The sequence below is a fragment of the Centruroides vittatus genome, unplaced genomic scaffold (assembly GCF_030686945.1).
Source record: "Centruroides vittatus isolate TY-2023 unplaced genomic scaffold, ASM3068694v2 contig_747, whole genome shotgun sequence".
NCBI lineage: Eukaryota > Metazoa > Arthropoda > Arachnida > Scorpiones > Buthidae > Centruroides > Centruroides vittatus.
This window is the reverse complement of record NW_027122483.1, coordinates 1282304-1426482: the sequence shown is the minus strand read 5'-3', so window position 1 is coordinate 1426482 and position 144179 is coordinate 1282304. Positions and strand designations below refer to the sequence as shown.

The 144179-nt window shown below is 31.1% G+C and overlaps 5 protein-coding genes and 2 long non-coding RNA genes across 7 annotated transcripts in view; 2 read left to right on the top strand and 5 right to left on the bottom strand.

The window, feature by feature from the left end:
- Positions 1-10602: 10602 nt before the first annotated feature.
- On the bottom strand, positions 10603-44190 carry LOC136981170 (glucose dehydrogenase [FAD, quinone]-like). Its single transcript, XM_067277450.1, has 11 exons — positions 44067-44190; positions 16325-16530; positions 16069-16249; positions 15861-15992; positions 15419-15540; positions 15190-15357; positions 14972-15119; positions 14747-14907; positions 13062-13239; positions 12738-12960; positions 10603-10745 (listed from the first exon to the last, which is right to left on the bottom strand). Exons 1-11 carry the CDS (start codon positions 44167-44169, stop codon positions 10607-10609), a joined length of 1761 nt encoding a protein of 586 aa, XP_067133551.1. The 5' UTR covers positions 44170-44190; the 3' UTR covers positions 10603-10606.
- Positions 44191-55930: 11740 nt separating this feature from the next.
- On the bottom strand, positions 55931-57220 carry LOC136981182 (uncharacterized). Its single transcript, XR_010881661.1, has 2 exons — positions 57003-57220; positions 55931-56111 (listed from the first exon to the last, which is right to left on the bottom strand). It is a non-coding gene; the product is annotated as an uncharacterized lncRNA (long non-coding RNA).
- A 2320-nt stretch (positions 57221-59540) lies between these two features.
- On the bottom strand, positions 59541-61008 carry LOC136981208 (oxygen-dependent choline dehydrogenase-like). The gene is made up of 6 exons (XM_067277488.1): positions 60882-61008; positions 60673-60805; positions 60235-60356; positions 60007-60174; positions 59789-59936; positions 59541-59728 (listed from the first exon to the last, which is right to left on the bottom strand). Exons 1-6 carry the CDS (start codon positions 60882-60884, stop codon positions 59541-59543), a joined length of 762 nt encoding a protein of 253 aa, XP_067133589.1. The 5' UTR covers positions 60885-61008.
- Positions 61009-70063: 9055 nt separating this feature from the next.
- LOC136981181 (uncharacterized) lies at positions 70064-70463 on the top strand. The gene is made up of 2 exons (XR_010881660.1): positions 70064-70143; positions 70348-70463. It is a non-coding gene; the product is annotated as an uncharacterized lncRNA (long non-coding RNA).
- Positions 70464-76401: 5938 nt separating this feature from the next.
- On the bottom strand, positions 76402-122906 carry LOC136981168 (uncharacterized). Its single transcript, XM_067277445.1, has 16 exons — positions 122751-122906; positions 121642-121686; positions 121398-121544; positions 114684-114770; positions 96429-96514; positions 92357-92506; positions 90014-90133; positions 86815-87042; positions 85765-86145; positions 80605-80682; positions 79972-80112; positions 78999-79154; positions 78763-78891; positions 77179-77310; positions 76643-76707; positions 76402-76567 (listed from the first exon to the last, which is right to left on the bottom strand). The coding sequence occupies exons 1-16, from the start codon at positions 122842-122844 to the stop codon at positions 76546-76548; spliced, it is 2061 nt and encodes a 686-aa protein (XP_067133546.1). The 5' UTR covers positions 122845-122906; the 3' UTR covers positions 76402-76545.
- A 4301-nt stretch (positions 122907-127207) lies between these two features.
- On the bottom strand, positions 127208-130322 carry LOC136981155 (uncharacterized). Its single transcript, XM_067277428.1, has 2 exons — positions 130253-130322; positions 127208-129367 (listed from the first exon to the last, which is right to left on the bottom strand). Exon 2 carries the CDS (start codon positions 128714-128716, stop codon positions 127337-127339), a length of 1380 nt encoding a protein of 459 aa, XP_067133529.1. The 5' UTR covers positions 128717-129367; positions 130253-130322; the 3' UTR covers positions 127208-127336.
- Positions 130323-143887: 13565 nt separating this feature from the next.
- LOC136981206 (flavin-containing monooxygenase 5-like) overlaps positions 143888-144179 on the top strand; it is a 2966-nt gene continuing 2674 nt past the window's right edge. Inside the window, exon 1 of the mRNA XM_067277487.1 lies at positions 143888-144179. This exon is cut by the window's right edge and continues 360 nt beyond it. Within this exon, the coding sequence (XP_067133588.1) occupies positions 143901-144179 (279 nt within the window). The 5' untranslated portion in view covers positions 143888-143900.

Here is a 144179-nt window from a genome sequence, read left to right as displayed (position 1 = left end):
TGTTCTTTTCTTCAAATATTTCAAAGTGTGTATGATCGATCATATTCACTAATTAACGTTCATATTCTTGCTTGATCGAATATTTTTTAAACTACCCGTAATTTAAATAAATAAATAAAAACAAATGTAAAGAATATCTCAGGAAAACTACTATTTTATTAACTCGTATTCAATTAATTGTGAAGGATTCTCTAAACATAAAGTATGAACTAAAATAAATGAGAAATTGAAAAGAACACAAGAAAGGCATAATACACAGTGGTTATATCGAACCGAATAGAATGAAACTCTGTTCCCATGCTATTCACATCTTGGAATAGATATTTACGAAACAAAATGTCACTTAAAATTTTCACCACCGGAAAAAATGTGGCGCGCAAAGATGATAATTGTAAGAGAAGTCGTCCAACTTATATTAGAAGAATAAAATTACGTTCTACACATCTACTATATGTGCTCGATGTTGGATCCTTCTCTGTCGACACATGTTGCAAACGTCGAACCGAATTATCAACTGCCGCACGTATCATGTTAGGTGAAATCTGAAAACATTATGCAGGCCATCAGCATTGACATGGAGTGCACAAGCCCCTGTTAAACAAGGTTAACCCCAAAGCCAGAAACATACATTTTTTGCCTAAATCGCACTACCTTTTAACTCTGGTAATGAAAATTGCAACTAATTTCTTTGTAAATCGAATCGTTCTTTCAATATTTCCGTTGCTTGTGTACCGAGTTTATTTAATTCAGTTCTGTGTAGTCTGTTTCACGCGTATATGAGTATTGTCCATTTAATTCTAAGTTCTAATTCTAGTTCTCTCGGGTTTGCGTCAAAACGACGGCCAGAATACGAAGTTTTCTAGGTTTCTTAACATTTGTGACACCTAAATAAGGGCCAGTTTCCCACGAAAGTTCTCCCAGGAAGCGTTCTTCTCGGCAGATTGCCCACGTGTCGCCGTAACAAACTAATAAACAAATCTTCAGTCACGCTTTCAAATCCGAACGTTCTAATTGCAAATGCTACTTACGTAATCTCATTATCCCTGGAGGAATATTTATTACTTGAACATATAAATTAATAAAGAAAATACTAAACTAATCAAACCTTTTCTTCGTTAATTTATTAAAACATCAAACATGACACCTCAAACATAAATACTGTAATTATCGTATACTAACGTAAATATCTTATTTGAAGCTATTAATTAATCTTCCAAAACAGGGAAATACACTAGAACAACTGAGGAAAATTTTTGATAATTTACTCAGGAAATAATGGTCATTACTATAAAGTTGAATGAATATATTGAAATTTCGGTGTACTTTTCTGTGTTCGTGAAAATATTCTCAAAAGTTTTATTTAATGAATTTAATTATAGTCAACTCTCTGACGCTTACTTTTGACAATTACAATTACAGTTAATTTGAAAAGTATTGTGTTAAATTCGTTTAATTTGTTCTATTTGATTCGCTGGCTACATCACGCCAATGCCTTATTTTTTCACGTCAGTGGTGATTAATGCATTGTGCTCTCAGGAACTTTACTGGAACTTGAAATATTTAGTATTGCAGTATTTAGAGTTGAGATTCATAGTGGAGTACGACATTTTCGAAAATTTTTGTTGCCATTGATCAGACGGAATAAGGGCCAAATCTGGAAGAGCCTACTGTATTTCATCTGCAGTTATTTCTGAAAATTTATATATTTCTCGTTTCTTCTTTTTTATGTTATTAACGTGCATTTTTATTACATTTCATTTTCAGCGAGAAAATAGCTGTGTCTTGTGTCATTTCTATCAAACACAAAATTCATTTTCTTTTACTTTCCCAGCTGTTATGGATATGTCGCAGCCAGATTGTTAATTTAGCCGTTTTACATGGCGTCTAGCCGTTTGGTAGTGAATCTAAAACTAGCTTACAAAGTTCTGACATTGATGATAGTATTGTTTTTTTCTATTGAAACCGAAGAAAAGCTAGAAAACCTGCCAACAATGTGTTGTGAAAAAAGTAGAAAACATTTAATGTGATATTTCACAACCACAAAATATAATGGATGTTATAAATAAAATATAATTGAATGACATGGTTAAATTAATCATATGGCTTCTGTTGTCTTTAACAAATTAAAAATAATCATCGCTTACTTTTTATTATCTCCATAAATGCAATGTTTTTGAGATTCTGAACTTTTTATAAATAAATCTCCATTCGTGTTCTTCCAATTAACATCTGGTATAAGAGAATTTCGAATGCCCACCAATCGCAGTAAGCATTTAAAATTAATGCATATTACTAATAATTACAAAACTTAAACAAAATGACGTAATTAAATTCGAATAGAAAAACTTACAATATGGCTTTCCCTGAAGGATTTCTGGACAAAGATAGAATAAAGTCTTGCAAAATTCTTTTGGGTTACGTTCATACTGACAGAAAGATAATCAGTCAATATAAAGTCAACATGTCTACAAGGATTAGGATATTGTATTATGCACTACTTGCTGTACAGAGACCAAAATCGATCAATTGTGTTTCTTTGGTGTTATCTAGCATGATATTGTACCCGATCGAAGACTGAAACAAATTTTGTCATATGTTCTCAATTGTTAAAGAAATGAATAAATAGAGTTGGAAAATCACCTTTGTTATGAATATACATACATTATGCCAAAGCCACTTGAGCACCAATCCTTTAGGCTTGGATTTCTACAACTAGTCTATAATTTTGTAAATAATTAGTTGTCCATGCTTTTCGTTCTATATTAACTTCGCGTCTCTATAAATAAAGGAATATTCTTAATGTATGCTAAATACAAATTAAGAATATTCTGTAGACGTTTGTAATTCATGTTTATACAACATCGATTTTTTTTCGCTTAGTGCATCATCAATAAATAATGTGTGAATGTGAGGGTTTTTGAAATCGAGAATAGACATTTTTGTACTAATAATGAAATATGCTTATTCAATTATTTTATATTATTCGGACTTTGTTCTAAAATAATTTTCTATTATTATACAACAAAGAATACGAAAAACAAAGCTCAAAGCATATGTGAGAAGCTGGGGCACAGGGGCTGTTCCCTAAATGCCACTTACTCGGCAACAGTCTGGCAAACATTGCTCACGTTGTTGTGGATATTTCTTTCGAAGTTAGTGTTGGTCTGAAAAACTAACGTCCTTTCCCACTCACTTGTTAAATAATCAGCGAATAATTTAGTATTAATTAATTCCTTTCATGTTAAGTCTATTGAAATGAGTTACCAACACTAGTGATGTAATTACAAATGGTATAAACTTTATAAATTATTTAGAACATTATTTTAAATTGGAATATATATATATGTACAATTAACATATAAACATATAGAATCATTGAATAAATCGCTATTTGTTTCATTTAAAAGAAAAAATATTTGTTATAAAAACATGTTCATAAGGCGTTTCGCAGGTGTTAAATCGTGAAAATTTTATTATTATTATTTTTTTTTTTGTATAAGAATTTGTTCACAAAATGAAATTACATAAGGAAATAAAATTTTATTAGTAAGGAAAAGTATATTTCCTTGTGTCAATATTAATTATTGTATATTATGAATAACAATTATCCATAAATATGATTTGTAGAAAATATTACAAAAATATCCGAGAAGTGCTTTTGCTTGAATTTCCAGGTATTCCAACAAGAGGGTAAGGGGACCATAAACAAGGTCCATGTTATTAAGAAATAATTCTATTTCATTCCTATAAGCTTTTGGTTTAACGAATAAAATCTTTTAAGAATAAAACACTTACGTAACTGGAAATTTTTGGAGATATTACCCTAACCACCTTCATATCTTCTGAACCCATGGTCCGATTTTACTTCAAGTTTGTAAAAACATTTCTCCTTTCTACTCACACCTCCAGGCGAAATTTTATGTAAGTTGCTACAAAAGACACAGGATTTATTGAGCTTCAAATTTGGCAAAAAAAAAAAAAAAAAAAAAAACATGACGCTCTCCACACACACATACACACAGAAACCCTAACATTTTATGATTGATGTTTGAAGGTCAATTGAGTTCAAAAATTTTAAGGATTATTGTTTGACTGATTGCCACACTTTTCCCCTGTTACAGAGGAAAAGTGTGGCTAATAGAAGCACAGGATTTCAATAAATTGTCTCGAAATATTTTAATGGATAATCTGTTATACTTTAATAAATGTACATGTTATATATATTTAAATAGAATGTTCGAAAATTAATTGTTTTTGAGAAATAAAATAATGGATATAGCCCGCTAGTTAAATTCAAAACATTGATTTAAATTACTTGATAAATTTCAAATATAATATCTATTGCTGGAACGGTATTGCGCCTTTAAATTGATCCGGTATCCAAATTTTCATAGGTATACTGTGGATCTAGGCGTGATTCCATAATTAACCTATACCCAAGCTGATTGACTATATTGCAGGTAAAGCCCACCGAAAACTTATGTAATTGTGTTGTTTTAGATGTGAATTCCTGATAATCAATCATCTTTGCATCCCTCTAAAATCCTGTCATGTCTGCAAGAATCGAAGAAACGTTTAAAATGAATATAAAATACAAATAATTAGATAAGATTTTGGAGGTAAAATTCTGTTATTAGACATGTATCAATTATTTATCAGAAAGAAAAGCAATTTTAATGCTCGATGTAGATGTTTGACAATTGCATTTGTCTTAATGAAGCTGTACATTTTTCAATAAAAGTGTTTTCGTACTGTGAATGATATAAAAACAATTAATTATTAGTAGAGATCGGATTATTTCTGGCTGCTGGAGTTTTTGTAAAGAAAAACAAAGATGTTAATATATAAGTTTACGTGGTAAAGATTATGCTATGGATAAGTGATATAAATTAGAAGTTCGGATTAACGAAAAAGAAGTGGAGATTATTTTTAAGAAAGTGCCAGTTGTTACCGAGGACAACACCTGGGAAGCGTTTGAGATTGTTCCACCGGAAGTGCTATTAATTAAACCTAGAGATAAGAGGAGAAATCAGCAACTGTTTAGAGAATAAATAAAAAGAATGTTCTGTAAAACGAAAAAGCCAATGAGATTAAAAAATTGTGTCGGAATTACGTACGATGAAAGTCTTTCACGTGAAAGTTGATGAAAGATTAATACGTTCATTGAAACTATTAAAAAATTAGAAACAGCATGAAAAGATAAGTGTAATGGGAACAGATATTATTGGTTCAACTAAAAGAGTTAACAAAATTGAAAATAACTAATCAGAAACTTGGTATAATTTAATGTACAGGTGAACAAAGAAAGAAATTTAGAAAATGCACAGTGGAAAATCGGGCGAAGTGTTTGACATGCAGTAAAAAAGTTCTAAAAGAATAAGTGAGAAAAAAATCAGAACCAGAAATATATGTATGATGAATGTATAATATAAATACATGTCGAAATAAATACCGGTACACCAGACTCTTTAGTTGCAATTTTTCGGTTACAGATCAAAACGACTTGTATCGACAGTTTTTAGTATAAACAAATTCCGACATTGCTAGTGTTAATGTGTCGGTAACAATAAAGAAAGCAATGGTTTAGATAACTGACTGAGAAGACCTTTTCTTAAAATGTAAGGAGAATACAAGGTAACAAATGAATAATATCGTACGACTCGTACGTATCGGGTGTGTAGCTTACTTAGAAGATAAAGGCGTAGTAGAAAGTGAGCATATTTTAATTACAACAATTAGGCCGCCATCTTTTCTCCTCTTTCTCAAAACCATCAGTGCACTTATTTTTCGCCCATGGCGGAATTTTTCGAAAAACTTCTTACTAACATAAAACAGGCTAGAAAACGGAAAAACTGCCTAGTGTAAAGGTGATAAACTTGTAATAAGTGAAAATGCTCGCAAGGAGAGCATTTTCAAATATAAAGAGGAAAATGTGCCAACAATCATACTTCTGTAAGAGTAAGTTTAAAACATTAAAAAAACAAAATACACGGAGTTCTTAATTGCTATATAAATGGATGTATAAAGAAATGTGAATAGATTATTGAGAAACTCTGAGAAAGTGTATCATATTGTGTTTAATGGAAAGTTGGTTGAGAGAAATGTATATTAGGCAACCACCATCATATTTACGTAAGGTACGTAAGGATTTTCAAATGATTTGTGCTACAATTATATTTGAAAATAAGCCGTTAAAATGATTAAATGATATTGATAACAGAAAAAGAAATGAAAACGTTGTGCTTTATAATTTTGAAGATTTTGTTATTCGAAGAAACTTGAAAACACGAAAAATTGATTTTTTAAAATATTAAATTAAAGTTTATGTACATTTTGTTTGTAAGAGTATTTTTCAGTTTCGTCTAAATTACTTGTTCCAATTTAATCATTACAACTATTTTTGTCACAACTGACATCTCTAGACACCCGCCAATATCTGCAAGAATATAAAGCTTCGCAAATACAATTATTAGATTTAATTTTACAATTTATAAATACAAAAGTTTACGTAATTGTATACAGTTCTATCTTTTTATCTCGTTTAAATTCTTTATTTTCTACTCGGTAGTGGCCACACTTCTCCGTTCAAAATTCAGTGAAATTTGAAAGCTCTGATATATTATCAAAAGAAAATTCGTTACACGTTTTCACGTTCTGATAATTGATTTTTTTCAGTTTCAACAACGAAGAAAACACGGAATGCAAAGACTTTGCTAGCTACAAGAAGATAAGTTATATAAAATTTAAAAATTTATTTGAATATACTACCGCGATTTCTTTAACAGAGATTTAATACCTAATTAAAAATACTTAAGAACTCACTTTAAAAAAAAAACTTTTAGTAACAAAATAGCATCCTCCCAAAGAAAGACCCAATGCCACTTTTCCAAATCGTTTCATGAAACTTACAATCTAAATTAGAGAAAATTATATATTGAACTTAAATTTATAAATGGTGGTAACTGACATATTTGAAACATATAAACACCATTTCTACGCCTCACCTTCAACTTGAATTCCAGATTCAGATGGCAGCCAGCAAATTGTCTTATATCTTGAAAAGTGTTTTGCATCTGTACGTGTATATTAAATTTCATTAGATTTGCTATATAACATTACTTTCAGCAACACAATTACATTCATAAATATGACATCACTTACCGTAAATGCCAGACAGGATAAAAGGAATCCATATGCGAGATTAACGAAGGATAGTGTTATTGTCAGTCCGAGGATAATATATTCGAAGGATTTATTCAGCTTTACATAAAGATAAATATAATAACATATACTTGTTCCTAAAGTAAGACAAAAGTAAATTACAACGAACAAGTAATTTATTTTGTTGTTTAATTGTGAAACAAAATTCCATAATTGTTCGTGATTGTACATGAATTTTTTCAGTTCCAGTTTCAAGTCCGTATCGTTTCTCCTTATTGCTGATAATTCATTGGATAATTGTTGAAATTCTTCTAAGGCCACAAATACATAACATCCTCCAGACATCAGAATACACGCGATTCCCCCAATTAAATAAAGTAACAACGTTCCAAATTGCAAACTACAAAATAAAGCTTCTGTCTTCGAATATCTTTGTTTGTAGAATAAAGGATATAATAAAAAATAATTTAACATCATCATCCAACTATTCACCATTGTTACGAATACAAAGACAAGTAAATTTAAATCGTTTATTATATCGGGTATTTTTTCGTTACGAAAAATTACGTTTCTTAATTTAAAGTTTAAAGAAATTTTGTTCTTTTTTAGAAAAGTAATCGTCCAAGCCGCGAAAAAAGTCAAATTTACAGACAAAATTTTAAGTACGATTGTTGAATCTCCTACAAAAGTATAACCTCCAATGCAAGGTGCGTATTTATTCAATTCTGGAATCGTGTGCCATAAGTTTAGAATGAAAACTCCCCAAGAGAATATTTCGATTATACGAAAATAAATCGAAATTACTACTGTTTTTTTAGGTGAAAATGATTCCAAACATTGACAATTACACGGGATGTGCGGTTGTAATGCAAGAATCAAACGAATATTGTTTAATGGGCTCATCAGACAACTCAGACAAATCCCTTCTTCCATGTTTGAAGACATTTCGAGAAGTAATCAGACCGTGGTGAAATTTAGAGATAAAATATCCGAAATCAATAATTTCTTAATTATACTTTGCATTTTAATTTTGCGTAAATGAGTTATAGAAAATTTGATTACTCTGCGTTCAAATTTACGATGTTTTGTGTAAATTAAACTATATTAGCATACATAATTAATTAAGAAACGCGTAATTAAATTAAATTGAATTTCAGTCTTTTTTCTGTTTTTTTTATTAAAAATTTTATAATACCTATAATCGAGAATATTGAGAATTTCAGTGGTTCCCAAACTTTTCAATGCATTTGTTCTGCAACAAATTATTTTCGGATATAAAAATATCAAGGATCTCGAACAAGTCATGAGCTTTAGCACCAGCAGTGATACTTTTACAGAAGAGAAAGTCTTCTTTAATGTTATTACTGTCTGTAAGTTGTACATAGCAAATCAAGTGAGCATCATAATTATTATCTGTGTCCTCATCCAGCTGCAACCAAATTTCTTCCCTTTTATTTTTTCAATTAACTGAACATTGGACGTCCTTCCCTATGTGCTGTATTTTGCGACTGATGGCATTATTAGACAAAGGGACTTTTGAAAGCTGCTTCCCAGCACACTCACCGATCGTAATGTTCACCATACCTACAGCAGCTGATAGAATGAGTTTATCTGCGACAGTATGAGGCTTTTTACATTTTAAGATTCTATTACTTTATTACTGAGTTCATGATTTGCACCAGGTCTGCTGGAGATCGCATCTTATCACATTGAACTCAAAGTGGACGTTAAATTATGAACATTTTATTATATTAGGCTGTGCCCTAGGGAGTCGCGGTGCACACTTTGGGAACCACTGAACTAATTAATGTTTATATTCTTTCTTGACTCAATTTTTCGTAAAGTAATTTAAACGAATGAATAAATAAATAAATAAAAGAAATATGAAAGATATTCTAAACATAGTGTGAACTAGAATAAATGAGAAATTGAAAATAACACAATAAATGGTGATTAGAATTAAACTGACAGTACTCAGACACGCGTGGAGCAGACCGTACTGAACCGAATAGAATGAAACTGTTCGTATGCTATTTACATCATAAAATAGAGATTTACGTAGAAAAAAATTACTTGAAACTTCCACTACCGAAAAATATGTGACATGCAAAGACGATAATTGTAAGACAAGTGGTCCAAATTATATTAGAAGAATAAAATTACATTTCATACATTTACTTTATGTGTTCAATGTTGGATCCTTTTATATCGACCAGTTGTTGCAATCGTAGAACCGAATTATCAACTGCCGCGCATATAATTTTAGGTGAAGACATTATGCAGGTCATTAGCTTTGATTTGGAGTGCACAAGTCTATATTAAACAAGATTAACACGACAGCCAGAAACATATATTTTCGACTGAATCGCACTACATTTTCCCCTGGTAATAAAAATTTCAGCTAATTTATTCTTAAATTTAATTTTTCCTTTATGATTTGCATTGCATGTGTACCGAGTTTATTCCATTCGGTACTGTACAGTCGGTTTTACGCGTGTATGAGTATTATCAGTTTAATTCTAATCATTCCATATTACAGAAATTATTATTTTACATGATGTCAAATGAATTTTACGATACATCATACCATCCGATGCAAATAAAAATGTTATGCCGTTCTAATTGCAAATGCTAATTACATAAACTCATTATTTTTGGAGGAATTTTAATTACTGGAACGTATGAATGACCATTAATCCATTAATTAATAAAAGGAAATATTAAACTTGCCAAACATTTTTCTCATAAATTTATTAATACATCAAACATGACACCTGAAACATAAATAATTAATGTATACCAACATAAACACCGTATTTGAAGCCTTTAGTTGATTTTCCAAAACCTGGATATACACTAGAATTTTTGATAATTAACTCTGGAAATTATGGTCATTACAATTAAGTTGAAAGAATATATTGAAATTTCGGTGTGTTTTTCTGTGTTCATGAAAATATCCTCAAAAGTTTTATTTAATATAAAGTTTAATAACTTTAATTGTAGTAGACTCCCCCATAGTCGAACGAATGTAGATGAGAGTGAGAAAACTCCAGATAAGGGAATGTGAAAAATTTCAATAAGTCTGTATGTATCAAAACGTTTATTTTGACTTTGACGCTTACTTTTTGACAATTACAATTGCAGTTAAGTTTGAAACTATTGTGGTTAAAAGGGGTGTTTTTTAAGACTGCGTAGATTGAGAACAGAAAACAAGTATGGGCTTTATCCTCCAATTCTTTAAACGGTGTTCAGAGCTATGAATCTGGCACCAACCAAAAACCTATCTTCACACATACAATTACACTTATCCTAAGATCAATTTCTAAGTGTTTCATTGTAATTTCATATTAGCTGGTGTTATGTTTTTATTGATGGTAATTAAATTACATTATTATTAATAATATCACTTTCAAAACCTTTTTTATTCGTGTTTATTTGCAAAGGTTTAGTTATAGAGTGGATCACACAGAATCATATCAGCAGCCTTTTCCCCAATCATATAAGTTGGAATCATCAAGTGTCCAGTTATAATAAATGGCATTATCGAAGCATCTGCTACTCTCAACCCTTTTACACCTTTAACTCTGAAAGAAAAATAAACAATATAATCCTTGTTTCGAAAAATTTTGGCATTTAGTAAATAAATAAAAACTGGTTTTTTAACTTCGCTACAATATTAGTATACCGTACTCAGAAGGATAACAAATATAAAATACCGTACTGTATAGTACATGCCAAACATATCACATTGAAACACTTACATTTTATTTTAATAAAATAAAAGCCTCATGAGCTGTATTGCGCGAAGTGTAGAGTGCTGTTTGGATCAAATATCAATACATATATAATCGAACATCTTACCAACGGCCATTTTTATGATCCGGTCAGTGGTCGTTGTTCATAAGTAAGTAGTTTAATTAATATAATTTACAGTTTACAATTAGTACTCAACTAACCTAGACCTGGAGCTTCTTTTGTGTACGTATGACATCATACGAATGTAAATTAAAGGATTGGCCGATCGAAATTGTTAGGATTCAATTCCCCAAACAAAAAATTAATCGTTGCTCTGAGGCTCACCGGGCCTTCATTGTAATAAGTACACTAACCCATCCCAAAAAACTCGTGATTCTTTTATAAATTTCTAATTTTTTACTTCAGCGAATTTGTGGATTCTATCGAGACTTTTTCTAAGAGATGCTTGTACATTTTTTCACGATTCTCTTTTACACGACATTCTGTGTAACGTATCTACCGTGCAAGAAGAGAGACAGGTGTATCTTTACGACAGTAAAAACAACTGGAAGGCGACGCGACTGGTTGTGCCGGCAACATTAACCACCGCCACATGTCGTAGACGACAAGGGCATGTCGCAGCTTAGCAAGGAATACCTCGGAAATCATTAATCACCTCGCTGATAGTATGCCTCTGCCGTATAACGGCTCGTGAAGACCATATTCATTACTGAATAAATACTGTCTATTGTATATCATTCTTTGTTCTTTTAATCCTTTTCACGTGGCTACGCGCATTCCTTTGTGGTCTTGACATTTCAAAAAACGTTACACATCAGTTTTCTTATTTTGCATCTCCTCTTGTCGCAACGCTACAACACACAGTTTTCTCTGTTCTAGAAAGAAACACTTTTCCTTTTGATGATTTCAACTCAAAAATAATCTGTAGTTTGTGTCTTTTAAGAAGAAACATTACATATAATTTCCAAACCTTTTTCATTAACATCACTTGTTTTATTTACAATATAATGACACTTTTTTGCTTGAAATTCTGCCATTTCTACTCCTTGATGTTTTTCAGTCTCTAGCATTAGAAAACTAGTTGTCATAATGAGTCAACAAAAACACTGATCTTTTATCCCCAGAGTGACGAGCATTGTTTGCTGACCCCTGGCCATCATTCGATTTTTTGACACATGTAGTTCTTTGCTGGATCCATGGTTCAGTACTCAACAGCACTCTTGAGTAACTTAATTATTGTTTCTTTTACGTTCTTTTTTGCCTCTTTGATATATGAATTCCTAAAATTACTACATGATATCGATTCACACATATAATAATTATCAAGTATTGTATCTAGAACATCAGCAAATTTGACAAAATCAGCGAAACTAGCTGAAGCAAAAACGGGAGGGTGTGCTTAAGAGGAAATCACATGATTCGAAAAGTTATTCTTATTTGGTAATAATAACAGTCGTTTTTTAGAAGCATTAATACGTACAAGAAGACAATTAAGCATAGATTTGTCGCACTTAATAAAAATATCTGTGTTGTTATAAATAATTACAGGAATATTTTTATTCTGCTGAAATGCCGCACAAAAATTTTAGATAAATTTGGTATAACTCTCTATATAACGTAACGGAAGAAGCCTGCACCCTGTAGAAATTACGCTGGTATTCTTGTGCGATTTCTAATCTAATATAAACCGATTTATGAAACACATAATCTTATAATGAAAGACCTTAATACTGTAAAATTAACGAACAAGTTTCATTATTGTTAATTACATGTTAAATAGTAAATACTGTATATTCTTAAAGTATTCGAAGAGAACTTACTTGAGCGTTGGATCAACCACAGTCGTAGGATCAGCATAACTTCCCATTTTACACGTTCCACAATAATGGTATATTGTAAATGGAAGCGTTGTTGCTAGACAAGCGAGATATTCGTCACTAAATTTCTCATAACTTTCGCAACCGGGGACAGTTGTCGGGAGGGGATAAACTCCATATTTCTTCAATGCTTCAGAATTTCCTATCTTTAGACAGAACTTCAAAGCTAAAATTTCATGTATTAAATTATTTATCTTAAATTATTTAATACATTATTAAATTATACGCTGTAAAACCTTCATCGCATGAAAATTACATTTATCTTACCTTCGACCATAACTTTTAAGTCGTAAGGATGCGAATAAAATTTGAAATCAATAATAGGATCATCATAAGGGTTACGAGATCTGATAGTAACATATCCTCTACTTTTTGGACGTGTTGGATATGGAAAACATGATATTGTGTCAGTCGTTGTAAATGGTTCGAACATTACCTTATACACCTGAGTCAAAAAAATGTATTATTTTAATATCTAAAATATTACCAAATCATTTATTCTATACCTGTGCATCCAGACGTGTTAAGTACATAGCAATAATTGTAACTTAATGGGTGCTGTCATATTTACAACCCTAAGTTAAATGTTTCTGTTCTGCCAAATGGCACTACAGATTACAAATAGAATGTATCTTAATCATATTTACAATGTTTTCTCACTTAATGGGTGCAAAAAATATCTTCCAATTTTGAAAATCATTCTAAATTCAATATAACTTCTTCCGACTTTTGTACCAAACCTTGCTCTTTTATGCATGATAGTTGCAGCAGAATTCTGTTTGTCATTTCGTATTCCGTAAGACTAACACTTACAAAGATTGAATCCCAATTGCAAACATGACAAGAGAATTTTGCAGATGAAAATTTAACTATCCTGCTGTCAAGTTTTCATTCTTATACATCACAAGCAAAAGTATTCGTGTCTTTTGATGTAACAAGTAATACAGATTTTATATCCTAAATGAGTGTCTTACTATCAAATCTCGCAGGTAAAATAAACAATCTTAACAGAAATTTATTTCTGTCGTTGTCTAAATTTATATGGACTTTGGATTCAATTGGAAACAATTCTCTGTCTACTCAATATGTTAGAAAAAGTGGTTAATATCATGAGATACAAATCGGAACATAGACCAGAACAATATAAATCAAGTAACGCGAATACTACCTAATAAATATTTGTTTATTAGATAAGTGAAGATTATTATTTGTGTAAATTATACACCTGTCACGCAAATGTCTGAAGTAGATTTTTAAAAGATGATTCTGATTTTGAGGTATGTGTAGTTTAATATTTACAAATATTTAATATTTAAAATACATCCTTTTTCAATTTACCTTACGTTTAGATAAAATAAATTAATAACAAACATAGAAATTACAATATTTTTCTTTATTCGAGATGAAATTCCCATTGTAGATTGTTTCATAGAAATCTAGGAATTTACATTATCATTGAAGAACTGCATCATGCAATCAAATATAGCAGGAATGACCGTACTTAAATGCAATGGGAATACGTGCCCTTTTTCGTCAGGATTGTCCTCTTCCTGATCCCAAATGAACCCCAAATTCCATTATCAACAAACAACAGATTCATGATTTTAAGCCTATTCTGCAAATATAAAAGAAACTAAAGAAGTCTATGTCTCTTGTCTCATGCAACTTTGTCGTATGCTTACCAAAACTTGGCTTTGAAAACAAGGAATGTGCACTGTTTTCAAAGCCAAGCCGCGATTGTAAGCAGCCCCACCTTGTGAGAGCGCTGATCCGATGTTAAACACGTTTGAACATTCTTACATAATGTATGATGCCGTTTTTTATAGCTTGTGCTCACTCCGTTTTTATACTCTGTATGCGCCGCTGAAATATAGTGTATAAACAAATGCAATAAAGCTAACGCATTTGTTTAAACACTAAAATATTCATGCATAAATATGAAGTAAACTTACTTCATCCTTTAGGTTAAACACATTTTTTAAAACTGTGCCTTTATCAGATGCAGCTGATAAAGGAAACAACAATAATTCAATATCTGGCCAATCAGGATCGTTATTATATTTAGAATTTAAAAATCCAATCGTGTCAGTTCCTCCCAAAGATGTCAATGGCCCTGAAATAAGATAAATATTTGAATATATTCAGAATCAATTTTAACATTTTTATTTTGATTTTACCTGTGCCATTAACTAAAAATTCATTATAATCCAGTACGGTGATCCGTTGTGCAGAATAAGTAAATGTATTTGCTCCAAATGCCATACCAGAAGTAGATGGCTGTTCTTGAAGATTTCTCCCAACTGGTAAATTCGCTACAACAGGAATCTAGAAATTTACATTGCACTTTATATTTTTATGTAAAGGAGAGAAGAATTAAAACTAACATATTTATTACATTGAACTTCTGTAAAGTACTCTTTGGCCCAATTCCTGATAGCATTAAAAGTTTAGGTGAATTGAATACCCCAGCACATATGATCACTTCTTTATTGGCATATGCTTCGTGCAACTGTCCACGGTGCTCGAACTTAACTCCGTACGCCTGTTTATTCCGGATCAATATCTATAAATATAAAAATCTATTTACTCTCATTTAAACCGTAGTATGAGATAATGTGAGTTACCTTGAGAACAAATGCTGAAGTTATGATACGAAGATTTCGTCGACCTCGTACAGGATTAATATATGCTTTAACCGCACTCCAGCGTGCTCCTCTATTAATAGTTCCTTGAGGAGGTTGAAACACTGAAACATTTTTTAAATTATATATCTTGTAAATATGAATTAAAAAACGGCATAAAATGCCTTCTGCATCAGAATCTTCGCCAAAGTTTGAAATATAGCCAACATTTTGAAAGTACAGTAGACTTTACTTCTGTCGAATAACTATTACATGTTATTCCAAAAATTATTTTATTTCTTCTTGTACAAATAATATAAATCTAAAAATTTCTATTATATGTAGGCTTTCGTTTTTTAATACTTTTTAAAAGCGGTAATGTTTAAATAAAAAACTAAAAATACAATAAAATATTTTAAACAATATTTATTACGAAATGCTGTACCTGTTTGATTCCTTGCATTAAAGTCTCCAATACGATATCCAATTTCTCTGGCTGCTTCTAAATAACCTTTTGTTATTGGTGCATGGAAAGGTGGTGTCTGCACAATAACGTTTCCACAAACACCGTGATATGCTGTTTTGTATATTATTGTCAATAAATCGCTATACAATTTATAAACATAATTTAACACAATTGAAGAAAGATTTACCATTGCAATATTCTCGATTGTCTTCGAGTTTTAGAAAATAAGGATATACACTTTTCCAATCCCAACCTATAGCGCCATGTCTCGCCCAGTTTTCGTAATCTCTACAGTTACCACGCACATACAAGTTATAATTTAAAACTGTGGTTCCACCAAGCGCTTTTCCTTCCACAGTTAACAGTTGCTGGAAGGGAATAAATTTGAATCAATATTCAGGTGTAAATCCACCCCTGGAAATTTATTGTTATTAATTACTTACTCTGTTTTTAAGACCTTGAGCTATAATTTTACTGGGTACACTTTTAAATTGCCAACTGTAATTTGTTAGAGCTAAATTTAGAGGATATAGTGGAACTTCAGAAGTTAGAGGAACCATAGAGTCTCCTGCTTCTAACACAAGAACTGTAACATGCGGTGATTCCGAAAGCCTATTGGCTAAAACTGATCCTGCTGTTCCTGCGCCAACTGCAATAAAGAAATAGCCGAGGTATAATCTGATAGTAATAGAATAATATAAATTGTATTTTACTCGATAAAATCAAGTATGAACTGAAAACAGTCTTTTGAAAATTTTTTTTATCTGAAAACAAAGTGACTAGAACGTACTAGAATTTCCGTTGTATCGAAAGACTAAGCGCGAATTCTGGTTCTGATCTTTGGACAATTTTAAAAATCTTTAATATTTTTTTTAAATTTAATTTACAATTCCTATTAAATTTGTATATAGATAAATATGCGAATGACAATTACCTTGACTTTCAATATTACGTTTTCTTTTTATGTAGGTAACATGCATATCGTATACAAAAATAAGGAATTTCTATTTAATACTACTACATGACAGTGACGAGTGAGATATGAAAACATCTGACAGAAGTTGGAATATCAATATGTATATCTTTGGGTATTAGAATGCTAAGTCCAACACATTTTTTTTTTTTTTTAAACTCTTTCCGCCCTGTGAGCACTAAGAGGGCCTCTCTTTTAGTAGGCCCATTATGGGTTCGGCCAGGCCCACAATGGGGCGACCGGGTGGTGAGGGACGGGGCCCGACATATCCGAACGGACCACCCCCCGAAAAATTCCTGGGGATTATTCGACCCGTTCGGATTCGATCCCGGGTCCCCCAGAGCAGTAGGCTGCCACCTTTACCGCTCGGCCATCCGGCCGTCTCAGTCCAACACATTAGTCTGCTTATACACTTCTGGTAGATTACATTATTACAGCCTTGGTAGATGTTGCTTATAGACGCACATATCTGACGTTAGAGGGCGCGTTAATCTTTCAATATGGCAATAAGGTACGGACACGATACCGTGATGCATCACGGCAGTCGCCATGTTGTGGCTCTTTTGGTGTGTACGGTGTATCTAGAGCAAAGCTGATTATTTGTTTGTTTCGATCTCAATTAGTTGAATTTCTTGTTATATATGTATAGCCTATATATGTGTGTGTGTGTGTGTGTATATATAAAATGGTTTGGTGTTCAGCACCGAATTGTAAAAATTCGATAGCCAAAGGTATATACAATTAAAGGCTATAACTAGAGTACCTAGATTATCAGAGTAGCGACAATGGCCATCCATCCGTCATATTCTTGCATAAAAAAACGAATAAAATGCTTTATTAAACTGAAAAAATCATCATTTCTTAACCTCTTAACAGTGAGGGACGTAAATAGTCGCCCAAGGCGATCGAGTGGCAGTGGTGAAGGACGACTATACTCGTAAAAAAATTCTTATAAAATTACTGGACCATTTCGTGAAGTTTTAAAATTTTCACGAGTAGTTGGGTTCTCCAACTTTGTTTTGGAATATCCTTTAGTTCTCGAGAAATTACAATGAAAGAGAGAAAATTAAAATAAATATGAAATTTTAGACGGCCATCTTTCGACATTAATCGAATTTAAATTTCCCGCCGTCATCTGATTGGTTAAAATAATTAATATTCCTAATTGGCTCGCGTCAGAAAAAAGTAGGTGTGATTTCTGTAAATGACGCTATTGCGAGAGCCCCAATACAACCCGAAAAAGTAAACAGCCTACGTCATTAGTCTAACGGTCCTTGTCTGACCTACTTTTTGTAAAATCAACATTAGAGTAAGACGTAGTAATTTATAGTAAAACGGTCTTCTCTAATATTCATAGTACTTTGTACAGCTTGGATTTTAATTTAATAAGTATTAATTAGTTTTCAGAAACATTACAAATACATCATTAAGTAGGAGAATAACTAAAAACTTTAGTTTTTAGTATAATACAATTTACAAAATCAAAAATTTGTATATCGTAATATTACGAAAAAATTACATCGAAACATACAAAGTCAACTAATTTCCTTAAGTTCAGTTCATTATACAACTGTCGATACTTTTGCCTTCCTCAGTTTTGTCAAACAAAATTCGAAATCTTTAATTAATCCTATAAAAGTAGTAGTCAAATGACACATACGAATCACAAAAATTGTCAAGTAAATTCAATTTGTTGTATTTATAAGTAATTTTTAGGTAAATAAGTGTTATATGTAATAAGTTTGGTGTTTTTGCAATTATTCTACGTTATTAATAATGCGACACTGAAAGTATTTTAAAAGATTTTTTATTTTTACTTTCATTAATACAGAGAAATCATTTAAATTTTACAATTTAAGTGTATCCACTTTTTCTTTTAGTTTATCTAAACCAAGACACAATTCTGCCATTAAGTATAGGAATAAATTTTCACGATGGGTAATGATGTAATTACGATCTAATTTTTGATATTTTATAATGTAACACCAAGAAAGCTGACGTTGAAATTCGTCAATGAACTCTTGGTCAAGCTTTTGATAACGGGAAACAAAATTCCAGTTTAGGAAGTCTTGTATTTGACGTAAAGTTGAGGTTTTTAATTGTTGGTATTTTAAGAGTTTTTTAATATCAAATTTATGTACGTAGCCAATAATAAAAGCATCCGAAAGAATTTGGTGTTCGGCTACTTTATTCCAATCAAGATGGTCGAAAAAAGTTGTAAGGAAATGATCATTTAATATTTGATATTGACATATTAAATCCCATTTTGCATAGTTAATATGGTCCATAATAAATGAGGGTAGAAATTTGTAATTTTTCCATATGTGGTTCCAATTTAATTTATTCGCGAATTCCCTAATAAACTCTTCAGATAAATTACGTCGTCGACTAATTGTATCCCAGTGGACATAGTTTTGAAATTGACGAATAACGGTTTCATCTATAGCCGAAGATGAGAAAGCTTTCCAGTCAATTGGTGTAGCGGCTATAAAGAAATAAAACATTTTATATTATTTGCTGCTTTATTCAAGTACATATTCTGTATACATATAAGAGTGTACATTCTTGAGTATAAAATGAGGATTACATATATTATATTTGAGTACATTACAAAATAATATCAAATATTTAATTTATAAAACATTTTATATTATTTGCTGCTTTATTCAAGTACATATTATGTATACATATAAGAGTGTACATTCTTGAGTATAAAATGAGGATTACATATATTATATTTGAGTACATTACAAAATAATATCAAATATTTAATTTTTGTTACAAGTAGTTATGATCATTATGAGTTCCAAAATTTTCTTTTTTTTCAGATACAGTATCTTCTTTTTTTTCAGATACAGTAATTTCGTCTTCAAAAACTACTTTTTTAGTAATATTATAGTCTTCAGTATCAGAATCAGACAGAATTTCTTTACAATCATCAAAATTTATTTTTTGAGAAAAGGTACAGTCGCCAAACCCTTGTTCATTTCTGTCTGTCTCGCTTAATGATTCCATTTCTAAAAATACTGGATGTGAGATTTTTTCGAAGATAATTTGTGCAATGGCAGTTCCACGTTCAATAACAATATTTTTGGGGCCAAAGTTGTACATCATCACCCCAATATTTCCACGATAGTCGGAATCGATGATGCCTGCATTTATTATTATGTTATCTAGCGACAAAGAAGATTTTGGAGCCAATCTGATATAACATTTATTATTAGGTATTTCGATGGCCAGATCAATAAAAATAATTTTTTGTTCATTCGAGTTTATTTCAAAACCCTTGACACAAAAAATGTCATATCCTGCTGCTCCCTCTGAAGCTTTAGTGGGAATTTTAGCAGCCTCGCTTAATTTTTTAAAATATACAAATTCTAGAAAATAAAATATTTATTATTACATTTATAAACATTAATATTAAATTTATATTTTATAAAATATTACATTTCATACAATTACATTTTATGAAATATTTGTTAAATATTGGTAATGTTATTTTATCATTTATTACAAAAAATTTACATTCGTATATTTTATTATTTGGTAATTTTAATGATGCTGCTTTATTACATGTTTGTTTTAAACACGAGTAAGTTTTACTACAAATACTATGTATTATATAACTACATTTTCTTTTGTATACTATTATAAAGCCATATTGTGGAAATGATGAGGAATCTGCAAAATTAAAAGTAAAAATTGTAGTGCCCAAATGATAGTGCATCTATTCCATTATCTAAAATAAATTTTTTATCATAAAATGGAGAAAGGGAAATTTTATTTTGTAGATATGTTGTTACTATATGATTTTTGCTTTGAATTCCATATTGTTGATGCCTTAATAATTCTGTATTAAACAAAACTTCTTTATATTTATCATGATTAAATGTTTTTACAACAGATTTTTTAATTCCCTTGGCAGTTTTCTTATTTTGTTTATCGAAAATATAGGAATACATTTTTGGTTTCAATGAGCAAAATTCAATTATAGGTTTCGATAATGTTTCATCTTTAAAATATCCTAGTTTACTTTTGTTCGCTTCGTTATATAATTTATGGTTTTTAGGGTAATTACTAAAATCGAAGATATCCGGGAATGATTTAAAATCTTCGTATACATCATTTGTATATATTTGAAGTGTTAGTGAATCCGTATCGGTATATAATAAATGTACGTTTTTGCCATATCTATTTTTAAATATTTTATAAAATGTTTCGTAAATATGCAATTTACTTAATTCTAATACGCAAAAACCAATATAAATTGGTTTGTCTAGAATTAAATTAGGTTTTTTCATTTTAAAAATAGTAAGGTTATCATTTATAATTTTGAAATTTTCTACAGATGGCTTAGCTAGATATCTGCGATACTGATTTAATGTCGTGGCTGCTTTTAGGTTAATACGTTTTCTTACGTTTTGACACGTTTTGCCAAAAAAACTATTATTCATTAATTTAAAAAATGATTTGTCAAAATCGTTAGTCGATTCTTGCCGTTTTTTATTATTAAAATATATATATTTTTTAAGCCATGCACTTTGGGAAAATGCCAATACTCTATGAATTTTGGTTATTATTAGACCTTCCTCTAGATAAAATTTTAAATTTCTATAATGAATTACATAGTTTGTTTTATCAAAAAGAGTAGGAATTAGTTTTTTATTATTACTATATTTTAAATTTAATTTTTTTAAGACTGTTTTTTGGTAATTGGATAATAAATTGTATGGGATATGTGTGTGTTCAGCAGCGAGTGGCAAATTATCATGTCTGTCATGAATAATTTCAGGATATTTTAAATCAACCTCTAAGATATATCCTATACTATTTTTATTTGATATATTAGGTATGTCTAGAGCATCTATTTCATCTTTGTGCAGCCATCGAAAATTATTTACGGGTAAATATGCACTCATTACGAATCCGTAAAGGTTATTCGCATCTATCGACAGAATATAATTATGAGGTTGATTTTTATCATATGTGTCGGGTATTAATGGATTATTTGCTTTTGCAAATCTTTTTCCCGCTAAACTTATTCCGCCCCTAATTCCACTTTCAATGAAAAGGTACATATCTAAATCATTAAATAATTCCAATTGGATTTTAGTCATTTTTAAACCACAGTTCCATGTTAAATCGGGCGTAGTTATGAAATATACAGGATCCAAATTATAATATGTTAAACTTAATTTTCTGAAATTCTGAAATATATCTGCCAATAATACTGTATCAACATATTGGTATAATTTTAAATAGTCTTTGAAAGTTTTACAATTAAATTTATCCCAAACTAATTGAGCATGATTGTAATCATCATCTGTAATATTTTCTCCTAATAATTCATTATAAAAGCATTTTTTTGGGGGTAGTTGTATTTCATTTAATATTTGCTTATTTTTAAAATAGGAATACGGAAAAATTCCTTTCCTTTTTAATAATTCTCTATATTTGCTGCGACGAAAAAAATGATTAAAAATTGGAAAATTATAATTTGCATTTTTTAAATTGTCAGTCAAAACTGAAAGAGAAGAATTTAAAAACTGAAAACTGTCAATAAATTTAAAATAATCTAATGAAAATGTTGTAAATTTTTCAGAATTTATAGGAATAATTTTGATTTTTGAAAATAATTTAGAGGGAATATTTTTAAAAATTAAATGCGAATCATAACCTGAAAAATTGTGCAATATAATGGGGATAAACGTTTTTAGTCGGTAATTTAAATTGCAGCAATTATGGGCCCACCCCCGAAAAAGACCTGTCTGATGATCATGATCCATTACACGCAGATCATTATCACCAAATTTTTTTTTACAAATATGACACAAATGTTTAAAATTATTGGAAACAGTATTTAAATTAATTTCAACATTGCGATTTATTTTATCTAACAAATTATTCAGCTGCATTTGAATATCAATTAAAAAATTATTAACAACATTATCTCCACAATAAAAATTAGCATATATTATTTTATCCTCATTTTCAATAATTATAATGGAATAACATATAGGTTTATGAATTTCAACAATTTTAGTACAACTTATTTTAGGGTCTATTTCATCAGAAGATACCTGTTCCAAAATTGATTCAAAATCTGCATATATACAGATTGCATGAAATAATGACTTTTCATGTGAGTGGAATTTTACAATTGTATTGTCTCCTTTTGGAGTAGATACTTTTTGATATTTATGATTAGAACAAAATTTTATATGATCGTTTAAAGTAGTTTTTCTTTCAAAACCATTTAAACAGAGTTTACAAAATTTTCTTGCTGATGATTTATCAGACATTAGTCTATTAAAATTCCGGATTAGAAAAAAATGAGATTTATACAATAACAAATTAATTTCTTTTTCAAATTGAAATTTACTTATATAGATTGGATAAATTAATTTCTTTTCATACCCATATACATGAATACTTAGACAATTATTTTTCTCAAATGTGGGAATATTTTTCACATTTATGGGAAATTTTAAACGGTTTAAATTTAAATATTTTAAATATTTTCTATATAAATAAATAGAATTTCTGTTACTACTAGTTGAGGGATATAAATGTGCAACTATACAATATAAAAAACATTGGTTATCTGAGCACTTTATATTTAATACACAACGTTTGAGAACTAGATGTTTAGGAAGAATAATATGGCCGCAGCCACCAATTTCATTTTTATATATCCCAATATTGACATCTATAAATATAATTTCTTTTAGTATCCACCCTGATCCATATTTTATAAACTCTTCAATATAATTTAGAATTGTATCAAATGCATTTCGTAATTTTTCACCAATCATATATGAGGACAAAATATGCTCAACATGGCTAGAAAAATATACATCTTGATACTCTATAATATCATCTTCTTTATATTTTAAAAATTTAGTTTTTAAATTAATTAAAAATTTCCTTCTACAAACAAAATTATCATTAACTAAAATATCATAAATATTTGATGTTATTTTTTCAAAACAGACAGCTGGATCTATATTTTCTAAAATAAAAGCCCTATAAGTTTTGGCATACCCTCTAAAAGCTTTTTTCCTTAAATTAAACATTCTGATCTAAATGTTCAGTCATTGCATCGAAAGCTTTTTTATATAATTTAAAGTCCTTAACATTGATATTATACTTGTTGGGCGGATAATTCCCTTTCATTTTTGTTAATGATATATACCAAACTGACTTGAATTCGATGACTTCCATTGTTTGATTGTCGCATACTTTTATCTTAAATGGCCGAATTTTAGAACATTTTGCAGTATCTGTAGACAGGTCTAGGTCAAACTTTTGTTTTTTTGATTCATCTTCGACATTTTTAGGTTTTGGACCTCTTTTTTTGCCCACATTCTGTTTCATATTAAAATCAAATTCACATTCTATATAAATATTAAGTAATTAAGTAACTTATTAAGTAATATTAACTTATTAAGTAATTTTAACATTTAAAAATATTTTAAATAAAAATTATAATATTACCATCAGCAGACGACATGATGCTTTATTCGTTGTCTTTGGAAGTCTTGTAGAAGATATTTTTCTCAATCTGGAGTTACAGCTTTTATACAAAATAATAGGGCGTGGTCAACTGATTTTATCTTAGGTGTGGCCGTGTTTATGAAGGAAAAATATATTTAATTTCGGGCGTGGCCGGTTGAGAATTTAAAATAACTATGTGACCATAAATTATACTTACGAAATAGTTGGGCGAGGTCATGTTTGTGAAGGAAAAATATATTTAATTTCGGGCGTGGCAGTTGTAGAAAGCAGGTTGAGAATTTAAAATAACTATATGACCATAAATTATACTTACGAAATAGTTGGGCGAGGTCATGTTTTTGAAGGAAAAATATATTTAATTTCGGGTGTGGCAGTTGTAGAAAGCAGGTTGAGAATTTAAAATAATTATATGACCATAAATTATACTTACGAAATAGATTTCTATCTTTGGTGGAGTCAACATTTTTAATAGCTGTGACCTAAATTATGAAATAGATTTATATCTTGGGTGGGGTCTGCAGAAAGTTGGTCAAGAATGTTGGGTGTGTACTGAATTTACAGGAAAAAAACAACCCAAGCGTGCACAATATAAGCTGCGATAAACTTAAGAAAACAACCATATCAAACAAGCAAAAGTAAAGGAAATCTCAGAAAAGATATTCAGAAAAGAAAGATATACTAATTTCAAAGCAATGGTAAGTATTTAAAATAACAGTTTATAATTTAGATTTAAATTCTTATAGTATTTAAATATATTTCATTTAACAGGCCACAGGAGGAAATTCAAATTTTGAAGCAGGAAGTAGTGATTTTCCTGTAAGTAGTATTTAAAATAATATAGTTTATAATTTAGATTTTTATGATTTTAAATATATTTCATTTAACAGGAAGATAATGTAATTGATGTAGATTCCCAAGTAAGTATTTAAAATAATATAGTTTATAATTTAGATTTTAATTTTTATGATTTTAAATATATTTTATTTAACAGCCATCAGGAGATAGTTATGACAAGACTATGGATGCTCCTGTATGTAGTTTAAAATAATATAGTTTATAATTTAGATTTTAATTTTTATGATTTTAAATAAATATAGAGTATAATGGATTTAATTAATCGAAGTGAAGTTGATGCAGTTACTCCTGTATGTAGTATTTAAAATAATATAGTTTATAATTTAGATTTTAATTTTTATGATTTTAAATAAATATAGAGTATAATAGATTTAATTAATCGAAGTGAACTCTTTCACAAACAGGGAATACAAGTTAGGGGGGTAAAAAAAAATTGTTGATAAATGACAAAGTAATTTATATACAGGCATCTAGATTGAAAGAAGAACTAAAAAAGAAAGAAGAAGAAGAAGAAGAAGAAGAAGAAGAGTGATGATGATTATATTGAAAAAAAAGAGCAGGAAGAATGCGACAGAATCATACGGATGAGAGAGGAACAAGTAAGTTTTTTTTTTTTTTAAAAAAAAAAAAAATTTAAAAAAAGTATAACAAGGTAACTTATATACAGGCATCTGTGGAAAAAATATTTTTAAAAGAAAAACTAGAAGACAGCGAATATATTCAGTGGGGGGAAGAAAATAAAGAAGAATTAGACGGTTACTTGCATTTTATGAGGGAAGAAAGGAAAAGAAGGGAAGAAAGGAAAAGATGGGAAGAAAGGAAAAGACGGGAAAGAGAAGAAAGCGGTATGAGCAGCCAGGGGGGAGGAAATTCATAGACTCTCCTTCAACCTCCCCCCTCCCCTCCAACTCCCCCCCCCTGAAATTACCTATATAATGTTCATTCACGCATCCGGAAACATTATAAGAAATCCGACTTAAAATGAATTGTAAGTATATTTTTCTTATATATCTATATTTAATTAATAATATAAATAGAGAAAATATTTTAGATTTCGGTACTTTGGATTCGGGTGCATTAGATTGGAATACTTCATATTCAAGATGTGAGTAATAAATATAATATTTAAAAATAATGTATATTATATTTATTTAATTCATATTAATATAAAATAGATTTCAACCCTTGCAATGTATGGAGGGATAATGTCGGAGTAATTATAGACTTTGAAGCTTTCACAATAGATGGCATGGACCTACCGTTTAATACGTTATGCAGACAACTTGGTTTTGTGGCACAAAACTCGAATGAATATCAAAAAATTGAATTTTATAATGAAATAATTACTTTTAAAGATTTAAGTTTTGCTAATAAAAAAAATGTAAGATTTGGCAATTATTTACATGGTTTATATTTAGCATATGAAAAACAATATTTCGGAAATTGGGAAAAAAGTGATAATGTGTGCAAAATTTTATATAATTTATTTTTAAAATATAAATTTTTTTACTATAAAGGAGGAGAAATTGAAAAAAATTATTTGAACTTAACTTCAGAAATATACAATGTGAATATTCCGTATTTTGATCTTGAAGAACGGGGAGTGCCCAAATCTTCAAAAATTCGAGTTCCATGTCCCTATCATACTAAAATATATCCGCATTATTGCCATGCTCCGAAGAACTGGAATATAGAGAGGCCATGTCCTCATCATCATGAAATATACCCGCATATATGTATGCCACCAAATGCGTTATTTTACGGGAAAATTTGCCCATTCCACACCCGGTTTACACAACATTGCAGCTTATGCGATGTTTTTTCGTATAAAGCATTTATGATCGAGCAAGGTAAGTACATTTTATTATTATTATTATTATATAAAAATTGGTAAATATGATTATATATATTTTTTTATTTATTTTGTACAGGTTTCTGGCAATAACTGCATTTTAAATAACTGTATGTTTTTGAAAAATAAAACAATTTTTTATATTTTAAATATTTTTATTCATTGAATTACAACATTGATTATACATTATAGTCGGTGGGCGTGCCAAATATAGATGTTGTTCGGCAAATTTCTTTACAAATTCATCATTATAAAATTTATCAGTTTTACTCAGTTCTTTTAAACATTGGTTTCTATTCATTTTATATAGAAAATACAGACAGAAAAATCCACAATTCATCGAATATAAACTCTGATGAACAATATTATTCCAACAGCAATTTCTGGAATTTCGTTTAACAAATGTAATAATTTTCGGTTTAGTTGGTTTCATTCCATAACTATCGTAGTAAAAACAGGTTTTTCCATCGAAAAATGCGGATACCCAATGACTTCCAGGCTTATTTTTTTCGTCTAGATTAATTATAAATGATTTATATTTACCGATGCAAACGGGTAAATCATCGGATGCGAAAACTCCTCCGAAAGTTCTTTTAATTTTTTGGTCACTGGAGGCCAATTTCCATAACGTAAGAGTGTTCATTAGTAATCTACAAATACTGTCCTTGAGTGATCAATTTCAAGAGTGTTATTATATTCAAGTAAACAAATAACGTTTACAGTTTCTAATATAGCGGTTGCAAACTTTAATTCAATTGATATGTTTCCTTGTTCGCTTACACTAATATGCGATTCTGATGCCGAACGATCGGGAGAAAGATCAAAAGAATATAAAGTATAGCCATCTTTATAATCCCGGTAGGATATATTTGTAAATTTATGGTGATTAATACATCCTATATCTTCAAATAATGATATAAAATTTCTTGCGTATATGCTATTTGTATAATCGGGCGTGTACGGTTTTGATGGGATCATTTGGTTGTCTTTTAATAGACATATATAATTTAAATTGTAATTTTTAAAATTGAAAGGATTATATTTTACATTTCCATTAAATGCGGTATTAGAAACTAAACCGATAGTCATTCTATAAGGTAATTGCCCAATTACTGCATTTGAGATATTAGTAGACTGTATTCCGCTACTTAAAGTAAAAACTTTTATATCTGCTCTTCGAAATGGCATTTTTATGACACCCGTTTGCAATGCTTTTTCTATGCCTATTTGAACAGATGAACTAACATCTACTTTGTTAATTTTTAAAGATGCATTTTTAATAATAATTTTATAGTTATCATTAGATGCCATTAAAGCAAAATTATCCTTAGATCTTTCCAATTTAATTCTTAAATCTACGTTATTAATTAACAATTTAGGTTGATGCGACAAATCAATATGTAATCGTCCTACTAAATCTATTAGTTTACTTTGTTTAGCAACATTAAATCTTTTAGTCAATCCCTCATTATTTTCTTCTATCGAATCCATATATTGCGCAGTATCTTTATAAAATAATGCACTTGTTAAAAATGTTTTTTGAGCATCCTTTGAATAAAATAATAAGGCATCTAAAATCGCCCGATATGGATAATTAACATTTGAAATAATTTGCTTGTCGTTTAGAAAAACAGTACATTGTGAAAACAAACTATTTAAAAAATAATTAACAGGTGCAACTTTTTCATCAGCTCCCACATCTGTTCCATCCTTTTTGGCAATTTTTACTTGAACATGCAGATAAATTGAATGTAAGTCGATATAATTTTCACCAGAACCGGATACATAAAATTCAATAGGTGCACGACTGTCAGAAATTGTCGCAATTGGGTGAACTATAACTTCCGATGTACTGTCGATAGCGAGTTGAGTCGAAACGGTACTAAATAAATCCAACTCACTTTTAGTGCAGGGGCACGAATGGGGGTCCATTTTCTCATTCGGTAAATATATCTTGTACTTTCCGTCTTTTATTCTGTGACTGAACTAATCTTCTCAATCGTTTTCTTTTTATACCCGATCCGCTTTGTACTTTTTTAACTATATCATCTTTGATTTCGCTGCCGATATCTTTTAAATGCGCTTTTGTTGACTCTTTAAATGATTTTCCCGCAATTACGTCTGATCCAACACCCGTGGCAAGATTTAATACTTTTCGTCCAAGATATTTTCCAACTTTCCTAAGGATAGGTATAGATTGACGAAATAAATCTCCAAAAAATCCATAACCACGCTGTATTTGGGGCCCTGAAAAATAACCTCTTCCTCCCATTCCCAAACGGTGCCTGAATATTAAATCGGGAGTCAATACGCTACCTCCTGCTTGATTGCAGTAATAATTTATACAAACTTTTGGATCGAGCTTCATTTTGCTGCTCTCAAAGACAAACTAATGCAAACAAATAAAACTATGTTATATTTATAACTGTTTAAAAGATAAAATTAATATTGTTTTTCCTCCAAAAAAAACAATTTCTTTTCCACCTACAGATCTCAGTTCGATTTCTATAATATCAATATAATTTTTCTTTAACGGAAAATACAAAGGTGTCGGGTAAACTCTATTTATCTGTTCTTCTTTCTCAGTCATAACCGGTATAACTCTTAATAATGGTGCAGTTATATCTCCGACATGATGAGAAGCAATAATATTCGAATAAATAAAAATTTCCGAAATTCCTGCAGACATTTCAATAGGATAGCGACTTATATATTCACCGGGTGGAAATTTTACAGTTGTGAACCCAAGAAAATCTTTTAATTCATTTCCAAATTTTACAGAAATATTCAATGGAACTTTTAAAATAACCTTATTATTTGGTAGTAATGCTAATTTTACATGTTTAAAAATTCCCAGAAATTTTTCAGGAGACGAATATAACCCTATAGGAATAAATATTTTTTCATCTCTATAAGTTTTCTTAATTACTTGTTTTTTTCTATTTTTTTCCACAAAAGTAAAAAATTGTCCAGAGTAATCCTGTGTTGATAATCGAAAATTATAAATTGAACTACCCCTTAATACAATATCTTTGTTGGGTAAATTTAGCATATAAAGTAATTTTGACGAATGATCTACAGTAACATGCAACTCGTGCGCATCTTTTATATTTATATTTACAGTTTGATTATTTTCGTCAAAAATAAATTCAGCTAATTTAGAACCCGTTATTTTAATTATATTTTCATTTATTATATTAATCAATTTCTTCTTATCATCTGTAATGGCAGTTAATGGAATCATATACGATTTATCTGGCAGTAGCTCATCTTTTTCTTTTACAGTTTCTTCAAATGTAACAACGTAATCATTATTGTGATTAGATATATTAAACCAATTTCTTGGAATAATAACTTCTGTAAGTCCAACTCCCCAATTTCCATGTAAATTAATAGGAGGGCTCATTTTCACCATAAAACGAGACTGTGTATTCTCAGGAAACAAGTCCATACTTGCATTACTTATTAACGTTACGAAAAAGTCTGATTGCATCATTTTGTTACCTTTTGTAATTCTTCGGTATAGAACCTTCCTTCTAAAATCTCGTTATGTGTATCTTTTAATACGTAAGTCGGAGGATGCGATAGAAATCGATCGTGAATAACAAATATTTCCTTTGTCCACCCTGGCAGATATCCGCGACTAAATGTTTTACGTATTTTCGAAATTCTAACTAAATCACCAATATTAAATTTAAATTTACTTTTCCTTTTTATATCATATAGCCTGCCAAAAATTGTACCGTAATGCAATGGACCAACTTCAGATGGAGCCATCCCGATACTTCTATGAAAACTATTATTATATCCTTTTACAATATCGTTTAATTTATCAATATATTGATAAGAATTACGATAAGTAAATAATCTATATATTTTATTTCGTAAAGTTTTATTTAATCTCTCAACCACAGAAGCTTTAGTATCTGAATGAGTTGAATAGTGATTAATTTTATATTTTTTAAACAAATTTTTTACTAATCTATTATAAAATTCGGTTCCTTTATCAGTTTGTACATTTTTTGGAATATTTCGTTTAAAAATAATCTGAAATGCCTCCGAAACAGATTTAGGTTTTTTATCCTTTATTGGCACAACGTAACAATATTTACTAAATACATCAATTACTGTTAATAAATATTTTATCCCTTTATTATATCGGGAAAATTGCTTTAACACAATTAAATCAGCCTGCCATAAATCATTAGGATGAAAAGCTTTAGTTTTTCTTCGAGAATATTTAACTCTTACAGGTTTATGTAGAGAATAAACAGATTGAGAAGATAACCATTTTCTGACAGTAGATCTCGATAAATTAGAAGCTTTAACTAGTTTACTCACTCCTCCGAACGATGCCGAAGATTTCGGGTTATAGTATATTGATTTCAATAGTTTCTCCATTCGGGACTCTTCTTCCTCTTTTTCGATGACTTTTTCCACTGGTAAAATACTCTTGGAGAAATTGTAGAAAAAATTTCTTCGGGACTTTCGACTGGCGTCGGTTGATATCTTGGTTTTTCGCCGATTTCGGGTAGAGTTGCCAAACCTTTATTTCCTATCCATTCTCTGGGAACATTTATTTTTCTTACAGCTTCCCAAAAAACGTTAAAGCCCACTGGAGATAACGGCGTTTTTCGATTTCTCATTAAGTGCGAAATTAAATCCACCATATTACTGCCCCCCACGGGGCTGCCACTAACTGTTAATTCACCCTTTGTATTCCATCCGTAATGATTTTGTCTCAATTTATCAATTAAGTGAGGAATATATTTTTGATATAGTTGCGGTACAGATATAGTTATTTGTTTAATAAATGCATCCTCACCATTATCGTCAGCAGAGGGTTTTTCATCGAGCAGTTCTTGATTTTCATCGGACACAACAGATACTCTGACTGGCTCTTTCGGGGCATGGACGGTTCTCTGATATCTCGAAATCAACTGACTTAGTAATTTGACTTTACTATCGTCAGATAAATCAGTACTCTCGAGTAATTCTTCGATATTATTTCCAATTCTTATTTCAGGTTTAATTTTATACGCAGCCAACAATTCGGGAGGAACCAGTGCCATTTGCTTTGCCATTAAATTCTTTTTCCTATTACTTTACCAATTAATCCTCCTGCCATAGACAAAAGTGGTGCCAATAGAAGAGGAAGGAATCCACCAGATTGATTAACCAAAATTTTTTTCTTGGTATTTAAAGGGACTTGTTTTTCACTTAATTTCCTAATTATTTTTTTATATTTTCGTAATTTATGAACATTAGCGGGTATATTTCCCCTCCGCAAATTATCACATATTTCGCACAAAACTTTAACTTGATCGGGAGTGGCCTCTTTCAATATCGCTTTTCGTTGAGAGGGAGTAGTTTTGGCTAAAAATGCTAGCATATGATAATTTTTCTTTACGTTTTTCATTTTATCGGTAAGTATATCCAAACAATACCTTGTTCATCCGGAAAACACGAATCCCGCACCGAAAGTTTCTTGTCCGTTTTGGGATGAAAATCCAATAACAAATAACCAAAATCCTTCTCTGTTGCTTTTTTATATGCATCCATTAAAAAATTACATTTTCCTGCAAAAGCTTGTCTGCCCAAACAACTTACTTGACTTTCATCCCGATTATTTTTAAATAAAATCAAATAATGCGTATTTAATGTTATATCTCTCATAATTCTATTTTTTGGAAACAAATTTTGCATTATCAAGATCACACTTACATTATAATGGTGCGACTCTGTTGTAAACAGAAACGCAGTTTTTGAACCAAGTTCGTGCATCAAATCATCAATTATTACCAAATCCCATCCTTGTACAGATTCAGGTAGGCCATACATAAATGTAATTTCTTTTTCATCTCGAAAAAACGGCAAATATACAGAATAACACCATAAAATTTTCTTAAATGGTTTATCATAAATTTTACAACGAATAATTTTTCTTACTAATGTAGTCTTTCCGCATTGTGACGGTCCAGCAATTATGCAGTTACTTGGATGTTTAAAATACATATCAATCGATTTTATGAACTTTAGTAAATTTATAATGTTTCGATCCACAATTTATCTCTCTAAATATTAATATATTCCTTTTATTCTTTTCAACATAAACTTCCCTCATAACATCTGAACATTCCTCAAACGAATGATATAAGTTGTTACTAACTTCGTTAATTCTACCGTCATCATCAACAATTACAAAACCAAATTTTCCATTACCTTTCCATATTTCTCCGTTAACTTTAAAATAACGCAAAACAATAGGAAAATTATCAGGAATATCGAAAGAAAAATTATTTACCGCAGCAATGCAACTATCAAGTGACTTGTACAAACGGGGAGAAACAGAATAATTTCTGTTACTGTCGTAGGTAATAATAAAACCGTATGCTTCCATGACCGATCCTAGCATTAAAATAAATTCTACAATATCTTAAAATTTAATTTATATCAAAATTCAACCAATCATAAGATAAGTATTAATAAATTATTTGTAAAATTATTTACTTGACAATTTTTGTGATTCGTATGTGTCATTTGACTACTACTTATAAATATTTAAGCGCCATTACTATTCGAATGATATATTATTATATGAAGCCTGAATTTTACACAATTTGTAACTGTGATTACAAATATAACTAAAAAATATTTTCGATATAAACACTAGGCCATAGTTATCAAAACAAAATTCTTCAAGTATAAATTTTTCGAACATTTTCTGATCGAGTAATACGTAATAATAGTTTTATCTATTAGTCTTGTTATATTCTACTTTCTATATTCATATCCATTTAGTTTCATCTAATTACACTTGAAATGTAAAAAAATCTACCAACAAATTAATTTGCTAATAAAGGGACTACTTGCTAATTAAAAATTGTACTCTTCTTTGAGGTAGTTCTACGTTTTAGCACTAAAGTAGCATATTCTGAAAAACAAGTTCTATATCCAGAGTAAAATTTCCACCTTTTACCCGTTAAAAAAAACGCAAAATGTATGGATCCACGTAATAAAAAATTATCGCAGTGAACTTCGAAAAAACGAGAAACACAGAAACATTAAACCGCACTCTACGAAATCTGGCGCGAACTGATCATATACAAAAGACAAAACGAAAATGCTCTTGTCCAATGTCATCAGGTGACAAAAAGTTTTTAAATAAACGCTAAAAGTTTTAAAGAATTCTTCCACAAAAACCGATGAATTTAATTAATACACAATAACTAAATCTGTTTAATAAAGATTAATAATTTTCCATTATAATTATGCAAATTAGATATAAAAAAGATTATTGCACAAATTCTCCGGTGAACCATGGATAACTCTTACGTCACCTGGATTGAAGTTTTCCTGAAAAATACTAAAAACTTTATATAATTATTTTACTAATCCAGTCAAATTTAAATAATATAAAATGTCTAGATCTGTTTAATAAAGATTAGTAACGTACTATCACTAATATGCAAATTAGATATGACAAAGCTCAATGTGGAAAAATTCCCGCCAAGATGAAAATAGCTTTCGGTCACATTATCCCCAAGAACTATGAAGAAATATGTCTAAAGTTTAATATTTGTGTACAAATTAATAAATTGTAACTAATGTCATCGTTTAAAATTTAATGTTTCTGTAAAAATTAGTAAATTGTAACAAATTTCATCAAAGACAACAGAATAATTTTCAGCTTATAAAAACTCTACAATAAATGATTATTTCTTCGAAAGAAGTCGATATGCACGAATAAATAATAAATATGTAATAATGCTTTTATCCAGTTTAAGTGGATATTGTAAAAATTAAGCTATTTAATTTGTTTGGCTTTTATAATTTAGTTTTCGAATATTTTACTGTAAAATTCTATTTAGTAAACAGAAACAAAGACAAGCTATTAATTATAAACAGGACAATAAAATAATTTTTAGGTAAATTGGGTGTAAATACAGAAAAAACGAATTATATGAAAGATGGGACGAATATGCTGACATCCCTCGAACAGAGCTCATATACTCATTGTCATTCTCAGCCTGGTTCCCACTTCGACTGTTTTATCTTGGTAAAAAGTTAATTTTTTAAAATAAAAGTGCATTGTGCTTAGTGAAGAAAGATAAAAGTATCGAAATATAATATTCAGAAATAAAAATATTGATGTATGTCCATATTAGAAATGTATATTTTTTCCGATATTTGAAATAATATCACGAGAACAACATCAGATATATGAAATACGGCCATAAACAATTTTTTTGTCAAATTACGGATTAAACAGGTTTATTTAGAAAAACTCAATCGCGAATAACTGACGTTAAATATACAGAAGGTATAGTATGCTTTTTATGTGATAGTATCTGCGTTTACAAATTAACAATTTTCAGTTTTTTTTACACATTATTATGCTATAATCTAGGAAACTATGTTTAATACACAAGACATACTACAGAAAAGGAAGAAAGGAATGTCAGTCATTGTAACTAATGTATTATTGAAAGTTTCATTCATATAGATAATTAATTTTATCAAGATACATTTTTTCAGAAGAAAATTGTCGATATCTCTCGTAAATATAAGTAAATTTTATTATAATTTAGATAAAAACACATTTTTTCCCACGCATGACTTCTTCCCCGCCCCTCTTACTCTTAAACTTGGAATATTCCATTTCATAATTTGATGTAATAATAACGTTTAAAATAATTTTAAATAAAATATTGACACTTAAACTAGGTTAATATATATTGTCATTAGTCTCAGATGTATTCATAAAAATCTAATAATCGATACAATAACACTTTCTCACATGCTCCATGTATTAAAGTTTGCAGCTGTAATTGAAGGTAATATATAACGAAACAAAATGTTTATATTATTAATAGTTCTAAAAGGTATCTTATTTTCACATAGAAAAACAAAATAAAACAGAAGAAACAGACAATCACACGATATGTCTATCCAGGACATTCTATAATTCATTTGAAATTTCTAATGTCGACATACACGAATATTTTTGTGTGTGTGAATATTATATTTCGATACTTTTATCTTTCTTCACTAAGAACATCTTAAAACATTAACTTTTTACCAACATAAAACATCGAAGTAGGAACAGGCTGAAAATGACAACGAATTATAAGCTCTGTTCTGGGGATGTAAGCTTGTTTGTCCCATCTTTAATATAATTCGTTTTTTCTGTATTTACACTCAATTTACGTAAAAATTATTCTATTGTCCTGTCTATAATTAATAGCTTGTCTTTGTTTCTGTTTACTAAATGGAATTTTACAGTAAAATATTCGGAAACTAAATTATAAAGGCCAAACAAATTAAATAGCTTAATTTTTACAATATCCACTTAAACTGGATAAAAGCATTATTACATATTTACTAGCTGACCCGGCAAACGTTGTTTTGCCATATAAATTATTTCTAGGTAATTTTTAGCTGACCCATCCACGCGTTGTTGTGGCTCAAAATGTATCTATTATAAATGTATAACACTTCCCCTGTGGGGGGAATTTCAAAATATTCTTTCTTAGTGTACATTCTCTTGACGTACCCTATTAAAACGCATCTAAAATAGTATAATAAAAGTTGAGTTCTTCGCAGTAAGCCTTAATCCCGTCACTTTTCCCGCTGGGGAATATCGAAAAATCCCTTTTTAGTGTATATTCTCTTGACGTAACCTATTAAAACGCAATTAAAAACACAAAAAACCGCATCTAAAATAGTATAATAGAAGCCGAGTTCTTCACGGTAAGCCTTAATCCTGTCCATCTCCCCCCACTAGGGAGAATTTCGAACATGTATATTATATAAAAACACGTGCGTATTCGAATGCAACGTTGTGTCAAAATTTCAAAGGAATCGGTAGGAACAAACGAACGTTATATTTTATTTATATAGATAGATAGAAAATGATCTGCTTCATTTATTCTCACAGAAAAGCATAATGCCTGACAGAAAAGCAAACTTAGGTCGTCGGAAGTTAGCGCCATCTGTTGGACATAAAAGCCTTAATCCATATATAAATATATTTTTGAAAGGGGGGAAATGGAGTAGGGGTATGAAAAATAGATAGTAGCCGATTCTCAGACCTACTGAATATGCATATAAAATTTGGTAAAAATCGGTAAAGCCGTTTCGGAGGAGTACGGTAACTAACATTGTGACACGAGAATTTTATATATAAGATTATTTATTCGTGCATATCGACTTCTTTCGAAGAAATAATCATTTATTGTAGAGTTTTTATAAGCTGAAAATTATTCTGTTGTCTTTGATGAAATTTGTTACAATTTACTAATTTTTACAGAAACATTAAATTTTAAACGATGATATTAGTTAAAATTTATTAATTTGTACACAAATATTAAACTTTAGACATTTCTTCATAGTTCTTGGTGATAATGTGACCGAAAGCTATTTTCATCTTGGCGGGAATTTTTCCACATTGATCTTTGTCATATCTAATTTGCATATTAGTGATAGTATATTAGAGTGTACTATAGATTACCACCTATGGAATTTCAGGACTTCGATTATATATTTGAACTCAGGGGACCGAGACGAGTTTAACGGTACCCTATTTTTAAACCGGAGACGAAAAATAAAAAAGTTATCACATTTTTTAAGTTACCATACTTTTTTAATGCTCTCATGCAGACGGCACCGTAGTTGCTAGTATTGCCATCTTGTGGTAAAGTCTGCAAACCATGACGTCGGACTACGGTCATCTCCCGGAGGGTTAAACACGCGATACGAGAGCGGAGAGAGCGACGCTCCTTCTGATCATCGCGCGATCGCAATTTTGGTTAATGTTACTTATGGCAGCGAACATGGCGGCCGTTCCCACTGTTCGTGCTCCCAACTGACCTCTCGTATGGGAGCCACCACACACCACCATATGCTAGACTAGTGATAGATTCACGGTAGTTTTTGAACAAAAAAAAAGGGGAAACGTCTACTAAAGGCAATTTTAACGGCAAGCGACACGACTCCCGATCGCGATAGCAAGGCCGACTTAGCAGAGAGAGCGACGCGACTCCCTATCATCGCGCGATTGCCGAAAAAAGTATGATAACTGTTTTATTTTTCGTCTCTGGTCCAAAAGTAGAGTATCATTAAACTTGTCTCGGTCCCCTGAGTTCAGATATATACCCAAACACACGAAATTCCATAGGTGGTAATCTATAGTATTCCCGTACATTACTTATCTTTATTAAACAGATCTAGACATTTTATATTATTTAAATTTGACTGGATTAGTAAAATAATTATATAAAATTTTTAGTGTTTTACAAAAAAAGTTCAATCGACATGACGTAACAGTCATCCATGGTTCGCGGGAGAATTTGCGTAATGATTTTTTTATATCTAATTTGCATAATTATAATGGTAAATTACTTATCTTTATTAAACAAATTTAGTTATTGTGTATTAATTAAATTCATCGGGTTTCATGAAAGAATTTTTTAAAACTTTTAGCATTTATTCGAAAACTTTTCATCATGTGCTGAAATTTTTCACAGGACATTTTATATGAATCAGTTGGCGGCAGATTTTTGTAGAGTGCGGTTTGGTGTTTCTGTCTTTCTCGTTTTTGAGAAGTTCACTGCAATAAATTTTTATTACGTAGATTCATACATTTTACGTTGTTTTTAACGGATAAAAGGTGGAAATTTTGCTCTGAATATAGAACTTGTTTTTCAGAATATGTTACTTTACAGAAAGAAAAGTTGAAAATACAGTAGAGAACCGAAAATTGGAATCAATTGGAGACTGGAGTTATTCAAATTAGTGATTTGTTCCGATTATCGATTATGTACGAAAAAATATATTAACCTGTCCGATGTTCAAATTTTTCTCCGTTGTGTATCACTTCCTGTTGAATTTTTCTCCGTTGCGTGTCGCTTTGTGTTGAATTTTCGTCGATTTTAAGCCTAACGAAAATTTTTATAATAATAATCGAGGCTATTGTAAACTGTATCGTTAAAAATTATTTCTTCATTTTGTACAAACAAAATAAATATATTGATGAATATAAAAACATAAAAATTATACTTTAGAAGTAAATCTAGTATCAAAAATCTTCGATTCAGCACGACACACTCCGACTGAAAATCGTTCTGATTACCGGCAATTCCAATTACCGGGGTTCTGATTAACAAGTCTCTACTGTAATTTATTTTCGACAATTTGGGAAAACTGACCTTTGGATATAACATGGATATAAATGAAAGTATGTATTATTGGGCTACTAATTTATTTCGGTTTATGTGTATTGTTGTACTGTAACTTACTTTGTTTTACTATGTTAGAGAAAGTAGGTCACACATTGGATTTCTCACATAAAACTGTCGGCTTTTTCAGAGTGAAGCGGACCCTCTCAGTAAAGTGTGTTTTAGGGAAGTTATGCTTTTTTTTCTGATGCATGCCAATGGTGAAAATTGTTTTTAAAATTAAATATCGGTCAATGACGATAACATATGTTATAAATGTGAAGATGAATATAAAAATATTTCTACATTTCTTTATTGTTTTGTTGTTTCTTAAAAATTGATTTATTTAAATTTATTATATGTAAATGTAAATTAAGTTTATTTACAAAATGCTAATATTTTAATCCGCTTTAATATTTCGGTGTAAATTTGAACAACGAATTTTAAAATTTTAAATAAAAGATATACTGAAATTTTCTTTTATTTACAATGATTACGTCACTTCTACAGAATGTAGAACACGAGACGACCCACATTTCACTCTGGGGGGAAAGGCCGCCAGGCGTCGTAGTTGTAAACGTAACAACCTTTATGTCATCTATTGTTGTGGATGAAATTCGTTAACTGTCAATTACATTGTTTAGAATTTGATTTGCAGGTTGGAAAAAATCGTCATTACTTAAATGCCTAAAACTTTAAAAAATTATATAAAATTGAAAATAAATTCAAAACTTTTGAAAAAATCGTATTGGATGGAAAATCAAAAAAGAATTTAATATAAATTTGAAAAAAAAATTTAGCAAAAAATTACCGTGAAAAAAATTTATATATAAAAAAATTATGTAACAATAAAGAACGATTTTTTCTTTACTAGACGTAACTGTTTAAAATTTTTTTCCCTAAACGGAAACAGAGAAAAATGCGTGGGAAAATTCTTAAAAAGTTTCCCACGATTTATCTCCACAACTAAGTGGTAGCACCGCGTCTGACTATTTCACTGTTAAGAAGTTAATGTAAACCCATAGGCCAGGTGATGACAGTCGACAGAACATGGCGGCGATGACTCGAGTGTCACTACTCTGATAATCTAGGTACTCTAAAGACATTGTTAAGAAGACATTGTTAAGTGCGTTTCAAAACATTATGAGAACTTTATATTATAAATAGGCCAAATTTTTTTTTTATTCTATAGATTCTATTTATAGATTTATTCTATAACATCCTTAGATATTAAGCAAAATAGACGCCAACACACACATACTGCGATATTTTTCGTTTTTTGTTTTTTCTTTTATTTACTTTTTTAAGCTTAGGCAATCTCAAAACATCCAGAATTGCAGTGGCGTGCCGTCATTGGAAGCGATGGAAGCAATGGAAGCGCCGATTCCACCTTCCAATGACCTTCCCTTGTATTTTATATAATATAAATTTTCATATTTTAACGTACTTTGAATTAATTAAAATGAATATTTTATTATAACTGCATTATGTATCTTTTACAAATTTCTATACTACATGTGAAAAAAAACGATAAGATTGCTATTGTATATTCGAATAATTCGGTGGCGGAAGGAATGTCGAAACCGGGTCAGTTTCTAATCAGCCAGATTATATAGGCATTAGCACATGCGGTTTACAGAGCACCAACCTCACCCGGTTTAGCTGGTAGAAGCGACACACGCGTACAGAGTCCAACTTTATAACCCGGACCGGTTCTGAGCTGTTAGCCGCCTGCCTGTCAACTTCCAAGCAGCCAGATTATAGGCATTGGCGCATGCGCTTTACAGAGCACCAACGTCACGGTTTAGCTGGTAGAAGCGACACACGCGTAAAGAGTACGCGACTTTATATCCCGGAGCGGTTGTGGGCTGTTAGCCGCCTGCTAGATATTCGGCCACCCTTGCCCGATTATGTGAATCATGAGCAGACTAGATCAACGGCGGGCAACCCGCGGGCCAGCTACGGCTGGCGAAAAGTTTCTATCCGGCCCGCGAGATCTTTAATAGATTATTAAATTGGAAAAATAACTATTAATTAGTTATTTTTCCAATTCTTTGTAATTTTCGAAAACGATAAGAGAAATAAATGTAGTAATTAACTTTTTATTTATTTATTTCATATTTGCAGACTAAAAAAATTACGAGTCACAAGAAGGCGTCAATTAACTACTACGGCGCGGAAAAAAACGTAAAATTTATTCTGGCCCATGTTATAAAAAGGGTTGCCCACCCTAGACTAGATTTATAACAACCCAACCGATAGGAGTTTACTGGCACGTTTTTATGATAGTTCTGTATAGTTGACAGGAGTTTAAAAAAACTCCATTAAAATATTTGATATATTTATTCTGCGTTTATTCCGCTCTCCCATCTTATATTACTTACGGATTTCAATGTTAAACCGGTGATATTACGAATTAGTATGTCCCATCTGTAAGGGGATGCAGAAAAAACGTGTACAATTCTAGTACAGTGTTAAAAATTAACTGTTACTTTGGCAGCATCATTTACAACCAAATTTAATGAATGAGACGTACAGTACATACAATGGTACAAAAAAAAGCTCTAGAATTTATTTTCCTTAAATTTACGATTTATATATCCATTGTCATAAAAATTTGTCTTTCCACTGTTTTCCCAAAACTACAGATATTCAGGTACAAAGTAACTGGTTTCGACTTATTTCTACTTAAGAAGTGACTAAATAATTAAGAGATTAGGGAATGGGGACATAAATAAAACCCTGTTGAAAGAGCCAGAATTTTACTTCAACAAAAGCTTAACAGAACCAATCACTCGCTCAGTACAGTGGGAAACTGATTTCCGTGTACACCTGGTATTAAAACGAATTAGTTAAAAAACGAATGACTATTAAGTTTAACATAGTTAGATTTTTACAGCTACGGTGAGAAACGTTTAAAATTTACAACAGCCCTGTGGCGTCCTTTGAGATATACTAGTGATGCGACAAAAGAGGCATTTGACATTGACCGGTATCGGCACCCTCGGGATTTAGCACGCACACACTCACTACACACCTATCTGGACCGTCACTAGTTCCATCCATTAGCTACTCGTATCAAGATATTTGACTAAGTGGATTGTTTTAAGATTTAAAAAGTAAAGAATATTTTATGTTATTTTTATGTACGTTTCTTTACAAAGCTATATTTTAATTATAATTTTCTTTAAAAGTATATTAATACAATCGAACAATACATTGTACCAGGTATGTATATCCACCGCACATTTTATTTCACCGAGTAAGTTTTTATAATTTATTTTTAATTTTAGCCCTTATATCGTGGCTAGCGATTCAGAATGTAATTGTGATATTAAAAATACATTTAGAGAAGTCTACAGTTTTTACTGGCTTATCGAACAAATGAATACGAATGGACCCTAGACCAGTGATTCTTAACAGGGGGGCCGCGGCCCCTGGGGGTCCATAAGAAGTTTGTCGGGGCCGCCAAATTATGCAAAATTTCCTTCAGAATATAATAAAAAGAAAATTGATGTATAATCCGAATATCGTATTGAAAAGTGAAATAAGAAAGATAAAGTTTTCCTATTTAGTTTTTATTTATTTATTTTGTATTTCTTCCTACATACAACTTTGTTAGTACAGAAGAAATAAATGTAAATATGCTACTTACACCGCAGTATTTACTTCTTTTATTCCAAAGCAATTTTAAGAAACTATTAATGCTTGGAATTTTAAAATAATTAGGAAAAATAGTAGGCTTTGAAAATTTAAATATTTTTGCAAAAGTTATTCAAAATCCTTACGACAAGTGGGCGTTTTAGTTTTAGTTTAGTTTTAGCATCGACATTGGATCGATTTATTGACATGTTTCTTATTTTATTTTCTGTTAAAAATTAATGAGTTTTCATGTTTAATTGTGAAGTTTGAATGTTATTTAAATAGATAATGAAATAATAAAGTTATGATTTACATTTATTATATAAAAAATAAAGCAATAATAAAAAAATCAATTTATTATAGATAAATTATCAAATTATCAAATATAAATTATTATTAAAAAATGGGGGTCACAAAAAATTATGAAATATTTGGTGGGCCGCGAGTATAAAAAGGTTAAGAACCACTGCTCTAGACCATCACTGACGCGCAATTAACTGATTACCCCTGGAAGTCGGCTTCTTACAGAAACACAGCTTCCCTGTCATCAAATGTCACGGCACGCCACTGAAGAATTGCAAGAAACAGGATAAAATTCACACGATCGAAATACTTTCCCGTGTTATAAGAGCCAGGAAAGTTTAAAAATGGCAAAGTGTCTTGCACGACTCTCTCGATACTCCAAAAACAGGTTAAAAAGACCATAAACTGAATAATTTTCAATTATAATTTTTTAATATTAGAAAAAAAGGCAAAAGTTTCGGTATAGGGAAGGGTAAATGCCAATAACGTGTAAAATAATACTTAAGTCTAACTCCACACGAAATATGACACCCAACCTGTCATATCCCCCTTTCCACTTGACTTATAATCTCCAAAATGTAATGGCATTAATGCCCCATATACTATTGATGCTAAATTTCATAATTTTTTCTCTATGGTTTCCTGAGATATAAATTCTAAACACTGGCCAACATACACACACAGGTATGTATACAAAATTTTATTCCCTGATGAAAAAAACGTAAAAAGGAGTCAAAATTTGACCGATTACAACGATACTTTCCATTTGTTCTATGTGAAGGGGAAGTAAAATATTTATAAACAGTACCATAAAAATAGCTTACCTATTATATAATCGGCTTGGTATACTGACTGAGCACAGATAATATAGAGCTTCAGAAAGCAAACTAGAGTTATATATTTTATATCTAAGGTGCTGTGCTTCATGTTGATCGAAGTAAAAGGCCCTTTATGACTTAAAATACGCTTGACGGTATTACTACTTTAGTTGTTATCTGTTAGGTAGGCACCTTACTGTACGAAAACTGATGTAGTATGAGCTAGTTAATTTATTATAATCTATTTTTGTCATTTTTGAAAAGGTACAGTCATGACATCTGGGTTAAAACATTTTTAATTGTGACATGTTGCGCGGACTAATCCGTAACGTTCGAGAGCAGAAGGTAGCTCGCGAACCACGCTTTGGCCATGCTGAGTCTACAGTAGATTGGTCACGACTTTCATTAGCTTAAACTTACAATATGATTGTTTACAATAAGAGGGGTATTTGTTGACTTTCAAACTCAAGGAAGAAAAATTTCATCTGTTTAAAAGAAGATTAGCAATAGAGCGGGTGTCGAACCCCACTCCAAACGCTAATAAGCCGAAAGAACCTTTATTAACCTCTAAACAAAAGCTTCTCTCCGACTTGTAAATACTTTCTCGTGTTTTCTGTTAACAAAGAATAACGATTCTTTTTATTACAAAGGATTATTTTAAATTTTATTTTCATTTTTAAGCGATGTGCTCACCAAATTATCAAAAATCGATTATCCTAAATAAAAAAACTCCTATTAGTAATCAAGTGAATAAAACCGCTAAACACTTAGTTTTTAGTCGTGGGTTCGCGCTTCCCCAACAAATAGGCTGGTGGAGTTTTCTCGGTTTTGGCAATCTGTCAAGGAAGTAGCCTTTTTCCCGAAAGGACTTTTTTGCGTATCTAACATCTAAATAGAAACCAGTTTCCCATTAAAAGTCCTCCCGGAAGGCATCTCACCTTGACAGATCGCCCACGCACAGTATTACGTCGCCGCATTCTATCAAACCAAACTAATCCCGAGAAGACTTCCTATGGAAAACTGGCCCATACGGGCCAGTTTTCCATAGGAACCATAGGACCGTACCATACATTATACACGTGAAGAAAACTCAACTCCTCCCTCACACTACGTTGGTGAAGCGCGAACCCCCCACCCTCTACCAATATTTATTGGTTTTATCTACTCAGCTACTGATGAGTACGCCCTCAGACTTAAGATTCGAAATATGAAATCAATATAATATATTAACTGATACTAATATATTAAATATTAAATTTATAAAAATTATATGGTAGAGTGCGAACTCGAAAATGATTTCAAAACATTTCATATAAGCCTGTAGAAATGAGTAAACACAGAAATGTTTGTTAGAAGTTGACAGTTTAACTACTAGCAGCTGCATAATTTCTGTGTAAGTTTAAAAGCTTGGAAAGAATAATGTGGCATAGAACACAATTATTAAAATTTATTTTGAATAGAAACTAGAAAATGCTTTAAATTTTCTTTACATTCGTACGAATTTCATGGTTCACAACAATTTTAAAATTCGATCTGTTAAGATAAAGGACATCTTTACGAAAATCTGACGCCATTCTGTAAAACCAGAGAAATGACGTCAAACTGACGTGAAAAATCTGAAACAAATCAACAGACCCATATTAAAAATGTATTTTTATTAGAAAGCTTCAAACTATAACGTGAAAACAGAAATATTTTACAATTTAATCGTCGATAAGAATTGTTATAATTAGAACACAAGTGGCGTAAGTTTTCTATTAAAATTATTTTAATTTCTACGCGTGTACAGCGTTAAAATCCTTTAATAACTTAAATCCATACTTTATCAAATGGATTAATAAAAATTTAACATTAAAAAAAAAGAAATACAAAGTTCAAAAACTGTTTTAAATTATTTCCATGTTAAATAAATAAAATTGTTTAAACGATATATTAAATTTATAAAGTAAATTTTTAATTTAAAATAGGAGAGAAGAGCTAAAATTAATATTAATTCGAGTATAACGCGCACGAGGAAGGAGCGTGTAGAGGCCAGGGCCTGTATAAATACCAGAGCGATCATCTGTAAAATAATCAGTGGAGGGAAGTCTTAGATCCAGACCCCCCTAATTCTAAACGTACGTGTATGCGTGTGTTCATAAAAGTAAAGTCTCTGTTCTAGTTTAGTTTACCATTCATATTCATAAGTGCGCCAGAAACACAAAAAGACGGTTAACTGGCTTTTGGTACATACATTTCATTGGCGAGAAATATTAATGTAGGCATAAATTACAGAAATAATTGTAATTAATAGACGTGGCAGAACTCTTCTTATAATAAAATTTAAATCGATGAAAACAACTGTTAAAATAGATCACAGAACGAATCGAGTGTTTAAATACTATTAATTTTTCAGAGGTGGTTTGCTCCGTATATATCGGTGCCAGCTCCTCACTGCCCGATCACACCATTGTGGGCCTGGCTGAATCCACGATAGGAATGAAAAAAAGGCCTCTTAGTGCCCACTGAGTGAAGAGTTTGGAAAGAAACTATCAATTATTTTTTTTAAGTAAAATTGTTTATATATAATTTAGAGAGAAGAGAGAGTATTTTCACACGTGTAAGTTTTAATGTGTGGGTGTTTTCTAATGTTTTCGTCTATGCAAAAGTATGACTTCGCACATCCCACACCTCACAACTGTTCCATCTGTAGCTACCTGATCCTATGAGAATTATATTATTGTAAACTATTATGAATTTTAAAAAGTTTAAAAGTTTGTAATATTATGCTTTGATAAAAATAAAAAACTTATTTTATGAAAATATTCTGTAGTATTTTCGTATACGTGTGAATTAACACATAGTAAATGAGCACACAGAATCCATATACAACATTGAATAAAGGTGTTTAAGCACTACACTTTCAGATGGAAGGGCTCTCGTTTAATTAAGGAGCGGAATTTTAATATATTCACTAAGATAAAAGATCCAATATATTATTATTGTGTGAAAATTCAAACCCGCCGGAACCAAACTCTAACAATAAAATTTTTATTGCTTGTTTCACACGGAAAAAAGAAATGAATCATGAGGAACAAAATCCGAATAGTGCTGGTTAGTGAAGGAGAGGAACGTGACCGAGAAGATAAAAGGGCGACCAGAGAGGGAAAGGGGGTCGGTTACATAGTGTCCGTCCGATCGCCTCCAAGCCGATTACCGAGTGGCCGTCCACGCCTAATAAGTCCGTAAAACAGTGTGTCTGCCCCGAGGGAAACCGACGCCGTTACGGAAGGAACCCGAGCCGAGTATACCTCGAACTTGTTACAAGAACCTATCTATTCGGACCAAAAGGTATGATCTCCCCAATTTGTGTGAACTCTCTCTCCGGGTACCCTAAACTTAGGCGACTGTATATCATCCATACTTGTACCTGTAGCTTTTCGTTTTAATAAATAGTTGTTGTATTTTCCATCGATGTCATTTATTCGAGTATCGCCATCTTGACCGTGGGCAGATCTCACCGACCTGTTAGCCGAGAAAAAAACGGTGCGACTCCGTCCACCTCCCGGTGCACCCACAATTGTGCCTGTTAACAGTCTCCAAGTGGGTGAGGGTGTTTTTCCTTCCTGCAAGCAGGATCCCTAGTTTGCGGTGCATTTTAAGTCAGGCCTTGCTCTCCCTCTCTGGACTGCAAACCTTACTGTTCCTTACACAATACGCATAAGGAAAATAATGTAGATAATACACGTAACTTTAAAAGCTCTACAACGGAAACTGTCGGTCTCATGAGGTTCAGGCCCAATCCAAGTCGGCTCAAAGTTTTATGGATGCAACACGTGGAGCCTCATCTCCTACCACCTAGGCCACACCCGTAAATCCGTAATGAACGTATAAAAGAGGGAGTACGGGTGTAACATTTTATGGAATAATATGAGTTATTATGTGTATTCGTTCTAGTAAATTACAATTTTTAATTTTTTCATACCTTAATGGAAGAATCCCCATTTCTAGTATATTTTCTCCAAGACAGCAAAAAACAAAAATGTTTACCAATGGCCGAGTAGATTAAATAGCTGAACGGGTGTCGTCGGTTCGCGCCTCGCCAACAGGCTAGCCACGTGGAGTTTTGCGTGTTCTCTTAACGTTTATAGTACAGTACCTAAATAGATTTCTCGTAGAAAATATTCTCAATCTCCCATAAAGTTTTGAAATGTCACCACTAAACCCTATCAAAATTCAGATATCATGCGAGGAGGCCATTTTGTAACGTTAATCTATGGGTCCAAATCTTAGTATATTTCTATCACAACAATATTAAATACAGTTTGCTTTATTATTGTGATAAATGTCTCGATTTAACGTTGAGTTTTTCATATAGGATTGTGTTTTTCACGCGACAGAACTGTTTATTTCCTATTAACCAAAAACCGAAAATATTAATTTAAAAAAAAACAAATTAAAACGAAAATTGAAAATTTGATAGAAAACATATATTCTATAAAAAAAAATTTGTAGTACTTATAGTTTTACTTGTTAGACTAATATGTAATAATTTCATTTTTATTTTGTATGGAAGACCTTTGTAAAATTAGTTCTAAATTTTATCATCCCCAGTAATCTGATTACAACAGGCCAAATGTACAATAAACTCTGACTTGATACTATGAAATCATAAATAACTTTCATACTAAAAGAATAAATATATTTTAAACATTACTGTATAATTATGTAAATGAGAGGTCTCTTCGTGTTTGATCTAAAGAACTAGGTAGGTAATTTATAGTATTGTTATCGAAATAGATTTTACGGGATAATTAATGTAAAAATTTTTAGATAACAAGAAGTCGAATGTGTAAAGGGATTTTTACGGTTTTAACTTTCAGGGATCTGTAATCGAAAGGTATGTTTAAAAAAACACCACCATTATATATATATATATATATATATATATATATGTTTTGTTTTGTTGTAACTTGTAAACTTCTATTATTAGTTGAGTGTAGAGGGCTTGAACTGCCCGAAACGTGTACAAATACGATGAACACGTATCAACTAAGTTAAAATTAATGATGAGATTTGCCATGTGTCTGAATAAATACAATGAACGGTTTGTGTTCGAATTACTAAACAATTACTGGCATGGTTTCACGAATGCCAGCAATATTTAATAATATAATAATGTTTAAACAAATATAGAATTAGTTTGTAAAATTTTTGCATAGTAACTTTCTTAGTTTCAAAAAAATAATTAGGCAAAATGTTCTTTTAGAAGTCAGTTTACATTTTTAAAGGATATGTTCTGCCAAGAACTGAAGATGAAGAGAAGTGTCTTGAAATACAAAATATCCCAAAATGGGAGTTTATAACATCAAACTTTATATCATGGCTTTGAATTGGCATACAAGCTTACACTTTTTGAGTTGGTACATCTTGCTAGGGAAAAAAGCTATGTTATGCCTTCAACCCATCAAGAAGGACAAGGAGATGACCAATTTACACAAAGAACAGATTAGTAACATCTCTTAGTCTTTCCTGTTGTCATACATGGATGCAAAAGACACACACTTGAAAAATTTAAGCAGAAGAAATTGGATACCTTTGATCTCTGGGTTTGGAGAAGACTCTTGAGGACAACAAAGACAAAAAAAAACAATCCTCAAAGCCTGAGATAAATGTTTCTTGATGCCTTGTTTCTAAATCAGAGAGTGTTCTTTATCAGTCATTCGACACATGATGGACTAGAACGGAAAATTATGCTTGGAAAGACAGGGAAGGTGCAGGAAGGATCAATAAAAAATCAGGCAAATAGAGCAGAGAAAGAACTGACCTTGCACAAACTGAAAAACATTGTAGAGAATAGAATGCTTTGGCAGACATCTAATCCATCGGGTCACCAGGAGTTGGCATTGACTCGAAGGCACCTAACAACAACCCAATATCACTTGACCCACGATCGTTTCCTTAAATATGAATTTAAAGCCATGATATGACAGTTTAAAGTAGTAAACCCTGTACATTTTGTTTATGATACTTACTGAGTTCTTAAAAAGAAAAAAAAAATTTATCTGACTAATTACAAAAATTGCTAAAGAAAGTTCCAGAAACTTGTCTTCATCTTCAGCTCTGCTAAGAACTGAAGATAAAGACAAGTTTCTGCAGTGTTCCTTTCAGAATATTATTGGAATAGCTGCAAAAATATAAGGAAAGAGAGAATATAAAAATGTTACATATATATTTTTTGTATTTTTTACTTAAAATTTTTTTAAATTAAGGAACAGATACAAAAAAATTAATAATATAAGAACAGAGATATGAACGATTAGAAAGAGAATTTATTGACTTGTGCTGATTATTTTAATCCGAAATAACACACTGACGAAAATATAATCATTCGAATAGTAAATTTGAATTAATTATTATTTGTTTTCGGTCATTTCAGGACTCGTACAGACGTTTTCTAGTAGTAAATATCAGGGAATACAACTACTTTGATAAAGTGCCTTGGCCCAAAATTGTATGTTTTATCTTTCAATATCGCACTTGAATGTTATTTTACGAAATAAAACAACTGATTTTGTTTTGTATTTTCAGACTTAAGGTTTTCAGCACAATAAGATAAAAATGAAGTTTTTGAATAAAGAATTTATTAATTTTATTTGGCTTTAATTTTTTTAAACGTAGCCTATTATATTTACACTATTTGTATCATTATTACATTTATCCAATATTTTCTCTTAATTTTTAATTGTAAATAAAAAAAAATAGTTGTTCCATTTACTTTTTGTTTTATTAGTTTATTAGATATTGCACGATAAGACTTCATAGTGTTTGTTACATAATAAAAATTAATACTAGTTTTATGGCAAACTCTCATAAAATTGTATAAAGAAAACAAAGGTCAATAGAGAAAAATTCCTCTCTTAATAACAATAGCAGGTCTAAGAAAAGGTATATTTTGAAGAAACTCTGTAGTGTAAATTTGTAAATAAAGTACAGTGGGTGATCGGTTAACGAACATAATCCGTTTCAAAACTTTGTTCGTTATCCGAATTGTTCGTCAATCGATTATCGATTTACCATAGGTTTTTATGGGAATTTGATTAATTCGTTTTGGAGACTTCGAAAAATTATAAATACAGTATATACTTTCTTACTACGTTTTTTTTATATGTAATAATAAAAATACATATATACACAGTCTTGCATTTTTATTATTCATGTTTTTTCCGTTTGTGGGGGTTATAAAATCTGTCTAATGTCGATTGCTTTTCTCTTTTCAGGAATTTTCAGAAGTAATTAATAGCATTGTAATTTTAAAGATTCCCAAGCCTATTGACCTCAACCTGGTTTGAATGCCATTCTAAAACTGTTGTTCTGACATCCTCACACTTCTTCAAAAGATCTTTTATAGCAGTTATCGGCATTAATCCTCTTTTTCAGAAGAAAACACAACGAGTTTCTTGGTGTTTTTCATTGAAGAGTGCTTGACGTTTTTCTGTCGTCATATCAGTTTCGGATTCCATTATGAGCTCTTCAATGTCATCTTTATTCACTTCCAATTCCAGATCTTTAGCAGTTGTCACAATTTCATCCGTAATTTCGGGGACATCATCTCTCTCTTCCTGAATGCAGGAGGGACACAGCTTTCGCCAAGCAGAATTCGACTGTCGTTGAGTGACTTCTGACCGTGCCTTTTGAATGAGCCGTATAGCTTTAAGAATACCAAATTTTTCTTTCCAAAATGTTTTTAATGTCATCGTTGAGGAGAACTGGCATGCTTCAAAACACCGACGAATCAGTGCTTAAATGTACAATTTCTTGAAACCTGCAATAACCTCTTGATTCATTGGTTGAATCAACGAAGTGTTATTCGGCGGTAGAAACTGAAGTCAGGGAATAGAGCCAGGTAAAGTCTTCCAGCAAATTATCTTCAAGGTTTTTTCGGTGTCCTGGTGCATTGTCCAATAGCAACAGTGCTTTTAATGGCAATTCATTGGTCTGAAGGTAATCCTTGATGCTTGGAGCACAAACTTCAAACAGCCATTCTTTGAAAAGAGCCTGCGTGATCCATGGCCCTTTTATTCGATCTCCACATTACTGGCAGTTTTCTTTAACTATGAAATTTTTTTCTGCTCTAGGGTTCTCAGAGTGATAGACAAGAAGCGGGATAAGCTTCATATCACCGCTAGCATTAGCTCCCAAAAGTAACGTCAATCGGTCTTTCATGGGTTTATGCCCAGGAATATTTTTCTCTTATTTAGTAATGAAGGCACGATTCGGCATGCGCTTCCAAAATAAACCAGTTTCATCACAATTGAAAATTTGTTGGGGACAATATCCTTCTTTTTTAATGAATTCTTCAAATTTGAAACAAACTTCTCAGCTTCTTCCTTATCTGCACTAGCAGACTCACCTTGAATTACCACATGTTTAATGCCAGTTCTCCTTCTAAACTTTGAAAACCATCCAGTGGTAGCTTTGAATTCTATCTCCTCGTGTGACGAATGTGAAGTTGGTTTCTTCAGTTCTTCAAAAATTTCTCTAGCTTTCTCTTGAATGATAGTCATACTAGTTACATCATTTTTCATTTACCTTTCTTTCATCCAAATTATTAAAAGCAATTCTTATTATTTAGCAAAATTTATTATCAAAAGCAATCTCTTCACTTTTTCATGGTTGAAACATCTTTGTTTCTCAGATGTGATTTTCGTTATTCCTTTAGCTCCTTGAGTCTTCCTGATTATATCTTTCTTAGCTAAGATTGTGCCTACTGTTCGAGCCATACTCCCTAGCAACATCAGACATCTTCTGCCCACTCTCTATTTTGGCTATTATTTTTTGCTTGGTTTCTATGGTGAGCACGGTTCTTGACACTCCACTCTTTTTATGCTACATAATATTATCAATTTCTTTTTGAAATAAAAAGTTCAGAAAAGCTTATCGAGTGCCCGATATTCTCGCGAAGACTATAAAAAAATTATTTGTCATAAAAGTAAACAAAAAGCTGGAATTACAATGGAGAGTTTCAAAGTTCGGGGAAACACTATCCGATCGGTATCGGGTTGAGCATGGACGTTGACTATAAATGCGTTTAATTGTGTTCACATGTTAATTATAGAAATAAAAGTATTTTAACATAATACTATGTAATTTTAAGAATTTCAATTTGATATTTTCGATTTTCTATATAACTATATATATATACACTTCATATTATATATTATATACACTTAATATATTTAACAGCATTCTTTATTTATGTAACTTCTAGTAATAAGTTACAAATAACAAAATGTCACATTTTACATTCTTCTACTTAAATTACATTAAGTACTTGTATAATGCGACTGTTCCATATCTGTATTATTTCATTTGATATATTCTCGGTTTGCTTCTATATTTATATTGTCGTAAATTCGTTTCCGTATGGCACGTTAAGTAATTGAAATTGTTTAGACATCAATAACGATATAGACAACAGTTCGAATGAAATAGTATACTAGAGTGCTGTGTTATATAAATAATATAGTGGTTTAAGTTCTACGACAATACAACAAAATTTGAATCAATGCCATTCGCAATGGGAGAGGAATGTTTATATTGCTCTCTCTTACCTTCAGTATCGTTATCTTACATATTTGGAGACTTATTCTTCGAGCCATGTCAATGCAGGCCACAAAACGACAACAAGGCTAAGCTTATGCGAATTTATTTTCTATTCGTGCAAGGTATTTATATGGGGCATTTCATTCTCTTAGCTATCCAGCTTTTCCCCACAGATAAAACAATCGGGTGCAGCGCCACACATAGATTGACCGAAAAACAGAGCATGCCTTTTGTTAGATCCTTGCTTATGTCGATTGCATTTTTTAGTGCTGTCCTTCACAACGCTGCGAGAAGTCACAAAATAACGCTTAATCTAAAGCTGTCCAGTTACGCGGGCGAAAGAGAAAAACTATTGAGATATCAGAAAGTAGTCCACCTTTGTGTGGGTAGCGCATTTTTCGTCGTGGCTACCATCATGACAATTACCATTTCGGTACTGTCCAGTGTGAAAATCGAAGAAATCAGTGGTTATTGGCGTAGTGTTATCTGCAGCGTTTTTCTAAACACATGCGTCATATACGAATGCGGCATCTTATTAGTTTCGTTCGCAACTGCATGCGTAATGTGCTATGCCGGCAAGGAAAGATTCGATGCGATTTCATTCGAGTTACAATTCGCAAAAGTTAATTGGAACAAGCGAAAAATAGACAATTTAATAGCCAAGCATGCAGAACTTTGCGATTTCATAGATTATATTAATGACAAGAATAGTGATGTCCTTCTCTTCTTATACGGAGTGGGCATTACGGTTGTGTCAATTTGCTTCTACTCTATTTTATTCCGAGTACTTAACAGTAAGCTTCATATAATGATCATAGCTATTACAATTTTATTAAGTGTAAGCTTGTGTATCTCGTCATTTGCCGTTTCCAGAGTGGCAGCATCTGTAAGTATCAGTTTTAATGCGTATATTAAATTACACGTTACGAAATAATCTTTAAAACCTCTTTGAGGAAAGGACATAACTAAAAACAAATAATTTTATAAAACTATTGCTTAGGCCTACGATTCATTCCAAGAAATTAGAAGATTGGGAGCTTGTTCTCGACCTTTACAAGATAAATTAAAGGTAAGAATATTCAGCATCGTTATACAAAAGACTATTTACGTTAACCAGGATATATTTCAACAGATGTTGAATTTCATGAAGAAATTTCGTGAAGAAGAAATTGGATTAGATTGTGGAGGTTGTTTTATAATGTCGAAAGGATGTCCCGTTAAGGTAAACATAACTAATCGCATTCATACGAAAGGCTGTCCAAAGTTTAGAGGGGATCCGGTCAAAATACAATACATATTAAAGGCATTATATAAAATTAAATGATTATATTAAAGCAAAGAAACCACACGTAAATAACATTGTGTAGTACCCGCCACTTTTTCGAGGCACAGGGTAATTTTCAATTTTTGTCCCCCCATTTGGACGTCCATCTTTTTATGATAAATATTATAAGCTTTTTCATGATCTTATAATTTTCATTTTCTTGATAATTATTGTTTTCTTTCAGGTGTTCCATAGTCTTTACGGTATATTCGACATGCTCTTACAAATCCGCGATATTTTAGCTGGAAAAGAAGATAAATGTAACATTTCCGGTTATAACGTAACTACAACTGAATCGTCCATTAATCCTTAACATTTTTTATTTAAAATTCATTACAATTTTAGTGTTTAAGCATAAAATAAACCGAAGGATATGTCCAATTCTAATCTTATATGTTGTTGATTTAAATAGAAAAGTAAATTAAACTTGTAAACTGTTTGTAACGGTTATTTTACTTGTCATATTTTTAAAATTCATTAATTAATAATGTATTTTCAGAGTTTGTACATTTTCAATGACATGTATAAATTCATTATTAAAGGTGTGTTTTTCTCCGTTTCTTTCAATGCCGCGTAGACCGAGAACAGAACAAAAATATGAACCTTCTCCAATTCTTAAAGAATGCCAAGTTTGGCACCAACCAATAAACTATCTTCATGGTTCACGACCCAGCTTCTGTAAGTCGTTTGTTTGCCACAAGAACGTGGCATTATACCTGACTGTTTCTATCTTAATTTCGGAATCTTGCCATTTATAAGCCAAAAAGACACTCTGCACTTTACCCAAATGTGCCGGGAAATAAATAAAGACTAAGAAGAAGAAGGAGAAGAACCTATCTTCACACATAGAATCACACTTATCTGAAGATGAACTTCAGTCTTTCATTGTAATTTCATACCTGCTAGTGTTATGTTTTTATTAATTGTAATTAAAATACATTATTATTACTAATACATAATATCACTTTCTAAACCTTTTTTATTCGTGTTTATTTACAAAGTTTTAGTTATAGAGTGGATCACAGAGAATCATATCAGCAGCTTTCTCCCCAATCAAATAAGTTGGAATGACCAAGTGTCCAGTTATAACAAATGGCATTATGAAAGCACCTACAACCCTTAGCCCTTTTACACCTTTAACTCTGAAAGAAACATAAACAATATAATCTTAGTTTCGAAAAATTCCTGCATTTAGTAAATGAATAAAAACTGATTTTAAACTTCGTTACTATATTAGTATATCGTTCTCAGAAGGATAACGAATATAAAATACCGTACTGTACAGTACATGCTAAACATATCACATTGAAACACTCACATTCTATTTTAATGAAATAAAAGCCTCGTGAGCCGTATTGCGCCAAGTGTAGAGTGCTGTTTAGATCAAATACATATATAATCGAACCTTTTTTCCAACCGCTATTTTTATGATCCGGTCACTGGCCATTGTTTAGAGGTTCGACTGTTCATATACGAATAGTTTAATATAATTTACAGTTTACAATTAATACTCAATTAACGTAGACCTGGAGCTTCTTTTGTGTACATAAGATATCATACGAGTGTAAATTGAAGTACTGACTGATATGGATAGCCAGGATTCAATTCAGTGGAGTAAAGGACAAAAAATTATTCGCTGAGACTCTCAGACTCTGATAATAAAGACAGGTGTTTTTGTAGAACATTAATAGATTCAAATGATCAAATTAAGCATAGATTTGTCGCATTTAATAAAAATATCTGTGTTATAAATAATTACAGGAATATTTTTATTCTGCTGAAATGCCGCACAAAAATTTTAGATAAATTTGGTATAACTCTCTGTATAACGTAACGGAAGGAGCCTGCACCCCGTAGAAATTACACTGGTATTCTTATTTGATTTAAAGTCTATTATAATCCGATTTATGAAACAGATAACGTTACAATGAAAGACCTTAATAATGTAAAATTAAGCAACAAGTTTCATTATTGTTAATAATATGTTAAATAATAAATACTGTATACTCATAAAGTATTCGAAAAGAATTTACTTGAGCATTGAATCAACCACAGTCGTAGGATCAGCATAACTTCCCATATTACACGTTCCACAATAATGGTATATTGTAAATGGTAGCGTTGTTGCTAGACAAGCGAGATAGTCGTCACTAAATTTCTCATAACTTTCGCAACCGGGGACAGTTGCCGGAAGGGGATAGAACTCCATATTTCTTCAATGCTTCAGAATTTCCTATCTTCAGACAGTATTTCAAAGCTAAAATTTCTGGTATTAAATTCTTTACCTTAAATGATTTAACATTAAATTATAGGCTATAAAACCTTCATCAGAAAAAAATTACATTTATCTTACCTTCGACCATAACTTTTAAGTCGTAAGGATCCGAATAAAATTTAAAATCAATAATAGGATCAAGTTTTCTGTCAAGTTTTCATTCCTATCCATCACAAGCAAAAGTACTCGTGTCTTTCGATGTAGCAAGTACATATTTTACATCCTAGATGAGTGTCATACAATCAAATCGCGTACGTAAAATTAACAATATTATCAGAAATATATTTCTGTCGTTGTCTAAATTTATATGGACTTTGGATTCAATTGGAAACAATTTCTCTGTCTACTTAATACTTTAGAAATAGTAAATATCTCACTTATTTACCCCGAAGAGATAAATACAGGGTGGTTATAATTAAAGTTTCCCTACTCAGACCTGTCTAGAGCCCGTTCTCGTGGATGTATTTTGATGAAACTTGGTATGTATGTTATATGGACCACGAGGAAAAGGAAATAGCAAAAAAATATTTAGTTCGAGTTTTTACCACTAGGTGAAAAAATGGCGCATGTAGAACAAGAAACACAAAATGGAAACACGCAAAAGGTTTTTATTCACAACATTTGTTTAACGTGCACTCCATTTGCACCAGTCACATGTACAGCATTGTAAGTCGTTTTGAACATGTAATTGATGCAAATGGATTACACATTGAACAAATGTTGTGAAGAAAAACCTTTTGCGTGTTTCCATTTTGTGTTTCTTGTTCTACATGCGCCATTTTTTCACCTAGTGGTAAAAATTCGAACTAAATATTTTTTGCTATTTCCTTTTCCTCGTGGTCCATATAACAGACATACCAAGTTTCATCAAAATACGTCCACGAGAACGGGTTCTAGACAGGTCTGAGTAGGGCAACTTTAATTATAACCACCTTGTACCATCGGGGTAGATATTTAAAGTACTGTAATCATGACATTTAAATAAGTTAAAATCTTCTTTCGGCACTTTTACAAAAACAGAGAATTTTGCAGACTTTTCGTACGCTTATCAGGGAGGCGATCTCTATAAAATGACTTATATTTCAGTAAAAACTGGAATTAGTAATTCCCAATCTTTACTTGTAAGCTTCTTCCATGGTGTGTAGTTGAATTAACAAACAGGATTTACGTATTCACAAAACACGTTATAGCAGTTATGTGAACACTTCCGTTTTAACAGAATTCATCGGAAGCATAAATGCTAGGTAGAATTTTAAGTATTTCCTACATTTTTTGTCCAAAACAATTCCCTACATTTCCCCAGACAATATACTATACTGTAATTTTCGTTGCGTAATTATAGAGAACCTTATAGAATGGGTATTAGCAACATTAGATAATAGTGATCCTAATGCATACAGACTGATAAAGATAAATACTTTCATTATTACATCATAAAATAGTTGTCAAGAATTGCGAGTTCAACCTAGAAACGAAGTTTGTTGAGTCTTTGTACTTTATTCGTCAGGTCGCGGGTTACAATCCCTAGGCAATAAATATTTATGTGTTATCTGATTTAATGAGGATGTGCCAATTGTCGTGTGATGTTGCAGCGTTATAAATGAAAGTGAAACAAATAAATACGTTTTCAAAATGGCTTTACAGTTCTTTCGATACAACAGTGATTATTTCCTTAATATTTTCTGCTAACGAATCCATGTTCGTTGCAGTTAATATTTATAGTTCTTATTTGGCATTAAAAATTAAAAATTGTTCTGTCTTTATAGAGCTACGTCTTGTATTATAATGAATAACATTCGCTTAGCAATGGCAATCACTGAAGAACTGCATCATGCAATCATAGTATAGTAAGGTGTAGCCCGTACATTGAGGCACTTGGTGCACGTGTCCCCCTTTTCGTCAGGGTTGGCTATTTTGATATCTCAAGTGAACCCCAAATTCTATTATCAACAGACAACAGAAGATTTATGATTTACAGCCTATTCTACAAATATAAAGAAAATAAAAAACGATATATGTCTATTGTCTCATGCAACTTTATGGTAAGCTTACCAAAACTTGGTTTTGAAAACAAGGAATGTTCACTGTTTTCAACGCCAAGCCGCGATTGCAAGCAGCCCCACCTTGTGGGAGCGCAGATCCGATGTTGAATCAGTTTGAAGCTGCTTGCATTATGTATGATGTCCTTTTCTATAGCATGGCTCCCACCGTTTTTATAGTCTGCAGGTACCGCTGTAGTATAGTGTATAAACAAATTCAATCAAGCTAATTCATTCGTATATATACTATAAAATATTTATGGAGAAATATAAAGTAAACTTACTTCATCGTTTAGGTTCAACACGTTTTTTAAAACTGTGCCTTGATCAGATGCAGCTGATAAAGGAAACAACAATAATTCAATATCTGGCCAATCAGGATCGTTATTATATTTAGAATTTACAAATCCAATTGTGTCAATTCCACCTAAAGATGTCAGTGGCCCTGAAATAAATGTTTCAATATATTCAGCATTAAGTGTATCAGTGTTTATTTCAATCCTACCTGTGCCATTAACTAAAAATTCATTATAATCCAATACCGTGATCCGTTGTGCAGAGTAAGTATAAGTTTTTGTTCCGAATGCCATACCAGAAGTAGATGGCTGTTTTTGAAGATTTCTACCAACTGGTAAATTCGCTACAACAAGAATCTAAAAATTTACATTCCACTTTATATTTTTATGTAAAGGAAAGAACAATAAAAAATAACCTATTTATTACATTGAACTTCTGTAAAATACTCTTTGGCCCAATTCCTGATAGCATTAAGAGTTTAGATGAATTGAATACCCCAGCACATACGATCACTTCCTTATTGGCATATGCTTCGTGCAACTGTCCATGGTGCTCGAACTTAACTCCGTAAGCCTGTTTATTCCGGATCAATATCTATAAACATAAAAACCTATTTACTCTCCTTTAACCATAGCATGAGATAATGTGAGTTACCTTGTGAACAAATGCTGAAGTTATGATACGAAGATTTCGTCGACCTCGTACAGGATTAATATATGCTTTAACCTCACTCCAGCGTGCTCCTCTATTAATAGTTCCTTGAGGAGGTTGAAACACTAAAACATTTATGTTATATATTTTGTAAATATGAATTACAACGGAGCATAAAATGCCTTCTACATCAGAATCTTTGTCAAAGTTAATAATATAGCCAAAATTCTGAAAATACAGTAGACACTTCTTCTACCGAATAACTATTACATGTTATTCCAAAAATTATTTTATTTCTTCTTCTACAAATAATATAAATCTAAAAATTTCTATTATATGTAGGCTTTCGTTTTTAATACTTTTTAAAAATGGTAGTGTTTAAATAGAAAACTAAAAATACAATAAAATATTTCAAACAGTATTTGTTACGAAATGCTGTACCTGTTTGATTCCTTGCATTAAAGTCTCCAATACCATATCTAATTTCTCTGGCTGCTTCTAAATAACCTTTTGTTATTGGTGCATGGAAAGGTGGTGTCTGCACAGATAACGTTTCCACAAACACCGTGATATGCTGTTTTGTATATTATTGTCATTAAATCGCTATACAATTTATGAACATAATTTAACACAATTGAAGAAAGATTTACCATTGCAATATTCTCGATTTCTTTCGAGTTTTAGAAAATAAGGATATACACTTTTCCAATCCCAACCTGTAGCACCATGTCTCGCCCAGTTGTCGTAATCTTTCCTATTTCCACGCACAAACAAGTTATAATTTAAAACTGTGGTTCCACCAAGCGCTTTTCCTTCCACAGTTAACTGTTGCTGGAATGGAATAAATTTGAAATCAATATTCAGGTGTAAATGCACCCTTCGAAATTTATTAATTACTTACTCTGTTTTTAAGACCTTGAGCTATGGATTCACTGGGTACACTTTTAAATTGCCAACTGTAATTTGTTAGAGCTAAATTTAGAGGATATAGTGGAACTTCAGAAGTTAGAGGAACCGTAAAGTCTCCTGCTTCTAACACAAGAACCGTAACATGCGGTGGTTCCGAAAGCCTATTGGCTAAAACTGATCCTGCTGATCCTGCACCTACTGCAATAAATAATTAGTTGACGTATAATCTAATAGTAATAGAATAATATAAATTGTATCCTATCCGATAAAATCGAACATGACAGAGGTTTCAGCGCATTTTCAATATATAATTTTTGTAAATTTGTTTACAAGAAAGATTTTGTCAACTAATTAATTATTTCATATAAGTAGATTAAATTAGAATTAAAAGTTAAATTCGGTAGGCATTTTGTATGTGACATACATTCCGTATACTAAAATATGGAATTTCTATCCAATATTACTCCATAACAGTAAGAAGTTAGATATAAAAAACATTTGACAGATGTTGAAATATCAATATGTGTATCTTTGGATATTAGATAGAATGCTAAGCTCAACACATTAATCTAATTATGTAATTCTGAGAGGATTACATTGTTACAGCATTCCTAGGTGTTGCTTATAGTAGATTCATATCTGACGTTAGAGAGCGCGTTAATCTTTCAATATGGCGTAAGTGCGTTACGATACACGAGAATTTTACATTATAAATAGGCCAATATCCGCGAATGCTCGAATACTAGAAATTATTCAAAATCTTGATTTAAAAAACTCAAATACTAAGAATGTTACCAATATCTCGCTACAAATAAAGACAGCGCCTCCTCAGTCAGGGCTGCCGGATAGATAGTCAATTACAGTCAAACCTCGGGATTCGAATGCCTCTGATTAGGAGCAATTCGGTTTACGAACAAAATTTTGATCGCCATATTTGAACCGATTGCCATTCACAGACAGTCAACAGATTTAAAATGAAAGTAATAAAAACCGCGCCGACTGACATTCGCGTAATAAAAATGGCATCCCAAATTCGCGTTTAAAGGCGCTTAATTCTAATTAAATAACAAAAAGTTAGTTAATTTGAATTAATTAATAATTAATATTTATTAATACTAGGTAGCCAGTTAATTAAAACTAAAAATAATAGATAATACTTTGGCCTTTACACTGAAACTAACAATACTTTTTTGTTAAGAACATTTTTATTTTAAAAAACAAAAAACAAATAAAAATAATAAATGAGTGGAATTAAGGAATGAGTGAGATTAATAAAAGGAAAAGTCGTTCTGCCATCTGGTGTGAGAAAATAAAATAAAATTCATATATTGCCTGACGTATTTCTTGAAAAAATTTTAACAAGAAGGATGTACATTTTTCGTTTCCAAGAGAGAAAAAAAGCGAACTTCCTTTTCTTTCTGACTAAAAGTTACTCACTGCCCTATGATGTTGAGTCAGTTACACAGCCATCCCTATAAAAAGGGGGTAGATTTCCCGCCTTAGCGCGCAGTTCATTGGAGATTCAACGAGACCTAAACTGGCCACATAAGAGCAGTTTTCGATGGGTCCGAAGTCGTTATAATAGATAGATCTCCAGAAGGGACAGCCACATAAGAAGTCGGCATTATTTTATAATGCGCACATAGAAGTTTCTCTTCAAGATTCACATTCTCCTCCCGATCTTCTCCCAATATAAAAAACGTAGCGACAATCGAAGACAAGAATAAATCACAAGTGAAAGTAGTATAATATTCGAATGTTTGTAAGCTCTCTCTCAAGTATAACATTTACGCGAGGTATAGAAAAATAGGTATAGTTAGATATAAACTCGTTTGAAATTTCATTATATTTTCCAATGTTATCTTATGTCATATTTAGAGATATGTATATAGTCTGTTTCGTTTATTCATTAAATATTTCTTGTGTTGGTTATTCGAATTCTCTCCTTTATTGAGCTTGGACTATTTACCACTCACGCAATGCTCCACTTGTAAAAATAGCCCTCCTAAAACATAATAGTTTACGCGTGTTAGTCCGCGAAATTGACTATCAGGTGTGAGCATCCTGACGTTAGGAGAAGGGTTTCGTTCGTCTCCGCATTTTACACTCATAAATCGCCATCCTTCGACATCGTGGTCGAATCTTACCGATTTTGTGACGAGTAAGTGGTCACCTGGTATCGCCCCATGACCCTCGGCTTACCTCACACACCACGCATAAAATGTACTATGACGGAACCATAATTACAGATAAAACAATTTACCACAACAGACCAGACATCACACTCATTGACAAACACAATAAAATCACATACATTATAGACATATCCATTCCAAACACTCACAACACACAACACAATACAAAACACATGCACTGAAAAAGTCAGCAGGTACACAGAACTAGCCCAGAAAATAAGGTATCTGTGGAGGATGGATAGGGTGCTTATGTACAGTACCTATTGTTCTCTCCTCTACAGATGTGATACCACACACACTACACAAAAGCCTGGGAACAATACAATTGAATAGAAATACATACATCACACTTCAGAAGGCCACTATATTGAATACATGCCACATTGTTAGGAAATTCCTGAATACAGACACTGACACTTTTACTTTATTTTAGTTTTGTTTTGGTTGCTATGCCTTGGCTCTGGTCCGGTATAGTACACAGCCACCGGTGTCAACCGAGTATAACCCACTAAACCCGACATAATAATAATAATAATAATAATTTTTACAGGCGATATATGGTTGGGTTTGGACTGGATAAATGCAATGTAATACATGTAACTGCAGGACACAGAAGCAGTGGAGTGGGAGAAGAACATATACTATATAATATTTGCTATACAGGGCCAGGCTGTTATGACACGACATACTAAAGGATCAACGTGACATACTAAAGGAGCCATGGACGAGAAATGTCGCCTATGTGCGACCAAAGACAAGACCACGCAACACATTATATCAAGGTGCGAAAAACTGGCAGGGGGACTTGTTGTGTAAAACGTCACAATAACCTTGTCCAGTACGTCTACTGGTGCCTGGCCCAAAAACATAAAATAGAAGTTCCTAGCCAATGGTGGAAGGAAACACTAGCCCAACCTCAAGTAAAAGAAAATGGTTCGGCCAAGGTCTTTTGTGAAATGCCTGTCCAAACTGATGTCGCTGTATTTCGCAATAGACCGGATTTAATTTATGTGGATAAAAGTCGCAATAAAACAATGTTAATAGATATAACTGAACCATCAGATTACAACATTGGTGCTAAAGAAATTGAAAAATTAAGCAAATATCACCTTCTGAAATCTGTTAGCCGTCTGTGGAATACACAGACAATTGTCATTCCAATATTAATAGAAGCAACAGGAATAGTAGCAAAAAACGTAAAGAAATACATAGATCAATTAGAATCCAACATTGACATCAGCATTGTTCAGAAACAGGCAGCCATACACACAGCGCTTATACAGCAGAGTGCTTGGTGATACTATCTTTGTGGTCAACACACCAGATCAACTCGTACATAAGACGCAGCAATCTCAAGGCATACAGCAATCTTCAGACATACATCATTCATCAGTTAATCCAGATTTACCCGTACATAACGCTCATCTGCAAACCTATTAAGAAGAGGACCTACTCGCACGTAAAGTGCAACTAATGCAGTAAGGGGGGGGGAAAATGGGTACCTTCTTTCCTGTGGATTACGGTACGAGGTATTTTTTACTTAGACGTAAATCGTGAAAACTTTAACCAATAATAATAGTAATTTATCTAACGGTATATCAATTCCCGAATTTTTCCTTCCAGAATACAAAATTTCTCCATTTTCTTCCGTTAACTTGAAAAGTCCTAATTTACAGAGGAAAAACCCCAATCTGGCGACCCGGTCTTGGCATCTCTGGTTTAATTTGCCACAAGAAAAGTTATGTGGCGCCATCCATTATCAAAATTTATTTTAAAATTTTTATATAATTAATTCTTATAAATGAGCAAAAAGCTTAGTTTTCTGAATAGGGATGAGTTTTATAATAATAAAAAATTCTAAATGCTAATAACGAGTAAAACCGTTATTAAGTCCGACCGTACTCGAGATATGACACACGACCCCCTCTATCTCCCCATCCCTTCGACCTTTAATCACGAAAATTTGACGGTATCAATGCCTCTAACACCCAAACCTCCGTGCAAAATTTCAGAAATTTTCGACAAAAGACACAGGAGTTATTAGGCTTCAAAATGGGAGAACATAACCATGCCCCTACACACCACATTAACATTTATACATACGTAAAAATCTCTTAATATTTTTGCAAAGTAAAACATTCTTATAATTGACTAAAGTATTATTCTTTTTATTTTTTGTTTGACTTTTCAAATTTATTAATATATAGAAATAAATAAAACAAGTTAAATACTAAATATTAAATAAAATTAATTAAATAGGTTATATGAAGTAATCAAGTTGACTAAGTATTCGCAGTATTCGAATTCGAGAAAAGCAATATTCACCAATCTCTAATTTAATTAAATTTCATTTATTTAATTCTAAGAAAAGGCTATATTTAAATCTGACTCCACACGAGATATGACACCCAACCTGTCGTATCCCCCTATCCACTTGACTTTGGTAGCAATCTTTCTGTGTATGGGGCATTAATGCCCCATACACAGAAAGATTGCTACCAAATTACAAACTTTTTCCTCTATGGTTTCCGGATATATAATTTCTAAACACATGCCAACATACACACACTAATATGTATACAGAATTTTGTTCCCTTTTTTTATGTTTTTAGAATCAGGAACCAAATTTCTAGAGATGCAAAATTCTAAAAAGGAGTGAAAATTTGACCGATTACAATACTTTCCATTTGTTCTCTAACAGCCAGGGAAGTAAAATATTTATAAATAGACCCATAGAAATAGCTTACCTATTATATAATCGGCTTGGTATACTGCCTGATCACAGGTAATACAGAGATTCAGAAAGAAAACTAGAGTTATATATTTTATAACTAAGATGCTGCGCTTCATGTCGATCGAAGTAAAAGGCCCTTTATGCCTCTTAAAATACGATTGACGATATTACTACTTTAGTGGTTATCGGTTAGGTAAGGCACCTTACTGTACGGAAACTGATGTAGTAGGAGCTAGTTAATTTATTATAACATATTTTTATCGTTTTTTTCAAAGATACAGTGATGTCATCTGGAGTAAAACGTTTTTTATTGTGACGTGTTGCGCCAATGTTCGAGAGCAGAAGGTAGCTCGCGTACCACGCTTTGGCCACGCTAAGTCTACAGTAGATTGGTCAAGACTTCATTATTTTAAACTTTCTAAAAATTGTATGAACAATAATTCAAAACTGACGCATAGGTTATATACAAATGAAGTAAATTAAATTAATTTAAATAATTTTATCTTGAGATTAGGAATATTAACTTAAAATTGAAGAGGTTGATTCACTAGTGGAGTGAAATTGTGAAATTATGGGCATGGCAACAAACAATATGATTATATTTTTTACTTCCGTAGTTTGTCCTGTTTCTAACACCTGTGAATTGACCTTTGCCTATTTTATGTTTATTTTTTTATAATTTCATCCGAGAAAGTGAAAAAATAAACGTCAAATCTAACTGCCTTATAAAATATCTCATGTTTCACGGATTATCTTAAATGAAAACACTCTTACTAGTGACAAACTGGATAAAACCCCTAAACACAGCTTTTAGTCGTGGGTTCGCGTCTCCCCAAGTTGGCTGGTGGAGTTTTCCGGGTTTTGGCCATCTGCCAAGGGTGCAGCCTCCCTCCTAGAAGGACTTTTTTACGTGTCTAACACCTAAATAGAAACCAGTTTCCCACCAAATGTCCTCCCGGAAGGCATCCCTCCTTGAAAGATCGTCAAAGTATCCCATCCCAAACCTTTGTATTATTTATTTTACAGCAAATTCCATTATTCAACTTCCGCTTTCTCGGAGGATATTGTTTAAACTAAAGCTATTTCTATGTCTTTTTTTTTAACTGGCAACATACTGGTAACCTGACAAATTACGAAAACGCAACCCAATATTTTTTCGACTGTTCGTGTATGCGTTGGATGATCATTTTTTTGTTTCGATTAATTCTGTGGCTGAGGAACATAACGTCAATCATTTACGTGTTTATTTTATCAGTGTAAGCGATGTTTACTCGAAGAAACAATGCTGTTTCGCCAAAGTTCAAGCTACAGCCGAACGAAATGCGTGGCCCCGAAACAAAGTTTTATGTAAGTAATAGTTTGTTAGTTGGTCAAGAAATATTTAATAATAATTTACATATCAGTTCTACTTTTAAAACGTAACGAAAAACACGTATAAAAGATTCATGTTTGGAAGAAAAGACACGCGAGCGGCATCACCCGCGACTTTTTCCTATAACGAACACTACAGAATCGCTGGCGAGAAGAAAACACCACTTTTTAATTTTAATTTATTTAATTTTAATGTATTTTAATATAGAAAATGTTTACGCAAAGTAAGAACCTTGCTTGCACGTCGATAGTTTGCTTTGATTTGATGGGATATGTCAAGGTAAAGCATGGCTGATGATGCGCCAAGGGGAGCACTCCTACCAGAAAAAAAACCACTGGACACTAGCAGTTAATCGCAGGCTCGCACCTAATCAACAGAATAGCCACGTGGATTATTCTGTGTTTTTTCGCCCCTCTGACACCTGAATATGGCCCAGTTTTTCATGAAAAGTCCTCCAGGAAGGCATCTCACCTTGGCAGATCGCCCAAGCCCAGTATTATGTTGGCGCATGCTATCAAATCAAACTAATCCCGAGAAGACTTCCTACGGAAAACTGGCCCGTATATTTATATACTATACACGTGAAGAAAACTCAACTCCTCCCGACACCACGTTGGTGAGGCGCGAACCCCCCACCCTCTACCAGTGTTCATTGGTTTTATCCACTCACCTACTGATGGGTACGCCCTCAGATTTGAGATTCGAAATATGAAATCAATATAATATATTAACTGATACTGATATATTAAATATTAAATTTATAAAAATTATATAATAGAGTGCGAACTCGAAAATAATTTTAAAACATTGCTTAGTTTTATAAAAGCCTGTACAAATGAGTAAACACAGAAATGTTCGTTAGAAGTTTGACAGTTTAATTGCTAACAGCTGCATAACTTCTGCGTGAATTTAAAAGCTTAGAAAGAATAATGTGGCGTAAAACACAATTATTAAAATTTATTTTGAATAGAAACTAGATAATGCTTTAAATTTTATTAACAATTCAAAATAAAATAAAAAATAGAAAGTTCAAAAACTGTTTTAAATTATTTCCATGTTAAATAAATAAAATTATTTAAACGATATATTAAATTTATAAAGTAAATTTTTAATTTAAAATAGGAGAGACGAGCTAAAATTAATATTAATTCGAGTATAACGCGCGCACGTTTTCGTTAACATATTTTCCAGCGTGAAGTTGGGTAAATGTATTGATTCACCTGTATTTTTCCTTATTTATCTGTAAAGTAAAACAAGTTACCAAAGGTTATTTCTGTTACACCATTTAGTTTTATATATTTATTTATCAAGTCGAACTAAAAGCCAAAGGTCACGTGTGGCCCAAAAGTCTGACGCTTCCTATGCTTAAGATAGAAAACTAAATGAAAATACTACTTTAAATACATACAGGCGGGCATGAGGGAGGAGTGTGTAGAGGTAAGGACCTGTATAAATGCCAGAGCGATCATCTATAAAATAATCAGGGAGGGAAGTCTTAGATCCACACTCCCCAGATTATAAACGTACGTGTATGCGTGTGTTCATAAAAGTAAAGTCTCTGTTCTAATTTAGTTTACCATTCACATTCATAAGTGCGCCAGAAACACGAAAAGACGGTTAATTGACTTTTAGGCCACCTGTGTTTCTACCTTAATACATTTCATTGGCGAGAAATATTAATGTAAGCCTAAATTACAGAAATAATTGTAACTAGTAGGCATGGCAGAACTCTTCTTATAATAAAATTTAAATACTATTAATTTTTCGGGAATGGTTTGCTCCGTATATATCGGTCCCAGCTCCTCACTGCCCGATCACCCCATTGTGGGCCTAGCTGAATCCACGATAGGAATGAAAAACAGGCATGAGTTTGGAAAAAAACAATCAATTATTTTTTTAAGTAAAATTGTTTATATGTAATTTAGAGAGAATAGAGTATTTTCACACGTATAAGTTTTAAAATGTGTCGGTGTTTTCTAATGTTTTCGTCTATGCAAAAGTATGACGTCGCACATCCCACACCTAACAACCGTTCCATCTGTAGCTACCTGATCCTGTGAGAATTATTTTGCAATGTCTCTTTACAGCCTGTCACTTTAAATTTTTGTATTTAAAAACAAAAATTATGCTTTAATTAAATTTCATGACCTCCGTTCTCATTGTTCTATACATCCAGCGAATCTCTCTAATTCTCTCCTTCCGATTGCAGAGTGGCACAGTTAGCTGCTCGTGACTCTGGAGACAAATAAAAAAGCAACTCTAGTGAAAATTGGTGCAAAATTCCAAAAATGGCGTGAATTGGTGCAATATAACCTAATAAATACCCCTAAAAGTCACAGTAAGTGAACAAATTGCCCAAGCACCCAAAATTACTCTTTCTAATTATAATACATGACTGAAAATGGAATAAATTTCAGTAGAAATATTTGCAGGTTCGAATCTAGTATAATAATTAAGTAAAATAAAACAACATTTAACAAACGGAAGTATACGTGGATCTGTTTAACTGGTAATCGCATAAATATGAGGAAGTTGTAATGGGTGAATATGATTGACAGCCAAGTGTTGCGCAGCCAATAAAATTACGCTATTGAACACAGATTTACTGTATATAAGAGCGATAACGTTGCGTATATTCACTGTAAGGGTAAGCGAAGAAACTTAAGAGATGAATATGTTGTTGCTTGTAGTCACTATTATCGGTAAGTCGATGTTCTCTTTGATTTGACTTTTTGAGAATTATCTACCAATTATTCTTTAAACATCTGCTGTAGTTTGTACATTCATTTATAGCTTCGAAAACTGCTTTGATATAGTTATTTTCTTATAATTATTGTTTAAAAACTACGTAAAGAATTTCATTACCTTTGATGAAGTATCAATGAAATGTTTTTTCCTTTCAGGAGTTGTTTTCTTAGGAAACAACGAAGTCGTTTGTCGTAGATCTATCAATGATATGGTAAAGTTAACTAGAGAAAATGCCAAATTAAGATTAGGAAACAGTCCATTTGGCAGAATAAATGATCGACAAATCCCTCCTGAAACACCCGTGGGTCCACCATTCGGGGCTCCACCAATCTGGACTCCACCATTCGACGTTCCACCATTCGGGGCTCCACCAATCGAGACTCCACCATTCGGGGTTCCACCAGCAGCGGTTCCACCAGTTATACCAGTGGATTCTCCAGTAGCCAAGCTTTCAAATGGGAAAAGAGCAGAAGTGAAAAAATTCCTTTAAGAATATTTATAGCGGATACACAATACACAATTACCTGAAAGATTTGCACTAGTTTTATTTGTAAGTAACAAAATAATGTTTATTAAATTACCAAATTTTCTCAATAAACTTGCTATGGTATGTAGTGTACACGTAACGAATAAGTGACGCCTCCTATTATACTGAATTATAAATATTCATAATCGAATATTTTTATAGTTTACACTGCACTAAATTCTGCATTCGTTCTTATATTATTGTAAACAATTATAAATTTTAAAAGTTTGTAATATTATGCTTTGACGAAAATAAAAAACTTATTTTATGAAAATATTCCGTTGTATTTTCGTATACGCGTGAATTAACACATATTGAATGAGCATACAAAATCCATATACAATATGGAATAAAGGAGTTTAAACACTACACTACCAGATGGAAGGGCTCACATTTAATATATTCACTACGATAAAAGATCAGTTACATTACTATTGTGCCTGTTAACAGTGGGTGAGGATGTTTTTCCTTTCTCCAAGGAGGATCCGAGTTCGCGGCGCATGTTAAGACAGGCCTTGCTCTCCGTCTCTGGATTGCAGGCCTTGCTATCCCTTACACAATACGCATAACGAAAATAATATAGATAATACACGTAACTTTAAAAGCTCTACAACGGAAACTGTCGGTCTCATGAGGTTCAGGCCCAATCCAAGTCGGCTCAAATTTTTATAGATGCAATACGTGGAGCCCATCACCTACCACCTAGGCCACACCCGTGATGAATCCATAATGAACGTATAAAACAGAGAGTACGGGTGTAAAATTTTATGGAATAATATAAGTTATTATGTGTATTCGTTGTAATAAATTACAATTTTTAATTTTTTCATACTTTAATGGAAGAACATTTCTAGTATATTTTCTTCAAGACAGCAAAAGACAAAAATGTTTACCAACAGCCGAGTAGATTAAATACCTGAACGGGTGTCGTCGGTTCGCGCCTCGCCAACAGGCTAGCCACGTGGAGTTTTGCGTGTACTCATAACGTTTATACTACCTAAATAGATTTCTCGTAGAAAATATTCTCAATCTCCCATAAAGTTTTGAAATGTCACTACTAAACCTTATCAAAATTCAGATATCATGCGAGGAGGCCATTTTGTAACGTTATTTTATGGATCCAAATCTTAGTATATTTCTATCACAACAATATTAAATACAGTTTGCTTTATTATCCTGATAAATGTCTCTATTTAACGTTGTTTTTCACGCGACAGAACTGTTTATTTCCTATTAACCAAGACCTGAAAAATTCATTTAAAATAAAACAAATTAATAGATTAAAATAAATTATAAATTATAAATAAAATAAAATAGATTATTTTTGCATTTTCCATTTCCCCATGGTCCATATAACATATATACCAAGTTTCATCAAAATAGGTCAACGAGAACGAACTCTACACAGGTCTGAGTAGGGCAACTTTAATTATAACCACCCTGTATGTTGCATAAAAAACAGGGAATAGATTTTCTTTTTTTAAAATTACATAAAGTACAACACACGGCATTATCTTATTATTTTAATGTTCTAAACATGCTCAGCTGATGAGCATTTTCCATATCTACAAGAACTACATAATCTCTTAAAAAACTGATATATCCAATGTTTTAATACGTTTTCTTAAATCAAGACAACACCATAATACATTATTTTTCCTTTTTAATTAAAGAATAGTACTGAAAAAAGAATATTCTACTGTATACAAATATAAATTATTTGTCTCACTTTTATACACCATAAAAAGAATAATTTTCATTATATTCATGAACTTAAATCAAATATCAATTTCTCAAGTACTTTTGGCAATCAAACTGCTCACATACGTGCTAGACATTAAATTGGGCATCCAAATGTGAGAAGCTACACTAGACTTTGCACTCGAGCTAGTTCACTATGGTTTTTCCTGTTAAAAAATATAAAAATACTTCACAAAGTGATACCTAAATTAGTGAGCTCCGAAAAGCAGATTATGAGTTTTATTGGGGTTGAGTGGAATTGGAGTTCATTATTTATACAGTAAAGCAGTAAGCATATTTTAATTCCTTAAAGCAGTATTTAATAATATAATAATGTTTAAACAAATATAGAATTAGTTTGTAAAATTTTAGTATAGTAATTTTGTTAGTTTGAATAAAACAGTTAAGCAAAATGTTCTTTTAGATGTCAGTTTACATTTTTGAAGGATACGTTCTGCCAAGAACTGAAGATGAAGACAAGTGTCTAAAAATACAAGATATCCCAATGGGTAGTTTATAACATCAAACTTTATATCATGGCTTTGAATTGGCATACAAGCTTACACTTTTTGAGTTGGTACATCTTGCTAGGGAAAAAAGCTATGTTATGCCTTCAACCCATCAAGAAGGACAAGGAGATGACCAATTTACACAAAGAACAGATTAGTAACATCTCTTAGTCTTTCCTGTTGTCATACATGGATGCAAAAGACACACACCCGGAAAGTTTAAACAGAAGAAACTGGAGATGCCTTTGAGCTCTGGGTTTGGAGAAGATTCTTGAGGACAATAAAAACAAAAAAAACAAACATCTCAATCCTCAAAGCCTGAGATGTTTCTTTAGGCCTTGCTTCTAAAGCAGAGAGTGTTCTTTTGGCATTCGACACATGATGGACTAGAATGAAAAATCATGCTTGGAAAGATAGAGAAGGTGCAGGAAGGGTCAACAAAGAATCAGACGAATAGAGCAGAGAAAGAACTGACCTTGCACGAACTGAAAAACATCGTAGAGGATAGAATGCTTTGGAGACATCTAATCCATCGGGTCACCAGGAGTTGGCATTGACTCGAAGGCACCTAACAACAACCCAATATCACTTGACTCACGATCGTTTCCTTAAATATGAATTTAAAGCCATGATATGACAGTTTAAAGTAGTAAACCCTGTACATTTTGCGTATGAAACTTACTGAGTTCTTAAAAAAAAAAAAAAAAATTTATCTGACAAATTACAAAAATTGCTATAGAAAGTTCCAGAAACTTGTCTTCTTCTTCAGCTCTGCTAAGAACTGAAAATGAAGACAAGTTTCTGCAGTGTTCCTTTCAGAATATTGTTGGAATAGCTGCAAAACTATGAGGAAAGAGAGAATATAAAAAATGTTATATATATATATATATATTTTTTGTATTTGTTACTAAAAATTTTTTTTAATTAAAGAACAGATACAAAAAAACTTAACAACATGAGAACAGAGATATGTTCAAAATGTAACAAATATTAATTAATGCTTGTGTTATTTTATATCTACTATATACTTTTAATTAGCCAAGGTAAGATCCAGTGAAGCTGATGTTATCATTTGATTAAGAGGGATATTCTTATGTAGAAGGAAAATGTACATATTAAATAAAGGATAAAAATCAAACTCACATCTACAAACTTACTGTATTAATTAAATTATTTGTTCACAGTCCTTTTATTCTTATAAAGAATTTTTCATGCTACCATAGAAACAATTCATTTTAATGTTCTATGTTTACACATCACAAGACTTTAAAACAAGGAGACATGAGTTAAAAAGTTTTCTTTTAAAGCTTATTTATGTACAATGTTCCTGCAGATCATATTCTATTCAACATTTCTGATACACTTTGCACATGTAAACTCTGCATTACAAGCATGAGTATATATGTAGTTTTGTTACCCTTGCAAAATCCCATTTTAGACTTATACTCTTTGCTTTCAGCCATCAACACTTAGTTTCTTATCTCAACTTGGTCTTGCTGAAGTTCTGCCAACTGCAAACAGTGAAGTTAGGTGCCATATATTTTCCTTCAGCTACTGATACTTTTCACATGCAGATGTTTCTCCTTCCTCAACTCTAATCATGACCTCCCCAACGACAGGATGCTCCAGGTTTGCTCATATATTTGGCTAAGGGAGTGATGTAATTGTCTTTAAGCATGTCATATTTGTGTTCTTTTAATCTGATCTCTGTTCATCTATAAGTTGATCTATTAGGCATCTGCTTAATCTAGAATTGTCTATAGGTGTAGTTACACCCAGCCTTTAGCTTTATATGTATTTACCCCTGTATAGCTGCTAGTAATGTAGTGTTAGTTATTTAATAAATGCTTTGTTTATTTGTTAAACCTGTTTCCTATCATTCCGAACCACAGATATCTGCTGGCTTGCTCAACCCCTTTGCCACTCAATAAAAAGACATCCGAACGACAATGTGAGTGAGTTTTACCAGCTCGATGTGTAAGTGGCAATTAGGGTAGTGACCCTGTGCCCTCTTAATTTCATACTTCTAACCTGAATCAGGCCTGTGAATTGGGCTGAAATTGTCTGTTCTGTGTGTAAAGTTAGTGCTGGAATAGTAGGAAAGATGTGTTTAGGTGATTTTATTCAAGAAATTCCAGCTATTAAAAGATATTTGAATACAGATAAATTCATCTAACTTCTTACATTTGTACTTTTCAGGTTCCTGGGATTGTAATCACTATGTAAGTTTCTCAAATTATTACTTTGAAAGAGACTACTGAGATAATGATTTGAGAAACTACAAAAGTAGTTAGTATGAGTAAATTGTTTGTAGAATTTTGAAGTTGTGTACAGAGTCAGGTATGACAAACACTTTCTAGAAATGGTGTTGTGGAAGAATAAGTAAAAAACAAAGTTCTGTGAGATAATGTTTTAATTCAAAGAATAAGCATCATAAATCCTCATAAGACAAGTGAGGATATCATGAGAGAACTAGCACTACAAAGGGTTGATGTCAATGCCTCAACACTGCACCAGCACTTCTGGAATGTGGCCACAAGGCTAGCTTCTTATTGGCCATGTGGCCGAAGAACAACTTTTAACTGCCACAATGAGGAAGTAGCATTTGTCACAGGCAAAGAAACATCAAGACTAGACTTTGGAAATGAATAAAATATGACTTTTTCTAAGAAAACTCATTTTAAAGAGTAAAGGAATACATCAAAGTTAATTTTACATTCACCTAGACAACCTCTTTGACCTATCCACATCCAGTAAGCTAAAAACATCCTCCCAAAGTGATATCTTGAGAGTGAATTACTGAAGCTGGATCAGACACACTCCATTCCATCGAAGGAATAATAAATAGTGAAAAATGTGTTCTGAAAATAAAACTGTTACTGACCTACAGAAGTGATTTCCAAATGGTGACAGCATATTCCAGCAAGACATGGTATTTGGTATCTTATCATAATTCCAAGTATGTACACCAAAGAGTTTTTTGCACAAGAAAAGCTTACAGTATTGGACTGGCCTAACAACTCATCAGATTTGAATCCGATTAAAAATCTGTAGACTATTATTAAGTTAAAGATAAAAAAATGGATTGTCCAACATAGCAAAGATGATTGCAGGGTCAAGAAGCAAAGAAGACATGCAGAAATCTGGAAAAGTCATGCTAAGAGAGTAGCAACAAAGGACATATCATGTTCTAAATTTTGTAATATATATTACGATTTTTATGCTTAATTCTCTCTTTTCATTATCCAGTTAATTTGTGCAGTACTGAAGAGTCACAATCCCTCAACCCCTAAAAATAAAAACTATATTACTAATAACTTAATTTATTGCATTTAAGGGTCAAAATGGATTCCAATGATCATTCTAGTATTATAATCTGTTATTTTCTACTCAATAATTAATTAAATTATTTCTTAAAAAAGTAATCATGCGCCATCTTTGTATTAAGTTTTATTTAATACCATTTATCAATTTTAAAGTCAAAATATTTAAACAAAACTATTACATTTAAAAAATTTTGACTTAAAAAAATTTCTTATATTAGCTTTCTTTTAATTATAAAATATATTTATTCTCTGTTATTAAAATGGTGTGCATCTGTACCTAAATTGAAAAATTAAAGAATTAATTACCATAATAAAGTATGTAAAGTATTAAATAATGTTCAAATAAAGTTACTTTTTTCTTTCCAAAATTTCTTCCATGCAATTTCCCAAATTTTCTTCCATCATGCATAGAAATGTCTGATAATATAGAAATACATGATAATTATTATCATTACTTTACAACAATTAAGTATATTAAGAAGTAAATGAACCAAATTTACGTAATTAATAATATTAATTATATCTTACTTTTAAATAAGTATGTGAATACAGGTACTCCTCACTTTGCGACCGAGTTCCGTTCCGACGACTACGTCATTAAGCGAATTGATCGATAAGCGAGGAGTTTGCACCGGGAATATAGGATCGTTGTAAAATTATACAAATTATGCAACAAACTTGAAATTTATTCATAAAAAGACTATTATAGTACACTTAGTACGCATGTCACCATTCGTTACTGACCGACACTCAAGCCGAGAAAGGGGATTCCCCGAATTGCAGGTCGAAACTCAATTGGTCGTTAAGCAGATAGGTCGTAAAGTGAGGAGTACCTGTAGTTATTAATTTCTTTTAAATGTCTTTAAGGAATAATGTCGTCATACTCACTTTTGACATTTCCATAATATCTCCTCTTACTTCAAACCATGTTAAACAACATCTCAAAACCTTCTGAATGATCATAATATTGGCCATTTCCTCTTCATACTGTTCACTCAATTTACCGATATAATTTTCTCTCTAAAAATTAGTTATATATATATAAACACACTTAACATTTCCTTTACATACAATAATAATAAACATTATAAGAACAAAAGAACATTATAAACAATTTTAGAACAAGTGCATACACAGTCACATTTGAATTTGATGAGGTATTCTAATATGAATGACACAGATGCATACATCTTTAGTGGTATACTCTATAGCTATGAGGCATGGGATTTACACCAGGAAGCCAGAAGACAATTAGAGACCTTTAAAAGAAAATGTTATAGGAAGCTACTCAGAGTAGATAGGCATGATAGGGTCACAAATGATAAAGTCTAAAAATGAGTCCGACTAGCGAAAACACTATTCCAACAGGTCATTCAAAGGAAACTTGGCGTTTTCGGTCACATCTGTAGAATGAGTGACAAGAGACTAATTAAAACTATAACACTTGGAATCATGGAAGAGACAAATAAAAAACACAGGCCATATAGGGAATGGGTGGATATGTAAAAGAATGATGCAAGAATAGTATTCAGGAGCTGGTTTACAGTGCCCTATTCAGAAAGGGATGGAAAGAATGGTGAAAATGGCATCAGATTCCAAGAGGCACTATCTCGTGGACAGTGATAATGATGATGATGATTCTAATATGGCAGAAAATTCAAACTGAATTTGATTTTGTTTTTATTTAAGCTGTGAAAATGGATAGGAGAAATCTAAAAGCACTCAGTCCTTTACAGGAAAGAAAGTATTTTAATGATTTCTATAAGCAGAAAGATAATGTTTTAAACAACAAGAAATTGAAAATTTCTATTTTATTATTTCATAGATTCTCCCCATTACTAAATACTACTAAATTAACAGTAAATTAACATTAAAATATCAAAATCTGTTGTTAAAAGTGTAATTGAAGTTAATCATATTACTATACCCATCACAGATTTAGCCAGACCAACAATGAGATGATCAGCTGGTTGGAGACAGGGACAGTAAATCTTGGATAAACTTTCTACAGAAAATGGTTGTTCAACCACACTGATTCAGTTAAGAATCCCTCAGAGTAGTAAGCTCGGCTGATTGGCCATCTTCTAAATAAGCTTTTATGGTATCAATTTGTTCATCATTAGAAATTTATGATAATAATTGGTTATTAAAACATTAAACTTTTTGCTCATTCGAGTATTATACTATCATAGTGAAAAATCCAAGTTTTGAACTCAGTCTAATCCGCCATAATTTATCATAGACTGTATGAATTGAGATATTATTTCCTCATCCTTCACCCACGATAACTGACTCTATTACATCTCAGGTCTATGTATAATGGGTGGAATTATAGCTGGTCAAATAACAAACAGTTTGCTTTAATTCATCGTTTATACTGAATTTTCAAATATACACAACAAAATTGCCTACTACAAAATTGTTCCACTATAAAAATGATTATTTTAAATAAGATTTGACTTCATTACTTACTAAATTTTGTTTAAGAAGTTTCTGTTGTAGAAATCCTCTTCCAAGTGCCTGTAGTAATATTATTTTAATTGAGGTTTTTCTATTCATTAAGTTCTTCCACCATATTTGCAATTTCCTGCATGTTTTCTTCTATTAAAAAAAGCATTTATTAATAGACTTACTTGCTTAATAGAATTATTTGCTTTCTAAATTTACTCATATTGCTTCATGAGATAATTTAGAGAAAGAAAACATACCTTTTTTGCAAGCAAAAAGAAAGAATAATATCTTTTCCTCATCACGAATCCCTTTCCAGCACTTACGCAAATAACTGCACTTTTATATATATCATGATAATTTTGTTTTGCCTGTATCATTCTCCACAAAGTCTGGAGCTTTAGACATGCAAAATCCTATCAATTTAGAAAACAAATTATCAGCTATATGTCTCATAAATATTAATAAAAATATTTTTATAGATGTAATGAAATTCTAATTATTGCTATTTGTTCATGTTTTTATATACAGAATGTTTCAAAACAATGTTATTGTTAGTATGGAAGTAACTTGTTATGCTACGTTCGTAGCGGCAGGTCCTCCTATGCATAGTTCTTCATGTGCAAGAAGCACAGTCGAATTATGAAGTCTTCCAAAAAAGCATGGTCCTATTGCCTCTTCCGCAGTGACTGTACACCTTCTTGTAAGTACAGTTTTCCAAAAAGAATGTGACCATTTTTGTAATTATGTTAATTATTATCCAAGAACATTGTAATGTACATTAAACATTGGAAAAGTGTCCGAGTTTCACATTTGCCCATTAAAATTTCTCAATGTTTGCACCTCAGTCACATGGCGCACATCTGACCGATACTCAAATTCTTTCTTTCTAAGTAGGCTATGGCATATCTGTCGTCGTTTCTTCCGTGGCAGCCATAATTTTACACTTCCCGCAGATTACTCGTGTTGCGCAATGATGAGTGATTCCAACTTTGCAAACTATAGAACACAAAATGCTTTGTCTGTTGCCATGGGCATCTGCAAAAAATTTTTGAGGGGGCCAAAGCTTGAAGACAACTAATTACATCAATAAATTTTTATTTAATTATTTAATGTTTTGGTGTTTTTTCTCAAGTAGATTATTGAATACAAAGATACAGACAAAGCAACTCATGATCATAGAAATTTTAAGGATATAAACTAACTAAATAATATAAATTAAATAATGCTCACTCTTTCAACCATAAGTTTTCTGCGTAACAGAAATTTCTTTGTAGCGATGCTAATACAGGAAATTTTTGCCAATTTCATTTGAAAATCTTTTTTCTCTCTTGTCATTCTCCAAAACTTCTGCAACTTTTTGCTTGCTGTTTCCTGTTAATTAATAAAAAACTGAATAAAAACTTATAGATAATTTAAAATAATATTTGAAAATAATTTAATTTTAGCAATGATTTAAAATGAAATGAGAATGACTGAGATATTTGATATATAATGTTTTTAATTATTATAGTTATTGCATTAAAATCTGTGTAAAATGGAATGGAATAGTACAAGTCAGTGTTTTCCATTTTATACAGGGTTTTGATTTGATTAGTGCAGAAAAAAAGAAAATTACAACCAAATCTCAGAATTTTTCATCTTTCCTTCTTTAGTGTAAGTGTATTATGGATCAAAGACATGTGATGCAGTAAGGCTAAACCATGTAAGGCCGGTTTTCTGTAAAGCACACGCGCAAATGTGTATAATCTGGCTGCTTTACACCATTCAAATATTTTTGCCATGGAAGCTATTGCCGTATTCGACAATACATTTTATCCTAATATGATAATAATAATCTTAGTATATTATTATTATTATTATTACCTTTTCCAAATCAGTATGTTGTATTGAAATATTCTCACCAAATGGATGTTGACTGTAAACACTTTCTACTCTCATTTCCTATAAATAACAATTATATAATTTTGAATATAAAACTTACATATACAGACATTTATAATGCAAATAATCTACAGCAGTAAATACGGAAATTGCCTTTCTCTGTATAATTTTCTCATACAGTTAGATATATGTATATAAATTCATTTTTTACTCTCTCCACTGTGGTGAGAGATGGAGCCTGATATATCTGGGAGAGTCTACCCACAAAAAATTCCTAGGATTGCTCACCCAGATTCAATCACAGATTCCTTAGCGAAATAGGATGATGCTTTAACTACTTCAGCCATCTGGCCATCAAATAAATTAATTTAAAATTAATTACGCAAAGAATTGGGTTTGAAGTTGTTATATTTTACGTAAGTATAAGCTGCTTTCTATATAAAACATTTATAAACACTATAGTCAGAAACATGTACCCGAAAACTCGGGAAAAATATAAGAATCACTGCAAGAATTCCTGCTATCACTATATCCTTGGTTAGCTTGAAATCACAGAAAATAACCCAGATCTTCGTTGTATGTCACCAAAAGTAACTTCTTTTCACTCTTGGTCAAAATAGGGGTGTTATACTTAACCTTCTTATACATTGTGATCAACTTTTCAACCATATTCTTCTGGAAACAGTGTTCAAGGAACACATCTCTAATATAATCTAACTCATTGATAGTATCAACGAAACTCAAACAACGAGCGAAGACTCTTGTTATTAAGACTCTGAAGGTGGGTAACCTGTACAGTAAGAGCAAGCTGGAATGCATGAGGCAAAATGTCAACATTCACACAAATTTTGTATAAATGTCGGCATTTTGCCACATTTGTGAACATTTGTGAAAATATAAGGTTTTAACCACTTAAAGGTTGCCTCTTTGTAATTTGTGAAATTTAAACATTCATTAGAATTACTAAATGCAAAAATATATATTTGTTTTTAATTGAATCTATGTTATAATAAACCATGTTTTAAATCTAATATAGTGAAAAATATATACATAAAAATTACTATAATTGTGTATCGAAACTACTTTATCAAGGCATTTAAATTTAGAAAACAATAGGATCTTTAGCAGAAATTTTAAGGATTTGATTTCTTGAGTTAAACTAGGTTTTTTATTATATTCACCTGAAGTTTTTTAAGCTATTACATTAAATGTATTTTAGATTTTAAAGGTATTTCTAAAATAAAATGTATAAGACTTCCATTATTTGACAATTAGCCAAAGAAGAATCCATATCAATAAAAACAAAATAAAATTATCTAATTAACCATCAATATTTTAAAATTATCAGAGTTAAATTTTAAAAATGCTAAAATCCATTGAATATCCTATATATAAAGACTACATTTATAAAAAAAAACTATGGTAGAGAAAACAATTGGCATTGTTTGTTTGTTTAATTAAATTACAGCAATGCAACACTTGGGCAATCCGCCTGGGGGGATGCCTTCCAGGAAGTCTTTTTAAGGGTAACTGGCCCTATTCAGGGGTTACAGACATGGAGAAAACCCGGAAAACTCCATATGGCCAGCTCGTCCCGGCAAGGTGCAAACACACGACCAAACTCCCAGTGTTCAGAGAACAGAACCACTTGGCCACTGCTGGGCCCAATTGGCATTGAAACAATCATATCTTTCTAATGCAACATCTCAAATTATATGAATAAATTCAGATACTTCTAAAGTAGATATTTAAAAATGTTTAGGAGAGGACAGAGTAACTTTGGCATACAGGGAAAGTTTGTCAATTAAATTTTCTTTGAAACAAAATAAAAGTAGACTCTCTTTAGAAGAAAAACAGTTGAGTTTTAACGACGGCTTGTTGAGTGTGGTGTCTGTGTTGTTCTCCGACAAGCGTAGTTGAAATATCAAATAAGTTGTCTGTTTCATTCAATTTCTTATAATATTTTGCTTCCATTTATATAGAATTGGCACGTTTTGTTAAAATTCCATAATAACGAAAGTTATTTTTCCTGTTAGAAAGATAAAACATTAACTTATTCACGTGGCCAGATCCTGGCTTGGTATCCTATTCTCAGGGTTCCACTTAATGTTTCTAAATCATGACTATTGGGGCATCTTCGGCAGTGTTGCCAATCTTGTTCCTGATCATGTTTTGCTAGGGTTTGATTTGGCCACAAACAACAACAAGCAGAAGAAATAACTGGATTCCCATACAAAGCCACACTAGAAGCCAAAACTAAAGTTAAAAAATCAGGAACTTGCAGAAGGGCAATGGTTTGGAGAAATCGGATTTGAAGTTCACTAAAGGAAAGGGGCAGAAAAGTCCTAAAAAACCAGAAAATGACGACAAAAATACTTATGGAACTACTCAGGAAAAGTGGATTATGTGAACTGTGGGCTCATGTGGCTGTACAGATCTGGAAAACGAGTTGGTTCAATTTATTTGTGATATGTGTAGGGCATAAACAATTTGCTGTTAAGCATATTTCATTTCTACTGTTTGTTTGAGTTCATTAATTCATTTATATTGCTTTTAACTTGCATTAGGATGTTTTCATTTATTATCTGTTTGATTTTTTTTGTAATTAATTCACATTTTCTTTACTTAAATATGACTTTGAATTTGTAATTTGTTGTTATAATATTAAATAAGTTTTTGGACTTGTATTTCTTCGTTTTAATAGTGAATTCCAACTTATACATTGTTAATAACATAAATTTACATACCTGCCTATCTTGCCCCATTACTGTTGCCGAGGTTGCCCCTGGTATGGGGCAACTTCGGCAATCGCTATCTCTTTATAAAGTTATTATTATTATGATTATTTTTATTTCCAAACTGATTTTAACCAGTTCTATGGTAAAGTTACATTCTGGTACACAATAAACAATGCTTTTCTTTCAGTTTATAGCAGTATTTGTAACACAAAATTTAACTTATTCTTATCGTGCAGAAGTTGCCCCATCCTCCCCTATACAAAAACATATAATTATAATACAGTTATTATTAGTAGTAATAACTTTGTCTGATAAATTTATAATTATTTAATTTACTTTATCAAAATATTATAAAAAATCACCCATGCAAAGCAAATAAAAAATAAATTATTAATAATAATTTGATTATTATTAATATAAAACCTTACTGACTTCTCAAGCAAGTACTAGATACTAAAGAGATTATAATCACTGATGCTGGCCATAGTATATTATTCATTTTAAATAAAAATCCAAGAAATTCCATAGTAAATAAAATTTAATAATATAGATATCCAAAGAAAACTATGCAAAATCATGCTGACAAAAATTATAAATTGATAAAAATTAATATTAGGAATTTTTACTTATAATATGAAATACAGCAGACCCCCCATAACACGGGTTCATATAAGACAGACTCATATAACACGGCGAAAAAATTGCGATCGTGTTCGTATAACACGCTAAAAGAGGCTCGTATAACACAGTAAAAGAATGAGACAGATTGCCACAGCCGACTCGTGTCCCGACAGGTTTGGTCGAATCTGGACCAATAGTGGACATTGTATAAACCGCCGAGTTTAAACGAGCAGCGGACCTACTAAAAAACATTTATTATTCAACGGCCATAAAAATTATATTTCTATTAATGATGTCTCCAAAGTTCGGCGAATTTTTCGCAGAAAGAATAACTTATCGGGAAATGCGGCGGCCGTTCGATGAGCCGCTCCGCGATGAAAACAAGCTTAAGCAATGGCGTCTTCAAACGGTGTGCACTCGGTAAGTATTCCTACAATTTTTTGTTTATAGCATATTTATATGGATTATTCCCAAAAAATTATACGTGTTTTGGAAATGTTTGAGTCAAATTAGTCTAGAATCAATTAATTTTATGGAAGAAAACCTTTCAAACAGCTGTACCCCCTAAACTGCACAAGTGTTGGGCTGTGAATGGCTCATGTATTTGTAAAATCTAAGTGACTCGTACAACATGGAATTCATATAACATAGAACGTACCTACCATGTTATAGGGGGGGTCTACTGTATATAATATTATATTTATAATAAATATGATGATGAATTTGCACATCAAACAAGAATGATAAGAACTTCACAATGAGATTTGAAGTTATATTCTACAGGTTTTGAAATTTACAAGGTAGGATCAATAAATATGGTAACAAGTGGATTTCCGAACATACCTTTGTTAGTAGAAATGTAAAACTACAGCTAGACATACAGAGGTAAGAACACTATGTTTTCATACAAAGCTAAAATTAGTAATATTTGCCAGATATAATCATTCACTTTTATAATCACTTAAAAGGGGTTTTTTGGGCAAATAAACCGAAATGTTATGTCTTTCGAATCCAATGTTCACCCGAATTACTCAGAAGATGATTAATTCTCAGATATTTTATTTAAATGTATTTCAGATTGAAATTCTAGCCAATCTCTCTTCAGTAAAGGTACAATCTGCAACAGAATCTACACCAATATTCCGAACTCTTCAAAATATCGGTTACTGTGATTGATTTCAAAGAGTCCAAAATATTGGTGTAGACTCTATATTTTTACTGTTATAAAAGTGATACTACGTTTTCACTTAATTACCAAATTTATCAACACTTGTTCCACCAAGTGATGAATGCATCCAATCCATCAGAGAAGAATTTTGTTTCAAGACTCTGTAACTTGGACCTGGCACCTACAACTTCTATCTCTTTGGGGCTCCATGGACGACGACTTCCAATTGTGGAGAGAGTAAAACAGACCATCATCGAACTGAAGAGTCATGACACAAAATTCTTTTCTGATGGAATGGGTGCATTGATAATCACCCACTGAACTAAAACAAGTGCTTAGACAAATCCAGTGATTATGTGGATAATTAACATATTTTTAATATTAAAAATATGTTAATTACGTAATTAAACAACAATTTTTCCATAAATACTTTTAGTCTTTATCTCTCTCTCAATACTAAATTTCGTATTTAATTTGTTTATTTTACTGAAATCATATCCCCTCTTAACAATTTGTATTAGATATGTATTAATTTACATTAAATTAATTAATACTTAGCAATCTTTTGATTAAGCATGCAAACTTTAATAAAAAAAAACAGCTATATTCACTTACCTTATTCTCTGTACATGATTTGAAAAAATCATCATCACCATAATTATCTCTTGCTTGTAAGATATCATCTTTATATTCATTGTCTGATGATTCAGATAGAGAATTAAATTTAAAATCCTGAATAATTTCTATCCTGGGTTCTGAAAATTCTTCTACTTCTTTCAGTTTTTCATTTTGATTTACAATTGCATTTTCTCCAAATAAAGAAAACACCGGAGAACATTTTTTTAATGGTATTTCCACAAGTGAGCCTCCTTCTATAGAAGATTCACTGCTACTATTATTTCTATAACCAGATGAAACACATTCAGACCAACAGTTACTCAGTTGAGGATGTTTCGATTCTTGATTTTCTAAGATTTCAACGTTAACGATGTCAATCTGTAATAATACCATTGCTATCACTTCATATACTTTTAAATTTTATTACATTAAATATTATATTTATTTTATTAGAATTGTTATGCTGTAGTGCAAGGTGTACAGAAATGGTAAAATAACTTGTTAAATAGGATATAAGATTATTTGATTGAGTCCGTCTTGTACGTTTAATCATTTTGCACTTGTTATGTTAACTCGGTGTAGTATAGAACGAGTTAACATAACCATTTTCAAATATTTCAATACAGGTACTCCTCACTTTACAACCTATCTGCTTAACGGCCACTCGCACTTACGACCAATCGAGTTTTGACCTGCAATTCGGGGAATCCCCTTTCTCGGCTTGAGTGTCGGTCAGTAACGAATGGTGACATGCACACTAAACCTACTATAATAGGCTAACAGCGTACTATAATAATCTTTTTATGAATAAATTTGAAGTTTGTTGCATAATTTGTATAATTTTACGATGATCCTATATTCCCGGAGCAAGCTTCTCGCTTAACGACATAGTTGTCGAAATGGAATTCGGTCATAAAGTGAGGAGTACCTGTATTGATTTCACACATAATAAATAGCATTCAAATTAATTCTAAATAAATTATAAGTTAGAATAAAATATACAAATACAGGCAAATACAGGCAAATATCTGGCTTGACTTGACTTACATTATTGGTTTTGTTTTCGGCTATTTCCAGACATCTGAGATGACTTCCAGCATCAGTCGGAACTTGCTCTTTAATTTTCAATTCTTTAACTGATTCATCAACTTCTTTTTTGCTGTTTTTATTAATATTACATTCGCATCCTACATCTAATGCTAAGTTATTCGCAGACAATCTATATTCGTCGACAACTGTTTGCCACCATTTGGCAATTTCTTCCACATCGTTTTTCTATAAAATTAAATATAAATTAAACATATTTTAAGCATGATACAAATAAATAAACCATTCTGTTTCGTTAATATGATTTACTTTTCATAAATTCTAAGAATATTCTGCCTTTAGAAGTTTCTGCAAGTTAAACAACAAAGTATATTTGATATTTGTTATTTAAGTGCTAGTATGAATATTTAAATATCACATTAACATAATCATTTGTATTCATCTGACTTTAATGATAATGTATTGAAAGAGTACATGAACTAGTATCAAAACTAGAGTTTTAAGCATTTGTTCTAAATATGTGTATTTAAACTTCCTAAAAGTATACTTTTCCAAAAATAATTTAAATAAATCAATAGGAAAACAATTTAAACAGTAAATTTTGAAGACTTTCATACTCATAATGGCAAAAAACTGTGCATTGCAATTTAAAAACCATGCATTTGGATTACCATCAGTAAAAACATCATTGTAACAGTGGTGTAGCGAACATAACTGGCGCCCGACACCTTATTGGCGCCTCTCTCCCCCCTCCAGAAACACATATAGTTTGTCTTGGAGACCATTTGGGCTCCCCTCTGCAAGTGGTGTCTGGTGCATGATATACCTCCTTGCACCCTTCTCGCTACACCACTGCATTGTAAGCCATCTGAAATGGGCCCATAAAAACTATACACATGAACAATAACCATTAATTAAAGAAAACGATAAGCATTTATTAATAATTTTCTTTAATATATCTTTTTGGCTCTATGATGCTAGTATACAAAAGCTTCAATTGCTGACAACTGAAGCTTTCGTATACTAGCATCATAAAGCCAAAAATATATATTAAAAATGAAATATCTCAAATTCTATAAAAATGGTTCACATTTGCAAACAACTATATTTTCCAGACAGAAAAAGTTCACACCCAAAAATTTTTGGTTAGAATATTCTCATTAATTTATAATCAACTATGCTCATCAAAATATTAGTCAATGGCTGCGTTCAGCAGACTCAACAGTTCCAAAGCTGTTGAGTACTTTTCTGCTGAATGCCCTTTACAGTAGCGTCGTTTTGGAACATATTTGGTATTTTGATGTCACATTTAGTAGCATCTTTCATTTACGCTGCCTATCATTACCTGAAACTGACCAATGATGGCTGCTTTTTGTTCCAACACATACATCACTCATCATTCAGCGAATGTAACTATGTAACAGCTAACGATTGAAACACATTTGCTCAGTTACAACTGTTACAACTGTTGAATCTGCCGAATGCAACCATTGAGAAGAATGCCTTGGAAAAGATGTAGAGCATCGATTATCCAACTCAATTGGGGACTGGGGTTGGTCGAATAACCGAAAAAACGGATAACCGAAAAGTATGAAAAAAATATGTTATTAGTATAGTATATTAGTACATCCCATGTAATTAGTATATTAGTATATCGCTATTAACCTACTTCGCGTTGAATTTTCATCGATGTTGAGCCTAACAATTTTTTTTAAATAATAATCGTCGCTATTGTATCGTTAAAAATTATTTTTTTATTTTGCACAAAATAAATACAAAAAGAAAGAAAAATAGAAAATTAAGCAAGATTTAAATACTAGTCTCCCTTTCATGGTCGAGCCAGTGTTTCCAGCTAAAACATGCAAAAATTTAACAAAAATAATATTAAAGTAGCCAAGACAGCCAAACATTGTAGTGCCACATCACTAGCGGACATTTTAATTTGCCGGCTAGAACACGGTCGGTCAATCGGGGGTCGGATAATCGATGCTCTACTGTAGTTATATTGATAACAACACTAATTGAATCCAAGGTGAAGACAATATTTTGTTCATTAGATCAAAGAATGTGCTATTTCTAACTGTAAAATTTTGCTCATATTGTTTGCTTCCATTCTGTTATGTACATTTCTTTGGTAATTTTGAAACCTTTGTCAATGATTTCTATTCCCATTTTGTCCAATAAATCCTATAAAACTCATCCATTTCCTATGTCTTTTATCCTAAATTTAGTCACTTCGACCTATTTTCCTGGGAATAATTTTAGTATCATTGTTTTCCTTCTTTAATTCTGTATTGTAAAAACTATATTTTATAAGGGTAAAGGTAGGACATTTCAAAATACCCAGTTGTAAGTTGGAAAAAGTGGCATTATCTTTTATTCCAAAAGAATTTAATTTCCCAAAGTACCTCAGTAATGTCCAATTGAAAGATTTTAGACATATTTATTCAAATAATTTTCAAGTACAAAGCATCAATTAAAAATTCAGAATGATAGTAAATTTAGTCCCAATTGATTGCCAAGTTCCATCAACCCCTTTCAAAATTCCATTGGCCCCCAGAGTCTACGTCGACTCCATCGAGTATCCCTGTTTTAAGTTTTAACCATCTAAAATTATATTTATTTTATTTGAGAGACTTTTATTTAAATAAAGAAAATTTTAAATTGATATCAGAAACAACCTTTAATTAAACATATAACAGTATAAACATATCTCTCTTATAATCAAATCTGTATAGACTTTTTATTACTGCTAATAATTTAAGAATCCCATCTAATATTAATGTAGATTCTATTTGATTCGTGTTTAAAGAAAGTATTATGGATGATTCTTCCGAGAAGAAAAGAAGAAAGCATGTTTGTGATCCTTCCGCATTAAATAAAGACCCTTTCCATTTAAAAATTTGGTTAATGTAACCCTTGGTGCCAAGATGGCAGCTCGTCTCTGATTCCACCAAGGAAACAGTGGGACACACATTCTAACCTAACCTAACCTAACCTATTCTAATAAATTACCATAATTATTAGCAACCAAATTATTAAAGTAGGTTAGGTTAGGTTAGAACGTGCGTCCCACTGTTTCCTAGCTAGAATCAGAGATGAGCTGCCATCTTGGCACCAAGTGTTACATTAACCAAAAATTCTCATTTCCTCTTAAAAAAAATAGAATGAAAACATTAGACTAACGTAAAATATTAACCTTTTGAGATTCGACATCTTGAATACATTTGATTAAGATATCTTCTGCATTATCCACGTACGTTTCACTGTTAACAGTAGATTTTCTCCACCAATCTGCTATGATACCTGTTATCAACAACTGAAAAAAATGATAAGTTTAATCAATTTACCAATATAATTAAATGATACTTATGAATAAAAGATTTAAAAAGATTAAAAAATTAACTTGAACAATTGTAAGGATCAACAAAAAATAGTACATATGATGAAAATATAATTTATTTCTTGAAGTTTAAGGTTTAATAGCAAAGTTGAGGCCGAAGTTCTATACGCAAAAACGTGTACGTTCTGCGCCGCTCTTCCGTAAGCTTGAAAGTTCGATAATGATGTTTGGATAGTCAGTGGAATCATGCTCGACATTCCAAACACCATTGTCAAACTTCTAGCCTTACGGGAAAGCGGCACAGAACGTCCGACGTACACATTTTCATGTTTAAAACTTCGACCTCAATCTCGCATTCTAAAACTTTAATGAGCATGTGATGTTTGTATTCAGGACTGTTACAATAAAAAAATCTTCAATGGCTAGGTAATAAAGCAGTTTAAAAAGAGAAACGTTGCCTAGGAAACGCATATTCTTTTCAAAATTTGCAACTTGCGTCCAGAAATGTTATTATGACATTCGTACCGATAGCTCGAAGCACAATAATGCAAATATTAAAGCTTAATAAACTGCAAGGAAATAACTATATTTTACTTTATATATATTAAACTCTCCACCAACCAAGCATGTTAAATGTTTTTAAAATTTTTAATGAAAATTTCATGAATTTTAAGAACACTGAATATATCCTGTTTTCATTTTGAATATAATAAGCTGAAGTTGGTCCAGATAAAGGTTCGAAAACATTTATCCTTTATTTAAACTAAATGAGCTAAAACCACTATCTTCCAACAAATTTCTGTTTATTCGAAAAACAAAAAAACAGAGTTTCGACATCATCTCAATGTAATGAATGTTACTAATTAAAGCAAAACATATTTACTAGTAATCAATACTATCTCAATATAATTCAGTAAATTTTATATATTCAAAGTTTGGAAAAATTAGATAAGTGATGTTATTTTTTGTCACTAAAATATTAAAAGCTAAAGGAGAACTACATTAATTCGGATAACAGTTTTATACTAGTGTGAAAATGTGTGTGTAAAACGCGTGATAAGATGACAAAGCAAATAATGATCAAATCGCTTTATTAGTCAAATGAATTCACAGAGAACAAAATGCCCATCACAGAGACAATTATATACCAATATATTTATGGCGTCTCCTCTCTCGTTCGAACTTCCCATGCAAAATTTTATATATACATACAATCCCAATTAAAACTAAGATAATTATAATTACTATCACTATTACTACTAGAAGGAGGAAGGTAAGGATAGTTAGAAAATGTACCAGTAGCTAGATCTGTGGATCCTGAACTGGGTGAATATTGACGTTGATCACTTCGTGCATGGCGAATGTACAATACGTCAGCATCCAGGGGGGGTACAAAGCAGTTATTAATAAACATGTGCCAAGGCAGTTCCTTGGATCTCTCCGGAATAACTATCTCAATTATTTTCTTGTCTGTGTTCCTACTTGGTCTATGCTGGCCTTTTCTCTCTTTCCCCTCAGCCTTACACACAGTCCTCCAGTCACTCTCGCTTGACCTCTCTCCTCGGTGGCGAAACCAAAAGAGTCTTTCTTTCTCACCTCGTGTATATTGGTAGCTTTGGGCAGGACCCCCTTCCGGTCCCTTTTGTAGAACGGCCAATTAGGACCCACGAATATTACAGCTCCTGTCACATGCCAATAAAGGGTTGAAAACAGAAGAAAGAAGATTTATAGGAAAGAAGAAAGGCATTCTTATTCTATATACAGTACAATTATATACAACAAAATGGCAGACAGCCAGACTAGTTATTTAGCAGCTGTATAAATAAATTACATTCAAACAATCCAAACAATACAATAAAATAAATAATTATCAACAGATTACATTCAAGCTAATTTGTTTCTAATTGTCGAGTTTAACACAAGATAGTAACAAAAGTACGTACCTTTCAGTTAAATTAAATTAGGTTAATGTTACTTATGGTAGCGAACATGGCGGCTCGTCTCTGAAACAGTGGGGACAAACGTACTAACCTAACCTAACCTATTCTAATAATTTGGTTGGCAATAATTATGTAATAGTAATTTATTACAGTACATAACAGCTAGGATAGTAAAAGTAAATAGTGAATAGTGGATTTAAACCAGCAATTGTCAACTTGGATGAGATAATTTCAATAAAAACTTTTAAAAATTTGTTACCTGTTTCAAATTTGTAATGGCATTTGTTACAAATGGTAAAGAAAAAGCAAATTTCTGATTCTGTGCATCTTTCGTCTCAATTTCATGCAACAAATTATCCTTTCTCGAAACTGTTCTCCACCATTCTTCAATCTTTGTAGCTGATATTTCCTGTAGTGACACGAAGAAAACAGTATAAAATATTTATAAATGGAAATACATAAAATCCTAAATGTAGGTTTATTAACAAGTGTCATAAAAGAAGAAAATGTACATTCAGTCATAACAAAATTTGTAACTGTATAAATACTAAAAATTCATAAAAACAGTGTCTTCCAAGACGAATTTTACTATTTTAAATTACTGTAATTATGTTAATTATTATCTGAGAGGTATGCAATATACATCTAATCAATAGAGTAACTGTCAGAGTTTCATTTTCCATCTGCATTCAAACATCTTATCATCTACTACCTCTAGGAAGTGCCATAAACAAAAATGGTAACTTTACAAACTCGGAATCATTCATCACTGTTAAAAATGAGTAATCTGCAGGAGCTATAGAATTGTGGCTGCCGTGGGAGGAGTGATGACAGATTAAAGCATTATTCTAATGCTCTAAAGCATGTAGAGCATAGATAAAATTTGAGTATTGGTCAGATGTGTTCCATGCAACACAAGATGCACACAGTGAGAAGCTGTAATAAGCAAATATGAAACTTGGACAATTTTCCAATATTTTAATGTAATAATTAACATAATTATAATTTACATAATAGCGTTTTTTTTGGAAGACCCCATATATTCTATGATTATAATATTATGTACTAATGTAAGATACTAGGTGGTGATTATTTTTTTCAAACCCTTGCTATCGTGTAGGAACTACAATGACCTTTTATTCCTGCTTACCGTAAGCATGACCAGATCCACAATGAAAATAGCCAGATGATGAGAAATGGAGCTTGACATATCCAAGTCAACATACTTGTGAAAATTTCTAAGCCAATTTAGATTCAAATTTAGATGATAAAGGTACCAGCCCACAACTATGAACTCCCCAGAGTGGCAAGCTGATAATCTTATCATCTCAGTTATCCATCATCAGATAATAATTAATAACTCTATATATGCCAAGCCGATCAGTGGCCGAGCGGTTCTGTCGCTACATACTGGGAGTTCAGTCGCAGGTTCATGCTGCACTTGGACAGGCTGGCCACGTGGAGCTTTCCAGGTTTTCTCCACATTAATAATACCTGAATAGGGGCAAGTTTCCTTTACAAGACCTCCTGGAAGGCATTCTTTCCCCTTGCATAACACCACACTCCAGAGAAGGCAATGGGAAACCACTCTGGGTGTAACTTCACACAGGATACACCATGGCCGTATTATTAACCTGTGCCAGGTGCTCACTGACGTGAGGATGTTCTGATATGGCATGCAGAGAGATATATGCCAATGTATAAATCAACTTTTTGAGCTTTTCTCCAAACTAGGAGGTGACTTACATAGCATTGTAGAGTGATGAACAAACTCAATAGAATTAATAATCATTATGCACCATTTACTGGTACACAATTGTTACTTGTAATTGATGAACTTATTTAGATTATTTAATGTAGAAATGTATGTAATAATAAAAATTTAGTATAAATGAACATATGCTGCTTCTAACAGCTAAATGTAATCAGAAGTGTACTACAGTGTTATACTGTCATATACTGTATACTGTAGTAATACTGTTGTATATTGTTTTGTATAAATTATTAATATTTTACTTGTAATGATTTTTAGTTAGAATTTATCAGTAGATCTTATGTACAATAATGTACTTACCAAGTTAACCAACTGAAATTTTTATTGATTCTAATTTTTATTGATTTAATGTTCAATGTACAGTATGTATCATTGACATACTGTATAAATTGTTTAAAAAGCACTATGATAAATATAACAATAAAAGTAACATGACTTAATTATATATTTTTGCCATAAGCTATTATAAACTATATCCATATTTCAGTTATAACTTACTGCATGTTTGAGAGGTAGACTCATACAATACATCAAAATCAAAATTTTGATTTAGATGTTACTAAGGCTCTAATACTTTCAAGAGCAAAAAAAATGCAGATTATTTCTTATAAAGTTTCTCATTAGCAATAAAAGGAAGTAAAAACATAGCGGGTGTGGCATTAACAGCTTTTTATTTTCGCTAGCACTTTCAATGAACTTATGTTCATCATCTTCAGGTGAATGAAAATTTAAAAATAGAATACAATGTTGTAATGTAAATAGAACACATTAAATTAAAATTAAAAACCATTATGAGCATGCTACAAAATTCAATTATGCTAGATGTTATAATGTCATGCAGTGCATGTGTGGATAGGGCAACCCACATACCAAATTTGGTAGCAAAGGCTCATTTGCAACGATCAGGATAAATTCTCCATCTTTGGAAAATTGGGAATCTATGCTGTACTGTTGGAGAATCCCATTATGGAAATGAACACGAGGTACATTGGAGCCACAACACAAATACTTGCTAGCTGCCTAGCTGAACACCAGGATGACACGGTAAAAGGAAAGCATACCACTGAGCTTCTAAAAAAAATGCTTGAACAGAACTAAAACCATTATGGACTCAAACAATGTTACTCAAATGCTACAATGACCAGAAACTCATGTTTAGGCCTATATGGGAATCTCTCCTTACAACAACTTTAGCCACGCTTGACCTGTCAATGTGTGGGTTGCCCTATATCAGCGTTTCTCAAAGTGGGTGATAATGCCCCCTTGTGGGTGGTGAGTAAATCTAGAGGGGCGCTGGAGACAGGGTTCTGAACAGTGACCAAAGACAAAAGTTGGGGTCACTGACAGCCATTCCCTTTTCTCTGTTAAATGGATAAGAGGAACCATTGTTCTCAACATCTGGAAACCATTAAACATTGCATTTAATGGTTTCCAGATGTTGAGAACAATGTACAGTAAGGGCACAAAGTGTGAGATTCATAGAAAAGTTTTCCTAAGAATGTTTCTAATCCTTTCTCACACAAGAGAAAATGGGTTAGGGGGCGTTGGGTATAACTTTATAGACAAAGGGGGCGGTGAATCGAAAAAGTTTGAGAATCACTGCCCTATATAAACAATTAAATAGTGATATATATCTGCTATCACAGCTTTAACATGGATTTATATCCATGCATGTACTGCATGATGTTACAACATCTAGCATAATCAAATTGTTGCATGCTCATAACAGTTTTTAATTTTAATTTAAATATTTGTTCCATATACATTAAAATATTGTATTCTATTTTTATATTTTCATTCATCTGTAGATAATGAACATAAGTTTGTTAACAGCACTAGCAAAAATAAAAATCTGCTAATGCTGCACTCAGTGTGTTTTTACTTCCTTTTATGTGATATTTGGTGGGAGATTCAAGCTGTATTGTCTCATTAACAATTTATATAAACAAGAAAAGGAGAAAGGAGAGGAAGAAGAAAGTAAAACTGAAAAAAATACAGTCTAATATCTCTAAATTACAGTCTAAATACTGTAAATATTTACTTCAATTTAGAATTAATCTGTTTTGTATTATAGTGACAATCTCCATTATAACAAAAGGAGTATCCAGGAGAAAACCTCAGAAGTGTGAAAGAGGCAATCATAACAAACAATACCAAGAAAATTTAAAAAGAATTTTTTAAGATACTCCAGAATAAGACATAAAATACAAAAATTAATAGATAATTGATATTTTCAGAAATTCCTCGTAAGCAATAACACTCATCAGTGTTGCTCATTGTTGATATTTAAAAAAACCTTTATTAATAAAAACTAACTATCCAAAATAGCATCTTCACTTGTCCTTTTTCACACAAGAAACTAATTACACTGAAGATCAACCTTTTATTTGTGGCTACAATCTCAGTAAATTTGGTTAAGGCGAAATGTCCACTGGTAACTTGATAACATTCAGAACATGAATGTAGCCCTCAGTGTGTTCATACAATTTTAATAAATGTTCTTTAATTAAAGTATAATTTACATCTAGATAATAATAATAATTAATACAAAAATTACCTTTACGTGTAAGCGCGTCAAAATTTTCAGACCTCGTACCCATTTCTGAATCGATTTTGCGGCATTGTAATGTTTTCCTTTCCTGACTAGTTTATTGAAAAATTAAAATAATTATGAAATTTAATATAAATATAATTACCATTTATTTTTAATATTTCTTTAGAAATTTAATAAATATATTTTATATTTTTACACAAGTGTCCATTATGTGTTTTAGCAATTATAATTTAATAATTAAGTGATACATAAATGGCAATGGTGAAAAATCTGGTACCAGTTCCTACTTTTTTTAGTAATTAATTCAAGGTTTTGTTGATTAAATTCAATAAAATTACATAACATTAATACAGGATATTTAATGTAGAGAGAAAACTTCTTTCTATGTTCTGTTCCTGTATTAACATAAAGGAAGTCTCTCTCTCTCTCTCTCTCTTTCTCTATCATAGAAATAAGATTTTAGCCTGCATGGATTTTTATTGTAGAATCCATGAAGAAGAATGTGCAAGAACAAAAATTTAATCTTAAGAGTTTTAAATTTCGAAGTATACAGTTAATTTTTTACATCAAAAATTAAATCAACAAGATGAAATTCTTTACCAAGCAAACTTCTGAAACTGTAATATCCAGTAATTCCAACTAATGCTACAGTAGCAATTGCTTGAGCGCACACAATACTTTTCGAATCCATTATTTATATTTCCAGACTTCAGAAATTTTGCAAATAATCATTATATGAGACAATTAACAATTATTAAAATGTTAACAATACAGCAGTTCTTTGTTGCAGAGTAATATTTTAAATAATTAAATATCTATCTGTTTAAATTATTTAAACAGATATTTAATTATTTATATATACTACAAAAGATTCAGAAACTCTGTTTAAATTTTTTCTATTGAAGAATAACAAATTATTCTTAACCACTCGGCTACCCACCCTTCATCCGAATATGTGTCTTAATTAAAATACTACTTAAGCAAATTTAGTTCTATCTTAAAACTGATAAAAATTAAAATATTTATTACTTATATTCCTTTAATTTTAATGCCATAATAATTATTGATTTGACTGATTTAGCAACACAAGGTACAACACCATTAAGGCTATGTAGCCAAGTAGTTTTTTGATTCTTACACAGCATTGCATTGTAGACTCGATCAGCAATGGAACTGGCCAATATCAATGAGAAACAAAGAACAATGCCTTAATCCTTACCATTTAGCTGGATAGACGAGTGGTTAGGGTAGCAGCCTACCACTCTGGGGACCTGGAATTGAATATGAACAGGAAAAAACTCCAGGAATTTTTCGGGAGGTCTATCCAGATACGTTACAGCCATTTCTCACTACCTGACTGTTCCATTGTATGCCTGGCCAAACCCACAATAAGCTTGCTATAAATAAAAGTGATCTTAATGCTCACAGGGTAGAATTAAAAAAAACTCCTTACTATTTATAGCAAATTACTGTATAAAGATCTGGATTGAATTCAAACCCAATCTCTAGGCAGTAGGTTAATACTACACAGCCATTTAGCTTATTATTTTGCAATAATCTTTTATCCTTTCATTTAATTTCAGTAACAAGCATCTGAAAATAAACTGTTTGCTTAAAGTAATTTTTTATTACAAAAGTAGTTCAAGAGTTCATTTCTTAAATTTAAATATTTGACACCAGTACAAAATCCATACTTTTAAAATGTTATTTTACTGTATATTATTGATCTGAAAAAATGTTTTTAACATTTCACAATGTTCAAATTAATTCATATATATGATATATAATAATTATTGGTTCTTTTAAAGACAATTTATTTTCAAGCCAATTTTAAATATTTAAAACAAAAAGGTAATAAAATTTGCTATTTTCTTTGAAATGGATTCAAATCTGGTCTGGATTCGTATACTTATATGGAAAATACTGATTATAATATTGCTTAATTTCCATCTATGTTGACAATTTTCATTAAAAATCACAAACTATATAATATGCTAACTATGGTTGGACAAATAGCTCACTTGATATAGAACATTACATTAATAAATCAATCAATCATTACTTATATCAACACCTTTGGAAATTTATACTATTTATACTGCATTTTTCTAAATTTATGAATTGTCATTCATAAATTTAGAAAAATGCACTGTAACAATATGCATTATGACTAGTGTCAAGTCTCCATTACAGTCTAGACTAAATCATTAGCTCAATTACACAAAAATATTTTTAGTTTAGCTCAATTACACAAAAATATTTTTAGTTTAGCTCAATTATTACAAATTAGAAAAATCCTATCAAAATTTGAATTGATTCATATATAAGTTTCCTACTACCAACATTTTCAACATTAATTAATAATAAATTTCTGTTCAAGAAGACGGCAATAGTGATACTAAAAAGGTTAACGTATAAAGGCAACAAAGTATTTCAAATAATAGCAAAATTCTTGAAAAGGATAAAGATAAGTGACCTTAGAAAATAAATAGATCTGGGATAGAAGTTACTTTTATACTTTGTTTATATACAGTATTACATAAGCAAATGATCTAAAAATAATTTCTATCCAAACAACATTCATGTATTTCCAGTTATAATTTTCTTACAAATTTAACACTGTCTTTAATCATTCTATGTTAAGTAATCCATGTAATAATGTGATAAATTGTTTTCCACTTGATTATTGTCGTACAATGTTTATTGTTAACTGCTACAGATGGAAAATAGTCAACTACTAGTCACAGTTACAGTCCCAATTTAATAATTAAACTAATACATAACATATTTAGCTCCAACTACTCTTCTGTCTAATTTATGTTAACATTGCCTCACATAATCTATTATCTTAAGCAGAGCAAACATGTCTAGATTTTTATGTAAACTGATTCTACATTTTACTCATTTTTGAGCAATTATGTTTTAAATTTTTATATTGCATACACAAAAGAAGATACATAATTATTTAAGCTTTTCTTTGGTTTTCACTTGCATGAAGTTACTACTTATTATTTTACTAGCGAGGTTGAGGCCGAGTTTTAAACACGAAAACACATACGTCGGACATTTAGTGCCGCTTTCCCATAAGCCTAGAAGTTTGATGACGGCATTTGGAATGTCGAGCACGATTCTACTGATTTTCCAAACACAATTGCCAAACTTCTAGGCTTACAGGAAAGCGGCGCCGAACATCCGACATACTAGTTTTCGCATTTAAAACTTTGGCCTCAACCGCACTATTTCTTATATTAAAATGTTTGGCAAGAATTTTCACAAAAAGTTGAAAATTTAGAAAACAAGAATGTTAGAGTGTAGCCCACTAGTGGCTGAAACCAGCAAACACTGGTAATTGGTTGAAAGTTCATTTTATGCCATAATGTGCTGGCTACACAGAGTTTTAATACACTACCCTCACTAGTAGTACAGGCTTCCCTTGTCAAAATTGTAACACCCAGATACTACAATATGCAGGATGTAAAATTTGATAAAAGTTGTATTCTGAGACATCAGTAGTGATAGTGACAAGTATGAAATGAAAACAGAATTATCAGTTTAATCCATCCTGTTGGTTACATTGTTTTGTGTAATACATAACACTGTATTTAGTGACCACTTATCAGGTGCACATATACCTATAAATTCCTATTGTATGAAGCAACTACGATACAATCGTATGTCATTGTATTAAAACGTGAGACCATCATTTTGTTCTAGTAAATTAGTATTTTTAATGTAAAACAAAAATTGTATAGCATCACACATATTTAATCAATCACTTCGTCAAACCACGTGTACGTAGCCATGTTTACAATAGCCACCTGGAGGCGAAATTTGTTAATAAATTTAGTTTTAATTATATTATATTATAAAAAATTATTTTATAAGTTTTAATAGTTGTAAAATTCTATAATTATAATGTAATATTTTTTCTGCGTAAATAAAAAAATGTGCGATAAAAATTCCGATTTTAATTTTTTTGTAAAATTTAATTCAAGATCCGAGATTATCCAAATTAAGATTTCAATACTTATATTTCTCCATTATCTAAGTTAGAATTTAGAAATGATAATAAAAATTGTAAACTGTAATAAAATGATAGTTACTATTGACGAAGATTGAAATTCCATATATTATTAATTAATTATATCTTGCATTTTAAGGTTTGGTTACATCAACCCGAAACATGGGCGTTGCCGAAGGGAATGCTTCTTACGTGGACTTTATGGAAAACTGGCCCCTATTTACGTGTTACAAACGTAAATATAACCCGGAAAACTCCACATGAAGCCCGCAAACCCACGACCAACTACCAGTGTTCGGTGGTTTGATTAACCCGTACAGATCAGCCCTTCTTTGAAACCTTTACATTCTTTAATCAGCTGTCAAATTTCTCGCTCTTTACATTTGTTTTAATCCTATTTTAGAATATCGAGCTGCAATTTTCAAAAACTATAGACATATAAATTCCCATTGGTGTCCGTTCCCTGTCTGTCCTTCCTTAAGCTCGATAACAGAGTTAGATAGATGACCGGCATGACTCAATTGTTAACAGGAAAAGTATGACGAACAGGAGCAAGACACTACTAATATTGAGAGCATTGTGACGAAAAATTGAAGCCTGGCATTGTCACAATAAATAATTGCTTGTTCTAATATAGAAAAGAGGAGCTAAGGAGCTGTCCTTAACTCCACTTGCTGTGGCTCCTCATCCTCTTATCTAAAGCAGTGTCTCTGCTACTGAATAACAAAATTGAATTTATTGGAAGAGGATGCTTCACGAACTCGATTTATAAGATCTTATTTGATTGGGTGAGATAGAACACATTTTACGTCATTTTTTTTCGAATTTTCATTGTAAATTTGACACTATCCCAACCAATCAAACAGGCCTACAGGCCAATAAATGCCCACATGAAAGCCCGCAAACCTTCCAATCAAACAGGCCTACAGGCCAATAAATTCTATATTGACGATTCAATTATTGCAATTTATTAATTTTTAAACAGAAATTTTAATTAGTGACCATTTTTAATAATTAAAAACATCTTAATAATTGATTTCAGAGCACTTTTATACTCAATAAACGAAGAATATATTGATTCTTTAGTGTTTATTTTATTTTTCTCATAAGTTATTGATTTATCAGAATACAAATAACGCTTACCAAATAATGGTTTATAAAAAATAATTTATAAAGAACGCCAGTGTTTAGTGTAGGCTCGTAAATCTCCTTCCATAAAAACATTTTTTAAAAAAAAAGCTCTTAAAACTTACGCATTAAATTAATTTATGAATAAAAAATAATTCGCAGCCGCAGATTTAACGCATCTACAACTTCATTTAAACTAAAATTATAAATAATTTACGCTCCAAAATATCAGATTTAGTTACATAAATGTGGGCGACAGACTGACGTACCACAAATTCCGAAAAAAAAAGTGTAACCTTTTAGTTTTTTTAGGTCACATTCTTGAATTGATCCTTGGTAATCTTTTGGTAAAAGGAATTTCGTGTTACTGATTTTTCTATGTTCAAAGTCATTTTTTTTTTTTTTTTTAATACTTTCTTCGCAAATTACAGAAATAAAGCTGCATCGTTTTATACACAAATATGTTAATTAACGTATTTAATTAACAATTGTTTACATTGTTAACTCAATTATCTATAAATAAAATAATTTAATCCAGTAAATTGATACTGATTTAATATATATTTTTTTTCCTTCATTTTCTTGAATTATTTTACATATTTTCTCGATTTAGCTCATAAAAATGATAAAATAATAATAATAATAATTAATAGCATTTTTTAAAATTAAATTATTATTTCATTAGTTTATAAATATTAATGGAAATTTAATATAAAATATTTTTTAAATTATTTATTTTTTAATTCATTTATATCAGTAATATGATCCTTTTCCATTAGAAATTTTAATTAAAAAAATATATATATATATAAATTCTTATAAATTTAATTAAAAATTTAAATAATTTATTTACTTTTATTATTATTAAGCTTAAAATTAACAGGTTTATTTATATTATATGAATATTATTTTATTAATTTGTTATTTTATAAAATTCATATAAATAATTATACTTTTAATCTTATAAAAATAGCAATTTATAAGGCCCACATCCCTATGGAAAACTATGGAAAGTCTATGGTGGCACGAGTTGTTGAGTATGGACACCGCTTTTGTATATTCAAATACTATGATTATGTCCTTCTATGACAGTTTTCCTGGCAATTTATCCTATTCCTCGGGCATTGCCAGGTGTAGACTTATTGTAGCCTTTAGCAAATGCGAGAGGCCCTTCCTCCTTCATTAAAAAATAATGAGTAATTGTATAAGCTGAGGCCTTTCTTAACTTCAGGTCCTAACTTTATGCAGAGTGACAAAGAACAGAGCTGTAAATTGGCTCTGTTCTTAGTTATCTTTCCTCTGTCTCTCCTACATTGTATTAGTTCTAGTATACTTATAGCTATATATACTTTGAGTAATTGGGCAATTGTCTGGACCCTCACAATAGGGGCTCCAATACAATCTTTTGTTTAAAAAAATATATATATATATATTTCCTCAAAACATTTCTCGAAGAAAAATGTCTGAAATTAACACTGTGCGTGGGGCCCCTAATTCAAATTTGCCTGGGCCCCATGAAGCTATAACGCGCCATTGTAGGCCTAGTAGAGAAAGAGCCAACAGACCCCGTAGGATTAAGACCTTTCGGACAGAAGTTACGGCCCTCCTATATAATTTGACATCATAATCTAATAAAGTTTCATAGTAGTTATAGAATTATTTAAATTGCAACAGCGGTAAAATTGCTTTATTTTTTCTCAAATTCAGGGCCTTTCGAGAAGCGAATTTCCTGTGCGTATGCCTCGCGTGCTTGATTAGTAATTAGGTACCAAATTATGCAGAGAAGTCACCAAAATTAAATATTCTACGTAAACATTTGAGATAAATTAATCGTTTTCTTCTGTTCCTATGGCATTACGGAGAAAGTTGAGGCCCTATATTTGTGTCAGCTCTCGTAGGACCTAGTATACATACCACGTAGATCCATTTAATTACGTGATTTATTACCGAGAGAAACAATGAATACAACTTTTTCGCGGCTAGTATTTATCTAATAACATCTAATAATAAATGACACATTAAAATGTAATTTCTTTTATGTTTTCCTATAATTGAATAATGATGTACCATTCCTCTCTTCCCTTCTTTCACCTAATCAAATTTAATAATTTAGTCCTGAAAAAGCTCTGAAACTTAAGTACAGTACATTGTATCACGTGTAAAAGTAATCATTTAAGTACTTGGTTTGTACACGTAAACTGATATTTATAATACATTACGCCAGTAACTTGTTCTTTCACAGTAAGAATGAAGTGAGAAGATAAATAATGAAATTTAAATGAAGTTTGAAGTAAAAAAGAGGAAATTTGGATTACGATGAGGAGTAAGGAGGATGAGGAAAGGAAGAGCAAAGGGGAGGAAGGGAAGAGGAAAGTAGAAAAGATGAAGAAAAGGGAGAGGAAAGAGAAGGGAAAGAAGAAAAGAAAGAAGAAAAGAGAATGGGGAAAAAGAAAACGGGTAGGAAAAGAGAATGGGGAAGAAAAGGGAGAGTAAAAGAGAAGGGGTAAGAAAGAAAGGGGCGAGAAAAGGGAGAGGAAAGAGAAGGGGGAAGAAGAAAAGGGAAAGGAAAGAGAAAGGAGAAGAAGAAAACGGAAAGAAAAAGAGAAATGGGAGAGAAAAAAAGAGAGAGGAAAAGAGAAGGGGGAAAAAGAAAACGGAAAGGGGAAAATAGAAGAGGGGAGAAAAAAAGGGAGAGGAAAAGAGAAGGGGGAAGAAGGAAAGGGGCGAGAAAAGGGAGAGGAAAAAGAAGGGGAAGAAGAAAAGAGAAAAGAAAGAGAAGGGGGAAGAAGAAAACGGAAAGGAAAAGAGAAGAGGGGAGAAAAAAGGGGAGAGGAAAAGAGAAGGGGGAAGAAGGAAAGGGGCGAGAAAAGGGAGAGGAAAAAGAAGGGGAAGAAGAAAAGAGAAAAGAAAGAGAAGGGGGAAGAAGAAAACGGAAAGGAAAAGAGAAGAGGGGAGAAAAAAAGGGGAGAGGAAAAGAGAAGGGGGAAGAAGGAAAGGGGCGAGAAAAGGGAGAGGAAAGAGAAGGGGGAAGAAGAAAAGGGAAAGGAAAGAGAAAGGAGAAGAAGAAAACGGAAAGGAAAAGAGAAAAGGGGAGAAAAAAAGGGAGAGGAAAAGAGAAGGGAGAAGAAGAAAAGGGGCGAGAAAAGGGAGGAGAAAAGAGGAAGGAGGAAGGAGAAAAGAGGAGGAAGAAGGAAAGAAGAGTATATTAATATAAGTTATATTCTTTAATTATTTATTATTATTATTATTATTATTACTGAGAGCTCGCTGGAGGGTTGCAGAAAGGAAGCGATTGACAGAATAACAAAGGGGATAACGATGATCCTAAGTAGATAGATTTTTTATTAAATATATATAATTTTCTCTTTTAACTATGCAAAATTTTTCTCAATATTATAATTTATATTATCTAAATTAATCCTTAGATTACTGCTTAATATTAGTTTCAATGTTATTTGTTAACCGTCGTTTATTAATTAAAAATATTTTAAAAAATGACTCATTAGTACGTAAAATAAAATAAAATTATTGCTAATAAAAAAAATAATAATAAATTATTTAAATATATTTTAGTACTATTTATTAATTATAAATAAAATTATTTTGTGTTAAAAATAAATTATATTTTAGAAATATATAAATATAGAATCATCAGCAGGATGTTTTTAATAGAAGATATCATCTCAGAATGGGGATGAATCATGTAATTATTGAAATGTCAGCAGCCAGGTGTTGGCTGTTTAACACGATCATAAACTGAGTCGTTGCTATTAATAGACATGGAGGCTATTAAGCCCATTAGTTCTTCACAAAACGGAGATTATCTTTCCTATCTTTCCTTCATATTATATTAAAAATGATAATACAAATGGCTCTCCTAGTATTATTGGTAATGACCTCACGTTATTGAAGTTACTAACATCGAATCGTGATTATTATTAATTGTAACGAATTTTTACAAAAAATATCCTCAATTTTACACCGTTAAATATTATTTAAAACGTAAAATTAAGTTTAAAAATTCAATTAAATTTAAAAAAAAAAGGGGAGATTTAATGTGGGTGGGAGTTGATACTTTCAACGCTTCTTTTGAGGATAAACGAGTGTTTTTTTAAGTGTTATAATTTAAAATCGTAAGTTTTTATAGTGTTAAATGATTTATTAATTTGTTTTATACTTTAAAAAATGATTTCTAATGTTTATTTTCTCGAGATTTATTTATTTAATTAGAGATTTATCATCATAATTCGCAAAGTTCCCTTTATACTTTCATCAGTTTCCTACACTCCTTTTAATGATATTTCCTTTTTTCTGAAAAGATATTTTCTCAATAATTCACTATAATTCTCTTCCATTATGCAGAAATTAACTGAGTTTAATTTTAAGCTAATTAAACTTAATTAATTCGCTAAAAATCTACTTTAATTGTTAATAATCTTCAAGCTTATAAATTAAAAAAAATTGACTATTTTAAATGTTAAAATACTTTAAAAATCAATTTTATTTAAAGAAAATTGATTAATTATGATTAAAAATAATATTATTTTGCATAAAATAGCTTAAATTTTCATAAATATTCCATTATAAGATCTCAATTTGTGAAAGAATGTAAGATTTGAAAGGCTAATTTTAAAACTATATCACGATCGATACAGGAGAATGTTTACTGTATAATTATAAATTCCAGGTTATAATTTTAAAAATATTTTTTATATATTACTATAATTAAATTATCGTTAAAAATCTTACGTTAAATTTACTATAAAACATTAAACAAGCCATTAAAAAAGAACGTATAAACCTTTGCCAAGTTTAAATGAAAGAAAAAAATTGATTCAACAAGTAAAATATATATATATATATATTTTACTAAAATTTAATAATTTTCCCTTAGAAATCCATCAGAAATATAGAAAATATTCTCCCCTCTTTCAATTCCATCAAGTTATTGATTGATAAGTCGTGTGTGTCTGTCCGAATCACTTTCATTATTTATTCAATATTTCATTAAATATAGATATTTCTAGTAATTGTATTTTATTTATATTCATTATATTAAACGAATTAATATTACAATAAGTTAATTCGATTAATAAATCGCGATGAAATTGAATTTATTTTGTGTTTAACCTCTAAACAACGGCCACTTTCTCGGGAACATTTCGTTTTTTAATAGACACACGGGATAACCTCTAAAGAACGGCCATTTCTAAACGACGACGATGTTTCTATTAGTGGTCGTTGTTCAGAGGTTTGATTATATATATATATATATTTATTTATAATATTTAAAATTAATTCTTTTAACCTGCTTTACAAGTAAATCTTCTTTATCACGAGTCGTTTCTTAGTAAATTCTGAAGTATTTCCTCTTTATAGTCTCATTTTCGAGCTATTTTCCTTTTATCCTATCATTTTTTACGTTATTTTTTTCTTTATATTAAATAAATTTACTTGTAAGTTAGAAGACAGGCAATTTCTAAAGCTAGTTCCTTCTTTATAAAGTGAAACCTGCCTTAAACGAACCATAAAACAGAATATAAATCTCGGAACAAAACGATTCTCTGTGCAAAATACCATTATAGGCCTGAAACCTGTCTAACGCGGACTTTTCTCGTGGGTGGTCTTTCGGGCCCCGTCATCCCCATTGCGGGCATGGCCGAATCCTTAATGAGTACGATAAAAAAAATGCCCTCTTAGGACCCGAAGAACTAAAACTGAAGACTTTTGGGTACCAATTGCGTAACATAACTTGAGTAAGGCGGAATTTTTCGGCGTAACAGGTGCTAAATTCAAAATCAATGCTGTAACTTGTAGATTAGAATCATGGGGATGAGGAGAATTACACCGTAACGTGTACTTTTATTGTGTAAAAAAATAGATGTTCTCAAGTTAATTAATACAAACATTAACCTCTACAAAACGGAATATTTAGGAGGGTCCGTTTAAAACAGGTTCTGTTATATTAACACTCTATAATTGTATATTTTTCGTAATATTATTATATTAAATGAGTCTAGTAGTGCTCTGAGAGGTAGGTAACACTGTATATTAATGGCTCGTAAAATAGTCATTCAGCATTATTCTAAAACAATATATGGGTTTATTTAATTAATTATTAAGTGAAGTGTCCGTCCTACAAGTGACTTATTGAACGTTTTTTCTTAGGGAATAAAAAGTAAAATCTGGCAATTTTCCTGTTAATTATGATTTTTAATTGGATTTCTGATTGATTATAATTATGTTCATACTTCTTTTTCTCAAGTTAACCTTCAATTTCACTTGAAAGTGAGGTGTTTTTTAGTAATTAAACGTAATACAGTAAAACCTGTTTAAAACGAAACCTCAATAAAACGGTAACCTGCCTAAAGGGGACGAATTCTTCGAAACGCTTCTGTTTTTTTAAACGAAAAAAATCTCTGCGTTCTGAAGAATTCTTCCCTTTTAGGCAGGTTTCCGTTCTGTTTTTAACCGGTTTTACTGTATTTTTAAAATTTTATAGTGATTAATAAGGCCCTTTTTGATTTATTATAAAAGGTTTTCCTTTAATATACTTGAAAACAATTAAAGGTAGTTTACTGTAAAATTTTAAAAATGTATTATGCATTCGGTATTGCGTGTAATACAGCATTTGTGATTTAATTAAGTAGATCTGTAATAAAGGATTGAAGAGAGGAGGAAGGCCCCAAATGTATTTGCTTGTATAATAAAGTTGGCATAGTCAATTAATGATGTGTTTCCTGTGTGTTTAGTTCTTTTCAGCGAAATTTATGTTTATGACTAAAGATTGTTATTGCTATATTTATTGCTATATTTCCAAAATTATTTTTTTGTTTCTCTGTCTGAAAGTAAATTTTGTTTGTTCCTTTGTGTCAAAGAAAATTCTTTGTTTTGTTCCTTTTGAAAGAAATTTTTTGTTTTTGTTGCTTTGTGTCAAAGAAAATTCCTTGTTTTGTTGCTTTGTGTCAAAGAAAATTCCTTGTTTTGTTGCTTTGTGTCGAAGAAAATTCCTTGTTTTGTTGCTTTGTGTCAAAGAAAATTCCTTGTTTTGTTGCTTTGTGTCAAGGAAAATTCCTTGTTTTGTTGCTTTGTGTCAAGGAAAATTCCTTGTTTTGTTGCTTTGTGTCAAAGAAAATTCCTTGTTTTGTTGCTTTGTGTCGAAGAAAATTCCTTGTTTTGTTGCTTTGTGTCAAAGAAAATTCCTTGTTTTGTTGCTTTGTGTCAAAGAAAATTTTTTGTTTTGTTGCTTTGTGTCAAAGAAAATTCCTTGTTTTGTTGCTTTGTCTTAAAAATAGTTTGAACTTTATAATACATAAAAGAATATAGAGATAAAACAAAAGTAATCAATAAAACAAAAATAATTATTTTGGAAATATAACAATAACAAAATGTCGACAACAATCAAATCAAACCAATTAAATTAACAACAATTTAATTAAATTACTCTCTACAGAAGAAATATTAGGAACAAACATTTTAACAGAGCAATTTTGGAAATACAACAATGAAAAACATCAATGAGTGAATGAGTTAGATGTTAATTTAATTTACATTTTTCATTGTTATATTTCCAAAATTATACTTTTTTTTTTTAATTTTAAATTTTTAATTTTTAAACTTACCCTTCACAAAAATGAATGAATAGAAGCATTTTAATTGTTAATTAATTGTCATATTTACCATTATTTTTACAGAATTATGTTTTATTTTTGGAAACAAAATATAACAGAAATTTTTTTAAATAATTAAAATAAAAATATTTTAATTATTGTTTGATGTGTTCTTTATTATAATTATTACATACAATATTTTTTAATTAATTAAAAAAAATACTGAATGAATTATTATTTTTTATTAACGTTTTAAGAATTTTTCATTTTTATTTTTATTAACAAATGTCTTTTTGTTTCTAAGAATTGTTTTTTTTTTTCAGAAATGTGTGAAGAAAATATGTTAATTAACACTTTTACACTGTTAATTTTAGAAATTTGTGGTGTTTCTTGTATCTAAAAATAGATCTTTTCCAGAAAAAAACCCTGAAAATGAAGTGTTTTTTATTGTTTATTGTTTATTGTTTATGAATGGATTCTTGCGGGGAAAAAACCCTGAAAATGAAGGCATTTTTATTGTTTTTACTTGGGAATTTTTACACACTGGTGATGCTTTAGTCCGAGAAAAATGCCGGAATTTTTACTATTAACAACTTTAATTTTTTATTTTACTGTGTAAAATTATAATACTTTAATTAGTTTTGCTTCGAATTATTATTAAAAATGACGTTTTATATTCAAAAACTACTCGTAAATAAAAGAATTCTTACTGTTTTCCTTTTATAGTTTTCATTGTTATTTTTAGAAAACGAAGGGAGTTTTATTTCTAAAATTATTATTATTATTTTTTCCGTTAAACATGTAAATAAAACTATTTTAATTAAATATTTTATTATATTTATTGTTTGAAAAGTGATATTTTTAGTTCCAAAAATGCAAAATTTGCAAAGAAACACGTGCCAATGAAAGCAGTTTTATTGTTTTTTTTTTTTTAAATATTTTCTGTGTTATTTTTAGAAAATTGTGCCTTTTCTCAAATAACAACAATAACATCAGCTAAGGTCTCACGTTTTGAGTCTATATAGTAGCTTAGGGCCTTCGCGATTTGAGTCTATATAGTAGCTTAGGGCCTTTGCGATTTGAGTCTATATAGTAGCTTAGGGCCTTCGCGATTTGAGTCTATATAGTAGCTTAAGGCCTTCACGTTTTGAGTCTATATAGTAGCTTAGGGCCTTTGCGATTTGAGTCTATATAGTAGCTTAAGGCCTTCGCGATTTGAGTCTATATAGTAGCTTAGGGCCTTCACGTTTTGAGTCTATATAGTAGCTTAGGGCCTTTGTGATTTGAGTCTATATAGTAGCTTAGGGCCTTTGTGATTTGAGTCTATATAGTAGCTTAGGGCCTTTACGTTTTGAGTATATATAGTAGGTTAGGGCCTTCGCGATTTGAGTCTATACAGTAGCTTAGGGCCTTCATGTTTCGAGTCGATATAGCTTAAGTTTCTAATGCTGTGTGTCTATACAGCTTAGATCCTCACTTTATGAGTCAATATAGCTTAGGGCCTCATATTTTCACACATTTGGTGGCGGGCAAACCCCTGTTATATATTAAAGTTTACACCCACAACAAATCTGCCTGAAAATTCCTCACTGAAATATTATAATTTTCACACACAAAAACAATAAATAAACCCACCCAAACAACAACAGAAATACCGATAAAAAATGCATTTTTTAATGATTAAAATTTAATTGTAATTAGAATTAATTACGATTAAACTCTGATGACAAATTCTCAATAGAATGCCAATATTTTTAAACAACAACAATAATAATAATAATAGGGGGAAATATCCCATTTAAAAATGCATTTTTTTTAAATGTTAAAACTTAATTATAATTAAATTTAATTATATTTAAGTTTAATTATAATTAAACAAAGTTAATAAGTATTGGAGTAAGCAAGATTTAAGTAAAAATAATCCAACTGAAGCTTAACACATGTTTGTGGAATGTGGAAAACACGTTTAAAATTGGATGTGATGCAATGGCAAAATGTTATCTATGCTTATATTTAGCATAACAATTTCACTCGAAATCCCCCAAAAATAGACCCAAAAATTAGGTTTAAAATAATTTTTATTATATTCTCAATAACATATAATTTGAAAAGCATTAAATATACATTAAAATGTGCCCCTTTTTTAAAATATAAAATAGAGCATCATTTATCATTATTATTTTTGATTTTTTCTAAATATAGATGAATATATGTATATATATATCTATATATTATTTATTTAAATAATTATATACAGTAAAACCTGCGTAAGACGGACAGAATATCTCTTGGTTTGACAGTTTTTTTTTGAACGGATTATTCTCAAACAAGAAAATCGCTGCTTCCGCCTTAGACAGGTTCCGTCTTAGGCAGGTTTTGCCGTATTTAACAACATTTCACAATAAATATTCCAGACAAATGATGATACAGAATTTTATTATTAATTTTTTTTCTTTTTAAACGTTTTTAATTTAGAAAATGAACATACAACAACACCACACACATGTATAGCATTTAAATTTCATTCTGTTATGTGCATAGTCAACATATATGACTTAATACTGGCATAGTCTGGAATGGCATCTAAAAATCTTCATTTTTTCTCTTGTTTTTTTAAAAGATAATAAATTAATTTATGCATAAATTCGATTAAAATACACATATATATCTCATTTCTTAATAAAAACACCTTCAAATGGGAGTATACAAACATGCTTCACATTAAAATATCCCTAATTAAAACACATGAGCTGTTTATTATAAATGATTTATCACTAAGAATCCTGAAAATTTTCTACACATCAAATCTACTAATTATTATTATTATTATTATTATTATATTGTCGATTTTCGGATTTTCTTTCTATTAATTTCTGCTTGTATTTTTGTAAAATTGGACGTTAATTTTTACTAAAAAGCACTTTACAAATACTCAGGACTGTATACAAGTATGCCTAATTATACATTTATTAATTATTTAATTAGTTTACTTAATTATTTTCCTACGTCACACCAATTCTGAGTGTGTTTTTTTTTTTCTTATTTTCTCTCTTTAATAATAAAATGTCGTAAATACTGTGATAGGTTTTATGTCTTACTAATTTATGTATTTTTTTTTTATACTAATTTTCTCGTCTCGTTTGTGTATTATTATTATTTTCTATTTTCTATATTGTATACTGTTCTACGTAGTTTATTCAATGTACTATTAATGTATAATATACTATTATAGATACTGTTGCGATGCTGCAAAAATTAATGAAGTTTTACAGGGAGTTTTTCCCGTTAATTCCTCCTTATAAACAATTGTTTAATTAAAATGAAGTGTAGAAAGTAAGGGAAAAATGGGAGATATTATTACACAAAACAATTGCACGCTCCCCTAATATAAAATGCCTCTTTAAGTACTGTAGAGTCCCGATTAAACGAGGTTCCCCGCCTTATCCAAGGCGAGTTGTGTGTACTGGAATAGTATTTTTGCCAATAAAGACAAAGCACAGCAGCTCGTTTCAAGTGTCTTGGGGTGTAGGGGTGTAGAAATTTTTAAAGAAGAATTTACTCGGATGATTTCACACGGCGATAAAATATTTTAAAAATATATTAAAGAAGTTCTTTTAATTGTAATCGTCGTAAATGCTTAATATTCTTGTACTTTATGGTTACTTTGTATCAAACATATTCCGTGTTATCCGAGTTTCTGATGAGGCAAGATACGAATTAACATAGACAATTGTACATAAATACAGTAAAATGGCGTATTAAAAAGTGTACTTTAGCTCTCTTCGATTCAACTGTACTAATTCAAGAGCACTAAAGCTCTTGAATTTGTACAGTTAGAACGTATTGAATAGCAAAAAGTGAAAAAAAGGTGAAGAAAAATTTGTATAAATGAATGAGGAATCGCTAAAACTTCATTAATTTCCAGCAATTAATACCTTTTCTAACGTTACCTAAGCGTAAGTAAACATATTAATAAGCAATTTAGCCTAATAAATGCATTAATTTCTTTAATTATTTAATTAAAGAATATCCAAAAATCGGCAGGATTTAATGATATTTAAAGACGGCAATTAGGCTTTATGGGATTATTATTATTATTATTATTATTTATTTTTTAAATTAGGCACAAGCCGGCGCAAGGATCACAGAATGAAATTAATGGCTTCTCTTTTTTTTGTGTTGGATAGACATTAAAAATGGAGAATAAGCACTCTGTTCCTCACCCTTCCCACCATTAGAATCTATACAACAAAGTTTAGAACATGTTAACAGATATAGTAACTTATATATATATATATGTGTTTATAACAAGTACATCGTTAACCATTCGTTTGACATTCCACTTGACATATTTGAGCAATCGAATATTGCAATTATTTTTAGTACAACTGTACATTTTACTGTACATAATCATAAGATAATCGTTATATTTTTTTTAAGTACAAACAAACTCTTGGTATATATACCTACACAACAGAGCTGGGGGTGCTTTACTCATACGTAACATACAATACGAAGGATTATACATTATAAATGATTATAAAAATATCTTAAAAGGTATGTACAATACGTAAAGATGTTGATATGTTTAATATAAAATATATTTGAATGAATTAAATATTGTTATTTTTGATTTTTTCCTGTCTGTATTAAACTCATTCCATTTAATTTTCGCCGCACGAAACTGAAACTATAGGTTAAATTTACGTGTTTAATTAATAAATTATCTTATATATTTATTAATTAACGCTTAAATTATTCAAATAAAACGTAATTTTTGGTATAAATTTACAGATTATTGCATTTTTCGATCGCTGGAAACGTCTCTCTTACACGTATAAATTTATGTAAATTTAACATTAACAATTGAAAATTATAATTGTTTACTGTTATATCGAATTTTTCTCACTTGTATAATTATTTATCCATCGATCTATAACTAAAAATTAATAATTTATAAGGTATATTTTTCAAGAACAAAGACAATTTATACACATACTCAACTTGAGCCTTATGATTGTCTATATTAAATTATACAAACAGATAACAGAAATTTATAACTTTTATATATATATATATATATGTATAGATATATGTATAATATATAATATATTAATTATTGCAAACTTCACATTATAATAATGAAATATCCCACCTTTTAAACACTTGAAAGCACGTATTTACATGATTTCTTTTAGAAGAAAAATTCAAACAAATTGATAAATTTTATATGCAATTGTTATACTAAATTATTTAACTGTACATTTTTAATCGTTTTTTTTTTTTACATACAATCTGCATTTACATCGTCTACGTTCCTGAGACTAAATTTTTTTTAGAGTTTCCTAGCCTTTATTTTCCATTATTTTCGTTACTAAAGTCTATAATAGCCTTTAATGATTGATAGAGATAGGGACCAAAGCAAAATATCATTTCTTATGGTTAAAGAAGGAACTGAATTGCATGCTTCACTCTCGCAAAAGCACATAGTGCCTTTACCTTCGCTTTCTTTCATGCAAACGTGATCGACAAGAAACAGGTTGATTTGTAAATTTGATGTACAGGTCCTCCTGATTGCTTCCTGTTCTGTAAGAGAAAATTGTTTAAATATATACGTATTTTTTAAATTTACCTTTAAAAAAATAGGGTTTTTATTTACATTAAAATGTGCAAAAATTTCAAAAAAATTGATTATGTTTGCATTAAACTCTCCAAAAAAATTGGATTTTTCAGCCAAAAAAACTGAATCCAGACAGGGAAAATTAACTGTAGACGAATGTAAACAAAGCTGCGTGATGATTTTTGTAGAAACGGTCACGAAAATACAATAAATAAAACATGAATTCCATAATAATTACACAAAGTAATTTAATTTTCTAGCAAAAGAATTGCTACTTTTCACCAAAAAAAAAAAAACACAATTTATTCAATACACGAAAATCCAATTTTGATAATTAAAAAAGTTTAATGTAGAGCCCTTTTATCAGATATATAATTAATTGAGTTAATATTATATGATTTTCAGGAATAAAAACATAAAAAATAAAAAATAAAATAGAATAGAATGAAAGTTGAAAGAACTCGACTCACTTGTGGCATTTTGTATCCATAATTTATTCATTTTACTTCTTGAATTATTAAGTGAAAACTATCGTAAAAAGTTTATTAATCATTCGCAATTTCTTTTTTTTAATACGAATGTTTTTTTACATTTCTTAAGTTTATTAACATTTATACGATTATTATTATACGAAAATGGAATTTTAATATAAAGATTGGGGTATAAAATGGTGTCTTAGTACAAAGATTAAACTGTAAATTGCGGTCTTGACGTAACAATCAGGCTCGTAATGTAAAAATTGGGCTATAAAATGGGGTCTTAATATAAATCGTGGGCTGTAAAATACGGTCTTAATATAAAGAGCGAGCTAGAAATTGTGCACTCAACATAAAGATCAGGCTATAAATTGGGGTCTTATATATAAAGGATGAACCGTAAAATGGGGTCTTAGTACAAAAATTGGGCTGTAAATTGCGGTCTTGACGTGACAATCAGGCTCGTAATGTAAAAATTGGGCTATAAATGGGGTCTTAATATAAATCGTGGGCTGTAAAATAGGGTCTTAATATAAAGAGCGAGCTAGAAATTGTGCACTCAACATAAAGATCAGGCTATAAATTGGGGTTTTATATATAAAGGATAAACCGTAAAATGGGGTTTTAGTACAAAGATTGGGCTGTAAATTGCGGTCTTGACGTGACAATAAGGCTCGTAATGTAAAAATTGGGCTATAAAATGGGGTCTTAATATAAATGGCGGGCTGTAAAATAGGGTCTTAATATAAAGAGCGAGCTAGAAATTGTGCACTCAACATAAAGATCAGGCTATAAATTGGGGTCTTATATATAAAGGATAAACCGTAAAATGGGGTTTTAGTACAAAGATTGGGCTGTAAATTGCGGTCTTGACGTGACAATAAGGCTCGTAATGTAAAAATTGGGCTATAAAATGGGGTCTTAATATAAATGGCGAGCTGTAAAATAGGGTCTTAATATAAAGAGCAAGCTAGAAATTGTGCACTCAACATAAAGATCAGGCTATAAATTGGGGTCTTATATATAAAGGATGAACCGTAAAATGGGGTCTTAGTACAAAAATTGGGCTGTAAATTGCGGTCTTGACGTGACAATCAGGCTCGTAATGTAAAAATTGGGCTATAAATGGGGTCTTAATATAAATCGTGGGCTGTAAAATAGGGTCTTAATATAAAGAGCGAGCTAGAAATTGTGCACTCAACATAAAGATCAGGCTATAAATTGGGGTTTTATATATAAAGGATAAACCGTAAAATGGGGTTTTAGTACAAAGATTGGGCTGTAAATTGCGGTCTTGACGTGACAATAAGGCTCGTAATGTAAAAATTGGGCTATAAAATGGGGTCTTAATATAAATGGCGAGCTGTAAAATAGGGTCTTAATATAAAGAGCAAGCTAGAAATTGTGCACTCAACATAAAGATCAGGCTATAAATTGGGGTCTTATATATAAAGGATGAACCGTAAAATGGGGTCTTAGTACAAAAATTGGGCTGTAAATTGCGGTCTTGACGTGACAATCAGGCTCGTAATGTAAAAATTGGGCTATAAATGGGGTCTTAATATAAATCGTGGGCTGTAAAATAGGGTCTTAATATAAAGAGCGAGCTAGAAATTGTGCACTCAACATAAAGATCAGGCTATAAATTGGGGTTTTATATATAAAGGATAAACCGTAAAATGGGGTTTTAGTACAAAGATTGGGCTGTAAATTGCGGTCTTGACGTGACAATAAGGCTCGTAATGTAAAAATTGGGCTATAAAATGGGGTCTTAATATAAATGGCGAGCTGTAAAATAGGGTCTTAATATAAAGAGCAAGCTAGAAATTGTGCACTCAACATAAAGATCAGGCTATAAATTGGGGTCTTATATATAAAGGATGAACCGTAAAATGGGGTCTTAGTACAAAAATTGGGCTGTAAATTGCGGTCTTGACGTGACAATCAGGCTCGTAATGTAAAAATTGGGCTATAAATGGGGTCTTAATATAAATCGTGGGCTGTAAAATAGGGTCTTAATATAAAGAGCGAGCTAGAAATTGTGGTCTCAACATAAAGATCAGGCTATAAATTGGAGTCTTAATATAAAGAGCGAGCGATAAGTTGGGGTCTTAATATAAAGGATGAACTGTAAAATGGGGTGTTAATATAATGAGCGTGCTATAAATGGATCTTAATATAAAGAGCGGTATACAAATTGGGATCTCAACATAAAGATCAAGCTACAAGTTGCGTATTTAACTCCGAGTAAGCATAAAATTCGATTGAAATTTTTACGAATTTATACGACTTAGTTAAAAAAAAAAAAAAAAAAACACTATTTATAATTAATTTTCAGTAGGTGTATTTTGGCACTGCTACGTTATATAAATAAACACACATACACTATTTATGGTTAAATTAGTGATTTTTGATTACTTCTACAGCTTCCAATTATACGAAAATTGAGAATTTCTAACTTTAAATTTCAAAATTTACTTTCTTAAACACGTAATAAATCATTAATCCTCCATTTTGAAAGATTTATTTCAAGATATTTTAACGTTAAAGCTCGTGGTACCGAATCGATCCAAGCCTGAGTTCATTAAGAAAATTTACTGACAAGCGTAAAAATTGTAGAAAAATAAAATAATTCGCTGCTCGAGAACTAAAAAAAAAAAAAAAATAATAATAATAATACAAAAAATAAAAATAATAAACGTTAAATCTGTAGATAAGCATTAACAGCTGTAAAATCTGTGTAAGGATATGTATCGATATAAAACGAAATAAATAATATATAAATTTAATGGCGCGTAAAGAACAACTTGTAAATTTTTAAAGAAATTTTACACGTCGAAATTAAATTGAAATCATTTAAAACCTATAAAATCACAATATAAAGGCTATAAAATCATTGATATAACGAGAGAATCCTCCATAGAATCCACTAAATCGCCAACTCAATTGGTTACACGTTACGTGCAGTTGCTTCGTAACAGGTTGCAAGTTGTGGGTTCGGACCATTATGTTTTTTAATCTAAAAAACAACTCAATTTATAACTAGAAAAACTAAATAAATTGCTTATTTATCACGTTATATAATTGTTTACAGCCATACTTTTTTTAAAATGATGTAACCCAAATTTCTGGTTTTTAACACGGAAAAAATTCGATTTTTTTTTGTAAATTAATGGTTCGACTACTTATAAGTCATTAATTTAAAGGTTATTTTAAAGTTAATTAATTATTAAAACAATAACTCAGAAGCTTGGATGTATCTTAATTACGGATCTTACACCCCAAAGCTGTAATTCCTCTTACTCATTGATTATCGATAGTTTTTCTTCTTATACTCCTTCTTATCTAACGTATGAGCCATTTTATTAACGTTACTACAAATATTTTTCAATTTTAAAAGTATTTTTTCGATCCGAAAAGTCGTTTCGTCTGATGATTTTGGGATGCGGAGGAGGAATATCTTCGATTTTTCAAAGCGGAAGAAAAGCAGCATCTTTAGTATTATTTCCGGTTTCTTGGCGACGAAATTGAGGCTTCTAATCTCAACAATACGCGTTAGAAACCTCTTAGTATTTTTAGATACAGCTGTATCACTGTTTATCAACAATCAGTGGGATGTACGAAGATCATTCAGTAAGAGAATGTGGGTCATTACCAGAAATAAATTAGGAAATACCGTTACAGATACTAAGAAAACTCTCTAAACTTTAAGAAATACTAACATTTAGCTAGGGCCTCGCAGTTTTTACTTGTATCATTTGTTTGATAGAAGGAAAAAGGGCCTGTTAAGTGCTATAGCCACAAATCCAAGGCCAGCTAAAAATAATTTCTGAGTCTAAATTAAGTGTCTGTAATGTGTATATTTATAAATATAGTCAGTTTTAATCTTTAGTTATTTTTCTATAATTCTATATAAACATTCTATAATTCTGTAAATATCTAAGGAGTAAGGACTGGGTATTGTTTCTTAAATTTAACAGAATTTTAGAGAAATAACATGTTTAGAAGTCATTAGAAACCCTTCACAATTCTGTTTAGATGAAGAATCTGTTTAAATCTCTCTAAAAATTCCTTTAGAATGAAAAAGAAAAACCTCTTTAGAAGTCACTAAAAACTCCTTTAGATTTCTCTGTAGATGAAGAATCTCTTTAGAACTTTCTAAAAACCTCCTTTAGAATGAAAACCCTCTTTAGAAGTCACTAAAAACTTATTTAGAATTCTCTTTAGATGAAGAATCTCTTTAGAACTCTCTTAAAACCTCCTTTAGAATGAAAACCCTCTTTAGAAGTCACTAAAAACTTATTTAGAATTCTCTTTAGATGAAGAATCTCTTTAGAATTCTCTTTAGATGAAGAATCTCTTTAGAACTCTCTTAAAATCTCCTTTAGAATAAAAACCCTCTTTAGAAGTCACTAAAAACTCCTTTAGAATTCTCTTTAGAAGTCTCTTAAAACCTCCTTTAGAATGAAAAACGTCTTTAGAAGCCCTTTACAACTCGCTTAAAAAATCCCTTTACAATTGACTAAAATTTAGAATATATTTAGAAGGACATTCCTCAACAAATTACATTTGGGATGCCCAAAAAATTCAATAAATATTACATTTTAGAACAATTGTAATGTATGAATTTGTAATGGCAATTCAATATTTACATAAGAGATCCGATGTATAACAAATGGATTCTTTTCTTATTCCTGCTTTCTAGTTGAAAGTATTTACTATTTTATGCTTAAAACGTTTTCTGGGAGTAGTGTTTTTTCAATACTAAACCAATTCTTCAGCATTCAAAACCGTCGCACGATAGTCTATATATAATAAAATATGTAAATTGAATGTAATTTCGGGTTACGTTCGGCACGAATTTCAAATAAAATTTCCCAAAAAAACTAGTAAATATTATTTATGGTTTATATATAAACCATTATGTAAAGAAAATTCTATAAATTATCCCCCTTTATAAGGCTTTTAAAGCATTAATAAATCTTTTTGTATGAAAACAGGCTATAATAAGAATTTCATCGTCTGAATGAGAAAATGCTTAGATATAAACAGGAGTAAAAAAAAAAAGACAAACTTTTAATCGTTAAAAATACAATTTTAAGCTAATTTTACATGTTAATTTTCTCATAAATCATAAAATACGTTCTTAAATTAACTTATAAAACGAAAAACTGCTTCTAAATCCTGTACTTTTTAGGTAATAGAAGCAAACGTTTATTATCTTTAACACTGAAACCAAACCTCGATTTAGCGCCGCTCTGTATAGCGACAGTGAATACGTACAAACGGATCTTCGTCTTAAACATTAACCATAGAATGCTTCGTCCTTTGTTTATTAGTAAATACAAGATTTTGCATTGTAAAGGGGCAATATTACGTGGCTCTCAAGCGCACAGATTTGCTTTAAACCTTATTTTTATGTTTTACGTTCGATTTAACGCCAATTTCGGAGGCGCTATATCGAGGTTTGACTTGTACGAGTCAGAAACTTGATATTAAATTGCTTACATCAATTATAAAGCTTTGAAGTTAATTATAAAATTTATAAATCAAGAAAATTTCTATAAAAGCAATTAAATAAATTTATTAAGTTAAGCTTGATTAAAAGAAAAATCAATAAATCACAAAGAGAAGAAAGCCATAAAAGAATCTTAAACAGTAATTAAAGTAGCACTTAAAATTGATTATAAATTGCTTACAAAATTACTCGTATAAAGAGATAATAGAGTTTTATAAGTAAACTGCACCGCTTAAAAGTATTAAAATCGCTTAAAGCACTCACTAGAAGTAGTAAATAACCTACAGGAGCTAGAATTAACAATCATTTAATTCTCCTGGAAAGCTACTAAAATGCTTTTAAAGGCAATCAACTATGCATTTAATTGCTTATATATTTAAAAGCAATTAAGATAACAGATGAAAGCTACATAAATATAGTAATGAAAGCTCATCCAATTTTGTTCTCGCAGCACTTATCGCTACACCATTTATAAATGATGAAGAAAAAGCTCATTCAGAATTTATTACCAGCAATCTGCTTAATTGATTTCCGCTAACGAAACTTAAAAAAAAAAAAAAGAGGAAATAAAAGGGTAGATTTTTAAATATCTATATTACTTGTTCCTTTATCTGTAACAATCTTGACGCAGCATCCCTCGCAACGTCTCAAAAGTGCAGGTTCCTGAAGTCCCGAGCTCTCATTGAAAGGATCCTTGCAGCGAGCATCACTCCACGAATTGCATTCGTAACACCAAAGCCTGGAATCTACACGAATTTACAAGGATTTGATTGAAAAAATAATAATTAATTAATCCCGCAATATTTACGTTAATTATCTCGTATATTTAACCACAATACTCACGTATACATTCTTCTTCAGCTCCTAGTGGAATAACAAAGAGGAAAACTGAAGAGAGAAGATAGATTTAGAAAACGGAATTTTTAAACTTATAAACCCGAATTATTCACGATAAAAATAAGAAATTAATCATATTTATTCTTTATTATTATTTTTTTAAAATTCTGTTTCGGCCATCGTTTCGAGTAATCGGATTACACGAAGATTCGCGCCATGTTTCAGCATTGGGTTTGTAACAGATTAAACGGATCGACCACACCAGAAACAAGTGGCACGCCGATGAAATTTTGGCAATTTCGCTTAGAAAATGGCAAAAATATTTACAAAATTTTACGTCAGAACGTGCATTTCTTCGATCACAACGAATCAGAAAATGGCTCTGTTTGGTGGCATCGCCTCTTGTAACAGAAGGCAATTAATCGTTTCGTCACGTACCCTGACGTTCGAATTTTTTACACAATTAAAAAATATACGTAACCAGCCTTCGATTTTCTGAGAAAAATTGTAAAAAAAATGAATATTTATGGCTATCATTATCATAAAAATATCATATAGTGCTTTTAGGAAATTCAAACGTGATCGACATTTGTATCGATTGAAAGCACACGACCATTATCTCACAACGTGAAAAAGAATCATTATCTTCCATCGTGATAAGACGTATATTTTTTTTAATATAATATATTATATTATATTATATACGCATTCGAAAATAGCATCAATTCTTCATTAGGGGGTCCTCCAGATTTCTATACGAAAATATGACGTAGAGGAACGTAAACAACATAAATATTTCAAAGAAACATTTATATCATTTACTTCTAAATCTAAAAATAACCTCAGCATATATATATATATTTAAAAAGTTATATACAAAATGAAGGTAAATAAATTAAAGAATTAACCTTAATAATTAATTAAATAACGGTGGTTTACGTAGAGAAACACAGGAGGGTGTGTGTGTGTGTGTGTGTGTGTGTGTCTTTTTTCCTCTGTTGATGAATATTACTAACACTTGTTAAAAATAAATGGAGAAGGGTCAATCAATGGTGATAGTGTTTCTCTCATTTACGTGAGGTTGTTTACCGTTTCTAGTATAATTTAACACTTACCTAATAATATTATTCCAAAGGATAGTATTCTAAGAATATCCAGTAGTTTAGTCCAATTATACACTTTGTTGTGGAATAGGTGTGATGTGTACATTCCGGTCACACTAAAGTCTTCTAGAGATGTTTGGGAGACGTATTGATCATGTCTAAATTCGTCTCTATGGTCGACTCATTGTATAGTTTGCAGCGCCATCTGCTGTTGATATTTTCTAGTATCGCCCCTTTAAATGACTCACCCTCCCCCTCCTGTTTTTTTACTTCCCAGAATTCAATAAATACACACACATAACGATACGTTTAACACCGTGTTTTTAAATGACGAAATAAAAATTATGTATTTTACGCACGCGTAATTTTAATTGTATTATTTAAAAGTTTGGTATTAAATATGCAATTTAAAAAAAATAATAATAAAATAAATTTTCAATTTTTTCTGTCATTTACAAAGAAATTGATTGCCTTTTTTACAAAAAGTCAGTAATTGATTTTTTTTAAAAAATGTATTTATGAAACAGACAAATTCAATATTTAATCTGTTTCATAAATACATTTCTTAAAATGAAATCAATTACTGACATTTTGTAAAAAAGGTAATCGATTTCTTTGTAAATGACAGAAAAAAAATTAAAATTTCAATTTCAAATTGATTTTTAAAAATTAATGCGATTTATTTATTTTATAAGGTAAAACCTGTGTAAGCGACACGAATTTTCTGTGTTAATTAAAAAAGACTCGTTTAAAACGAAAACCTGCCAAACCGGAGAAAATATTCGGTCCAGTTTAAATAGGTTTATACTGTATTTAATAAATTTTTCTGTTTTTTTTTAAATAAAAGTACAGTCGTTTTTAATAAATAATAATTAATAAAATAACAATTTTATTATTTGCTTTTTAAATATAAAATAATATTGCAATCAATTATTAGATTTACGTGGAGTGAAATTTAATATTTGGTGAATAAAAATGAAAAATTTTAGTTTAATTCTCACTTTTTTAACATTAAAATTCAGCATTTTAAAGCATTAATTTTGGAAATCTATTTTTAGCTTCCTGTAAAAAATTTAAAAGTTTTTTTTAAAAATAAATAAAGTATTTAATGTAAAAATTATAAGCAGTTACTGCATTTTTATTTAAAAAAAACAATTAATCAATTTTTTAAAAATTATAAATTTATAGCCTAAATATAGTATAACCTGTTTAGAACGGAACCTTAATAGAACGGAAATTTATTTAGAGAATTATTCGATATGTATAGCGATTTGTGTTAAAAACCTGTTAAAGACGAAAACCTGTCTAAGCAGGAAAGAATGTTTAATATCACGCGAGTCCGGTTTACACAGGTTTTTACTGAATTTTCATGTATTTAATTCTGAAGTTTTCTAAAAGAGCAATTTAATATATTATAAACCTGTTTAAGTTGTACTCACGCGGAACTTAATTTTTTTTCCGATTTGGAAGGTTTCCGTTCTAAACAGGTTTTATTGTATTTATAATAAGAAATTAAAATATTTGTTTAATTTTTAAGAAAAAAAAAATTATTATAATTAGTTACTGAATTTTTGTGAAAAATACAATTAATTTTTTGAATTTTTTTTTAATTATTATTAAATTTAATTGTTAATTTCTTAACAATTGATTAAAATAAAATACTTTTCTATTTCTTCGTGTGTTTAAATAATAATCAATTTCTGGATTTTTGTAAAAAAGCAATCGATATTTTTTTTAAAAAAATGTAATTTAGTTGTCAATTTCTTAATTTTTAATAATTTAATAATTAATAATTTTTCTGCTTTTTCAGTGATTTTTTAAAACTAAAAAAATATAATTCAAGTGCTGATTTTTATGATAATATTATTTTAAAAATGTTAAGAAATCGCTCATTTTATTAAAAAAGTTCATTTATAAAATGTAACTTAGGGTTGAATTTATTAATAATACAGCAAAACCTGTGTAAACCGGAATCGAACGGTACCAAATATATTTTTTTTTCCGATTTGGCAGGTGTCCTTTTTAACAGGTTTTTAAACAAGAAAGTCGTTTTGTTACGAAGTTTTTCCGTTTAGGCAGGTTTCCAGATTCGGTTTGGGCAGGTTTTACTGTAAAATACAATTAAAATTTTAATCGATTTCTGTAATTTTTTTTTTAAATCGATTACCTGAAACGTGATTTTATATTTAAAAAAAATGCAATTTGCAGATAAATTTCTTAACAATGAAATGAAAACGATGATTTCTTTTTGCATTTTTTACAAAATTGAATTACTTAAGAAGGTGAAAAATAAAATAAAATGACGATTTCTTTGATGTTAAATCATCAATAATATAATACAAACAAACATTTTCCTTGTAGAATGATAAAATTTTCCTAGAAAAATCGATTAATTCTGTAATAAATTCACGTAACGAGATAACGAAACTGCTGATTTGTGTCCGGAATTAAATTACTCGATCTGTAAAATGTAATAAAATAAAAATTAAATAATTAAAATGAGTTTATTTTATAATTTTTTTTTAAAAGTTAATTAACTAATCTCTCGTATTAAATTTCTTTATAAATTACTTTTATAAATAAAACGTAATTATATAATATCATATAGATGCTTGTACAGTGAAAACCTGTGTAAACCGGACAGGCACGGTACTGATTAGTTGGGTTTCGTTTTCAACAGATTTTACTGTATTTGTTTATTATTGTATGCAATTGTAATTTTAGAAAAACAATTTATTAATAATTATTGAGTATTTTTTTTTTTTTTTTTTTAGTTTTCTGGTGAAATTATACACTCTTTAATCATATTTTGCGACCAAAATAGTGTGTAATTTTATGGTAAAATGACAATTTTATGAGGATACGACGACATTCATTCATTATGTACGACCCTAACATAAATAATTCAAAACAAAATTCCATTTATAAAAGTGTTTTTATTATTAGAAAACACTTTTATAACCGTTTAAACCGGTGATATTAGAAAATTAATTTTGTATAATTTAATCAATTTAATTTGACCTGTACTGTTTTTGGGAAGATCGCGTACATGATTGTAAACGATGAGGAAAAAAGGAGAGAGAGAGAGATTGTCTAAGTGGTATTAGTGGCATGCAAATTTGTTCTTATAAGCTTACTTGCTAGTCGTGGGATAAACTATCGGAATTTTCTGTCATTTTTAATTTCAACGTGGCTCATATTGTAGACGTAATTAAAGTAGAGGATTTCCAAAAGTCCATCATTGTACACAGCCAGGGTTGCCAGAAGTACGGTGTATCTTTGTATACAACAAGGGGTTGCCAGAAGTACGTCATTGTACACAATAGGAGGTTGCCAGAAGTCTATCATTGTACACAGCCAGGGTTGCCAGAAGTACGGTGTATCTTTGTATACAACAAGGGGTTGCCAGAAGTACGTCATTGTACAAAATAGGAGGTTGCCAGAAGTCTATCATTAGACACAGCTAGAGTTGCCAGAAGTACGTCATCGTACACAGCAGGGGATGGCAGAAGTACATCGTGCACAACAGGGGATTGCCAGAAATAAATCATTGTACGCAACAGGGAGGGAGGAAGGTCAAAACCAACTGAAAAAGTAATTACAATTACACTTACAATTACAATCACTAATTACAATTAAAAACTAAAAACAGGTAATTAATGGACGGCTCTTAAATTATAATGATAAATTTAAGTAAATATGAGATAGTAAAGACTAAGTTAAGGTTTTAAGTTGTTTCCCTGTATTAAAAAATATTTTAAAATATCATTTAAGATTATTTTTATATTGTTAATATAAAAAGTCGCCTGTAAATGCTTTCAAAAATCTTATTTATAATCAATGTATTTTATTACACTTAACTTACCTTCTAAAAAAAAAAAAAAATGGCTATTTTTTCTTAACAGCCAAACTTATATACAATTTATATTATTTACTGCCAATAGCTACAAGTAAATACTGTAAAGAAGTAAAACTGTATTTATGTTCTTTACATATAGCCTACTTCTTCTAGTAGCCATATAAAGCTCTATAGACTCTATATTGGATTTGTATATAAAAATAAATACACGTATAAGAATGTTCGTATACAAGAATGTATTATACATGTATTTACTGTGTTATATATATATATATACATTTTTTCTATGTCTATAGTAAAATTTATATATGTATATAAGCGAATTTAAATGAATTTTAAACGATAAAGGTCTTTTAAAACACGAATAAATAAACTAGAGATTTAAAAATAAAGCAATATTCATAGAAAATTTTTACAAAAAAATCACCAGAAAATTCCTAGTATTTGACTCATTTAAACTAAAAAAAAAAATAAAATACACTGAAAATAAATTAAGTATTTTTTTAAAATATCGATTTAAAAAAATGATGCAGGAGACGACTGAATTACTTCGTTCCTTCAAGCAATTGTTAGGTAAAGATTCCAAGTAAACACGATTTTATTACGTAAACTTTGTATAACTTTTTAAAAATAGTAAAATTAACTTGATATTTTACGGTTACAACTTTTTTATGTTTAATTGTTTGTAGTTTTATAATTCTTTTTTCACCTCGAATACGATTTTCTAAGGGATGCGAGATCATTCTTCAGCATCACTATCTTCAAACGAGCTTCTGGATATAACTAGCTCCAGGGTGCTCTTCCTTGGTAGTGTCCTTCCAGCATTTATACACGGCATTTTTACCTTTACGAATTTAGTTTTAGTGAGATTTTTTTCTTCCTCCCTTCTCCCAGTTTTCTTAGCTTCATCCCTTTCGTTCCTCTTAGTTTTCAACCTGATATCGGGTATATGTACGCATTTCTTCATCTCCTCTTCGTGTTTATTCAAATGAATTTTCGATTTATATTGAATGTACGTCTTGTTTTTATCTTCCTCATTTAAATTCAGCACTAACTCGACTGGTAATTTCTTTTCGCTGGTCGTAATTTTCAGTGTATTCTCCTTATAATCCGCATCGTAAATCGAATCCACATTTATCTTCTTCACTGCTTCGCCTTTCTTTTTTGCATTTTTCATATTTTTAGCGAATGTATCAGCAGTTAAACTCTGTATAAGTGCAGTTTTGTGGGGTCCATTGTCTACAGCATTCTCCCAATACCTCTTTATCATCCTGTCACCCATAAAGAACTCGCGCTTCATCTTTCCTATTGTCAAGTCGTGATCTACGTCCTCATCATAAATATTGGCAGGCCATACTTTATGAGTTTCTAATTCTGTTACCAATAAGCCGTGTTCGTTAATTAATTCCGGTTTTTTCAGTTTCCTCTTCCTCATGATCGATTCGTACACGTCATCTTCTTTCTTGCACCTGTGTTTTAATTTCCGATCGATGATACAGATCGCATCCTCGCTCGTTACAAACTCTTCGCTGGTTATTTTATCAGTGGTTTTGTATATAAATTTCGGGAATATATTGCCATCGTCTTCTATTGTCCTCTCGTAATTCGATTTTCCGGTTGTTCGAATTTTTATCCGTTTGCCTGTACCTTTTATTGGCTTCTTCTCTCGCTCCCTCCTGATTTTCTCCACAATTTCTGTCTCCTCGGATTCAGTCGATAAGCATTCTAACTTTATCAGCTTCCATAAAAGTGCTTTATCATCTTCGGGGATGCCTTTCTTATGCAAACATTTACATTTTCTATGTATAACTAAGGACGAGCTCGAGCTATTTATAGAAGTATCCGAAACTCCGACTTTAATAACGTTGGCTGCTTTAGTGTAACAATTGATTTCGTCTAGCAACTTCTCCCGGGAAGATATGACGAAGTGACGCTTCTTCCGTTTTTTAGGCACTTCCGGCGGCACCGGAAATGGAATAATTTCCGTGTTGATCTGTATGACAGTTTCGTCGCCTTTATCTTCTTTCGTGACTCGAGTGTGTACCGGTTCTTCTATAGTCACCGCTTTATCCGGCTCTGGTAATACGATTTCCGTGCTAGGTTTGGAAAATATTTGCATGACGTTTCGTGCGCGTGGTACTTTAACGTCTTTTTTACTTTTAACTTTTTTTTCCCCCTTTGCTCTTCTCTCTTCTCTTTGTTTTCTTCCCTCCTCTTCCCTTTTTAGTCTTCTTGCTTTTCCCCCCGTAGTTAATCATTTCGGTTACATCAGAGGGTGCGAATATTTGCATTATGTTCCTTGGTTCGTTGTTGCTTTCGAACCCTCGACTTTTCCTCTTTCTTTTTTTCTTCTTCTTCTTGCTCCTTCGAGCTCCAACTTCTACCAAACTAGACACGTGAGAAATAGCACGTGAAAATGTCTTCTCATCTTCATATCTTTCGAAATACCTCCCCCAGTCAGCTGGGGGATTACTATTCCCCACTCCAAGTACGTTCTCTCCAAGTAGATACATCCTTTCTAAGTGTTGCACGCTGTCTGTGGGTGAGAATTCGATCTTTTCACTTTCGTGTATTGAAATTGGATCCTCAATAGCATCGCCTTCCCATAAATTTTTGCAGGTCGACATATCGAATCTTCCTTCCGATCGTTTAACTCTATTATAAAATTCCACTTCACCCGGTATCAGGTACTTATCTTGTAGAGGATCCCTCTTAGCGGGGATATTTCCTAAATTATTTATACTTGATTCCATAATAATTTAAAAACCTTCTGAAAGGAATAAAAAAGAGTATTTTTCCAGTTTAATTTTTAATTTATAACTATAAAAATAAAGAAATAAAAATAGTACGTAAGCTAATTTGTAGTGTACTGTACAACCTCGATATAGCGCCATCCTTCATCTTCAACTTTCGAACCCTCAAAACTCGTGTTTACTCTATTTAATTCTTATTTGTTAAGGGGTTTTCGATTTAGCGCTATACTCGATTTAGTGACAATTTCAGATGCAAACAAATGGTCCCACTGTATGGTTTAGTACTGTACATGCATATATGCGATGCGCCATTTGTTCATTAAATCGAGTGTGGCGCTAAATCGAAGTAACTCAAACAATGACAGGTCTACTACACATATGTTTAAGTGTTAGGGTTTAAAAGTCACGCGATTTAATGGTGATAACGTAGTTTTCAATGCTAGAAGATTCTCCAATATTTATAGAAAGGATCCACTTAGAAAACCACTGGCGCTTTACTGAGATAACGCTATTTAGAGGGACTAGGTTTGGTAGTATATAACATAATAATAACATACGCATCTTGTATATACAGGGTAGGAGTTTTCTAAAACATCACTAAAAAAAATCGATATTTAGAATTTATGTTTAGAACTTTTATAGAAAAGTTCTATAAAAAATTGTTACAGAAATTTCTAGATCGAATTGAAAATCGATTAAATAAAAAAACTATAATAAAATAAAAAAGAATTAAATCAAAAGAGAAAGAGAAGAGTTCGGTTGAAGTAAGAGAACAAAATAAAATGTTTTAAGTGAAAGAAAAATTTCAATTAAAAATAAATAAATTTTAGAAAATAAAATGAAAAAAAATATCATTTCTTTCATTTCCTAAGCACTTATTCTTTATAAAACACTTGACTTACTTTCTATGTGTCCATATCTAGTGTATGAAATTAGATTTAAATCTCATTTCTTTCACTAGATAACTTAATAATGTAACAGAAAAAATAGGATGAAGTATTGTTATGCGTAATAATGACTTTGAAAATTTCTATTATTTCTTATAAGTCGATTATAGAAGCAAAGTCTGGACCAAAGCCGTGGGTTTGGACCTTCTTTTGTTAAGATCAACACTTAACTGATGCTTAGTAATGAAGTTTATTTATCTTATTATCCTGTAATGAAACATCATTAAATCTTAATCACGATCTTAATCATCGTTAAAATTCAAGTTTAAGTCATCCTGAACAGAATTTTCTACATTTAGAATGAAAATTGTTGATATAACATCGAGTTCAAGTGTTGTTTGGCTACATTAACATTAAAATTAGGTTAATTATATTTATTGTCAACAGTAAAATGAAGTTTTTATTGAAGAAAATTTAATTTATTTCTTTAATAATTTGATAAATAAACAGTAAACTAGAAAAAGAAATTAATAGATAATTAAGTATGTTTTTGTTTATAATAATGTTTTATTTCTTAGAAATATAAAAAAACCGATGCTATGCTATAACATGATTCACTGAATAGCTATTGCACATGTCATGTCGAGTTCGTTCAATGATATATCTTGATTCAAGCAATGATATATCATGAATCAAGCAATGATATATCTTGATTCAAGCAATGATATATCTTGAATCAAGCAATGATATATCTTGATTCAAGCAATGATATATCATGAATCAAGCAATGATATATCTTGATTCAAGCAATGATATATCTTGATTCAAGCAATGATATATCTTGATTCAAGCAATGATATATCTTGATTCAAGCAATGATATATCTTGATTCAAGCAATGATATATCTTGATTCAAGCAATGATATATCATGAATCAAGCAATGATATATCTTGATTCAAGCAATAATATATCTTGATTCAAGCAATGATATATCTTGATTCAAGCAATGATATATCTTGATTCAAGCAATGATATATCTTGATTCAAGCAATGATATATCTTGACTCAAGCAATGATATATCATGAATCAAGCAATGATATATCATGAATCAAGCAATGATATATCTTGATTCAAGCAATGATATATCTTGATTCAAGCAATGATATATCATGAATCAAGCAATGATATATCTTGATTCAAGCAATGATATATCATGAATCAAGCAATGATATATCTTGATTCAAACAATGATATATCTTGATTCAAGCAATGATATATCATGGATCAATGCAGTGGTACATTTTGAATGAAGCGATGGGTACAACAGGAATCATTGCGATGGTATTTCTTAAATCAATGGAACAGTATATGATGAATCATTAGGATAAAAAAAATATAAAAAAATCGCTTCTATTATTCAGAGAGGAAACAAAATTTTATGTTGCATTTTCGCAACAGATGGCGGAAGGTTACTACACATCAACTTTCCTTTCGTGTGTTTCTCCTACAATATTTATACTTTGTTTTACTTTACAAGACAAAGAAGATAATTCTATAAAATTCCCAACGAGATTTACCAGGTATACTTATTTAAGTAATTAAGCAAATCTAAATTTCTAGTGTAATAAATTTCATTAATATAATTACAGTAAAACCTGCGTAAACCGGATCGCAAGGTACCGAATATTTTTCCGCTTTTGACAGGTTTTTACTGCAAATTCTATTCTTGTGAGGTTAATTATTTGCATAAAAGGCATTTTTAAAAAAAATTGTGTATTTATATGCAGTAAATTGCATAAATCGGTGGAGAAATTCCTAGAAAAAGTGTTAAATATCGGGTGCCAAATTTTTGACAGCTTTAATTTAAAGTATAGAAAGATTTAAGAGAATTATAATAAGAAAAAAAGGAATAAAAGCTTAGAATTTCTTCCTTTCGTTAAATTCAAGTATGTAAAAGTATAAAGAAAGTTTTGAACTATTTATTCCTGTTTTATTTCTCTGTAAAATCTAGAATCAAATAATAAGAAATTTAAATTTATGCATTTAAAAAACTTTAATAATATATAAAATGCCCCCTTTCTTCATTAAAAAATAATAATAATGACACATTTAAAAGCGCTAGGCCCTAAATCGTATCGTGAGGCCCTTGTTCTTGTGCTTATTAACCGGTCTCGATTTTCATCTATCTAATTTCATTCTCGAGGTTAACAAAGCATAGACGGACAGACAAACGGACGGACCATTTATGGGCTGAAAACTGAAAATTTCACCCCTACAAAATGGCTTATGTTACTGTAGTTTTTTTTTTTTTTTTTTTTTTGGTTATTTCGTGTTTTATTAATAAGATTAAAGTTAGATTCTATGTTATTTTTACCTTTCTTACGTGTTAAAGAACATAAATTTTATTTTTTAACTGATTATTTATTTAAAAATATTTCCAAAAAAAGATAAATCAAAATGCATTACGCATCTTATTGTTACTACGTACAAAACAAAGCATTAAGCTCGCCATCTGTTGTACTTGAAAGTAAAATAGAATAAAATTGAGATTAATGGTTGCAGAAAACAATAAAAAAAAAGAAGAAAAGAAACAAAATCTGTAGAAATTAAATCTGATTATTTTCTAAATATATTTCTTTCCAGTTTAAAAAATAATAATATAAATAAAAGTAATACGTTTATTACTTTTGTTATCCCTAGTGTTAGGGGAAGTATGGTATGACCCCCAAAATTTTTTTTATTTTTTTTAGACTCAGTGAGCCTTGAAACGTCGAAAAATGTAAACAATTTTTATTTTTTGGGGAGGTTTTGTATGTATGGATGTTAGTGTTTGCGTGTGTTTAGGGGGGGTACGATTTTATTCACTCACTTTGAAGCTTAATAACTCTTGTGCCCGATGTCGAAAATATCTGAAATTTTGTAGGAAGGTTTGTGTATTAGGGGGCTTGATGCTGTTAAAATTTGGTAACTAAAGGTTAAGGGGTTGGGGAGATAAAGGGAAAGATAGAGAGGTCATGTGTCATATCTCGAGTGTGATTGGACTTAATGACGATTGTATTTGTTAATACCATTTATAAAATTAATCTCTACCCTCAAAATTAACGGTGAAAAATTTTTGGACGGGAAAGTTAGGCAACTCGATGATGAATGTTTTAAATATTTAATTATTTTTTAATATTATTTATATATATATTTTTTCGTTATAATTGCTGTAAAACTGGTGAGAAAATTCATTTAAATATTAATTATAAATTTATAATTAGAAATAAAATAAAATATGTGATAAATATTTTAATCGCCTTTTTTTATATATATTAAATCACAAGAATTTCTTAATATAACAAATGTTAAAGGATGATACAAAAGGTAAAGAAAGAAAAAGTAATATAAATGTCAAATAAATCTAGAAATAAAAGAATTGTCTGGAGAAAACAATGGAAAAAATGGAAATAAATGTATTTATAGTCAATAATTTAATGAAAATTCTACTAAAACCTCGATTTAACTACACTAAATAGTGTCATTGCCCTTCCACCCCCTAAAGCTCTAATGATTAATGGAAAAACCTTAACTACTTTCAAGTTCTTAAACTCAAAATTGCTTAGACCTTGATTTAGTGTCAATTTCAGAAGAGAATAAATGATTTATTTATACAGTCGAACTTCGATATAGTGTCATCATTTGTTCCCCTCTAAAACTGGCACCAAATGGTGGCACTATATCGAAGTGCGATCTTATAAAGTAAATCATTAGACCCAGATGTTGGGAGGCTATTCGCTCCTGTTGTAGGTATAGTAGGACCTCCAAAATTTAGTTTTATATATAAAAATAATAATATGGAAATGATATAAACTAATAATTCTTCGGATAAACAGTGAGAAATTTGTTTTATTGATTTTCTATTTTGACGGCTTCAAGACTGAAATCGAGCCCCGTCTTATCGCTTTCAACAACATCCCTATTTAAACACCAATTTAATTGCGATTAATTTATAATTTATACATAAAAATATTCAAAACATTACACTCGTGCCTTTTTGTCAACGATGTGCCATTAAATCGCATGTAAAATTTTGTATAAACCGCATAAATCCTTGGATATATTCATTCAATCCAGCTATATCGGTCATCCTGATCAGGAGGAACAATGGTAATTGGTCGCGGGTTCGTACCTCACCAAAGGTCTGTCCACGTGGAGTTTACCGGGTTTGCTTCACGTGTCTAACATCTAAATCAAGGCCAAGTTTCCCATAATTCTCTTAGGAAGTACCCTTTTGTAGCAGCAAGCGTTATATCCAATCCTGGCCATATTCGGTATTGTGCGATTCCGGTTTTCACAGGTTTTTTCAGAAACCTGTGTAAACCGGAATCGCACAATACCTAATTTTTGGTTTGTTAGCCTTCATAATGTGTATATTTTTTAAAAAAGGCTCTCTTAGTGCTCACAGGGAAAAAAGTTTTATTTGAGAAATAATTCTAGAACCTGCGAACAACGGACACTAACTGCAACATAAAAAAACGGCCGTTGTTTGGAGATTATTCTGTACGAATTTTAAATAAGGAAACGTCTCGCCTCTTCAAAAAATGCCTACCATTTGGAGGTGGCCGTCAAATAGAGGTTGACGCTATTGGGAAATTATTCGGCTGTTAAGTTAAAAATAAACTTTAAAATTGATTTTGCATATTACTTATTATCAATTTAGGAATTTCTAAGCGTAATTATTCCTTCGGGAAATAATTATAAAATAGGAAAATTTATTCCAGGTATACAATGAATAAATCATTATTATGTTAAAGTATACGAATCAATTGTCATCTTTATACATAGAAATTAACTGAGCTGTAAAATAGCTTAAAACTTGTCTCGAATGGTTGGAATTTGTGTACTAAACGAGCAGGACCTTATCTTCAGCAATTTCAATGTTTACAAGTAATTAAGACAGTAATTTAGTGTTTATAACGGGCTGACGGCCGGACGAACTAGGCGATTATGGCGTGGATCCAGGATTGTATCCGGAAGTTCTCATGTATGGAGTTTCGTGGACATTTTGGGCACGGCCGAACTCACGATGGATATAGAAAAGGATAGGATTGAAACGATATAATAGGCGTCCTCCTAAAAGAAATTTAACGAAAAAATGGCCTTATTTAGGTGTTAGACGTGAAGGAAGCCCGGGAAAAACGGCCATCACTGTTCGGGTCCGAACCAGTAACGTGCCGTGACATTTGATAATATGGAAGCTGTGTTTCTGTAAGAAGCCGACTTACAGAGGCAATCAAGTAATTGCGCGTCAGGGCCAGTTCGTATTCGTTTGTTCGATAAGCTAGTAAAAACCGTATACTTCTTTAAATGTATTTTTAATAGATTATCCGACGTACTTAATAAATAAGAAAGTTCAATATAATTACCTCCGTTATTAGATTCAATAAATTCCCTACGCCCTCTAAATGCCAATTTTTGCTATGAGAAAAAACATGTAACATCTATTAATTTAGAGATATCTATTAATCGTAATTATCTCGTTATAATTTTCAATATTTATTTTATATTGTCTACCAATGTTAAATTTTATTCCGCTTCGATTTCCAAATTGCTTCAATTTTACGAAAGAATCGTCATTGGTCATAAATTTTATCGTCAAAATGTCGAAATTTTTTGTTGACGTATTTATATTTAATTTAGGCATTGATCTTTCTCTTTTAATAATGTTTTTTTTTTTTTTTTTTTTTTCATTATATGGTCCCGAGCCTAAACTTTTTTAAAATAAATTTTTGAATCACTAGCCACGATATAAGGGCTAAAATTAAAATTATCAGAAAAACTTACTTGGTAAAACAAAATGTGTGATGAATATACATGCCTAGTAAAAAAAAATTCTTCAATTGTACGAATATACTTTTAAAGAAACTTATAATTAAATATAACTTTGTGAAGAAACGTACATAAAAATAACAAAATATTCTTTACTTTTTAAATCTTAAAACAACCCACTTACAAGTTAGTGAAATAGCTTCCTACGAGTGGCTAATGAATGGAATCGGAGACGGGCCAGGTAGGTGTGTGCGTGCCAAATCCCGAGGGTGCCGATACCGGTCAATGTCAAATGCCTCTTTTGTCGCATCACTAGTATATCTCAAAGGACGCCACAGGGCTGGTGTAAATTTTAAACGTTTCTCACCATAGCTGTAAAAACTTAAATATGTTAAACTTAACAGATTGTCCGTTGTTCCTTTTCTAACTAATTGGTTTCAGAACCAAGTGTTCACGGAAATTTCCAAAATTTACAACTTTTCCGGTCACTCTCATTGAACTGGAAAAATTTCTGTCTTTATTACATCTAATATTACGAAAAGATCAGACCCCACTGTACTCGGCAAGAGGTTAATTCAGTTAAGCTTCTGTTTAAGTAAAATTTCAGCTCTTTCGTCAGGGTTTTATTTATGTTCCTAATTCCCTAATCGCTTAATTATTAAACTACTTCTTAAGTAGAAATAAGTTGAAACCGGTTACTTTGTAGTCGAATATGTGTAGTCTTGGGAAAGAAGTGGAAAGGAATTTTTATGACAACCGATACATAAATCGTAAATTTAAGGAAAATAAATTCTAGAGCTTTTTTTTGTACCATTGTACGTCTCATTCATTAAATTTGATTGTAAATGATGCTGCCAAAGTAACAGTTAATTTTTTAACACTACTAGAATTGTACACGTTTTTTCTGCATCCCCTTACAGATGGGACATACTAAATCGTAATATCACCGGTTTAACATCGAAATCGGTAAGTAATATAAGATGGGAGAGCGGAATAAACGCGGAATAAATATATCAAATATTTTAAAGGTTTTTTTTAAAACTCCTGTCAACCATACAGAACTATCATAAAAACATACCAGTAAATTCCTATCGGTTGGGTTAAGTTATAAATCTAGTCTAGGGTGGGCAACCTTTTTTATAACATGGGCCAGAATAAATTTTACGTTATTTCCGCGGGCCATAGTAGTTAATTGACGCCTTCTTATAACTTGTAATTTTTTTAGTCTGCAAATACGAAATAAATAAATAAAAAGTTAATTACTACATTTATTTCTCTTATCGTTTTCGAAAATTACAAAGAATTGGAAAAATAACTATTAATTAGTTATTTTTCCAATTTAATAATCTATTAAAGATCTCGCGGGCCGGATAGAAACTTTTCACGAGCCATAGCTGGCCCGCGGGCCGGGGTTGCCCGCCGTTGATCTAGTCTACTCGTGATTCACATAATCGGGCGAGGGTGGCTGAATATCTAGCAGGCAGGCGGCTAACAGCTCTCAACCGGTCCGGTATATAAAATTAGATGCTTTATGCGTGTGTTGCTTCTACCAGCTAAACCGTGACGTTGGTGCTCTGTAAAGCGCATGCGCCAATGCCTATAATCTGGCTGCTTGGAAGTTGACGAGCAGGCGGCTAACAGCTGAGAACCGGTCCGGGATATAAAATTACATGCTTTATGCGTGTGTCGCTTCTACCAGCTAAACCGGGTGAGGTTGGTGCTCTGTAAACCGCATGTGCCAATGCCTATATAATCTAGCTGATTGGAAACTGACCCGGTTTCGACATTCCTTCCGCCACTGAATTACAGTAGAGACTCGTAAATCGGAACCCGGGTAATTGGAATCTCCGGTAATCCGCACGATTTTCAGTCCGACTGTGTCGTGCTGAATCGAACGTTTTTGTTACTACATTTACTTGTAAAGTATAATTTTCATGTTTTTATATTCTTCAATATATTTATTTTGTTTGTACAAAATGCAGAAATAATTTTTAACGATACGATAGCCTCGATTATTATTATAAAAATTTTCGTTAGGCTTAAAATCGACGAAAATTCAACACGAAGCGACACGCAACGGAGAAAAATTTGAACATCGGACAGGTTAATATATTTTTTCGTACATAAACCGTAATCGGAACAAATCCCTAATCTGAACAACCCCAGTCTCCAATTGATTCCGATTTTCGGTTCACTATTGTATTCGAATATACAATAGCAATCTTATCGTTTTTTTTTCGCATGTAGTATAGAAATTTGTAAAAGATACATAATGCAGTTATAATAAAATATTAATTTTAATTAATGCAAAGTACAGTACGTTAAAATATGAAAATTTATATTTTATAAAATACAAGGGAAAATTATTAGATGGTGGAATCGGCGCTTCCATCGCTTCCAATGACGGCACGCCACTGGTCCGAACCCAAGACCAAGTGTTCTAGTGTTCTCCACTCAGTCAGTGGACAAGTAGGTAACTAAATTTGAGCCACCCTGTATAATAAAAATTCGTGATAAATAGGTAGAGATTTTCTAAAACAGTAGACATTATTTGACTTTTTTCTCATGCCGAAATTGATGAAAGTATACTTAATCGAAAGCACTTTAAGTCTTCTCCATTATTTATCATCAAGTCCTATCTAACTGTTATCAATTGTTGCTTGTCCAATTTAATGCATCTGTTAGAAGGAAAACTTGTATTATTTTTTGGCTATTTTTGAGGCCCTAAGAGATATTTTAAACAATTTATAAATGAATTTACATCTTAAAATAAAAGTTATATATATTTTAAAGATAGTTAAAAATTATTAAAATTTAGGGCATTAGGATTAAATGTAGGACATGTCCTGGAAAAGAAGGACGCCTGTATAATAGGAGCCTTATATATCTCTTACAAACGTATAGGAATAAGTGGTTAATGTTACCTATGGTTCCAAGATGGTGGCTCGTCTGATTCCAGCAAGGAAACAGTGGGGACGCACGTTCTAACCTAACCTAACCTAACTATTCTAATAATTTTGTTGGTAATAATTATGGAAATTTATTAGAATAGGTTAGGTTAGATTAGAGCGTGCGTCCCCACTGTTTCCCTTCTTCTATTTGCTGGAATCAGAGACGAGCCGCCATCTTGGAACCATAGGTAACATTGACCGAATATGTTTTGAGTCCCAAAAACAGGAGCCATACACAAAATATATTGAGTTAAATTTTTCTTTTCCTTTCGAATTGGCACATAATCAATATGAAATAATTTATTATTTATTATTTTAACGTTATGTTTAGTAAGACGTTAGGAAAATTAATAATTTCTGATGTATTAAGACGTTTATTTTTCTGCAAAGGATGCCATTCGGAAATATTAATTTATAGACTTTCTTCGAAGCATTTTTCGTGTTTTTTCTCCAGAAAAATTCTAGGGTTTTACGATGGCCCGGTATTTTTAGGGTAAAAATAATTTATTATTATTATTTATAAAAACGTTAGGTTTCAAAAATATTTCTCTGTCGCTTGGTAAAATTGGGTCAGAACTCTTCCAAGTTACAAAGATATCTTCTTACAACACTGTAAGTGTATAAGGTCAATTGTACAGATTAAGTTTCTTATCGTGATTATCCGTGACCCAAAAGATAGTTTTAATATTTAATTAAATAAAAACAAGTGAAAAGCTTATTTTTACTTAAGATAAAAAGTTCACTGAACGGCCTTTAGGATCAAATTTAAAAATTTCAAGTGTGCCGAGTAATAGGAGACGTCTGTGAAAAATCGAAAGGGTTTTAATTAAATTCTATTCTTTCCACTTTTCGTGTGTTATCTGGATCATTTCTCATCGTTTAACTGTGCTGATTCCACTATATATCATTTCTATTGTGAGGGTTAAAGTTGAGGATAGTAATGTGAGGTATGAAGATGAAGGCAGGGATAAGGGATAAAGTTGATAACAGTTATAACGGACAAAAGTGAAAATAGGGATAAGGGATAGAGTTTTGAAAACAGGAACAAGGGAGAAAGTTGAAGACAAGGGATAACGGATAAAGTTGAGGACAGTGGAAAGGGATAAGGGATGAAGTTAAAGACAGAGATGAGGAATGAAGATAAAGACAGGGATAAGAGATGAAGGAGAGGACATTCACATAATCAAAGATTGGGCTAGAGCCTCGTATTTAAAAGTTTCCTCATTTCTTACAATTATTTCTGTAGAATGCATTGATAGATATTGAGGGAAGTGTACTGTACGTCGTAATGCAAATAGATTGCTATTGAGTTATGAAAGATATATATATTTTTTTCTTTTAACACTCGAAAATATACTTTTGTGAAAAAATTAATTGTTGTCTGTTTTAATTGATTAACTGCAATTTGAAAAAATTGTAGACCTATAAATTCCCACTGTCTGTCCTTCCTTTATCTCGAGAACGAAGTTAGATACAGTTAGATACATGCAACACGAGACCAGATAGGGGTAGGAGGCCCCGGTAATCTCTACATATTGATATATGCAAGCCGGAAGTCATGTTATTTCAATTCAAAAATTTTTCGTATTATCACATTAAGTATGAAAATGCGAAAACCTACGCCTATAATTTTTCGGTTTTCTTCACTCAACATGCAAATACAGTCGAACTTTCAATAACGATCATGTCTAAATAACGGCCGTCTTTTGTGTTCCCGTCAGTAGCCGTCGTTGTTCAGAGGTTTGACTTTATATACACAAGAAAATATTTTAATCTGATAAAATACTCAAGGTTTGTCTCATTGAAAATATATCACATTTCCTGTTTCAGAATATTTTTCAGATAAAATCAATTCGTTTGCAAATATTTATCTTGATAATATATTTTATATTAAAACATATAAAATTTATTATCAACGTAAAACAGCAGTTTTCTTATTTAGAAAGGAGGGAAAACTGCAGTTTTATGTTGCATATAAACAGAATGAGTTTCTTACACAATACTTTAGTATACAGTGGACTGTATAAATGTTTCACTTGCTCATTGTGGAAGGATCTGATCTACAGTGGAATAAGGCAACAGTGCTGAAGAATCTGCCATAGAATAAGCCATAGGATAAGAAACACTACTGAAGAATCTACCATAAATGAAGCAACACTGCTAAAGAATCTACAGTGGAACGAGGATACACTGCTAAAGAATCTGCAGTGGAATGAGGATACATTGCTCAGAATCTACAGTGGACTAAGGAACACTGCTAAAGAATCTGCAGTGGAATGAAGATACATTGCTCAAGAATCTACAGTGGAACGAGGATACACTGCTGAAGAATCTGCAGTGGGATGAGGATACATTGCTCAAGAATCTACAGTGGAACGAGGATACACTGCTGAAGAATCCGCAGTGGGATGAAGATACATTGCTCAAGAATCTACAGTGGAACAAGGATACTGTAGGAGATGGAACAAGGATACACTGCTGAAGAATCTGCAGTGGGATGAGGATACATTGCTCAAGAATCTATAGTGGACTGAGGCAACATTGCTAAAGAATTTACAGTGGGATGAGGATACATTGCTCAAGAATCTACAGTGGAATGAGAATACACTGCTGAAGCATCTGCCGTAGAATAAGAAACACTTCTCAAGAATCTACCATAAATGAAGCAACACTGCTAAAGAATCTACAGTGGGATGAGGATATACTGCTCAGGAATGGAAATAAAAGTCTAGATTCGAATTAGCTACGAAAAATCACAAAAATTTAACATTGGGTTCGAATTTCGTACCTCCAGAAACATTCATTATCACGCGACCATCTGTCCAGTTCCATAAAAGGTAAATTGAAATAATTTAACAATTCAAAACACAATAATGTAATGAATAGAATGAAATTAATTTACATATTTAATTTACAACGATAAATATTAAATTTTATCATATATATAATGCGTCACGCAATGTACCAATTAAGATTTTCGTATCGGTTTCTTATGTAATTGATAAAATTACAAGAATAAATCTTTAAATTACTGAGAATTTCTAAAATGAAAGATTCACAGTTCGATATTCATTAATATTCATGAATAATAATGGTTACTATCAGTTTTATTCCGAGTTATTTTAATGTTGAAATTGCCGGATAGTTAAGGAACCTTGACCAGTTTTCTGGCTATTTTCGATAAATTATTGATAGTATAATATTACAGATGAGTTTCACAAAGTTATACACTAATACGAAAGATAACTTGTCGTGTCTCTAAATAATATATATATTTTAAAAATTCAAGAGAAAAATCAGAGTAAAATATAAATTTGATTTGATGGAATACGGCATGGGCGATCTGCCAAAAAGAGTGCAAACCAGTGGCCGAGTGGAACCAATGAAAACTCGTCTTTAAGTTCGTGCCCCACTATTTGGTAGCCAAGTGGAGCTTTTTAAATTTTCTTCGCGTGTTCAACACTTAAATTCGAGCTAATTGTTCATTTTAAAAAGTCTTCCTGATGGCACAGATCGCCTTTGTGTTACGCTGAGGTATTCCACGAAAGTAGGTCTTCCGAGGAAGACTTTCTATGGGAAATTGTCCCCAATATAAGTGTTAGATATGCGAGGAAAACCAGGAAAACTTCACGTGATCCGGCACGGACTAAGTGTTTAGTGGTTTTATCATACCTCATTACGGGTTAGAACATAAATTCATGCTGCTACGTATGGGCTTTGCGGTTAGTTTTAGTGCTACATGGGTTTCATGATCGACCTTAATGCTACGTGGGATTTAGTCAACCTCTCATTATTTCCCTATTTATTTGTAATTTAGGGTAAGATTCTAGCTCTAAATGAGATAGAAACGACCCCCAAAAGGTCATATTTATGACCATCTTCATATTCATCCACAAATACAGCTAAACAATTAAAATCTTCCGTACATAAAATCGGTTTTACGTTATATTAATAATGCCTTCGAGGAAGAAAGAGAAAACTAAATAAAATTCCACGAATTTATGTAATAAATCTAAATTAATACAATTTTATGTAGTTAATAATAAATTTGTCACAGATTGTTTCATTTATATATAAGTTTTACGCAACCACAATTCAATAATTCGTTTATTAATGAAGACAAATGGCCATTTTCTCTCAGAACAAAGTCATACAAAATCCAGACAATTTTTTATTATGTTGAGAAGACGGGAAGGTCGTTTAAAGGCATTGTTAATTATCCCCTGTACTATTTCTAATAATATAAACTTATATTTTCCTTACGAAATACAATATGTTAATCTTATTTTCTTCAAGGAAATCTGCATAAATATCTGCCCTTTCAACATACAAACAGGAAAAACAAAATTTACATTTATTTCTAAAGTTATTGAATGCATCTTTATGTCGTGTCTGTCCGAGACGCGATATTAGAGAATATAAAACGATCTGTGGATCAGTTTCCATGACTCCACAGTCACTATCTTCTCCATTCTCCACTCCATTCGTTCTTAAATTTGGGTGTTGCGACCAATCAAAAGTTAGAACCCCATCACTTCATGGGGAAATTTTAATTTTTGTGTTGGATTTATACTCCCTGTTTCTTTACATACCAGGAGGAAATTCTCGTCAATTTAAATGTATTTTTACTTTATAAATTAAATTTCTTGCGCAATTAGAACATAATTACTATAATTTTGTTCTAATTGCGCATTTGTTCTTAATTTTGTTCTAATTGTTCTATAACTATCATTGCTAATCTGGTTAACCTTCGGTGTTTCTTTAATACTATATTAAAGAAACACCGAAGGTTGACCAGATTAGCGATGATAGTTATTGTTAGAGCATGCGTAATGACGGTAAACAAACTTATCCTCCAATATAAAAAGTGAACGACAACCAGATAAACTTCATTCAGCCATGGAAAATAATAGAATAAAATCTGTTGCCGTAATAGGAGCCGGAGCGAGTGGTCTCCCTTCCATAAAAGCCTGTGTAGAAGAGGGATTCCATGTGGTTTGCTACGAGAAAACTAACCACGTAGGGGGCCTCTGGAGATATAGAGACGAAGATGTGGAAGGTTTGGCATCCGTGGCACGCTCTACTATTATTAACAGCAGCAAGGAGATCACGGCTTTCAGCGACTTCCCTCCACCCAAGCATTTTCCCAATTACATGCACAACTCCATGATGATCAAG

Bases quoted from the DNA above. Each gene is read 5' to 3' on its own strand.
- LOC136981170 (XM_067277450.1), bottom strand. From the start codon at position 44,169: ATGAAGCACAGCACCTTAGATATAAAATATATAACTCTAGTTTGCTTT. The intron at 16,250-16,324 runs GTAAGTAATTAA...ATTCCCTTCCAG, and splicing joins CTCAAGGTCTTAAAAACAGA to CAACTGTTAACTGTGGAAGG. The intron at 14,908-14,971 runs GTAAAATCAAAA...ATCTTATTTCAG, and splicing joins ATTTTTAGTTAATGGCACAG to GGCCATTGACATCTTTGGGA.
- LOC136981168 (XM_067277445.1), bottom strand. From the start codon at position 122,844: ATGTACACATCACACCTATTCCACAACAAAGTGTATAATTGGACTAAA. The intron at 121,687-122,750 runs GTAAGTGTTAAA...TTCTCTCTTCAG, and splicing joins CTTTGGAATAATATTATTAG to TTTTCCTCTTTGTTATTCCA. The intron at 76,568-76,642 runs GTAACTTTATTT...TTTTCAATTTAG, and splicing joins GAAATTTTGGAAAGAAAAAA to GTACAGATGCACACCATTTT.
- LOC136981155 (XM_067277428.1), bottom strand. From the start codon at position 128,716: ATGCAAATATTTTCCAAACCTAGCACGGAAATCGTATTACCAGAGCCG.
- LOC136981208 (XM_067277488.1), bottom strand. The intron at 60,175-60,234 runs GTAACTCACATT...TTATGTTTATAG, and splicing joins CTTCAGCATTTGTTCACAAG to ATATTGATCCGGAATAAACA. The intron at 59,729-59,788 runs GTAGGATTGAAA...CATTTATTTCAG, and splicing joins ATTTTTAGTTAATGGCACAG to GGCCACTGACATCTTTAGGT.